Raw genomic sequence first — 117,027 nt, forward strand, 5'->3', positions numbered from 1 at the left:
ACATGGATATCCTTTTTAAACATTACATGTTCTCTCAATCATCCCCTCTGGCAAAACATCACAGGTTCTTTTCCTAGGCAGCTTTCCTCCAACAAAACACCATTTATCCGACCTTAGCAAAACATCCTCTCCTGTGTCTGCCTCAGCAAAACATCCTCTCACAAGACAGTTTCCGGAAAGACATCACATGACACAACTGAGTCTCCAAAGAAAACAGAAATTTACACTTCAGACTTTTCAGCTAGAAGATCCAAAAGGAAAAAAAAACTTGGTCTTTTGTTTAGCCAGGTACATGCTGACCACTGGTGCGATAGTTTGTATATGCTCATCCCAGGGAGTGGCACTATTATAAGGTGAGGCCTAGTGAGAGGAAGTGTGTCACTCTGGGGATGGGCTTGAAGATCTTCCTCCTAGATGACTGAGCATGCTGAGTTTGAGCATGTCTTGACTTCCTTGGATAAAGATGTAGAACTCTCAGCTCCTCCTGCACCATGCCTGCCTGGATGCTGCCATGTTCCTGCCTTGATGACAATAGACTGAACCTCTAAACCTGTAAGCCAGCCCCAATTAAACATTGTCATTTATAAGACTTGCCTTGGTCATGGTGTTTGTTCACAACAGTAAAACCCTAACTAAGACAACTGGCATTTTGGAAAAAGAACAAATGATCTAAGGGATCCTACTTTTGGAATCTGAATTTGACCTATTTCATAACCTTCTGCTGACCCGATGTCCCCAATTCCAGACCCATCTAATTAGTTAAAATCCATAGAGTTAGCCTACAGTGCTGGTTAGGGATAAAGAGAGGCTAGAGGGAAGTTGAACTACTCCATGTACAGTTTTAGACCCTTGGTTCAGCACCTTCCTTACCTTGCTGTCAAATCTTGAAAAACTCCATTTATTTCTCTGTAATATTCCTCTCTGCAGACATCTTGGTTGCAGGGCACCTAGTCCTGTCGAATTAATTACTGGGTTTCCTTGATCTTGTAAGCATGGGATGAAATTTCCTGACTATGTTAGTGCTGTGCTTTCCAGTCTTTCTTCAAGTCTGTCATTTTTTTTCACAGTTTCTTATGGAAATAAATTAATGTAAAACTTAGTCTCAGACTCAGTTATGACTTTCAACAGCAGTATGGTTATTGCAAGTTTTATGTAGAATTTCTAACAATGTTCTATTTACTGACATCATTTACAAGGAAAGAGAATCATAGAACAATTTTGAGATGGCTTTTTACAATAAACAATTGGTCCTGTGCTCTAGGGATAGACATATGACAGTTGAAAACTTTCTTTCTTTCTTTCTTTTGTTCTTTCTCTCTCTCTCTCTTTCTCTCTCCCTCTCTTTCTTTCTTTTCTTTCTTTCTTTCTTTCTTTCTTTTTTTCTTTCTTTCTGTGGTGGGTAGTTGAAAGCAAGATAGTTGCTCTACTATTGAACTACAACCTTATCCTTAGTCTTAATGATTCTAAACAGTGACTGCTGTTTACTCATCAGTCCATCTGTCCTACCATCCATCCATCCACCCACCCGTCCATACATACATCCATATCCATCTGCCCATCTATCCATCCATCCTACCATCCATCTATCCTTTCATCTATCCATCCACCCACCCATACATACATACATCCATATCCATCTGCCCATCTATCCATCCATCCTACATCCATCTATCCTTCCATCCATCCATCCATCCACCCACCCATCCATCCATCCATATCCATCTGCCCATCTATCCATCCATCCTACCATCCATCTATCCTTCCATCCATCCATCCATCCATCTGCCCATCTATCCATCCATCTATCCTTCCATCCATCCATCCACCCACCCATCCGTCCATCTAACCATCCATCCATCTGCCCATCTATCCATCCATCCAACCATTATATCCATCCATCCTTCTATCTATCCATCCATCCATCCATCTGCTCATCCACCTGCTCATCCATCCATCCATCCATCCATCCTTCCATCCATCCAACTGTTTTATCTACCATCTATCCATCCATCCATCCATCTATCCTTCCATCCATCCAACCATCCATCCATCTGCCCATCTATTCATCCACCCAACCATTATATCCATCCATCCTTCTATCTATCCATCCATCTGTCCATCCGCTCATCCATCCATCCATCCAACTGTTTTATCTATCATCCATCCATCTATCCACCCATCCATCAATCCATCCAACCATTCTTCTATCATCCAACCAATCCTCCATCTATTCATTTATAAATAAATATTTACTATTGCCTTGTCACTGGACCTATGAGACCATTTGTCCTGTAACCTAGTGACTTTAACTCAGGACTTTCAGAAGAACAGTCTATGCTCTCCACCACTGAGCCATCTCTCCCACCCACCTAGCGACTTTAAAGAAGGACATCTTTAGCAATAATCTGTATATAAAGTGAGATCACTTTTAAAATGGTTTGGTCAGATGCTTAAGGAGAAAAGGAGGAAGGAATATGCCCTGTGTGAGATATGTAAAGATTTCCAGAGGTAACTTTTAAGAAAATGCAAACGATGGGCAGAACAAAGAGTATTAGTGAACAAAAGAAGCAACAGCCATCAGAATTGTCAGAGGAATGCTCACCATCACTGTTACTATTTTTAAAATTTGTATAAATATGTGTGGGTAAATATATGCCATGTGTTGGGGGTGGGTGCCCACAGGAGTCAGACGAAAGTGCCATATTCCTTGGAGCTGTAGCTACTAGAAACTGTGAGCCAGCCAAAGTGGGAGCTGGAAATTTGCCTTGGGCCCTCTGGCAAAGAATGTGTGCTACGTTGGCAGAGCAATCATTTTACTCCTCATATTCAGTTGTACTTTTTAATTTAAAATAGTCTATATATGTAAATGAACACAAATAGCTGTTTAAAAATTAACTTGGGAACTAATGAGAATTTTTTTAAATGAGAAATCTGTGTTATTATTGGGGAAACAGTTTATTAAAGCTGAGAGAAGCTGGCATCATACTTTATGAGAGGGAACTCTATTCGCTATGGTAGGAGCTACCACTATGGAAATCAGTCTGAAGATTTCTCAAAAAGCCAGAAATGGAACTGTCAGATGAACCAGAGTTGTAGTTGAAGATGATCCATCTTTATCTGAAAGCGGCTAGTGGAAGACTGGCTTCCAGGCAGCTAGGATGAGGGTTTTAAAGTCCATACTCACAGTGACACACCTACTCTAACAGGGCCCCTTCTCCTAATAGTGCCACTCCTTGGTCCAAGCATATACAAACCATCACGCCATGTATTCCTGCTCTAGGCATAATAGGTAAGGAATCAAATCAGCCTAAATGTCTATCAACTAATGGGTAGATGATGAAAAATATTCTATTTATTTACACGATAGAATTCAATTTGTCACTGAACAAGAACAAAGACTTCAGATGACTGGGAAAATATTATACTATGGAGGTAACCCAAGCACATGTTTTTTTGTTTCTTTTTTTTAAACTGCATGTTCTTTTTTTTTCTTTTTTCTTTTTGGTTTTTCAAGACAGACAGGGTTTCTCTGTATAGCTCTGGTTGTTCTGAAACTCACTCTGTAGATCAGGCTGGCCTCGAACTCAGAAATCCACCTGCTTCTGTCTCCCAAGTGCTGGGATTAAAGGCGTGTGCCACCACTGCCTGATGTTCTTTTGTCATATATGGATTATAGCATCATTTTTAAAATTTCTGTGTTTAGGTAGGAGTTGTTGTATTTAGACAGACAGCAAGAAAGGAGACACGAGAGGTATTTGGGAGTTGGAGAGGGTCTTGTATGAAATGAAATGAAAAGGGATAGTAAATATATGTAGTATAGCAGGCAAAACACTAGAACAGGTGTCTTAGTAAATTCAAATTGCTATGACAAAAATACTATGGCCACGGCAACCTATTAAATGACACATTTAATTAGACTTATGGTTTTAGAAGATTAGAGCCAGGGATAGTGAAGCAATGTTTCGGGAGTTAGGAAAATGTGACAGCTCACATCTTACTGTGGAAGCAGCCAGAGAAAGAAGAACAGGAATAATGTGAGTCTTTGAAAACTCAAAACTTGCCCTCAGTGAATGAAAAACCTCCTCCAACAAAGCCACACATCTTAACAGTATCACTTCTCAAGGGCCAAGTGTATTCAAACCACCACATTCCACTTCCTGGCCCCATAGGCTCATTCAAACATATGAGTTTATGGGGGCAATACCTAGAATAATGCAAACTATATTTAGCCCAACTTCAAAAGTCCTCATAGTCTATGACAGTTTCAGCAGTGTTTAAAAGTCCAAAGTTCAAAGTCTTTCCTGATATTCATACAAACTTTTAAATGTAATCCCCCATAAAATCAAAATCAAAAGGTAGATCATGCACTTCCAGTGTCACACACAGGATGTACATGAACATTTCAAAATGTCATAATGAGGAACTACTGGACCAATGTAGACAGAAAAGAAGCTGGGCAAACTCCAAACTCTATCTCCATGTCTAATGTCAAAGCACTTTTCAGATCTCCAACTCCTTTCATCCTTGTCGACTGCAACACACTTCTTTCTCCTGGGCTGGTTCCTCTCCCTGTTAGCAGTTTTCCTCAGCAGATATCCCGTGGCTCTGACATCTTTAACATCCAAGGGTCTCCATGTCAATGTCAACTTCAACTTCCCAGTTACTTGTTCCAATGTCTAGATGCATATGTGATCTTCAGGGTGGGCTCCTTCAAAGGGCTTGGGTCACTTTTCCAGCTCTGCCCTCTGTAGTACTGTAGGCTCTGGTTGACTCCATTCCACTGTTGTTACTGTTCTTGGTGATCATTCCGTACTACTGGCATCTCTGATTCATGGAGTCATCTATACTAAATAGCCTTCCATTTCACCAATATCCTTCCATAGGCTCCCTCCATGGTGTCAAGCCTTAACTACTTTGCATGACCCTTCAATCTTGGCTGCAATTGAGGCTTCATCTTCACCAATGGCCTTCCTTGGCCTCTCACAGTGCCAAGCCTCAGCTGCTTTCCATGGATCACTTTATGCCTTCAAAATATTAACTATCTGGGTGATTCTTACCAAGTCCAGCTGTAGCACAAGGTATGACCTTAGCTATCTCTGGAATACAATGTCTTTGTGCTTACAGAAAATACTTCCCAGAATAATTCACTTCAGTGATGCTGGTCTCTTCTTAATCACTGCTAATTTCTTAGCTCCAGCTAACCAGCTAACCAAATGTACTAGTAACCCCTTCTATTTTTTACTCTAAGCTAGAGCCACATGGCTGGGACTGCTGAGTTCTGCTGCTTGCTAGGGCTGGAATATGGCCCAGTTGTTCTATTACATCTGTCACTGCCTATAAACTGATTTTGTACTGAGAGATCTACATGCCTCTATCTCCTGAGTTCTGGGATTTAAGGCATAGATACCACCATGCCTGGACCTACGCTTTTCTCTACTTGGAACTTGTTCTGTATCAGGCTGGGTTTGAACTCAGAGATCTGCTTGCCTCTGTCTCCTAAGAACTATGACTCTCAAGATCTGGATCAAAAGACTGTGTCTTCCAGCCTCAAGATCTATATCACAGGTGTGATACAGATCACTGGATCATTCTACCTTTAGATTGTAGTTCATTCCAGATTAAAAGTCCACATGAAAAAAAAATAACTAGGTCATAATAATGCCTGATATGATATAACTATCCCTTGTTCTACTGCAAAAGCATAAACCGTAAGTTCATCTGGGTGGGATCTTGCCCTGAGGTCACCACTTCCTTGTTTCATTTAATATCTTTGAACACAGGATTTAGCTCCATTCCACTTCCTGGTGCCCCTTTAATAATTGAACCACACATTTTGTATTTTTCTTTTCTAAGTTTGCTATGCTTGATCAGAATGCTCTTCATGAGAGAATAAAGTCTCTGCAGGGCTGTTTTTAAGACTCTGTTTATCAATGCAATTAATCCAAATCTCTTCACTTTAGCCTTAAGCAGACTCTTTGGACAAGGATAAAAAGCAGCCACATTCTTCACCAAAATATTATAAGAACAGTCTCTAGGCCACATACTAAAACTATTCTCCTCTGAAACCTCTTGAGCTAGATCCCCAGAGTTCAAATTACCCTCAGCACCACCCACCATCTTCCCTAGTCCATGAAACTTCACTTAAAGAGATAGCATGACTGTCTTAGGGTTTTACTGCAGGGAACAGACACCATGACCAAGGTAAATCTTCAAATCTTATAAAGGACAACATTTTAAGTGGGGCTGGCTTACAGGTTCAGAGGTTCAGTCCATTATCATCATGGCAGGAAGCATGGCAGCATCCAGGCAGGCATGGTGCAGAAGGAGATGAGAGTTCCACATCTTGATCCACAGGCAGCAGGAGGGGTGTCTTCCAAACTGGGTGGAGCTTGAGCATAGGAACTTAAAGTCTACTCCCACAGTGACGCACTTCCTCCAATAAGGCAACACCCACTCCAACGAGGCCACACCTCCCCTCCCAATAGTGCTACTTCCCATGGGCCAAGCCTATTCAAACCGCCATAAATAGTAACCCTAATTAAGACAGTAAACAGCAGGGCAGTGGTAGCACATGCCTGTAATCCCAGCACTCTGGGAAGCGGAGGCAGATTTCTGAGTTTGAGGCCTGCCTGGTCTACAGAGTAAGTTCCAGGACAGCCAGGGCTATTCAGAGAAACCCTGTCTCGAAAAGAAACCAAATCCAAAAAACCAAAAAAAAAAAAAAAAAAAAAAAAAAAAAGGACAGTAAACAACCGCTTTGTGATTGAATTTGAGGTCTCCTCCAGGGGGAGAACACAAACCTGACACTGCAAATCTGGGCAAAAACCTATGGCTAGGACTGTCACAAGCCCTAGAGTGGAATTTTCTACCAATACTAAGCTAAGTAATATGTATTTATTTATGTGTATTTATTATTTAATGTTTATACAATATTTTATTACATAAAGTGTTATACTATTTATATGTATTTGTAACTTCCTTTTACACATTTATGTTTATGTTCTTATACTAGAAGCTTTTTTTGCGGTGGCTATGGGTAATAAACATATGGTTAGTAAACTTGTAGTTGGTCAAGATGCCCAGAGTGAACGATTCCTGAGTGTACAGCCCTAAACAGGACATCTACAGCACTCACTCCATGGCCTAAGGAACATCATGGAAATGGAGACGAAAAGTTTTAAGAGCCAGAGTGTGATGCCCCACAAAGTTTGTTTTTTGGATTATGGCATGTCTGATGCTATCATGAGCACACAGAACCTACTGGGACACACACAAGAAAATAAGACCTGAAAGCAGGAGAGAGACGGGGAGGGGGAGGAAGGGAGGGGGAAGGAGGGGGAGAGGGAAGGGGGAAAGAGGGGGGAGGAGAGAAGGGGAAGAAGAGGGAGGGAGAGGAGGGAAGAGGAGGAGGGGGAAGGAGGGGGAGAGGGGAAGGAGGGAGGGGGAGGAAGAGGGAGGGGAAGGAGGGAAGAGGAGGAGGGGGAAGGAGGGGGAGAGGGGAAGGAGGGAGGGAGAGGAAGAGGGAGGAGGGAAGAGGAGGGCGGGGAAGGAGGGAGGAGGAGGAAGAGGGAGGGGAAGGAGGGGGAGGGGGAAGGAGGAAGAGGGAGGGTAGGAGGGAAGAGGGAGGGGGAGGAGGGGGAAGAGGGAGGAGGGAAGAGGAGGGCGGGGAAGGAGGGAGGAGGAGGAAGAGGGAGGGGAAGGAGGGGGGAGGGGGAAGGAGGAAGAGGGAGAGTAGGAGGGAAGAGGGAGGGGGAGGAGAGGGAGGAGGGAAGGGGAAGAAGGAGGGGGAGGAGGGAAGAGGAGGGAGGGGAAAGGAGGGGGAGGGGGAAGGAGGAAGAGGGAGAGTAGGAGGGAAGAGGGAGGGGGAGGAGAGGGAGGAGGGAAGGGGAAAAAGGAGGGGGAGGAGGGAAGAGGAGGGAGGGGAAAGGAGGGGGAGGGGGAGGAAGAGGGAGGGGGGAGGGGGAGGGGAAAGGAGGGGGAGGGGAGGGGAAAGGAGGGGGGAGGAGAGAGGGGAAGAAGGAGGAAGGAGAAGGGAGGGGGAAGGGGGAAAGGGAGGAGGAGAGAGGGGGAGGAAGAGGGAGGGGGAGGAGGAAGGAGGGAGAGGGAGGGGGAAGGAGGGGGGAGGGGAAGGAGGGAGGGGAAGGGAAAGGAGGGGAGGGGGAAGGAGGGTGGGGAGAGGGAGAGAGAGTTGTGGAAAAGAGAAGGACCTGTGAGACTGTAAGAAGATAGGGCAACAGAAGTGAATGTATTCTCACAATACATTGGATGAATGTATGGAGCCCTCAAAAGATATTTACAGAATAATTTTTAAAAAGAAAATTTATGTAGAGAGATAGCTCTCCATGACAAAAAGCAGAGGAGCCTGATGGTATGGAGAATATCTGAGAGAGGAACAGGAAAGTGCGGAAAACTGATGGACATATGAGAAAAAGGCCCAGGAGAAGAGACTGGACGATGTCTGAGAAGGATGCTGGGAAATCCATCTTGAGAATGTGGTCTAGACTGTAACGACGCTTCCAAGACAGACCTTAATTCTGCATCGTGGATGAGACAAGGCTTCAGGCTCTGATGGTTTTCTTCTTGTTGTTGTTTTTGTTGTTGTTGTTGTCTGCTGTTGTTTTACACTTTTATATAAAGAATTTTAGTCACTCTCTCACACAACACTAATTCCTTTCTTCTCTCCTCCTCTTCCCACTGGTGCTCTTCTTCCAAAAAAAGCCTCCTTGAGGGACAGATTAATAAAAGAATTGTATTTTCTTGACACTTAAAAGACATTCTGAACTTAAGAATGAAGGAAAGCTAAGCCAGACTTGTTGGGTGTGCACCTGAAATGTTGGTATCCAGGGGGCTGAAGCAAAAATATGGTGAGTCAGAGGCCAGTCTGGATTACCTTGTTTAAAAAAAATAAAATAAAACTTTAAAATCACCTAGTCTGATCTTTGTTTTATTATTAAAGGCCAAGCTTATTAAAAATTCTCCACAACGACTTGTATGGTATGATCGCTAGCTTCCTGATCACCTCTCTACTCTTTCTTTTTCTTTCTTTCTTTCTTTCTTTCTTTCTTTCTTTCTTTCTTTCTTTCTTTCTTTCTTTCTTTCTTTCTTTCTTTCTTTCTTTTTTTAAAGATTTATTTATGTATTTATTTGTGTGAGTATACTGTCAGTCTTCAGACACATCAGAAGAGAACATCAGATCTCATTACGGATGGTTGTGAGCCACCGTGTGGTTGCTGGGATTTGAACTCAGGACCTTCAGAAGAGCAGTCAGTGCTCTTAACTTCTGCGCCATCTCTCCAGCCCCTCTCCATTCTTTCTTCCTGCAGTTCCCAGACACGTTTGGGAACATCCTCCTCATGTGTTATATCTCATTCATCAGAATTTATCTTTGTTCATAGGCCTTTCCAAATGGCAGTGGAGACTCATAAGACGATTTACATCAGACTATAAATAGCAAATGTTCCAGGAGCTAATGTTACTTCCCAATGAAGTTACACACTAAGCGTTTTTTTTGTAAACATAAAAATAAATCTCGATAGTCTTCCCAGTGAACAACATCCAACATTTTAATACCTAAAACATATGTTCCTATTAAATAATTGCTATAATGTTGCATGATTTTATCTCCAGTTGCTTTCTTTTCCCTGATGGCATTTTCCCAGCTGTCAGTACACTGTTAATTCATTCACAAACTGACTCCTATATCTGCCATTGATGAAGTGATAGAGAAACAGTTCCAGTTACTGTTAAGCCTCAACTCTTGCAGAAGCAGTTTTCTGAGCCCTGGCTTCTTGTTGCCTGTTCATTATTTCAATAAATTCCTTAACACACACCCACACACACACACCCACACCCACACACTTTTTTTTTAATTTTTCTAAGACAGGGTCTCAGTGTGTATATAGCTCTGGTTAACCTGGAACTCACTAAATAGATCAGGGTGGCCTCTAACTGAGTTCCACGTGCCTCTCAAGCCAGCACTCACCCTTATACTGATTCACTTTTCCTTTCTTTTTCTTTTTTTTCTTTTTTTTTTTCTTTTTGATTTTTTTGGATTTGGTTTTTTCAAGACAGGATTTCTCTGTATAGCCCTGGCTGTCCTGGAACTCACTCTGTAGACCAGGCTGGCCTCAAACTCAGAAATCTGCCTGCCTCTGCCTCCCAGAGTGCTGGGATTACAGGCGTGCACCACCACCGCCCGACTTCTTTTTCTTTTTCTTTTTTTTTTTTCTTTTTCTTTTTTTGAGACATGATTTCTCTGTGTAGCCCTGGATGTCCTGGAACTCACTCTGTAGACTAGGCTGGCCTCGAACTCAGAAATCTGCCTGCCTCTGCCTCCCAAGTGCAGGGATTAAAGGCGTGCACCACCACTGCTCACTTTATCTTTCCTATTGCTGAGTAATGTTAACTCCTTACAGTTTTAATCTTTCCTTGTTGACTAATGACACTGAGTTCCTTTCCATATGTGGATTGATCAATTGATATTTTATGAGGTCCCTCTTTAGTGTGTCAATGTTCCTGTTGTGACCTATCATTACTAACTTATAAGGTTTATGGGAAGTGTGTTTCACTTCTAAATGACTTTTCGTATACATTGCTTTCTACTCTTTTAGCTATATCTTTTGACCAACAGAAGTACTCATTTTTAATATCATCCATATTGGCAATATTTGCTAATCTTCATTAAATGCATTCTTCATAATGATGGTGAGAAAATCTTTGCTTGAAGATGTGATAAGTCAGAGGGATCTCCAAGAATTTGGAATCAAATATAGGAAGAAGGCAAGCACAGAGAGATATGGGTGAGGACATACTGTGCACCATTGGGCTTTCTGTGTGTATTAGGTGACTTAAATGGAGAGTTGAGACAAAGAGCATATCTGAATTAGGTCTCTCCTGCCAGTCTGGTTCTGTCTCTTTCTATGAAAGATTTAAGGAATAGCTGACATACACTCAGTGACAACTTCTGGGTCTGAGGCTGAGCTGTGGCATTGCAGTGTACCAGGAACTGCTTTCACTGCACACTGAAGCTGTAGATATAGAACAAAGCATCATTTTCATTCAGAGAAGAAAAGGAGCCGGGCAGTGGTGGCGCACACCTTTAATCCCAGCATTCTGGAAGGCAGGTAGAGGCAGGCAGATTTCTGAGTTCAAGGCCAGCCTGGTCTACAGAGTGAGTTCCAGGACAGCCAGGGCTACACAGAGAAACCCTGTCTTGAAAAAACCAAATCCAAAAACCAAAAAACCCAAAAACCAAAAATGAGAAAGAAAAGAAAGAAAGAAAGAAAGAAATCACATGGCTGCTTCCTTCCTCCAACCAACTTTACCTTCATTGTTTGGGATTAAGGGTGTGTACTAAGGGTGTGTCTGTATTCCAGGCAGAGGGATGAAAAGTACGTGCTAAGGGTTGAGTCATCCCACAGCTAGAAACAAGACTTTTCAGTAAATAAAAGTGATAAAATATCCTGCAACACGTGGATCAGGCTCACAGAACTCCTGAAGGGTGAGCTAAATCAACTTGTCCTTACAGACTAACCATCATAAAGAATTTTGGTATGGCAGTTGAGAACACACAATAATACATCCTCTGCAAACTGTATTCCAGGGAATTGTATGTTGGACTTGTATTGCATATAGAATAGAGATTATCTTCCGGGACACGTTTGGACCCGGAACTCTTATGTAATGCTGGATTACAGATGAGTTAACGCTGAAATGGAAATTATGAATGGAAGGAGTTTAGTTGTGGGACACTAGTTCTAATCTAACTAAAACCTCACATCTACGGATTAGCACTACTCTCCACTCCTCCCTCACATATCCCCTCAAAACCATTTCCACCTTTGACTCTGTGCTTTTTATTATTTAAGTGAATTATAAATTGAACCATAAAGTATTTGCCATTGTATGATTTGCCTCTCTTGGCATAATGTCTTCATAACTCATCCGTAGGATTTCCTGATTTTCCTAAGACTGAAAAATATTTACTGCATGCGTGGCACATCTACTTAGTATATTCATTTACCAGTGGCCATCTAGGCTCTTTCACTGTGTGGCTATTTTAGATGCTACTGAAGTGAAGAGTACTTAAATTATTTCCACTCTTCTGGATAAATATCCAGAAGTGATATTGCAGGGTCATAGAACAGTTCTAATCTTTACATTTTTCTGAGGAGCTCCCACATGGCTGAAGCACGGCCCGCATCAGTATCAGTACCGCACTAATAACAGTAGCTTTGGGGGCACCTGGATTTGAGATGAGGCATATCAGCAGCCTGTCACCTTTCATGTTATGCTAAAGAGCATCAACAATCTTGTTTCCCTGGTAACTTCTCTACACGGGCACTGTGCAGAGCTTAGCTAAGATGATGGCTGCTCTGCTGGCTGTAGCTACCTCCTTAGAGTACTAAGTCCTACCGAGACTAGCAGACCCACAATCTCCAACGACAAGAGATGCCTTGATCCAGGTGCACTAGTTGGTGTGTCTGCTTCTACACCATCATTTAAACCTCATTCTGAGGTTTGCTTCCAGGAAGAAAAGTCTATCATCTCAGACTCCCAAGTGGGCAGAAAGGAGAGCAGATCTCCACCAAGGACAAGAATCCACTTTCCATTCTTTGGACTTGCCTCCGTGCATACCATAGGCAATCCTTATCCCTAATCGCTGCAGCTATCATTCCTTGTAGGTCTTTGCTAAAACCCAGGCCATCGAGTCACACCAGTTCCATTGGTAGACATTTTCCAGAGAAGGAGGGGGTTGTCTATTCTTTTACCACCGATGGCAGAAATTCTTCGTGTATTTCAGAGCTGTAGTGGCTATTCCTGGTTGTCAGCTTGACTATATCTACTATTGATGAACTACAATCCAGAATTGGAAGGCTCACCTGTGGTCCTAATCTGGAGGCTGGGAGATACAAATTTCTGGCCTGGATCTTGACATGGAGATCATGAGGCATAGTGGATATGAATCCCAAATAAGACTGGGAGATCTCTGAGTTCAAGGTCATCTGGGACAAAGCAAGTCCAGGATCTAGGCATGGTGGCATACACCTTTAATCTGGGCCACACCCCCTGCTTGAGACTACATAAGGACTTTGGAAGCAGGAGGATCTACTCTCTCTCTCTTCTCTGCCTGCTTGACTTGTGGAACTGAGCAACTGCTAGATCCTTGGACTCCATTCACAGCTGCTGCTGAGCATTGCTGGGAGTTGGACTACAGACTGTAAGTCACCAACAAATTCCCTTACTATATAGAGACTACTCATAGGTTCTGTGACTCTAGAGAGCCCTGACCAATACGAGAGCTAATTTTACCAAATACATGGTTTTGATAATTCTCTGAGTTGCCTTTTCGTAATTGTGGTTTCCTTGGATGTGCAAGTGCCTAGCAAGAAACTGAAAATGTCACCATTTTTATCCTACATGTATGAGCTCAGTATATTTATCAGTCATATGTCAGGTGTCAGGACACTTTAAAAGCTCTATTTCTATTGTATATGTCTGAGTGTTTGCCTACATGTATGTGCCTAAGTCATCTGAATGCCTGGATGCTGGAAGAAGATGTTCGATTCCCTGGAGCAGGAGTTACAGATGCTTGTGATCACTTAGAGAATGGAACCCAGGCCCTTTGAAAGGCCAGTAAATTCTCTTACCTGCTAAGCCGTCTCTCCAGCTGGGTCCATGCCAGGATCTTTTAAAGATATTATTGCTATGATTAGAAACGGTTTTTTGTTTTTTGTTTTTTTAAATCCCTGCTGCTGTTGAACTCCAGTTCTAGTATGGAGAGATAGACACTAAATAAATAAACAAATCAAATCCCCAGCAGGAAAGGCAGTGAGTGTCCTAACACCTTAGAATTACTTTAAAATCACTCTAAAAACAGAAAAGTGGTAGTAAGACAGGTTAATGGCAACACAAAAATCTTACTGGTAACGGACATGCAAGGCTTCATTATACCGCTTTCTCACACTCACTGGTTTGTGATCCGCTAAAGCAAAAGCGAACGAGCATGCATAGTGTGGTTAGGGAAGGCCGGCTGAAGGACCTGGAGAAACATTGTAGACAGTTACTCGTGAACTCAAACATTCAGCGACAGTGACATATCTCCATATGCCCTCTCTCCTGTTTCGTGAGTATCTCCCACTAGGAGAGGTAAAGAAGGAAAAATGAAAATTTAAGGCAGTCCAGGAAAGTCTCTGAGTGATATATTTGCTGCCCTCAAGGTTCGGATGAGATGCATGAAGATAACTTCTATTATCTGCGGACCCAACCTTGGTAGTTAGTTTGGATGTATGTAACTGGGGTACTGGAGTACTTTTTGGAAATGCAGCACATTTTTACAGCATCCCTGCATTGACCGTTTAGAATGCATGCATCCTCCTTGAACAACATCTCTGCAGTCTTCACTTCTGCGCCCACAATTCACTGCTGTAGTCGTTTCCTCTGAGTGAGAACACCTGTCCTCCAGATCGCTCTAGCATTGGTTACCGGTGACTTCATTTGCTATTTCCTGTTCTTCTTATACCGTTGTCAGGAGGAAGCATTTCATAGCCTAGGCCATCCACTTACTGCTGAAAGTTACAGCCACTTTGGTCTCATGCCACTCGCGTGGCTACTTTGTGCTTAAAATTCATCACAATGTAAACATTCTGTGACCAACCTATCCCTATCTGTCACTTGATGCCTTGGCGACTTCGTTTTCCTCCTAATTCAGTCACTTCTGTCAGGAGCCACAATGGGACAAGCTAACAACTAGCAGGTGATCATCCTGAAACGGCCTGCTTCAGATTATTATATAATCTGCGACAGGTGCGCCCTTCTCAAGCAAGGCTGTAAGGGATTCCTTTTAGGAAAGATTCCTGCTGTCAATATGCGTTTCCTGTTATGGCTCCTGACATCTCTTCCCTCCAAATAATGTAAGTGAGACTTCTGTTTTCAGTTTTTTTCCTAATATCAATGTACAGCTTCTATTCTTCAATGTAAGACATTTCATTCTCTGATCAATTCTCCCCCATATAGAAAATTTGAGCACCTCCAATTCCTTGATATTCTCTCTAAGCTCTACCCCGACCCTCCCCATTTCCCTTTAAGCAGGGGAATTAACTTATTTTCTTTTACCTCATTGAATTCTGCCTTTTGAAAAGCTCAAGGCCTTTTCTTTTAAACTCATAGCTCAGTATACCATAAATAGGATATTTAAAACAAATGATAAAAATGTCAAAATACCTTTCTAATAACGAAAGTTTTCTTGCATGTGAAACTTTAGTTTCAGCTCTACCTTGCTTAGAGTGTAGAGTGATTATTAAGAATTCGTGTGAACTGGGTGTTGGTGAGAAAGTTCAGCCCTAGCTTTTGATATGTTAAATGCAAGCAGAAAGACGTGGGTGAAACCTTTTCACTCCTTAGGTTTGCAAGACAATTATCTTTCTACAGGGGTCAAAAAAGTCAGCTTGGAGTCTCAAAGATAATCACTGTCCTTTTCGTGTAGTTTCTTTTGTGTGGTAATCCTCGGCTGGCTTTTGTGCAATAAACTCGGAGCCTGGGGGTAGGAAGGCTGCAAAGAGGAATTAAAGCTGTCAGTGTGAATTGTGAAATATCCTATAAGCCATACCGAGTTTTGAGTCGCAACTTCCATACAGATTTTCAGTTGTTTTAAGCAAAGAAGGCAGCGTTTCTTACTGGCCCCAGTCATTTCTGAGGTGGGGGAAGGAATAGCAACAAGCAGATAGACCACCATGGGAAGAGATGTGGGGATGGACAGGAAGGCAGTTTCTCTGTTAAAGTTCTTTAGCAAACTAGGTCAGCCAGGTGGGTATGGGTAAACATTGTGGTTAGCACCCCTTTCCTTACAGTCGAAAGTTAGATGCACCTCAGCCAGCAGGGCAGGGGTTTCTATCACCTCTGTGTCCTTACTGCTCAGAATATCTTTAAAACCAGAACCAACTAACTAACCAAAGAACCAACAACAACAACAACAACAAAAAAAACCATTGTGTTTTTAAACATATCTAAGCAAATTTCTTGAAGAACTGTCTATTATTAGGATCAACAGCAACAAAATAGCCTTTGTCTCCTCGTAGGGATTAAGTATTAGAAAACGAAGAGAAAGACAGAAAAGAGTGTAGAAAACAAATGGAGGGGAGGGGCTTTTAGAAACATTCTGATTTCATCTTAGAGGGGTTAAATAGAGCCCAGCAGGTTGATACAGTTGGTTAGTCCCAGTATTTGGGAGGCAGAAGCAGGAGGATCTCTGAGTTTAAGGCCAGCCTGATCAATTATTGAGTTCCAGAACAGCCAGGACTACATATAGAGATCCTGAGTCAGAGAATAGTAACAAATGATTAGACTCAAGACAAACAGCAATGGCTACAGTTCAGAGAATAGTAACAAATGATACAGTTCATACTAGTAACAAATGATTAGACCCAGGGCAAATAGCAATGGCTACATTAATCCCTTTGTATGACTGGGGCATACAACTGCTCCCCCACCCCCCAACTGCAGACAGGGTTTCTCTATGTAGCTCTGGCTGTCCTGGAACTCACTCTGTAGGCCAGGCTGGTCTTGAACTCAAAAATCCACCTGCCTGCTTCTGCTTCGCAAGTGCTGGGATTAAAGGCATGCATCACCACTGCCCGGCTATACAGCTGCTTTTTGAAAAGAGATGGAGACTATATGGACAGGGGTTTTGAGAGAAGGTAATGAGTTTATTCATAAACACAATAAATCTAATGTGCAGAAAGTTCAAGTGGAAAGTTCAAAATGGTGTTTGGAAAATCTCATTCCAGACCTCAGAAAAAAGTGAGAGCGGAATCGGGGATTTCGGAATTTGTGTAAGGCCCAAGGGACATGTGCTTTCCCTTCACAAGTGTGAAGTGACTATAAAGTCACGAGTAAGGCTGAGTGAGGCATGCAGGAATCTGAAACGTAGGGAAAAATACAAAGATCCTAAAAGAAAATAGGAAACGAACTTGTTAGTTACTCTTGGCCTTGTGTTTGTTCTTTCTTTGGTGGTTGCACAGATAGCATAGATGACGCCTTCAGATTTCCATCTTTCTCTCAGCGATTTCCATCCATAGAGGTGTGTAAACTGTTGCAGGTTAATAGAGGGAACAGACATTCTGACATCTGCACCCAGAAGGCTGCTGGGGCTGTGGAAACTCTACTTTCCTAAGAGCCACAAACCAACAACCACACTTCTTTTCCTATTTCTGGTTTTCGTATTCCTTACTTTACAGCTTTAGAGTGGGAATCACATTGTATTATTCAGAATATTTAAATAATGCCAAACACATTTTTGGAGGGGGAGGGGCAGAAACTTCCAAGTTCATCACTATCTGCCTATCCACCTGTGTGCTTGTTTTTTACTTTTTTAAAAAATGTTTTTGTTACTGTTATTGTCCGTTGCTTTAGTCTGTCAGAAATCAGAATTTTGAAGCTGCAACATAAATTCACTTTCATCCCAAAGTTCAACTGCTTGATTGACTAATTCATTCATTCCTTTAGCAACTTTTAAAAATTAAATTACAAGCTGGGCAGTGGTGGGGCATGCCTTTAATCCCAGCCCTTGGGAGGCAGAGGCAGGCAGGTGGATTTCTGAGTTTGAGGCCAGCCTGGTCTACAGAGCGAGTTCCAGGACAGCCAGGGCTATACAGAGAAACCCTGTCTCTTGGAAAAAAACAAACAAACAAAAAATAAAAATAAAAAACAAAACCAAAAAAACAAATAAAAAAAACCCCAAAGAACAAAAAAAATTCAATTCACATATAATAAGATCATTACTTTAAGAGGCTGGTTTTAACACATCTACAAGAGGCAACTACTAATGCCCATCATGCACCGGATTTCTCCTTGGTTCATATACCTCGATTCAAACTTTTAAAATCAGACAGTCTGGTCAGCAAACATCTCCTTGGCCCCACGTTGCTGATTTGTGAACATCTGTCTCTGGCATGGTTGGACAGGTTAGAGAAAGCCTTGTCACCAGCTAGAAGCTGAGACCATCATGGTCTAGGGTTGTGAGGGACTCAATCACCTGTATTGTCTACCTCCACTTTCCAGAGCAGGGAACCCAAGAGCAGAGAGACTCGACGATCAGCTCAAAGGCAAATTCAGAACAAAACCTTTACATTCTTATCAGATGCTTTCTTCCTTGTGGGGAATCAATTCTCCATAGAACTCAAGGTTCCTTTATTTTATTTTATTTTATTGTTTTGAGACAGGGCTTCTCTGTGTAGCCCTGATTGTCCTGTCTGTAGATCAGTCTGGCCTTGAACCCAGAACTCTGTCTGCCTCTACCTCCTGAGTGCTGGGGATTAAAGGTGTGCACCTCCACTGATCTGCAGGACTCAGGAATCTTGAAGGAACTTGCAAGACAATAGCTGAGTGGCTGATGGAAAAGCCATGCTGTTCTCTCCTGGTAGGTGGCACACTGCGGAATGCAGAGAAGAACACTGTAAGACTGAGGAGAACTATACCAGTTCCTCATTCTCTCTTTGAAGCCTTATTTCCGTCCACAGGATTCTTCCCTTATGACTTAATTACCTTTGTATAGGATCTGTATCTGTGACTGTATCTTAGCATATGAATTTGGGGTATTCATACCAGAGCAACATGGAAGATCACGGGTTATATTCTCTGGTATAATTCTTTTTGTATAAATCAGGTATAAATCAGTTCCAGACCAGTTCTATCTTTTTCTTGTTAAAAAATTCTACATCCAACCACAGGACACTTTAAAAAAATAAAGATCGTATTAGGCAAGGACTAGTAGGTTCACAGTTCTTGCTTCTTCTCAAGGGCAATCTAAATAGATATTTTTTAAAATTCCTAAACAAAAGGTAACTTGGAATGTTACCACACTAAGAAATTCATAGAAAGCTGTCGTCAATATGCCTTAAACTTATTTTGCTCTTCCATTGTAGCAATGAGGCTACATCAGGTGCAGACAATGTTCTACTCTTTTGTTTATTTCCTAGGGAAGCTGGTCTTTAAGGTATACTCAAAAGTACCTGATAGTGCTAACAATATGCAACTAGGTTGGGTGGTGATGATGTAGACACTCAAAAGATCAAATGTCTTTCTTTGAAAACTTCTGGTACAATTTCGACCACCTTGGGACACCAACAGTAATCATCTACTATGGTTGCCCTAACAGAGTATCACAGACTGGCTGATTACAAAACTGAAATGTATCCCTCTGGTTCCTAGAACCTAGAAGCCCAAAATCAAGAGGTCATTAGGATGGTGCTCACTTTAGGCTTTGCCCTTGGCACCAGATGGCTGTTGCCCTGGGTCATCCTGAGGGCTCAGGTCTCAAAAGTACAACAGCTCAAACTATATTAGGATTTACCCTAAGGACGTCGTTTAAACTTAATTAGCTTTCCAAGGGCTGTTTCCACAGAGAGTCACATTCTGAGGTAGAGGGGATTAGGACTCCAATACATACATTGGTTTAAAGGACCTAATCCATGCACACTTTGCAGTGACACATTCCAGCTCTCCAGAAAGAAAGTGGCCCCATTTGATAATCTCTGCAGCAAATTTCTCCCACATGGCCAGTTATAAACACGATTTTGCCAAATGCAGAGTTCGGGAGAGACTAGGAGCCCACAACTCCTTTCCTGGAGCTACAGTGGCCATAAACAATGACAACACAGACACACAATACTTAAAACAAATATCAATTGTTGGCAGGCTTTTCTGTGAAGAACTAGGTAGTTCATGGATCTTCTAGATTATGTACTATAGTTTTAAAAAGCAAAGATGAAGGCAACCCCGTTTTTGAGACTCCTCTCTATTGCAAGGAATATTACTGAAAATCTTGCTTGTTTGCTTTAAAAAAAAAAAAAACCAAAACAAAAAAGAACACAGATGAAACCCATTGGTTCATACACCTCCCTCTCCCCCCCAAATCTCAGTTTACAGTCATCTTTTTCTAGTGACAAGCAGTTGGGGAGTTCTCGCTTGCGCTTGCTAATTGCTTCTTTATCCACCTTCAAGCAGCCGGCTTTATTCCCAGTGCTTTTGCTCCTAGGTGCAGGAATCTTGTGCACCGTCTCACACTCAAGGCTGGTCATGGTGACACTACTTTTATCTCCTTGCAAACTGAACTTGCCTTTCGGGGGACCAGTCAGATAGCTCAATGGGTAGAAGTTCTTGCTGTGTATTCCTGGATACTGAGTTCCATCCTTGGAACCCACAGAAGGAGGAAATAATCAGGTTCTTAAAGTTGTACACACACACACACACACACACCTTATAACAAGAATGCAATTTGAACTTTTTGTTTGTTTGTTTTGTTTTTTATTTTTTTCGAGACAGGGTTTTTCTGCATAACTCTGGATGTCCTGGAACTCACTCTGTAGACCAGGCTGGCCTCGAACTCAGAAATCTGCCTGCCTCTGCCTCCCAGAGTGCTGGGATTACAGGCGTGTGCCACCACTGCCCGGCTAGCAATTTGAGGTTTAAAAGAACGTGCCACCCAGTTCCATGGAGTGCCGTTAAGCTGCAGGCCTCTACAGGAATCCAAGCACATCACCATTCCAGCAGAACTAATTTCTTTCTTGGCAGCTGTCAGTCAATGACAAGTCTCAGCAGCGGAAGCGGGGCCTGACCATCCACCCCGCCCATGTAATATTTTCCTCCAAAGACAGTTATTTTTTCTTCTGGAGTTCCATATTTGGTTGTTTGAAAATTTGTCAGATTTGTAGCAGTGTGTGTGTTTCCTTTCCAACAATGTTTTGTTTCCAGAAGACTTCTTACACTCCTAACTCAATGTCATCTTTCACCACTGGCACAGGGCAAGTTGTTATAAAGAGCAGGCCGAGAGAACAGATCATAAGAGGGAGCTGAGGTCTCGAAGCTTGGTTCCTCTTAAAGTCGAACGTCAGAACCCTAACTTCTAAGGTCATTGTTTTGAAAGGAGCAGGGGATTATGGGAGATGTGGACGCCAACCTTGTGAAGGAAAACAGTGGGATGGAGAACAAGGCGCAATGGACTCCTGGTGGTTCCCTGAAGAGCCCTACATGGCTCCTGGCACACCTGGAGAGACCGCAAAAAGAACTGAGGCCAGGGCAGTAGTGGCCGAATGCGCCATTTTCACGAAAGTCCTCACAGGTGATGATACTGCCTCCCCACTCCTGAGTTATCTCATTAGGCAGGGCTTTCATTGGCGCATTACATAGTGAGATATGATTGGCCAAGGATTTAGGGGCTTGGGATTGGCTCAAACACTGTGTATGAGTTCATAAGCTGGGTAACGAACTCAGGTCTGCACCCTGGCCTCGAGAGTTGGGTTTCCTGCGATTTATCACGTGGCTCCCTCGGACCTGTTCCCACAGGGGATTATTCCCCTTGATTAGGATAGTTCTCTTAAATAAAGAGGCTGGAACTAGTTTCTTCCTTATCTCCTAGCAGGGCATAGCAGGAATACATGAGCTACCAGGAAAGAGTACCTTCATCAGACACTGATGAGCCAGTAACTTCATCTTAGACTTCCCAGCCTCCAGAGACACAGGACATGTCCACAGGCTGCCCTGTTTATAATATTTTGTTATAGTAGCCTTGCAAAAAAAGAGAAAGATTCCCCCCACCCACCCATTCTCTTACACTTAACATAGACCACTTTTTTTTTCTTTCCTTTTTTTTTTTGTTTTTGTTTTTTGGTTTTTTTTGGATTTAGTTTTTCCGAGACAGGGTTTCTCTGTGTAGCCCTGGCTGTTCTGGAACTCACTCTGAGGACCAGACTGGCCTTGAACTCAGAAATCTGCCTGCCTCTGCCTCCCAAGTGCTGGGACTAAAGGTGTGTGCCACCATTGCCTGGCATCTTTACTGTTTATTATGAAGTGTATTTCTTTTTAATTTTTAAAATATTTTAAGAATTAAGCTATATGGTGTTTTGAGTGAGATGTTCCCCCTCCACCCGCCCCCATAATCTCAGGTATTTGAACACTTGGTCCCAAGTTGCTGGCACTGTCTGGGTAGGTTTGGGGTTGCCTCCTTGCTGGAGGTGTAGAACTAGAGATTGGTTTGGCATAGGCCGTTCCCTGCTTCCTACTTGTTTAAAATGTGAGCTCTTGGCATGCTGCTTCAGGTACAGTGCCATCACACTTCCCTGCTTAATGGTGAAGAACTCTTCTCCCTCTGGAACGGGAAACCTTTGTTTCCCATTGGCTGGCCTTTGTTGACATTTGGTCTGTTGCTATGCATTGTGATGCTAAGTGCAGATCCCTAAGACCTGGTTGCCCCACAGATGAAAGACAGCTAGTAGACCCAAGAGAGGCTATAAAACCTCATCCCCAAGTTATTTCTGGTTGGTGAATAAAGATACCTATAGCCTATAGCTGGGTAGGTGGGGCTTGGGTTCCTGGACTTGGGGTCAGAGAAGACCCATGAGGAAAATGAGAAGAAAAAGAAGAAATAGAGAAGCCACTATGGGTAAGAATCTAAAAATAATGGCCACGTGGGTTGGCTAATTGGAGTTCAGAGCAGCCCAGACGAAACATGGCAACTTATATAGTGGGGTTATTGGCTGGGAAATAGACATAATAGCACAGAGGTAGATATCTGCTCAGCTCCTGTGCTGATCAAGGCTCGTTGTAAATATAAAGGCTACGCATGTCTTTATCTGGGAACTAAATGGTCAAAAGTGGGGTAGAAACCCCAGATTATGACCAAATGCTTCTTCTATAATATGCCTTGATCACTACAGAAAAGTAACAGATACAGCTTACAGCTTGGGTTCAGTTATAATCTTTACACACATATTGCATCTATCCTTATGATAGATTTCCTCCTCTTCCTCTAGCCCTTCTGTTCCAGATTATTGGTAGCCTACATTCCCTTCCCTAGACAGTGCTACTTTTGCCTTTCATGTCACATGCATCTCATTAGCACAGATGAATGGAAGAGACAGCTGAGGTGAAGGTGGGGGCAGGGAGCAAGCAATCTCATCTTTGGGTGTGGCCGCCATCCTGGTTCTTCCCTGGGCTGAGCAATGGGAATGTGCTCCCAACCTCGTTGCATAAGACTTTTCATGGAGCTAGATATCTGGTATCATTTTCCTATCCTTGGTCTTTCCGAGATATGTAAGAACCCGCCCCTGGCCATGTCACCAGCACGAATTCCAAAATTAACAAAGAGGGGTGCCGCATGAGGTGATGTTGGAGCCTGTTCTCCAGGGACATATATGGCTATTTTGCCTCCATTGTCAGGACATAAGAGGGTGAAAATAATCCAACGACGATGCTTATAGTGTGGCCCTTGGGAAGTGATCACAATTGGATAAGGTCATTTGGAGAGAACCTCTATGATTGGATTCTGGTGGCTCTATAAGAAAAAAAAAAGACAGGCCTGGCCCAGGGGACTCATAGGCACAGTCCCTGTCTTTTCATGTGATACTCTATGTGCTTCAGAAGGAAGGCATGATCAGATGTGGGCCCTGGGACCTCTATCACTGTGAGCGAAATTAACCTCCTTTCTTTATATAGATTATCCTGTTTCAATGATTTCTTTTAAATGAAGGTCAGACTAATGTCAGAGTTGTTTATCTGTGGATACACAATCCTCTAGTAGTCATAAAATCCTAGGTTCTGTGAAGTAAGGCAGAGGGGGAAACCTGCAGGTATCTCATGTTATAGTATACATCCAAAAGACTAGGATAGATGGATTTGGGGAATTAGTTCAGAGCTGTCTCATTAGTTCAGAGTTGTCACACATGACAACTTCAATTATATATGATATTGGGGTCCTTGACAAAATGTGGTCACACAATTACTAAAAAACTTGATGGGGAGAGGACATTAGATATCCTGGAACTAGAATTACACACAGCTATTTGCTAAGGGTGCTGGGAACCAAACCTGGATCCTCTGCAAGGCCAGCAAGTGCTCAGAATCACTGAGTGTCTCTGCGGTCCCCACACCCTCTTCATACCAGATCATGGTACTTCTTCAATTATCTGACTTCTCTACTTGGTCTGCAGTGTTTCCTTCCTTCTAGAAGACTAAAAAACTTTATTCATTCTTCAAACTGGGACAGATGGATGAGCAGAGAATCAGGTGTAAATGGGTATCCTTGTGCAACCTGGCTGAGCAGTGTGCCTCAGCTCTGTGATCTCAGTTTCATTCTCAGTGTATTCTTGATCTGTGGTTTTCTACATGCTCTCCATTATAATTTAGAAACTTTGAATGAACTGTGAAATGTAGCCTGGCCTCTGTGGGCACCTACATGCATGCTTGCATAACTCTTAAACACACACCACACACACACACACACACATACATAAATAATAAAAATATATTTTAAAATAACCAAAATATTGTATAACAGAAATATATGATCAGATGTGGACACTGAGACCTCTGTCATTGAGTTAAATTAACCTCATTTCTTCATAAATTATCCTGTTTCAAATGTGAATCAGTGAAGGTCGGACTAATGCAGGGGCTGCTTATTTACAGATGCATACTCCTGTAGCAGTCATAGACTCCCAAGGCTTCTGTGAAATAAAGCAGAGAGGATATGATCCTGGTTACAATATTATCTGGGGGGAAAGCAGGATTTCATTACCAGTGTTAGGCAAGGGAAACTTGAATACCCGGAATGGGCTGTCATTACCGTATCGTGTATAAAATGTACAGTACTATTTAAAAAAAGAAATGTATCCTTACAAACAATCCTTCAATGCCCTTTGAACATGTCAATACTCTTGAAGTGCATGGCAGTATAGGCACACATCGAGAAGCACATTACAATATAGCTACGCATCGAGAAGTATTAGTTTTAAAACACAACTCCAACACCCACCTCAAGCTTCTTGGCCTTTTAGCATTGCATTTCCCCCTTGGTCCACATTCTCTACATCTTGAACTTCCAAACACAGTATTTTTACTTTTAAATGGACAGCAGTAGGTCAATAGCTTAAGGTATGATCCTTAAAACGGATGCACTTAAAAAACCAGAAGTCATCAGGCTTTAAAACTGTTTAACAGTTAAAAAGCCACATTAAGGAATCAGATTGTTTTGAAACATTTACAATAAAAGACAACAGCTCATGCCTCTCCGTTCTTCCCATCTGCCAGATGCAATCACATTTTAAAAGCTGTTTAAATTCTTCTTCGAGCAAGTTCTGTTTTGTTTCTTAAACTGTTTTTTTAAGATATATATATATATATATTACACCGTAGTTGTCTTCAGACATACCAGAAGAGGGCAATACAGATGTTTGTGAGCCACCATGTGGTGGTTGGAATTGAACTCAGGACCTCTGGAAGAGTAGTCTCAGTAGTCAGTACTCTTAACCCCTGAGCCATCTCTCCAACCTCTCCATTTTCTAAATAATATATACTACATTATTTCTTAGTTTACCTTATCTCTCAAGTGTTTCTAAAGACAGAAGGGTTTTTACTAACCAGGGTGCATCAGGCTTCAGCAACTGCAGGTCTGGGCTCACCAGCTGAGAACCACGCTGACTTTCACTACGAGAAACCACAGAACTCACCTCATGCTCAGGGCTCAGGCAGCTCCTTTCTTTGTGTCTCCTTGGCTCTCACCCATCCCTGCGCTGCACATTATTGTTACATTGTTTCTCTAGCAAGCGCTGCACATTATTGTTACATTGTTTCTCTAGCGAGGGTGAAAGAGATGTGAAGGTTCTTGGATTTACGAAGACACGTTGGATATCAGAGGAGGGTGGCTCACTGCACGTTCTTTTTTCTTTGCCTTTTGTGTTTTTTTCCCTTCCTTTTAATTTTTATTATTTTACTTTAAAGATGTTAATTTATTTTATGTGTTTGGTTGTTTTGTGTGATTGTATGGGTAAGTAGACAGTGTCTACAGGGGCCAAAAGAGGGTGTTGGACTCCCCGGGAACTGGAGCTGTTATGTGGGTGCTGGGAACTGAACCTGTGCTCCCTGCAAGAGAAGTGCTCTTAACTAATCTCTCCAGCTTCTTGTTATTATTTATTAGCTAAACAAACAAACCAGATCTCATTGTATAGGCCTGGAAGCACAGGAACTCATTGCTTGTTGAAGAGAAGACTGCTCTAGTGGAAGGGGACTGGGCGTTGGTCAGGGTTATACAAGCAGCTGCCACAACTGTTGGAACTTCACGAACAAGCGAAACTGACTTTAAAGATAACTTTGGCTTTTCTAAATGGTTCACTGTGCTAGCTTCACATAGAGCTTCCTTACACGAAAGGCAGTCGATAACAAACACGGTAACAGTGACTCACCATTGCTATAAAGAAAAGAAATGGGATAACTGGAAAGGTGACGGAGGAAGGGATCTCCGCCTGAGACCTGAGGGGAGGCCAAAAGCTCCACATGCAAAGATCTGAGGAAAACATTCCAAGCACAGACAGAACCAGGGTCAAAGAAAACAGGAAAACAAGTGAGAGTGTGGGCAGGAAGAGAGCCTGTAAGCCCTTGTTCAGAGGAGAGCGGATCCTGAGGGGCTGAGTGTTGACAGCCCTGGCTTAAAGGCTGACAGTGGGATGGGAACAGAGGCAGAGGAAATGAAGTGAAAATCTAAGAAGCAGGCATCATACTACCTTCATGCTCCTTTATAAATGGTTCCTGCTATGGGACTACACTATCTTATAACACTAGTTTTTTTTTTTTTTTTTTTTGGATAGGGTTTCTCTGTGTAGACCTGGCTGTCCTGGAACCCACTCTGTAGACTCTGTAGACCAGGCTAGCCTTCAACTTAGATTTCTGCCTGCCTCCTTCCTAAGTACTGGGATTAAGGGCACACACCACACTGTCTATACACACACATACAGACACACAGACCCCCCCCCCACACACATACACACATACACACAAACAATCAATAACTTTTGGAGATTGTGTAAGCTTAGTTCTCATTCTCTTTGGACACTGATTCTCCACAGGCTGCATGCTGTCACACATAGCTTAAGTTTATGTGTTTTCAGTTCAAATGATCAGTTACCTCATTTTAAGTTCTTAAGACAACTTACTTGATTCCAATAGGACCAATAGGTTCATCTAAGGAAACTCAGAGGTATTTGGTCTTCTAGTACATATGTTGTTGCCGAGACTGAACTCCATGATGTGGGAAGTTGTTAATCAAGGCCAAAAGATGGAAAGAAAAGTTTTCTATTTGTCCCAAATCACTGATAGCTCTCTTTATGTTATAAAATGTCCTCAAATAATTGACTTGCTGAATGCCATTTAACTAATGACAGAAGGGGCGGTGCAGTAGCTCTAAATCCAGTGTTTTTTCTGTAAGCAGTGCTACACACACACACACACACACACACAGACAGACACACACACAGACACACATACCACACACATATGCACAGACATGCATACATATACAGACATACCACACTCACAGACACACACAGACACATGCACACCACACACACATGCACACACACAGACACACCACACACACATATAGACATGCACACATATGAGTAAGCACACACATGCAAACACACACAGACATAAAACACACACACACACACACACACACACACACACATCTACTTACCTTGCATGTAGCTAAGCATTAGAAACATTAAGTCTTAAAGTAGTTTAACATTGGCTTTTATGTTTCCTTTTTTTAAACAAAAAGCAAAAAACAAAACAAAGGTTATAATCAGCTGTATTTCAGAGAAGACTTTTGACTAAGGCAACCTATAAAAGAAAAGGGCTTGCTTATAATGTCAGAGGGCTAGCCTGCGACCACCATGGTGGGAAGCACTGTGATAGGCAGGCATGGTATAGATGCATTAACTGAGACCTTACATTTGGTTGGCAAGAGGAATACAGAGAGTATGAGGCTGGGTTTGGTGTGAACGTGTGAAGTCTCAAAGCCCACCCTCAAGGTGGTTCCTCCAACAGGGCCACATGCCTAATCTTTTCTAAATAGTCCGTCAACTGGGAACTAACATTCCAACATATGGACCTATGAGGGCCAGTCTCTCCCAAGCTGCTACATCTGGAATACATGAAGAACTCAACAGTTTAACATCCAGAAACCCCAAATCACCAAGCAATACATTGGTCAGTGAGTCAAACGGACATTTTTCAAGAGAAGAAATACAAATGGTCAGTTAGTATTTTTTTAGGTGCCAAGTGTTCTTAGCCACCAGAAAAATCCAAATTAAAACTACTTGTGATTCATCTCATTCAATCATAATGGTTGTTACCAAGAAAAGAAAAAGGAAAAGAAAATGTTGGCGAGGGTGTGGAGGGAAAGGGAAATTTCTTCACTCTTGGTAGGAGGTACAGATTGGTGCAGCCACTGTAAAAATCAGTGTGGAGTTTTCTCAAAAAACTAAGGTAAGGCTATCATATGATGTGGCTTTCACATGCTTGGGCATTTACTCAAAGTAAATAGAATATAGCCTGATATAAATATTGTGCATCCATGTTTATCAAAGCCCTTTACAATAGCGAGGAAGTCGAATCAGCTGTTCATCAGTGCACAGATGGCATGTAGAATATATACCACAATGGAGTCGTGCAGCTGTAAGGATTACTGTTTTTCAGGAAAATGGATAGAAGTGAACAATATATTAAACGAGTGACCTGGTTTCAGAAAGACAATTACTGCGTGTTCTCTCACATGCGGGTCCCAGCTTCGACCTTTTATGTGTGTGTATTTGTGTGTGGGTGAGCCTGTGGCAGAGGATGTGAAACTTGGAGCTCCTAAGTGTGGAAGCAGGAAACGGGATGGTGGAACTCACGCAATATGAAGTGGGAAGGGGAATACTAACGACAGAAAGCAGGGGGCAGGGGGCAGGGGGCAGGGAGACGGTGGATGTGAGAAGGAACAACCACAGATGTGTAAGAAAAATGCCTTTAGGAAACCTGATTTTTTGAACATTGATAAAAAAATGACATTTAAAACCTTTATGATGATGATATGATGGACATGAGGATGATGAAGAGCATGAGGATGAGAGGAAGATGACAATGATGATGACTAATGATGATGACTACAACAACACTTTGTATGTGTGCGTAAGAGCCGCGATGTGTGTGGTGGTCAGAAGGTAAACTTTAGAGAGCCAATTCTCTCCCTCCGTCTTCGCACAGGTTCCGGGGATGGAAGTCTGGTTTTCATGCTTGCATGGCAAGTGCCTTTACCATTTACCCAAGGAACCATCTCACGAGCCCAACAAAATACATATATTTTAGAAATAAGTAAAACATAGGACCGAACATACATGGTAAAATTTACAGGTATGTGGTTGAAATGTGCAGCCTGGTAAACTCATGCATTCACCACCCAGAGGAAGACACAGGACATTTTCTTCAGTGGTCATGTGCCCTAGAAATCCCACACCACCCCTAGAAAGGTGACTGCTTATCTTGATCTTACCATCTTATTTTTAGTTCTTGGATTTTTGCATGAGTCAAATTATAAAACATGCTTTCTTTTGAGTCTGTGTCATTCAGAACAATGCCTATGAGATTCATCCATGCTAGTTACTATGGGAGTGTTTCTTCTTTGTTGCTTTTGTCTTTATTCAGTCGAGTTTGAGGCTGTTTAAGAATTGAGCTGTTTATACAAGTCTCTTATTAACTACACACATTTGTTTTGTTGGGCATATAGGTTAGGAATCAAACTGTTGGATTAAAAGGTAGCTCTACATTCTGGCTCCATTAGCAAATATCTTCTAACCTTGTATAAATTAGTAGGGGACTAGAGAGCTCATGGAAACTCTTTCCAGGTAAGTAACCTGTATTGGTTACTTTTATGTAACTGTGATTATGACCTAGGCAGTGTACGGAAAACATATTTATCTCAGAGGATCAGAGTCTAGGATGACACAGCACAGCAAAAGGCATGGCAGCAGTAGGTTCGAGCTGTCACTATGAGTCAGGAGACATACATCTTATGTAACTGGGGATGGCATATGCTTTGAAACTTTGAAGACCCCTCCCTCTACGGTACCATATCTTCTCCAAATCTTTTCTCAACAGCCACCAAGTGGGGACCAAGTATTAAAATGCCTGAGACTTATGGGGTAAATCAGATCAACGTGCCACCCATATAATGTAACCATAAACCATGTTAGCTTCTGTTCAGTTCCTTATTCTATAAATATGGAAACATAGTTGCCTACACCAGACTTAAAATTCAAATATTTACTTTCTCTAATGATTGATGTGTTCATCTTTGCAACTAATTCTTATATACAACTCTTCTCTCCCAGAGTCAACCTCCTCTCGAAAGACTATTACCTCCCAGAAATAGGAATGTGTGTACACATCTGTAATCCCGGCACTCGGCAGGCTAAGGCATGAGATGAGTTTGAGGCCGGCCTGGGTTATAGGGTGAAGAGCAAAGTTATTCAAAGGAGCGAGAGCTCAGTGGTTAAAAGTATTTGCTGCTCTTCTAAGGGACCGAGTTTGTTTCTCAGCACCCATGTCTGGCTGCTCACAAGTGCCTGTGACAAAAACTATAGGTCTGATGTCTTGGGCCTCCAGGTCTCTATGAGCAGCTATATTTATATGCATATTCCCACACATATACAGACACATACATACACAATAGACATAATAAAAAATAAAAGTGAAATTTCTAAATGGAAGGAAGACAGACAGAGAGAGAGAGAGAGAGAGAGAGAGAGAGAGTCCTGCCTTCATTTCTGTGACTGTGATATCATCCTGACAAGCAACTCGGGAGAAAACATTTATTTTGCCTCACAAGTCCAAATTACAATTCATTACTGCTGGGAGGTCGCAGTGGCAGGAGTGGGTGCTACGGTCAAGTGCAGACAATGATGGATACATGTTCACCTGCTTTCACGCTTCTGCTCCGCTGAACTTCTCCACCCTTTCTCGGTTCAGGACCTCCTGCTTGGGAATGGTGCCGCCCACTGTGGGATGAGTCATCCCACATCAGGAACCATAAGACAGTCCTGTCTCCTACATCCCCAGTTACACACAGAGGTATGCCTCCTGACTCCTATGGGTGGCCAATCTGATGTAGACAACCCCTCAGTGAGATCCTTTGCTAGGCTGTGTCAGGTTGACAGCTGAAATTAACTATCAGCCAGGCAGTGGTGGTGTACGCCTTTAATCCCAGCACTTGGGAGGCAGAGGCAGGCGAATTTCTGAGTTCGAGGCCAGCCTGGTCTACAGAGTTCCAGGACAGCCTGGGGTACACAGAGAAACCTTGTCTCAAAAAACAAACAAAATAAAAATAAAAAGAAAACAAAAAAATTAACTATCACAGGGAGGGAGAAACAGAGGGTATCGAGTTAAGTATCAGGTATACCAGTTGTCTCAGCACTCAATGTAGTAGCAGAAGGATTGTTTGTTTGCTACTACTAAGTTCAGGGTATGCTGTAAGACCATGTCTTACCCCTAACTCCCTACGTGTGTGTGTGTGTGTGTGTGTGTGTGTGTGTGTGTGTGTGTATGTGGTGTGTGTGTGTTTGTTTCTGGTTTTGGAACACCTTAAGTCTTTTATCAAAGCAAATCAAAATCCTCAAAGACGAAAAAGATACATGCTGGGCTGAAGGGATGGCTCAGTGGTTAAAAGCTCTCACTGCTTTTACAGATACAAGTTCAGTTCCCAGCACCCATGTCATATGGCTTGCTGGTTTACAATGGCAGCTCCTCAGTACCACAGCCATGTATGTACGAGCACATGCAGACACATGCACACATATTTAAAATAGCAAAACAAAACAAAAAACAAAACATTCCCTCCCAATTAAAAGTCAAATCCAGTGAGGAGTTTAGATTCACTCCCTTTATTTATCATTTATCACATTCCATTTCAGTCTAGCTTATGGCCATATTACTCAACAAAACAGCTCTTGTTGTGGTAACTGATGACCATCACGTCACCAAAGGCAGTGGACATTTTCCAGGCCTTGTTTCACATGACTTCACAATGGCGCTTAACAGTATTTATTCACCACTCCTTCCTTGAAGCACTTAGTCATCTGTCTTCAAGCACACAACACCCTTGGAGAACTCCACCTTGTCTAGCTCATCTTCCTCTACCTAGGCCCTAAGCAATTGTAAAGCCTGTCTGTGTGTATTCAGGAATTTAATCTTTCCTTATAGATGTACCGGGCTTTGTTTTATGGAGTGATATAATTGGCTCTCTCGAGCTCCTGCTGCCCTGACTTCCCAGCAGTGAGACTGTAACCCAGAATGTCGAGCCAATAGAAATCCTTCCCCCCAGCTTGTTCCCAGGTCCACGCAGGTTCGCACTTCTATTTAGACACTGCCTGGATGATTCAAAGGCATCAGAAATTCAGTAGGTACTAAATCAAATGATCTCCCAACTTTCCTGTCTACCTCCAAATACATTAACAGTCAAGTGAATGCCAGTACCAGTCAGCTGCAAAGACACAAGAAACCTCTTCCTAAGGCTCAGTCCAACCCCGGGACTGAGGTTACTTACTGTTTCCCAGCTAACTCTACCTTTCACTAACCTGTGGTCCAACACGCCCTTTCTAGCTTTTTTCATTTACAAAAGCCTCTAATTCTAGGAGTATTTTATCTCCTTTGATACATCTTAATCTTTGTTTGGGATTTGTATCTAGAGTACAGTTTTCAGTTTACTAATCCTTTTAAGTCACCATCAAGCTAAAATCCCTTCAGTGGCTTCCTATTTTCCTGCACAATCTACTTGGTCCCTGAAGAGCCTTGCCTGTGTAGACCCTCTTAATTCAGCTACTGCTTGCTCTCTCAGGGCTATGTATTCTATATCCCTTCTTGTGACGGGTAATCGTCACTATCAATTTGATTAACTCTAGGGTCACCAGGGAAACTTAGGTCATATCTGTAATACGTTCAGAAGGGTTTACCTCAGGAAAGAGGAATGAGTGTGGGCAGCACGTTAAAGGACGAAATGGAAACAGGACAGCAAGCCAAGCAGCAGGATTCATCTCTCCTTTCTTGACTGTGTAGTGTGACCACCTGCCTCACATCTGCTGCTGTCGTCCCCACCAGGATGGTATAATACATGCAAGTTATAAGCCAGAATAAACTTTTCCTTCTTGAGACTATATTTGTTAGGTGTTCTGTCATAATAACTGTCTTAGTCACTCTTTTATTGCTGTGAAGAGACACCACGACCAAGGAATCTTAAAAAAAAAAAGAAGACATTTGATTGGGGGTTTGCTTACAGTTTCAGAGGGTTAGTCCATTAGCATCATGGCAGGGGTATGCTGGGGACATTGTTGGAGCTGAGAGTTACATCCTGATCTGCAGAAAGAGGGGCTGGGTTGTCTGACTGGGTCTGACACAGGCTTTTGAAACCTTAGCTTCACCTCCCAGTGACTTGCGTCCTCCAAGGCCACACAGTCTAATCCTTGTAATCCTTTTAAACAGTTCCAATCTTTGGTGACGGAGCATTCAAATATATGAGCCTGTGGGGGCCTTTCTCATTTAAACCAGCACAGCAGCAGAAAGGTAACGACTCTATTTACAGATGCTGATCTCTTCACCACTGAAACATTTCTCAAATATCCTTGAAGGAAACTTTTTAAGTAAATGAGGCCTGTTCTTGGCAAATGAGTGTTGATAATTTCTCTGGCCCAAGTATTTTTTTTTTTCTCTCACATTTCTTTTATCTACAAAGAATGTCTTCAGTGGCCTCATTTATGCAATTCATACTAATTTCTTAGTTCTCAGATCACCGGACTTTCTTTGGGGAAGATTGTTTTTCTAAATAGTATTTATTACTCTCGGTAGGATTCTATTTATCCTACGATAAATATAGGATATTTATACTTCTCAGTTTTGAATTCAGTGCGGCTGTTTCTTCACTTTTTGCTTTAGGGCGATTCCCTTTCCCTTAGCCGAATGTCTGAGGTAAGTTAGTTTACAGAATGACTGTTAATAGAATGCAGTGTGGACAGTCTCTACAGTCAAGGGTCTCCTACTGTAGCCCAGAAGCAGAGTGTGGTGGCTTAGAATAAAAATGGCTCCCGTAGCTCAGGGAATGCACTATTGAAAAGTGTGGCCCTGTTGGAGAAGTGTCACTGGAGGGGGTCGGGTGGGATGGGCTTTGAGAACAGCCTGAAGCCAGGCCCAGTGTCTCTCTTCCTGCTGCCTGCCAAACAGGATACAGAACTCTCAGTTACCTCTGCAGCAGCAAGTCTGCCTGCATGCTGCCGTGGTTCCTGCCACAATAATGGGCTAAACCTCATGACTATAACCCGGATCCAACAGTAAATTTAAACAGTAAATTCCTTCATAACAGTTGCCCTGGTCATGGTGTCCTCTCACGGCAATAAAACCCTAAGACATGGAGCAAATACCATAGATACAGTGACCTACTGAACTGACAGAACACCCATCTATATCATAAAAAGAAGACAGGAAGTTGAACAGGTCTGTGTCTGTACAGTTGTAATAGTCCTTGGATATTTACTTAATCTAGAGAGTGATCTTTAAAATAGATAGATGGATTACAACTATTTACAATAAAAAATACCATTCCAATGCCCTGAAGAGATGTGTGGGTAGAGTCTATGAGGAATGGTAAAAGGCAATGATAAACTATATATGTGGGAAAAAATACATATCTGCATATATAAACTGTATGAGTTATACATTTTGCATGTATAACTACAGAAGCGCATTCACATAATGCACTTGTGTAGTCAAGCACACAATCTGTATATATAACCAAAATGTAACCTTAAAGGTATGCTGAAGTTTGGGAAGATAAAGAAAATAGGCTCCTAAACTATTAGTAGAATATTAGTAGGGATTAAGAAAGATAAATACAAAATATTTGATATAAAATGGTTGGTACCTGAACAAGTGTTTTTAAAAGAAGCTGAAAGGCACGGTAACACTGGTGAGATAATCTGAGAGAGGTTAGCCATTTAAGTGTCTTTTTTTCTTTTTCTGCATATATATGAATACACTTAGTTTTGGAAGCAGAAGATATACTTTTGTATTTACCCAATGCCTATGCGATTTTATACCTACTGGTCTCTTAGAATTATCTTTAAGAACTCCATTTAAAATTTTTATTGACATTGCCCAGGAATCAAAGCCATGATAGTTACTATAGGGAGACTGTGTCAAACTGCCACCCATGTTTTAAAAAAAAAGCATTTATCAGCTAGCAAGGTGGCTCAGCCGGGAAGGACAGTTGTTGCCAAGTTTGATGACCTGAATTTGACCTTAAGTACCCAAATAATGAAAGGGACTCGTCAGGTTGTTCCCTGACCCCCACATACATGTGAATTATAGCATGTGCTTGCACATGCATGTACACACACACAATAAATGTAAAAAAACTTAAGAGGAAAATAATTTTATCAGTCAAAATATAATAACCAAGATGTCTGAATATGAGAATCATGAGATGGATATCAGAATGAACTAGGGAATTCTTCCAATGCTACACAGGTTGGAAATCTTGCACAGTGGGGGGGGGGGATGGAACACAGAGCCAGGCTTCTGTCCTGGGGAGAATGTTCTGCCTGATATTGGAAACAGTAACTCTTACAGAATTATGATTAGCAAAGTGGAAAATGTGTCACATATACTATGACTTAAAATTTCACAAGCCTACTTATCAAAGAACTTTGTAAATCTACACATGGTATTTGGAAACCTCTTCCAGTTTGGCAAGGCACTGGGGTTGATATCACAAGGTAAAACTGAAAATGCCCTAACCTTAGCCAAATGTGTGTATAATGAATCATACAGAATACAATAACTCAGTAACACTGGATATTTGAGTTTGTGTTGTCTACACTATGCTCACACTTCTGACTGGGAATTTATGGGCAGGCACTGTGTCTTCTCGGTCATTTCTTTACCCCAGAAAAAGTTGTCCCTACAGAAAGTGTGTTAATTCCATATGACCATAAAATTAAAAAAAGACTAGCTGGAGAAATCTTGAGCTAAACTGTCTCTATTTTAATATTAAGTAGGAGAAAATATATTTATCCCTATATTGGCATTCACAAAATAGAAGGAGAAAGAGCTACAATTTTCTATCTGGAACGTATTTTACCATTCTGGAAATGTTTCTCAGTATATCTGTTTAAGAATGCCGTGTGCGCATGCATGTGCGTGTGTGTGTGTGTGTGTGTGTGTGTGTGTGTGTGTGTGATTTTCAAGTCACTATGATTAGGTCCCAGAGAAAATCAAGTTATAGGAAGAAAGACTTATTTTGGCTGATTGTTTTGGGGCCAGAATGGAGATATATTCTTCCATAGCACAGCCCTAAGTGATCCACTTCTTCCTCCGAGGTTCTACACCACACTTCCACAGCATCAATCAAAATTTAAATCCATGCAAGGAAGAGGTAGAGATAGCCTAATCTTTTCATTTTCTCTGGAAATGACCTCACGGACACCTCCAGTTGTTTATTTTACGCATCTCCTACATATTTCTCAGTTTTGTCAAGCTGACAATAAAGATTAACCATCAGAGACATCCACTGGCAGTCACTGCTAGAAGAATGTTTCAGAGTTAAGGATTCCCAAAGTGATGTGTGATTCTGTAAATGTCATATTCTCCCAAAGGGATATGAAGTGTTCCAGATGGAAATCGCACATAGCAAAATAAACAAAATTCCATCCTAGTTGATGCTAACTTTCTAGAATTTCTGCTATTTACATGTTTATAATCACTTCTAGGCTGTTCTTGGAGATACTAAGACCAGATGTAAATGGGCCGGAGGAAAGATTCAGTGTGGAAAGATATCAGGCCACCAAGTCTTTGGTCCCCCCCCCCTCACCCCCCACAGGATTTTCTGTAGCCCTGGTGGTCTTGGAACTCACTCTGTAGATAAGGCTGGCCTCGAACTCAGAAATCCGCCTGCCTCTGCCTCCCAAGTGCTGGGATTAAAGGCGTGCGCCACTACCGCCTGGCTTGGCCAACAAGTCTTAAGATCTGAGTTCCAGCCCTTGGATTCACGTGGTGGCAGGCAAGACACAACCCTCCCTACAAGCTGTTCTCACAGCTGCATGTGTGCTGCAGCAGACCCGCAAACAGTAACAAAAATAAAACTTAAAGAAGAGATTGTTTATTTTAAAAATTGAAACAGTTTAATCACTCAGCTGACAAGTATTTTTCTTTTGCATTATTTTTAAGACTTGAACAGGAAGCCGAACACATTTTGTCCCAGCACTCCGCAGGAAGGAGCTGGTGAGTCTTGAGTTCGAAGCCAGCCTGGTCTACAGAGTGAGTTCCAGGACCCTGGAAACTGTCTAGAGAAACAAACAAAAGACAAAACCCCTACAAACCTACACTGAGAAACCTTGTCTCCAATGGAAAAGAAAAAGACTTGAACAGGCAAGATTGTTGCCATTTTTTTTTCCCGAGACAGGGTTTCTCTTAGTAGTTCTGGCTGTCCTGGAACTCACTCTGTAGACCACGCTGGCCTCGAACTCAGTAATCCACCTGCCTCTGCCTCCCAAGTGCTGGGATTAAAGGCGTGTACCACCACCGCTGGCTATTGTTGCCAGTTTTTATACACTGTATTTCTCTACATTCTCAAAGCATTCTAAGATTTTACAGAGCAGTGAAGAACATTATGATTTTGTTCAAAACATAAAGCTTCAAAGTTTAAATTTTTATTAGAAATTTCCCAAATAGCTTAAGAATCATTTGGAGAATATTATGGCAGTCAAACTCATTTTGACTTGGAAGGAGAGGCCTCTACGGAAAATACGACTTAAATAAGTTGAAAAGTTTTAAAAAGTCATCCCCACAGGTGGGTATGCCGGCGATCCCATTACCACCACTCCAGAGGCAGAGGCAGGGAGATGGAGAAGTAGAAGACCAGCCTGGGTTTGTACGTTGTCTTTAAAGAATCTTGGTTGCAGGCCGGATAATGAAATCAGAAAGAATTTTGATTTAAAAACAAGCAAAGTTCCAAACCCTTGCAAAAAACAGTCAGCCTTGTGGTGGTGGCACATGCCTTCCTTTAATGCCAAAACTTCGAAGGCTCACCCCGAGGCCACCCTGGGCTACATAATAAAACGCTCTTTCAAAACCAAAAAGCATAATAAAAACGAAATTGAAAACCGTACATAAGTTGCTACATCACCATGCTTGAAGAGATCCTGCTGCCGACACACTGAGGCCTGCGGATACAGTAATGACAGAAACTGTCAACTAAGGCGCAGCACCTCAGATCCAGTTACAACGCCCCTCCAGTAGCCTTTCTCCGTCCAGTACTGCACTGCACCCTTCCACCCGCCCTCCAGGGAGGGATCTAGGCAGGCGCTGTTGTAAAAGTTCTTTTATGAACCAGGCACGGGCCACCCACACACGAAATCAAGTAGCGTCGCAGGATGTCAGCAGCTCCGACTCTATTTTCTCTCTTTCACTAGAGCCCCGCCCCGGAGGAGACTTAGCCGCAGGTCGCCCGGGCCCGGATCGCAGCGGGAGGCGACGTGGTTGCCCAATAGTTCCGTAGCTGCCCGGGTGACGCAGCAGCTCCGGCCGGACTCCAGACACCCGGCGGCGGCTCCCACCTCGGGCAGTCCCCGGCCTCCGCTCTGGATCCTTGCGCATCCGTGTCGTGACCTGAGCGCTCATCTCCGGGAGCCCCAGGCGGACGCCAGGGGTTAGCGCGGGATAGGAGCGCGGAGGCCGAGCTTCGGCCGCACCGAGTGGCCGAGGGGCGTGCGCCACCGCTCCGCCCCGCCCCGCCCCGCGCTCGCGCGTCGCCGGAAAGGCCGGGCGTGCGCGCCGCCGTCGCGCGCCGGGAAGGGGAGTGAGCCGAGGCGGTGACGTCGCTCGGGAGGCGGAGGCGACAGCGACCTCGGCGGCGCCGCGCGGCGGAGACGGTTGCGCTCGATCGCGGTCTTGGCGTCATGGCGGCTGCCGGCGGCCGATAAGCGGCGGGGCGGGAGCGCGGACGGAGGAGGCGCCCTCGGTACTTCCCGCTCGGCCTCGGCGCCCGGAGATGAACTGATCGTAGGACCGGCTCCCCCAGCCCCGCGCGTCTCCGCCCGCGGCCTCCCCTCCCCCTCTGCCGTCCGCGGCGCGGGTCCCGCGGCCTGGGCGTCCAGGATCGCGGGCCCCGCGCTGGGCATCCTCCACCCGAGGCGCCGGCCCGCGCCACCCTTCGCCCCGCGCCCGCCGGTAAGGACGGGTCGGCGAGGCCCGGGGAGGCCGGGAGCCGGCGCGGCCCGCGAGGCCCGACGCCGCGCCGGGGGCGTGGGAGAGCGGCCCGGCGCATCCTCGGCGGCCTGGCGGCGCTGCCCGGCGCGCGGAGGGGACCAGCACGTGGGAGCGCGGGGGGGAGGGGGCGGCGGCCGGGCGAGCCCGGGAGGGCGCGCGGCGGGGCTGCGGGGAGCGGGAGGCGGGAAGGAGGCCGCGGCGCCCGGCTGCGGGGAGAAGGTGCAGCGGCCCCGCGCGGCGCCGCCCGGCAAACTTAGCCCGGAGCCGGGCAACTGCCAGGCGGGGAAGGAGGCTGCAGAGGGAGCCCTGGCCACTCCGGGGGGCTCTTATTGTTGAGACGCGGGAGCGTCCGGAGTCCCGGCGCTCGCGGGAGAACTTAGGGCCGGACGGAGAAAGGAGGCGAGGCTGGAAAGGAAGTCCAGCGGACCGGGAAAGCCATCTTGAGGGGCGAGAGGAAGGTGAAAGGGAAAGCGCCCAGGCGAGTGAACTTTCTCAGCCGCAGACTTTGCGGAGAGCAGGAGGCGGAGGGCTCCGACACGGTTTCACCGGGGCTGGAATTAATAGTTAACGTTAGGAATTACTGTTGAGGGCTGTGGATCGTGGGTGACCTGTCCTCGCAGAGGTATGGAGACTGAGCTCCGCAGGTTGGAAAATCGTGATCCAGGTGCAGAGTCGGCGGCCCCCGGGGCCGAGGGGCCAGCAAGCCTGTTCGGCCCCTTCTGTTCTCTGGAGTGGAAATAATCAGAGTTAAGTCCCTGCTGGAGTCGGAGGACAACTCTGCCGCGTTCCGAGTGTCTTGGTGGTACTTTCTGGCTGGGGAAGGATCTGACGTCTCCTTCCCCCGCGTCTTCCTCTCCCTCCCCTGCCAGAGATCTCCTTTGTTTATTCGTGGTTGGCTTGTAGGTGACTCTAGTGCTCTGGCGGAAATCTTGAGAGGTGGAAATATTGTCTCGCGCTCTCCCCCCCCGCCCCCCCTATCGTTTGCCTTGAAAATAAGAAACAGTGTATATTCTTTGTATTGCCTTTTTATGTTTTTTTTTTTAAGGCGTCTTAAGTACCTTACCCGGTAAATGTTTTTTTTTTTTCTTCCACTCTACCAGTGATTTACCTGGTACAAACCATCTGTTTTGGCCTTTGCATTTTTGCTAAGATCATGATACCTTTTATTACACTCTCTTCCGTATGAGCATTTAAAACTTTCCTTAGCTGGATATGAAGTTCTTGGTAATAGGAGTTGGAGCTGCATTTGGAGAAGTTACCAAGAAGCACTTTCCACTCTGCTTGTCTGTATATGTTACTTTGTGTTAGTAATCTATATAAATAGTGCTACACAGTAGCAAGTAGTCTGGAAAAGTTTGTTGCCCTTCTGTCAGAACAGCACTAGCAGTGGCAGGCTAGATTCTAGCAAGCAAGAATGTACTTAATAGATGCCTGGTTCTTGTAAGTGAAAGGCTTCCGGGTCTTCCTAGACATCTCTAGTCTAATGGTCTAGGTCCATTTCTGTGAGTTCTAAGTTGGGCTTACATCTTTTCCTACAGCAAATATTCTTAACTGCTAATATATTTCCCCTAGGTGACACAGAGAGGGCCCCAGGAAACTTATGAATGTTGAAGGAAGTTCGTCTTTGAAATTTTGATATCGGAGGAAATCGGCATTTATACTCATCTTTTCTTAATCTGAGGAGATTTGTTTTACTTAAACCGTCTTGATATTTACAATGAATGGACACAGTGATGAAGAAAGTGTTAGGAACGGCAGCGGAGAGTCAAGGTAAGCAAGCACTTTAAAACAGCCGGCTGCCCGAGGCCTGGAACGCAGTGTTTTTGTCAAATTGTCTTAGCTTGGCAAAACAATCCTAATAGCAGTTTTGTTAAGATTGCATGTTTTGTGTGTGTATGTGTGTAAAAATAGCAAGATAACAGGGAGCAGCTATAGAAGGCTTTGATCTGTTTAAATCTTTTGGAAGTTTATATTTTGAATTAATTGAAGCTGAAACAGTAAAGAGACATTAAAACTGACTTGGGCATTAACGAACTGTCCAAATAAATGCAGTAAGAATTTCTGCACTCCTATTTTCCTGAGTTTTATGTGCTACACCTGTGCTGTTCAGTTAGCTCCTAGGCACATGCAACAGTTTAGATCACAAAACATTCAAAATTCTGTAGGTTATACCAGGCATCTTCAAATAGTGTATAAATGACATGCTTATGCCACATGTCCACTGTATTGAGCAGCACTGATGGGAAGCACTGTAGAAAACTTTAGATACATTTGATGTGAATTCAGCCTGTTTATTTTTATATTGGAGCTTTAGAATTCTTACTTGGACCATATTGTTTCTTAGAAATAGAGTTTATGGAAATGAACTGTTGAGCCAGTTTATGTGTAAGACAATGTTTTTGCTCCATTTTTTTCGAGGCAGAGTCTGTGGTAAAGTTCTAGCTGCCCCTCCACAAGAGTTCTCACCTCATACTAAACGGAGCATTGACATCATAGTCACGCATCACTGCCTGGTCCTTTTTAATAGTCTCCACGTTACTATTACAGTTCATTATTTGTATATACTTACACATAGAAATCAGCAAAGTAGGTGTTGGAGTCTGTTACTCCCTATGAGTTGAGGTCAATTATTTTGTTGTTCTGATGAAATATTTGGTCTTGCAAAATGGGGATTACACTATTACTTATATATATATATAATTTACAAAAACATAAGATAAGTGAGATGCTGCTATGTCAGCTTAAAATGGTTCCTGGGACAGCAGCCATTGGTGTTCTGTGCCATGTAGGACACCACACTGAAGTTAGAGTGCTGGGTAAATGGGGGGCACAAGAAACAGGAGAGGTGCTGCTGACAAATGATGACAACACAGAGAATCGAGCACTTTAGTTAATAAGTATTGATCTAAAAGTTAAAAACCTGCGTGAGCTCGGGAGTGGCGGTGCACACTTCTAATCTGCATTCGGGAGGCAGAGGCAGGTTGGTCTCTCCGAGCTGGAGGCCAGCCTGGTCTGCATAAGAGTTTTAGGAGAGTCAGTACTGCGTAGAGAAATAGTCAGTACTGCCTCAACAAAGCTAAGGGGTGGGAGTTAGGGGAGGTTGTTCAGGAACATATGGTAGAGTTTATTGACTCAATGGAAGTGAAGCTAGAGGATTTGTGTGTGTGAGTGAGTGAGAGAGAGAGAGAGAGAGAGAGACAGAGAGAGAGAGAGATAGATAGATTGATTGATTGATTGATTGATTTTTTGGCAGCAGAGTTCCATGATGCAGCCCTAGCACACCTAATTCTCATCATGTAGACCAGGCTAACTGAATTCACTGAGATCCACTTGGCTTTGGCCTCTTGAGTGCTGCTGGTCTACTTAAGAGGATGTTTACACTTCAGTTGTGATTGGTATCTCTTAGATACATTGTAGTAAGTGAATAGAAGAGTTACTTGTTTAAGGTCTTATTCATTAGGAGTAAAGAAATGGTTAGTAAGTAGATATTCACAGAGAAACCTAGGAACCAGGGTACCCACAGAATAGGAAGTCAGACTCTTGACCAATATCTACTTGGTTAAGTCAGAGGATACCTGCTTGGTAAAGAATCAGAACGTAACCTATTTTAGTGTTTGCTGCCCTATCTAAAGCTAGGAGGAGAAGGAATAAAGCCAATTGGATAATGAACCAGGGGAGGCAGGGACCTTTGAAATTAGTAAGATTTCTTTTCCAACTTGGCGTAGTTGGAATATTATTCCTATAATTTACATATTATTGCTATAACCCCAGAAAGGGAGGCTGAGGTAAGAGGAGCAGACTACCGAATTATATTCTTTCTCAATTTATACTCATATTAAGTGCTAACAAAGCATATTTCTGTAATACTTGGAGTTAGTAATTCTGTCCTCAGACTCTGGTGCTTCTGAGTATCACTATTGAAGGATCTGACTACATGTGCTTTAGAATTTATTAGTTTCTTTTTTCTTGACCTTCATCATCTTACTGTTTTGTTGTCTTCCATTTTCTTGTCACCCTTTATCATTGATACTTCTTCCCTTTCTCCAAAATGGCTTTCCTTGTAAGGTTGTGCAAAGAAAAGGAATTGTGTCTAGTTAACAGAGGAGTTAAACCCTACAGATGGGATTTCTTACCAAAATACCGAAAGGTATCACAACTGAAAATAATAATAATGGAGAAATGAGAAAAACAGTCCACCTTTGGAGTTAGTATACATTGTAGATAGTTAAGCAACTTTGATTGTGTTGGTCAAGAAATGTATAATGTGTTTTGCTATAGAATTTCGTTTGTATTTTGTGGAAGCTTCTGAAATGAGGTTACCATTTGTTATTTTGGGTTGGGTTTAGCTTTTTACAGAAAAAGAAATGTGGAGGCGAAGGGGTTGATTCCTTGTGTATACAGCAGTCTCTGTTGATGAGAAGAAAGTTCCTGAGAGCTAGATTCTTTGGCTATGTTCTGATAGTTTAGAAACCTTGCTTAGAAAAGTGGGTTAGGGCTGAGATTGGGAAGTGGACACAGGCTTCTGTTCCTAACCACGAAGCTTTTTGGTGGCAAAGGAGCACTTAGTTGTTTTCAGTGGAGTCTTATTTGGTATTAGCTATATTTCTGCATGGGCCTCATGCCCAGGAGTAGTTGGCCAATATAAAACTAACTCAGTGCTAGTTTTGTAGATTTTTTTTTTCTATTTTGCTTTGTTTGGGCATTTTTTTCTTACTGGTCTTTGGCTTGTATATTATGGTTTCTGATTTGTGTTGTAGTGGGTTTTTTCCTTCCTTCTCTTCCTTCCTCCCTTCCTGAGTGGGCATGGAGTTGGGTAAGAGGGAAAGGTTGCATCAGATAGGTTGTATGAAGATGGTATTTCCATGGCCCATGTCTTATGGTCCTAGAACTCATGAGGCAGAGGCAGAACTCTGGGTTCAAGGCCAACCTGGCCTTTATAGGGAGTCCCAGGTCAGCCCCAGGTTAGGGGAAAAAAAGCAACTAGTAAATAAAATAAAATAAAAAAATAAAAGCGAAATTATGTGTTTGTGTTTTTAGAGTACGTCTTTAGTTTTTAATTAAGTACAGGCCAGGATGTACCTGTATGCAGGTCAGCTGGACACAGTTTATGTGACTGAAGCCAAGCTCTCTGACCCCAGTGCTGGAAGCCCCAGCTGTAGGGTATGGGCAGGGTCTTCAAACCCTGCTTAAACATTTAAAAGATTGTGTTCACTCGTTCTTTTTGTATTCCTGCACATGAAGCCCGAGGTCTCACATGTTCGGCAGTTCTATAGAACCCTGAGGTACATCTGTACCCTACAGATTTCCATCCTAACGGTGTTTCCAAGAGTGATTTAGCCCAGTAATGGACAAATATTTGAAATGTGATCACATTATTTTTTTGGATAATTGATAGATGCTCGTTAGGTTCAATTTTTAGCAACTTTGTCATGCAAGGTTTACAAGTAGTGTTACTTGAGTCTTTAAATCAGTTGTTCTCAACCTTCCTAATGCTTCGTTTAACCACTTTATACAGTTCTTTATGCTTTTGCTGATCACCAACCACAAGATTATTTTTGTCTCTACTACTTCATAACTGTAATTTTGGTAGTTCTGAATCACAGTGTAAATAACTGGTAGGCAGGATATCTGATATGTACCCCTGTGTTAGTCAGGGCTACACCGAGAAACCCTGTTTCAAAAACAACACAAAACAAAAAACTTGTTTTATCTTTTACATTAGATTTGAATACTTTTCATAAGACATTGTAAAAAATGGTGTTTCTTGCTCTTTTACAATCACCTTTTTAAAAGTCACTTGAGAAAGTTTGTGAAGTAATGCTAACTGAAGTAATGACAAGAAGCATTTTCAGGAAGATAGAAAGCTAGGAAATGCTGAAGATGGGCTGGCCAGAGGTGATCTAGTTCAGAAACCAGGCTGTGACAGTTTTGGTGATGTCATTCCTTAGGTATATGTGTTTATTTCATTTCTATTAGTCCACATTTTGTCCAGTTGTGCTTTTTTTGTCTTTATTTTCCCCCCACATCCTCTGCATGCTTCTGAAGCTAAGATCTCTGTTTAGAAACTCCATAAGCTTCACCCCAGAAGCTTTAGCAGTTGGCTACACTCTGAGCAGAATTAACCAAGTTATAAGTTTCATTGTTGCCTGAGACTGCTGAGTATAGGTTACTGTAATTAGTGTTACTTTTAGCTGGTGAGTTTAAAAGAATTATGTGATTTCTAGTGTAGTGCTGCCCTGTGTATAAAGGTACGAGATAATGTCCAGGCAGTGATGACAGCAAGTTGCCTGTTGGTTTATGTGTTTAACTGGATCATACCTGTTGTAGTTCTATATTTAAGAAGTGTGTTTCTTCTGTAAAGAGTTATTTGAAAGGCTATTTTTTTCTTTAAAGTTTTTCTTTTTTAATTTATTTGGTGTGTGTGACCAGGTCCCATTGTAGCCCAGGAGGCGGGCTTGGGGCACTTGGGAGCTCTGTCTCCAGGTGTTGTGACTTGAAAGGAGTGCTGGGAGTAAAGGTGTGCAACCGCACTTGGAAGTACCTGCTTTTATCTTTTAAAATGGGAAGTTTTAAAATGCACAGGCAGAGAAGTTCAGAACCCAGTTGTGGTTCATTCTTCTGAGCCTGTTGGGAATGTAGAACTGGGTGTCACACTAGAGCCTCCGCATTGTACCAGCGTCCTAAGGGATTTGTATACATGTTAAACTTATAGTTTAAATGCAGAAGTAAAATGAACCTGTTTACTTAAGTAATTTAGCCACTTATTTCCACAATTGTTGTTACTGGCGGTTTCCTTAAATAAGTTTTTTGTATGCCAGAGAGATGCTAGGTAGAAACACGTGCAGTGGCAAAGTATAAGTGTTGATTTTCTGACTGAACCAAGCGAGGTGCACACAGGGTACTGTGTGTCACAGGAAATTTCAAAACACATTCCCACAAAACCCCATTGCTATCCACTGTTTCACAATTTTGCTTTATGGGTAGGGAAATGAAGTTTATAAACAGTTTTAAAATTGTTTATTGAAAATTTTATTTGTGTGTGTGTTTGTATGCCACATTGGTGTGCGGTGACTGAGGAGGCCGTGATTAGCCTGCGGAGCTGGAGTTACGGACAGTTGTATGCTGCGTGATATGGTGCTAAGAACTGAACTTGATTCCTCTGAAGGAACACAAGTCCTTTAGCCACATACGTAACTGTTTGAAAACTCACTGTTTTAAAGCCATTAATATGGCCTGGGGGTCAGCCCCATGGGTAAATGCTTGCTTGGTGCACAGCATGCGGGTTTGAGCTTGGATCGCAGACCTTACATGGGGCACTCAGCTGCGCTCCCAGCATTGAGAGCTAGAGACGTGGGACCCCAGAGACCCGCCTAGTGCGTGAGTTCCAGGTTCAGTGAGAGGTCCTGACTCAGAACAGAAGGTGGAGGACTGACCTGCCTGAGGAGCAATCTTGGGTTTTAATTGAAGCCCCCTCAGCAGATAGAGCACGGAACTGTGTCCAAAAACTACCCATAGAGTATCCCTGCAGCTGGCCTAGAGCTTAGAGGTGACTGGAGTGCTTGCTGAGTGCTGAGTGCTGGGATTAAAGGTGCAGGCCACCACTACCTGGCTCCACGGGGGTCATAACCCTTTTCTGTGCTCTTATAACTTCTGCTCCAACAGTGGGGAAGCTGGCTCTGGTTACCCATGCACTCACCTAGAATGTATGGAAAATAGGTTCAGGCTCTAATCAGAATGTTTAGGCTTTAATCCCGGGAGAACCCAATTTGCCAACTTGAATACAGTGTATAGGTACCTTTAGCCTGGCAGTGTCCAATCAACCCAGTGCTTCCCAAAGTTGCTGATTACTTCATTTTCCCATTCAGGGTTTTCTTTTCTTTTATTATTATTTTTTAAGATTTATTTATTATGATATGTAAGTACACTGTAGCTGTCTTCAGACACACCGGAAGAGGGTGTCAGATCTCATTATGAGATGGTTGTGAGCCACCATGTGGTTGCTGGGATTTGAACTCAGGACCTTCAGGACAGCAGTCAGTGCTTCAACCACTGAGCCATCTCTCCAGCCCCCAGGGTTTTCAAATTTGTAATCAAGTTAGGTGCATTTGTTAGTTGTATTACATTTGAAATCTATCGTACTTATTAATTTAAAAAAAATGTGCATTAGAGTTCTGAGTTTTGACAAATGCACAGAACCAAAAACTGTACAGAACATTGTCTTACCTTGAAAGTTTTCTTAGGTATCTTAGATTTTCTGGATTACAGTTTCCATTTTAATAGGGTTTCAGAATAGTTGTATTCAAATCAAAATTCATACATATATAAAATTATTCACATGGAGTTGTAAGCTTTTAAAATAATAAATGAATTTTAGAAAGATTATTCTAATTTAGAGGTAACAACAGATTAGTATCTGTATCCTCTTAGCTAGGCAGGTACTTATGGCTGTGTGGTCGTGCAGGGGAGGTGACGGAAGGCGGTTTGGTCAGTGCTAGGACCATGTAGGGAGCTATATGGAAGATTCCCACAGAACCTTTACAATCTGGGTAAAAGTTGATATAGTTTTCAAAAAAAGAACAAATGGTACTTTTACTAGGAAATGAAAAATTTTTGCCAATATCGTATATCCCAGTATAGAAGAGCTGTTCTCTCTAATAAAGAGAAATATTGGACATTCCTGTTTTACAGTCTTTACACTGAGATTGATTCCTGATTATGCTGAAGTTTTTGTGTGGTTTAGTTGGAATGGGGGAATGAAGGAAACTTCAAAAAGGAGGCAGAGTAGATGATGGGAGGGTAAACAGAAAAGGAAAAGGCTCCTCAGATCCACAGAAAAGGAAAGACGGTACACACACACACACACACACACACACACACACACACGGGCTCCATAGACCTCGTTTTAAGGGAGACAATACTGCACTGGAACCTCCTGTAACTTCGTTACTGAGAACCGTTCTTCACAGGTGAAGCTGTGTTGTTAGCTGCCCTGGCCATGAGCTGTGACTGCTTCCTCAAGCCAACAGTTAACTACATGCTAAGCCAACAGTTAACTACATGCTAAGCCACACACAAACGTTTCTTTGGTGTGGGCAGATTAGGTAAGATTTAAGATGTTGTTGTTGAAATGAGATAACAGAGAAAGGTTAAAAGGCATTCCTAGTAGTCAGTGGTTACATTCTTTCTCAGAGCTGAAGCACAGGAGAAAACTTTCTGGGTCCTCTTTAGAGACCTCAGCTGCTGCCTCTCAGCCATATTGTCCCTTTCAGAAATACAGTTTTCACTGGAATGGAATGAATTTTTTGTTTTTGTTTTTATTTTTCAGTTTTTAAAAGGAGGAATCATTAGAACCTCAGTAAGATTAAATTTTGTATATATTAAAAATACCATGTTGTGGTGCATTTTATGAGGTGTATTTTGACAGGTTTTGAGAAAGGGCAGAATGGCTGGGGATTGGTGTAGTTCTTTGCTAGCATGTGCAAGACCCAGGCTCAGGTGTTCCAGAAGGTGGGGACTGTGGGTAGATGACAGAGCTCTCAGAAGTTTAATGGGACCATGAGAGCAGCAGGACCTGGGTGAGCAGAGCAGTCTTCAGTTCCTCACCTCACTAGATGCTGCTGCTGGCTTCTTGTCATTGAGGTAGGCAGTGACTGTCATTATCTGATGGAGGTTTGTTTTTTAAAAGATGCATTCGTTTTAATTTTACCAGTGTTTTGCCTGCATGTGTCTAAGTGGACTGTGTGTATGCCTGGTCACCATGGAGGCCAGAAGAGGGTGCTAGAGCCCCTGGAATTGGACTTAGAGGAGGTTGTGAGTGGCCATGTGGTGTGTGAGACCCAAACGTCAGTCCTCTGCAGAAGCAGCAGGCGTTCTTGACCTCTGAGCCATCTAGCCCTAGAGTACACTTTCTCCCTCACAGCTTTAAATAACTGAATCCTGAAATACATTAATCGGAGGAAGCCACTTGAATGTGTATTAAATTCCAGCTGTATAAATCCTAGCCTTAGCATGCACTGTGCCAAAGGGTTGACTCGATGTGCAGTCATTTAGTCATACATTGTCCTGATGATTACTAACCCAACGTGCACTGCACTGGCTATAGTATTGTTCAGTCAGTGACTCACAGTTGATGCAGACTGTGCTTATATTTGGCTATATACATACTGATGAAATACCAAACTATAAATAGTTTTGTTTAAAACTATACAGTATAGAAATTTGATTGTTTGTTTATTTCTAAGACAGGATCTCATCATGTAGCCTTGGCTGGCCTGGAGCTTGCTAAGTAGATTGGGCTGGCCTCAGACTCTAGGGATCCTCCTGCCTCTGATTCCTGGGTGCTGGCTGGGACTAAGGTGAGCCTCAGCACAGCTGGTGGGAGCCTTACTTCTTGTGGCAGCATTAAAGAAAATTAAACATGTTAGTGTTTTAAAAACATGGCCTTATTTTTCTGACTCAGCTACGTTGGATGATTTCAGGCCTCCCTGAAGTAATGGCGGCCACAGGGCGAGCTGCCATGGATAGGCCTGACTTCAGCACGCTCTTCCCTGTGGGATGCAGTGCCAGCTCATAAGTGCTTGATTACTTCTGAATTGTTCACTACTGACGGGAAAGAAGCTACCTACTTATACATGTTAGAGTCAGCCATGTATCCTACTAGTACTGTGATTTCACGGGCATGTTATGACACACTACCAGTAAAGTCTCATTGTGTGTGTATAGACTCCTTTTCCTCATCTCTTGACACTTGAAAGGAGTGGCTCTCAGTCCGTGGGTCTCGGGCGTCGAAGAGCCCACTCACGGGTTGCCTAGGACGTTAGAAAACACAGATATTACATTACAATTTAGAACAGTAGTAAAATTGGTTATGAAGTAGCAATGAAAGTAATTTTATGGTTGGGGGTCATCACCACACCAGGAACAGCCTCAGGAAGGCTGAGGACCCTGCTCTAGAGCATTGAGTTTAGCCTCAGCCTCAGCATGACTAACCCAGCTAGTGATGGGTTTCAACTTAGTCATGCTCAAAACGACCCTTTGTAGCATCCATTTCTAGCAGCCTTATTCTCATTGCTTCAGTGTGGGACTTCAGGTATGTAGGATCGTAGTACAGTTAATTTTTCTTTGATTGGTTGTTTTGAATGATCAAAAGATCTGTTTTTGCTTGATGGTTAGAATCTAACAGCAGTGGCATGACCTGGCTTTTAGAGTCAGATGGGAAGATGATTTCCAGATTACTGAAATCCTTGGAAGCTGTTGCTGCTCTCTGTCTCTGTCTTGTTTCTCTGCATGTGTGTCTCTGTGTGGGGCCGCATCCCTGTGTAGAAGGCGTGCGGATTGTCATAGTACAGTCTGAAGCTGTTGCTCATGCATTCTTGTCTTGTTAGTGCTCAGGCTCACCTGTTGTTGGCAGAGGTTAGCTCTCTGTCAACATTGCTTCTTCGTCTGTGGTGGCATGGATATGGTGTTACCCAATCGACTGGACTTAAGGGTCCCTCCCGATTTAACGAGCCCCAGCATCTGGTTAGGCTGGAGATACTTAGTCCAAACGTTATTTTAGCGTTGTAAAGGCATTATGCCTGACACATAGGAGATATCATGAGTGCATGAAGTGGAGCAGTGTCCTACCTCCAGGGCAGTGGGAACGGCTGCAGGAAGGGCGTGGTGCCATACTGTAGTCTTGGTTCTGCCGATGCTTTGAAGAGAGAGCATTTTCAGATGAGGAAGAGTAAGGGGTAGATAACTATGCTGGGCTTTCCCCCTTTGTTTTTAGATAGTTACTCCACATAACCCGACTGTCTTGGAACTTGGCTATGTAGACCAGGACTCTCTGAGGTCTGTTTGCCCTGGCTTCCTCCCTGTTTTGTTTCTTGTAGAAACCCCTGCTCACTAATTGTTGAGGTAAACAAATGTAATCAAATTATTAATTATAGAAAACCTATTTTTTAAAAAAAAATCTGGGCTGAATAAACAGTGCAGTGTATTAGAACTCCCACTGCCCCCCAAACCTGGTCTCAGATTCATATCTTTTTTCACTGTCAGGTAGGTGGGTGCTACCCTTGATGCTGCTACCCTTGATGCTGCTATTGGTTCTGTTAGCGTGGATACCTGTTCTTACACTGCACATGTCCTAGCTAGCAGGACAGCTTTGTTGTCACAGTGAAAATATGCTTAAAGTGTAGGGTGTCATATCTTAAGTTTTGTCTTACTGGAGAATAGGCATGAGGAAGGGCACTATGGCTGACAAGACACCAGAAGACATTTTCCAGGTATTAGATGTTTGGGGAATTGATTGCTAAAGTAGCCAGCTTCTTGCACAGGGTCAGGGTTCCATGTACACGGTGGACTGTGGGGGAAGTAGACTGCGCCAGGCCTTTCTGATTATTCCAGAGAAGTTACAGTTTTTATTAAGTGACTGAGGAAGAATACAATGAAGCAATGTAGAGACAGGAAAACTGGAGAAGAGAATGAGAATGTACAGGGTTGTTACATTTCTGAAGAACAGGAAGGAAGAGGATGTAGCCTTAGCAGCACTTTGATTGATAAACTGTCCTGAGTTTGCCAGGTGGAAAGCTGGAAGGCAGGAATGTAGTTGCTAAGTGCAAGCAGTTCCGGTGTCTGCTTCTGTTGGTCACGTGTGGAGTGTCAGGTAGGCAAGCACACCGTAGCGTCCAGGCAGAGTGCAGTGAGAACTCTGCGCCAGCAGGTTAGCCACACTCAGCAGCTTTGCAGGAATGTAAGTGCTTGCACCAAGGTTGCCCAAGAGGTGGGGAAAACAAGTGAATTCAAGGGCGGAAGGAAGAAGGTAGGCGTTTACATTGTAAAACAGAGAGAATGATGTCAGATTAGGTTGATAGACAGCTACCAGAGTTCAAATTTTAGGTATTTTAGTTTGGCAGTAAACATAAACCTTTAACATCTTCAAAATAAGTTGTGGTGACAGCTTTGCCACCATCTCTGAGACCTTTGAGATGATCCCAGGCCCACAGTTACAGCCGGGGTGAGGCTCGCCACCCTGACATCCTGATGCAGGTTGGAACTTGAAAAGCATTTCTTTCTGTCAGGCAATTCATAGATACAGAACGTTAGCATTCTCCTTAAGGGATTCATGAGCATTTGACTAGAGAGTCTATAGCTACACAGAATTCTTTAAAAAGAAGTAAATTAAAATGACTGTCCTGTTTTGTTAACGGGCTGTTAATATCTTTGTAAGTATTCAGGCTGACGGCAATAACTGTTCAGTACCTTAGGGAATGTTGGAAGAGAATTAGTTTCTAAATGATTACAGATGTGAATGTTGATTGTTTCTCTAGTTTTGCTTTGGCTACAAACTTTTAATTTATTTAAGATTTATTTTGGCTTTTATTTCTGAGATATACCTACTTTTTACACAATGAGATTTATTTTTCAATAATGCAAAGTAATGTTTATTATCATGCTTTCACACAGGTTTGGTTGACATACCTTGTTTCTACTATCTCTGGTCTGGTGGTCATGTGATGTGACAAAGATACTTTCCCTTTTCTCCTTCCCCACTTCCTTAGGACACTGTCCCCTCCCCTAATGGCCCTGTTCTAGGTTCACATCTCTACCCACACCTACATTGGCACATCCGAAAATTTAAACTACCTGGCATTTGTCTTTTCCAGTCTGTTCCTTCACGATATAATTTTCCATTTGATCCTTTGCCTGTAGCTCTCATTCTGTGTGTGTGTGCACCACATTTCCGTGTCCTTGTGAGTTGATTAACATCTTGGCTACTGTTGTCCTTGTCCCTGTGTATATAGCCCGCATCCATGTGGACAGACAGACAGTCATACAGTAGAGTGCAGGAGTGCCGTGCTATAGCTGACTTATATAGTATTTTTATTTTTGGACAAACCTCTCTTCTAATTTTCAGAGTGCCTTTACCTATAAACCTTGAAGGAAAATCATAAAGTCCCAGACAGGGATTTCTAATCGAGTAAGCCACCAGTAAGCTGGTCGGTCAGTCGGTCTGTCTGCCTGCCTGCCTGCCTGCCAGTCTGTCAGTCTGTCTGTTTGCCTGGAGAATTTGAAAATACGTTGCAAGAATTGTCTCATGCACATTTGACTTGGTCTGCCCTTTCTAAGAACAAACACTGTCTTCCCTAACCCCGTGCCCAGCGTGTTCAGGGAGTCTCCCTCTCCAGTCCATGTCGGCCAGCCACCTCGGTCTGCCAGTGGTCCATACTCAGACACATATGCAGTTGGCTGTTGTTTCTCTTTTATCTCCTTTAAACTGGAATAGTCCTGTCTTTTATTAAATTGTCTTTGGGGACTACATACCAGTCATTTTGTACAGTATATACTCAGCAGCTTGTGTTTGTTGTATGTGTCCTTGTAATTAAGGTCACATGACACAACTTAAGAACACCTGGAAGCTCATGTCTTACTTGCTGCTATTAGCCTTACTGCCTTAAAGAGATACTGTAGTGTGTGTTTATTGTAAAAGTAAGGCTTCACTGAGATCAGAGATTCTCAGCCGTAGTGTTGTAGTCCCTCGGGTTTGCAGTTACTTCTTACTTTAATTTTATTACTGTTATGAATTGTAATGGAAATGGTTGTGTTGTTGTTGTTTTTTTAAACATTAGGATTGTTCGGCTTAGCTTTCGCTTTGTGTGGCCCAGCACTAGTCTCCCATTTCTTAGGGGAATTGTCTTGTAAGTGTGCAGCAGTATTTAGGAATCGTGATCTGGATGCAAGGCAATTACTAAATTTTAAAATTACAGTTTAATTTTAACTGACCAAACTGTGTATCTTTAAACTCTAAACTATTGAATCTAAGTTAATAATAATATGACGTCAAATCAAAAGTAGTCTTTAAAAATAAATGATTGTGAATATATCAAGTTGTTGGCCTACTTGTTCTTGTTACACGGAAATCAGTAGGCTTTAAGGCAGCAGTTTAACTATGGGGATGAGCAGTTTTGAAACCAGAGAGCAAAGGAGTTATTTCAGTTACCATCAGTAATAATGTTATTAATCTGAGATTGATTAATTGGATGTGTCCATGCCTATATATTGACCCCTAAGATAAAACAAGCAGATTATTAGTGTCATTTAGAACCAAGAAACTCAACCAAAATGACGCAAACATAAAACTGAAGGAGTTAAAAACTGTGAATTAGAAGTACTAGCTTAAATTAATGTATTTTCTCTAAAAATGCATGCATTGTAGTTCATTCTGCTGAACACACAAGAAGACATATACCTAGTCACTGTCTTACCTCACACTTGTACTCTGCTTAGCTTTTGATGAAATGACAGTCATAGTTTGAGTTATAGCAGGAAGTCCACAAAGTGTGCCTGATGCGATACGTCTTATCAGAAAGCAGGTCGGGAGCAATAATTTTATTTGTATAATGTTCAAGTTAGGGTAAACATTTATACCATGAAATATTTACCACTTATTGAATCATTGAAAACATCTTTTCCCCCTAGCCTTAAAAAGAAAAGGTGTATTATTATTACCATGGTTCGTAGTTACGCTGTTGTGTGGTTGGACATCAGAATTCATTTCTTTTAAAACATTCCCTTCCTCTCCATCTTTATTCAAAGAACAACCCAATAAACTACTTTGGACATAAATACCAAAGTCCCGCAGGTCCTACTACTAAGCATGCCCCTTACTTACTGAAACGGAGACAGGAGTCTGACAGCCTGCCCTTCCTCAGCCGTTAGATGCAGTGTGTCGGGTCTCAGATTGTAACCAGGGGCGCCCTGAGCCTCTGACCTTTCTGCCTTCTCCACTTCCATGGTGTTTGTAGGCTTGCTTTACTGAGTTATAACTGAGATAGGCTCTGGGCTTGTGCATGTTTGACAAGCAGGTTTTATGCTAGGTACTTGAGTGAAAATAAGAACTGCGAGGTAGCAATCTGCGACTTTCCAGCTCCTTTTTTTTTTTTTTTTAAATGGGAAGGATAAATTTAACAGTACTTTATACTAAATGGTCTTGATTGCTTCCCCAAACCTGGTCTTGTCTAGATCAGCTGTTATAAACATAGCACAGGAAGCTGCTTATCAGCTTACCATGGAGCTACCTCAAGATAGGAGTTCTTTTGACAGTAAAGACTTTGTTGTTTCAGTCTCCCCAGGCCTGATCTATGAGAGGTTCTCAGTGAAGTTTATTGAATTAATGATTTTTCTCAGCTGTGAGTTAATAGAGAAATAAAATTGTCAGGAAAAAGAAATCTCCTATAGTCTTGCTACAGTTTGTACCATTAGTTCAAGGAAAATAAGACATCCCCCTTTATTAAAAGACTCTGAATGATATCTGAGAGGCTTGGAGCTGTGGGGGGGAGGGAGTACTGGTGGGAAGGGTTTGGGAATGGAGAGAGAAAGCAGTATTGGTTGAAACAATGTTACAACCATAAATCTCACTAGAGGAAAAGTTTTACACTTCCTATTACTATGAAACAAAATTATACCACACTTTCAAAATACATATATATTTGTTAATTTAAACATTTAATTTGTAGAATGAAAATTTTTCCTGGACACTTTATTACTCTGTTTTACAACTCTTTTAGGTACTGTTTTTTTCTGCGGAAGAGTAGCTTTTTAAAGTAGTCTGTCAGCAAATTGTGCCACCTGGTGGTAGTTTGGAAAATTCCAGAAGCCAGAAGATAATACCCTGTGCTTCTTTCTCTCAAGTGTTGGGATTTCAGACTTGCATCACTGCACAGTGACAGAAATAATCTTGAAAACAAGGATGTTGTTTTCACTGCAAGAAATGGGCTTATTTTCTACCCTCTGTAGTAAGAATCACCAACATGCTTATTAATTTCTTCATACAGTTCCTAAATTTAAACTGTTAGAGCTAGCCTCTAATAAGGCTTTTGTATAATGACTTACACATTTTGTCTTCCCAGTGTTTAGCTCAGGATCCCATAGTTGGTAGGCCTTGCACATTATCTTTGAGGAAGATTACAATCCTACAAATAAGTATGTACAATGGCCTGTGATGGCAAATGCCTTTAATCTCAGTATCCCAGGAGGCAGAGGCAGGCAGATTTCTATAAGTTCCAGGCAAGCCTTGTTGGTGTACAGAGTGACTTCCAGAATAGCTGGGACTACACAGAAAAACCTTGTGTCTCCAAAACAAAAACAAAAAGCCAAATATGTATGCCTGTCTTAGGGTTTTACTGCTGTGAATAGATACTGTGATCAAGGCACATCTTAAAGGACAGCATTTAATTGGGGCTGGCTTTCAGATTCAGAGGTTCAGTCCATTATCAAGATGGGGGAAAATGGTAGCATTCAGACAGGCATGGTGTAGGACGAGCTGAGAGTTCTACATCTTCATCTGAAGGCTGCTAGGAGAAGACTGGCTTCTAGGCAGCTAGGACAAGTGACACACCTACTCCAACTAGGCCACACCTCCTAATGGCACCAGTCCCTGGGCCAAGCATATACAAACCACCACACATGTGCATTACTATAAATGTATATTGCCCTTTGTATTTGGACACAGATAATTGAAATATTAAACTGTATCTTTCTGCTGAAGAGTTAAATTCCTGTTGATTGTTGCTTAAAGTTTTTATTTTTAATTGTAGTCAGTCAGAAGATGATTCTGGGTCAGCATCAGGCTCTGGATCTGGCTCGAGTTCTGGCAGCAGCAGTGATGGAAGCAGCAGCCAGTCTGGGAGCAGCGACTCTGACTCTGGTTCTGACTCAGGAAGTCAATCGGAGTCTGAATCAGATACATCCCGAGAGAACAAGGTTCAAGCAAAACCACCCAAAGTTGATGGAGCTGAGGTAATGTAGTGCAAAATAGGCTTATGCAGTTGAACTGGCTTAGACAGAAGCAGATGGCTGTAAAATACTTACATATACAAATAAAGCCTTTTCTTCTTCTCTTAGACAGAAATGAAATCTTGTAACTGACTGGATAGTGTCATGGTCTGGGAGTATGGCTCAGTAATACAGCACTTGCCTAACACGCGTGTTAGAAATTACATGTCGTAGATAAAAGAAAAGGCTGCTCGAGGTCTTCTGGTTAGACTTGCAATGACCTCCTAAGGTCTACAAGGGGCGCTTTATTGCTGACAGCTGGAGGGCTTGACAGACCTGTTTCCTGCAGCTTCCTTCCTGCAAGGGAATGATTACTCTTCAGTACCAGTCCCTGCAGAGCTGAGATGCTGGGGCCTAAGATATCAGCCCTGTTGTAGCTTGCCACAGGAGAGCACAGGCAACTGCAGCCTGTAGGAGGGACGCTGTACAGCTCCACTTTGTCCAGAGAAAACTGGAAGCACTAGGAGCTTGGTGGTTATTACATATAAAATCCAGCACGTCATATATTCTGATCTTCACCTGAAGCCTTGCATTGCTTTTCCCTGTGTTGCGGGGCACTGTCTTCATGTAGTGAGTGAGGAGGATATAAACTTGGAGGGTATAAATGTTGAGACATTTCATCTCTCCCTGCTTTGTTTTTGGTAGTTTTGGAAATCCAACCCCAGTATTCTGGCTGTGCAGAGATCTGCCATGCTCAGGAAGCAGCCACAGCAGACCCAGCAGCGTGCAGCCTCGTCCAACAGTGGGTCCGAGGAGGTGAGCACACAGACACTTGCTCGCTTCCTTACCAAGCACCACTGCTGTGGAGGATAGCAGTGCCTGGGTTCAGATCTGTGATGAATCTTGACCTACAGACATCTTCTGGAGTGCCAGTGTTCCTACTTTTAGAGGTTAATCAAAAGCAGTTAGTGGGATTTGTTTCCTCATCATGGCAAAGCAGGGAATAAGATCTCGATGTATGGATGCCTGCCTGCTCTCCCAGCTCTTAGAGGCTGGAGCACAGTGAATTAGAGTTTAGCACTGGCCATATGTGCCTGAGGCTAACCTGTGGACCTAGTAAATACTGTTTCAAGACAAGTACTGGAAAAACCAAAGGCGAACCTGCAAGAAATATTAAATGTGATGAATTGGCATAGGAATGAATATTTGTAATCTTAGAACTTGTGAGACGGAGGCAGGAGGATTGTAGCTCGAGGCATTTTTTCAGTGCCCCGCCCCTAATATTTTATACATGTGTGTGTGATGTACACACACAATTTAACAGGTAAAGACATTGTTAGTTCTGTATACAAGAGGAGCCCAGATTTGTTATTTTGAGTATTTGTGTAGTTTATAAGTTTGCTTTCTATTGCTATGGTAAGCATTCATCCATCATATACCTTCAGTCTATCAGGAGAAGAAGTCAGGGCGGGAACCTGGAGGCTGGGACTGAAACAGAGGCTGTGGAGGGAACCTGGAGGCTGGGACTGAAACAGAGGCTGTGGAGGGAACCTGGAGGCAGGGACTGAAACAGAGGCTGTGGAGGGAACCTGGAGGCTGGGACTGAAACAGAGGCTGTGGAGGGAACCTGGAGGCTGGGACTGAAACAGAGGCTGTGGAGGCTGCTGCTCTCCTGGCTCACAGGTTACCTGCCTTTCTACACCTTCCGTGCTGACACCACACGAATGGGCTGGGCCCTCCCACACGAGTGAGTCATCACTTAAGATGATGCCCACAGACTTGGCTATAGGCTATTTGATGGAGTAATTTTCTCCATTGAGGGTTCTTCTTCCCAGATGACTCTAGCTTGTGTTAAAGTGGCAAAAAAGTAACCAGGTACATATGTGCTCATTCACATGCTATCTTGGTCTGAATTATTCCAGTTGGTGTGTGCTATTAGAATTTATTTTCAGCACATGTGTATATATACATGTATATACATATATACATATGCATGTATGTATATGTATATATATGTAGTATAGTACTATGTATCCTATAGTGAGGTAGTCTACTCTGTCAGTACACATATTTGTATATATTTGTGTATTCTAGTGCCAACACATTTATAAAAGAAATTTTACTTTTTAAGTGATAAGTGGTACACATGTCACTTTTTTTGGGGGGGGGGTAATATTCTTTTTTATGTGTCTTAGGTTTTGGTTGCTATGATAAAAACACCAAGACCAAAGCAATTTACAGAAGGAAGGGTTTATTTGGGGCTTAACATTCCTGAGGGATAAAGAGTCCATCACTGTTACCGCAGGGAAGTGGGACAGTAGGCTGGCATGGCTCCTGGAGCAGAGAACTGGGAGCAGAGAGGCAAACTGGGAATAGCCCAGTTTTCAAATGTCACAGCTGGCTGCAGTGATACACTTCCTTCAGCAAGGACATACTTCCTACACCTACCTAAAGAGTGCCGCCTACTTAAACTAAGTATTCAAATGCACAAGATTCTGCAGGAGAATCTCATTCAAACCACTACTGGGTGTGGGTGTGGTCTGTCTGTCTGTATGTCTATGTTAGAGTTATAGTTAGCAAACTGAATGCTAACTCGCATAGCACATGAATCTTTACTAACTCAGTCAGACTTGAACCGTGAGCGAGCTCCTGACACTGGCCTTGCCCCTCTGCAGGACTCCTCTAGCAGCGAAGACTCAGATGACTCGTCCCGGGACGTCAGGAGGAGAAAGCACAACGAGTACGTGAGGTTTGGTGTTTTAGCTGACTTGTGTTGTGTTTTGTTTGTTCACTTGTTTTGGGGGCAGGGTTTCTCTGTGTAGCTCTGGCTGTGAGGACACTACATACAACTCACTCTGTAGACCATGCTGGCCTCAAACTCAGATCTGCCTGCCTCTGCCTCCTGAGTGCTGGGTTTAAAGTTGTGCACCACCATGCCTGGCTCATTCAGTTAACTTTGAATGCTAAGGAAATACTATGGTTTTGTATTTCTTCTTTTGTACATTTCCTTTCCAAAAGTAGTTTTTAAAATTCTTAGTTCATGGTGTTTTTGAAGTTAATTTAAACCACTACCAAAACATTTGTCTTTCTGTAGTCAGCTGACGTCTTTTATATGTTGTAACCTATGTCCTATGTGTTTGTAGATTAAAGATTGACTTTAAGTGCTATCAAAAGAACTACTTTCCAAATACATGCTACTTTCCAATTTTCTATAACTTGGGAGAAAGTCATGTAAGAGTGCAGGGTAATTGAGTGGCGTGGCTGTTGTGTTAATTACCCAATCAGCTCATGTACACATGGAGTTCACTTAGAACTCATACTCAGTACAGCTGCCACAGATTCTGACCCAGAAAGCAGATACAACACTCTCTTACATTAGGTCCACTCTACTGGTTTACGTCTTCATTCTTGTGTTTTGACCGAGCTTTTTCTATTTGTCGTGGGTATTGTGTTTATTTACTTTGTTCTAGGTGTATTTGGATTTAATATTTTTCTAACAGGTTTTATATGTTTATAAGATTCGTGTTTTGTAGTTTCTGAAAATTCTGTTTTTGTATCTTTGGTTATCTTCTGTTTTTCTTTCCCCTGTCTCTCATAGGGCATACCCATTACTTGGTGTATTTCGGATAATCTGGTTTTTTACTCTGTAAATCTTTTTGGTTTTTCAGGACAGGGTTTCTCTGTGTAACCCTGGCTGTCCTGGAACTCACTCTGCTCACCAGGCTGGCCTTGATCTTAGAAAATCCGCCTGCCTCTGCTTCCCAAGTGCTGGGATTAAAGGCGTGCGCCACCACTGCCCGGCTCACTCTGTGATCTTATTGTGCCCTATTTTGCCTTGCTCTCACTCTGCTGCATTGTTGTCTAATTTCCTGAGTTCTGTGTTACAGCTTTGTGTGCTTGTGTGTGTGGTGCTGGCTGTTCATATTCCAGAGAAGCACTGATAATCCAGCTTCCCTGTGTTCTGGTTTTCAGTGAAAACTATACTGTATTTTCAACTATGGTGTCTTCTCAGCTATTTATTTATATCTTTTATTGAGATGCTAAATCTCAATTAGCATGGTCATAAGAAAATAATAAAAGACAAGTACTTTGGGTTGATACATAGACTTGATTGGGTGTAAAAATTGAAAATGTATTTGGAAGAATTTTCCATGTTTCCAACATCGTGCCACTTTGAGGAGGAAGACCACAGGGTAGAATAATTGGCTTCTGCTATGTCTTACCATCTGATAGAATCATAATCTGGTTTTATGTGTGTTTGTTTACTGCATCATAGTCACAATTGATGTGATGTAAATTAAGCTTTTTTCCCCTAGAGAATATATATTATTAAAAATTACTTTAGAGGTTAGAAAGAAGCTTAATGATTAAGAGCACTGGCTGCTCTTCCAGAGAGCAGTAGTTTGGCTCCCAATGCCCACCCACATGGTGGCTAACAACTGTCTGTAAATCCAGACCCAGGCCATCTGACTCCCCTTCTGACTGCTGTTGGCACCAGGAATGCAGTTAGCGTATAGACCCATGCACATAAGGGATATGCTCCCCCATCTTCTGAGCCCATACTAGTTTGTTATGTTTCCAGGATACTACAGTCTAGATTCCTCTCCTAGGGAAGGGTCTTTCAGAGTCTGGAAACTCACCCAGATGTGCAGATGTTCACTTGTTCTGTACATACTTGCCTGGATTCTTTCTCTTGGACTGTTCAACAGTCCTGCTTTCCCACATGAAGCCAGAACAAGACACAGCAGGTGGGAGCCCCCGCCGAGAGCCCATGCCCATGGTGAGCGCAGCACAGCATGACCAGGTCACCTTGACATCTACCATGCTGAGCCTTTTAGATACTACAGTCTCTAAGAAAGTGAAGTGAGGAGTTAGAGTTCCTTTTGTTTTTTAAAAAAAATAGTATATATACATAAACCTGTAACCATTTGTTCACATAATATTTTTCACTTGGGGGTTAAGTGACCAGTAAAACCCTGGGGTTATAAGAGAAATCTTTGCAAAATACTTCTTGTTGTTATTCTGCTGATATTTACTATTTTCCAGTATGGCTCAAAGCAATGGTTTTCTTTGTATTCAGTGGGATATAATTTAGTTTTGACCATAATTAGGTTTTATTAGCAATATAAATTACTTATGTTATCTAAATAAAAACTGTTTATACACAGTGAAGACTGGCAGATGTCTGGGTCTGGATCTCCATCTCAGTCTGGTTCAGACTCAGAATCTGAGGAAGAGAGAGAGAAAAGCAGCTGTGATGGGACAGAGTCTGATTATGAGCCGAAAAACAAAGTCAGAAGCAGAAAGCCTCAGAATAGGTGAGTTGAGTACAGTGTTTTGATGCTAAAAATTGCCATTTAGAGATTTTTTTTTTTTTATCTTAGTGTCTGTAAAACACTTTTGCCTTCCCTTTCCCAGATCTAAGTCAAAAAATGGGAAAAAAATTCTTGGACAAAAAAAGCGACAGATTGATTCGTCTGAGGATGAAGATGACGAAGATTACGACAATGACAAACGCAGCTCTCGCCGCCAGGCCACTGTCAACGTGAGCTACAAGGAGGACGAGGAGATGAAAACTGACTCCGATGACCTGCTGGAGGTCTGCGGAGAGGACGTCCCACAGACGGAGGACGAGGAGTTCGAGACGATAGAAAGGTTTATGGATTGCAGAGTGGGCCGGAAAGGAGGTATGGCTGCAAGACCAGCTGCGTGCTTGTTGAGACATCATGGCGTGAACTGTCCTAGTGCCAGTCCTTGTGTTGTACATGTGCAAAGGCTTTTAACTCAATACAGAAAATGGTGTTTTTCTAACATTTAAAGTCATTTCTTTTTTAATACTTTAAACTTAAAGAGTTTTTGTTTTTTTGACCATCTCCCCTATGTCTTAAACATACAGGCTTCTTATTGCTTAATGTATCTGGAAAGTAAATTAATTAAAACAGCAATTTTCAAATTACTAGTTCACTACCCACTAATTGGGTGTGCTGTCGAGTATCCCATTTTTTTTTTAAATGGCTTATTGATTAGAAATTTTTACATTTCTTCAGTGTGCATGTCTTTGTGTATGCATGTGCTCCGACTCCCATGAGGCTGCTAGAGGACAACTTGGTGTGTGTTTGGTCTCTTTATCATGTTAAGTCCCGGGGATAGGACTCAGGTTGTCCATCTTCTGCCTGCTGAGCCATCATGGCCTGCTCCCCGGTTTTTTAAAACCTGAGAGGGATAGACTGATATAGGTGATTTTTAGTTTTAAAATTCTTAGTTATCTTTCATTTGTGACTTAATTTACCATAATTTTTTTTTGTATTTTAATAGTTTGGTTATTTAGTGAGTGGTTTATATATATATTTGAAGCTTTAAATTGGAAAGAAAATAGCCCTGTAACAGAATCAACATTGAGTTTGTCTTTTGCCTCTAGCTACTGGTGCTACTACAACCATTTATGCTATTGAAGCAGATGGTGACCCAAATGCAGGATTTGAAAAAAACAAGGAGCCAGGAGACATTCAGTATTTAATTAAGTGGAAAGGGTGGTCTCACATCCACAACACGTGGGAGACGGAGGAAACACTGAAGCAGCAGAACGTCAGAGGGATGAAAAAACTGGATAATTATAAGAAAAAAGATCAGGAGACAAAACGATGGTAAAGAGTCCTTTAAAATCTTTTTTATAGTTCAAGACTTGAGTTTCATAACTAAGAATAAAATAACAGCATAAAGTATTTCTAGTCTATATTTCATTTCAGGGCAAAAGTCTTTGGAATGGTCCAGTCTGAACATGTCTTTGATAAGAATAGCACAGACTGTCGTACAAAAATTTTTAAAATTAAAAGCTTATAATGTTGGTGAGGATGTTAGAACTCTTTGCCTAGAATGTGCAAGGTTCAGTCTCTAGCCTTACCATAAACAAAACAAAAAATAAAATAAAAAAAAGCAAAAGAAACAAAACAGAAAGAAAAAAACTACTGTTATACTCTATATATTGTTTACACCATTAAAAGGTACAATGGGAGCTTGTCAAACATAATTATCAGTAAGATAATGTAATTTAGAGCAAAATCTGAAGTCTGTTGTTGCTTTAAAAATTTTCAGGCTGAAAAATGCTTCTCCAGAAGATGTGGAATATTATAATTGCCAGCAAGAATTGACAGATGATCTACACAAACAGTATCAGATAGTGGAGCGCATAATTGGTTAGTGGTAAATACATGTGATAAGGCGTTATCTGTTTGGTATGTTTTTTGAGGTGGGATCTCATTCTGTTGTGCATTATGGTCTCGAGCTCTGAACCCATGCTCAGTTCCTGAGTAGCTGGGATTACAAGTTTGTACTCCCCAGCTTGTGTTCAGATTGTTCATCTTTACTTGAAATTATGTAAGCAAACAAGTTTACCTTTATACACAAAACCCAGTAGCTTGCTTTTACTAAAATATTGCAATGTAGATGACTAATTTTCCCTGTGTAGCCTTTACTGAGTATGCCTGTGATGTAATTAAATGAAATAAAATAAGTACCTGATTCATCTCACAGCTCATTCCAATCAGAAATCAGCAGCTGGTCTTCCTGATTATTATTGCAAATGGCAGGGCCTTCCATACTCTGAATGCAGCTGGGAGGACGGAGCTCTCATTTCCAAAAAGTTCCAGACACGCATCGATGAATATTTTAGCAGGAATCAGTCAAAAACGACACCTTTTAAAGATTGCAAAGTGAGTACTGACATTTTTAATTAATGCAAATGTGTGTGTTTTGTTTCAAGCCTATATGGAGCGTAGAATCTTGATATCATACAGGCTAAAAGAATACTTAGTTGGGTATGCCTTTTAGAGGAACTGAGATTTCTCTAGTGGCACTATGGTACAATAGGATAAATTGGTGGTAATGATTGTGTGGAGACTGAATAGAGAAAATTTCCTTGGAAATTGAAAGTATGTGCTTCGTTTACAAGTAGCAGAAATTGTTGCTGGAAGTTAGTGCTGAAACCAGGGCCTGAGACACTGTCTAGGGCCATCGTCCCTAAACTTTGGAAACTTAGGTAAAAATATTAGTGCTAGTTTTAAAGTCTAGATACTACTTTATTACAGTATTGAATTAAATTCATAGTGGTATTTTGAAAATCATATGGAATAGAAGTCTTATAAACTATAGTTGTTGATTGGAGCAGTGGTTATAAATGATTTTGACATTCCTTCCTTTTGAAGTACTTGACCTATGTATATTGTTGGGAACCAAATTTCCTCAGTAATTTTTTCCACCATAAAAGGCAAAACATTTTACTCTACATTCTTGTTAGAGTCATAGAAAATAGCCACGAACAAATGAATCATCAGATACATACATATATTTTTGTTTTGTTTGAGTGCTGGCATCTGGAAGATGTGGAATTTTATAGTTGCCAGCAAGCGCTTAGGAGTGGTGTACGTATCAGATAGAGGAGGGGAGAGGACTCAGCAGTTAATACCTTTGATGACGCTGTTATTTGTTGCTGTCTTGAGCTGGCCTTGAGCTCAGGCTCTGGATGCTTCATGTTTTCAGAAGTGCGACTTCTGGTCTCATCTGTTGAGTGGGCAGATTATGGGTCCGTACTAGAGTGCTTCACTTCTTATACATGTTGAATTATATAACCGCTGGAACTAATAACGAAAATGAACGTTAGTGTTTATGTTGAAAGATAGTCTAAAGGACATTCATCTTTTTGCATGATATCTTATATTCTGCATATTAATATTTATTCTGACCAAAGGTATTGAAACAAAGACCAAGATTTGTAGCTCTGAAGAAACAGCCATCCTATATTGGAGGACATGAGGGTTTAGAATTGAGAGACTATCAGCTGAATGGTTTAAACTGGCTTGCTCACTCTTGGTGCAAGTAAGTGTTTTCCGAGTTACCTGCTCACCCTGGGACAATGAGACCTCCCCCCCTTGTTTGCAGATCACCGAGGGGTGTCTAGGATTTCCACAAACTGAAACACTGCAGCAAAGCAGTATTTACTTGAGGTTTGATTTACTTGAGGTCTGATTTGTGGGCAGCACCACAGGTCTGCAGCAGGCATCAGAGAAATAGTTCCCTTTATTTTAATGCATTCAGTCAAACATGTCAGATTTGACTTAAGTCTTTTAAGTGGAGCCAGGGAGCAGAATGAAAGTCATAATTGTCAGTAAGAAGTGTTTTGAGAGTTTTTTGGATGGTTTCACATCTTTTACTTTTACAACCCTGACTTCAGAATCTTAATGGTTTCTTGACAGTGAGTCAGTCTGTCTCTGTCTCTCTGGCTGTCTTTCTCTTCCCCCTCCCTCCCTCCCTCCCTCCCTCCCTCCCTTCTTCCCTTCTTCCCTTCTTCCCTCCCTCCCTCCCTCCCTCCCTCCCTCCCTCCCTCCCTCCCTCCCTCCCTTCTTCCCTCCCTCCCTTCCTCCCTCCCTCCCTCCCTCCCTCCCTCTCTCCCTCCATCTTCACCCCCCCCCCATGCCTGTGTCACAGTGTGCAGATAGCCGCAGGTGGTAAAGGCATGGGCAGCCAGTTCTTCCTGCTGCCCTGTTGTCTTTTTACCGTGTGCAGTGCGGAGGCATGGATGGGATTACTGGTGACAGCAGAGAAGCTGAAGGAGTGAGGGCAGATTTTATAAATATATCATCCAGGGATGATTTCTGTTGATAAAGTTTGAGTTTAACTAATGTGATGATTGACATTCCTAAACGTTTTTATTCAAATGGGAAAATTGTATACGTTGTCATCCACACTTCCTGAAATATTTCCCCATTCCCTAGTTTTTGCTAATAACCACGTAGACCTCTGTCCTTTCCCAGCCTCCCCTCGACCCTGTTCTGAAGTCCTCAGTTCCTTCAGTTGTAGTTTAGCTATACGTTTCCACCTTTGTTCTTCCTAGCCACTTTTTTCTTACTGCCATATCTACAGTCTGCTTACTGCGGATAGATAAACTACAGTATTGGCTTTGTAATTAACTAAGAGTAGTAATATGAAATATTAAAGCAAAATCTGGCCTTAAATGTTACTTGCTATTCATCTTACCTTTCCTGTAATGTTAGTGATTATGTCTTTTGGTGAGGTTTTGTATTTATTGTATGTTGTTGATAGAAATAGTGTATTGCATAAAATACCTCTTATATATATCATTTTATATAACTTGATATAAACGGGAGACATAATATATGAAAACGATTCTTCACAAATTTACACCTTAACTGCGTACATGGATTTGCTTTTTAACATTGTAGAGGAAATAGTTGCATCCTTGCTGATGAAATGGGCCTTGGGAAAACGATACAGACGATCTCGTTTTTGAACTACCTGTTCCATGAGCATCAGTTGTACGGACCTTTTCTCCTGGTTGTCCCACTCTCCACCCTGACCTCCTGGCAGAGGGAGATTCAGACGTGGGCGTCTCAGATGAATGCTGTAGTTTATTTAGGTGACATTAACAGCAGAAACATGGTAAGTTGTTTTTCCATTAACTTAGTAGGCTATACAGATTTATCTTTGAGGATAAGTGTGTGGTTTGGTTTTGTATGTGTGTGTGTTCATATTCTTAATTCTATCACATAACTTGCTACAAAGAAGTGCCTAGCACGTGCTTAATTGGTTATAATAAAAATCAAGCTATGGGGCTGGTGGGATGCCTCAGTGGGTAAAGGGATTGTCACCTAGCCCAACAACCTGTGTGTGTTTCATTCCTTAAATTGTTCTTTGACCTCCATACGTATACAGGTTTACACAAACGCAATAAATTAATAAATAAATGTAATAAATTTAAAAGTTCATGCTTGGTTCAAGTGTAGTTGGATATATATATGTATGTATACATCTATATATATATATATATATATATGTGTGTGTGTGTTGTATGTACATATAAACATAAACACATACATATTCCCCTACACCTCTTTTTGAGGTCCAGGATAGCTTTGAACTCAAAATCCTCTTGTTTCAGCTTCTCATGTGTTGGCATTATAGACATGTGCCACACACACATACACAAGCACATGTATACATGCACATATTAGATATGTATGAATTATATTTTTTCTTCTATGGGAAAATTCAAATATTCATGAGAATAGTTCTCAGAATACAATGAACATTTGTTAAATTCCTTTCCAAAGTTTTAAAATATTAAATGGTTGTTAATCTTGTTTTGTGTGTGTGTGTGTGTGTGTGTGTGTGTGTGTGTAAAATCTCCTTACAGTTAGGTGAGATGGAGCTTAGATGGCATGTTTTATCCATAAATATTACTAAGCAAATTGTTTTACAACAAATCTTTCTTTAGTGAATGTAATAAAATTAGGCTTGTTGCATTTTTTTAATGGGATATCAGTTCTGCATGCCGTGTCCAATTCTATAAAGAGCTATTAACTTTTTATTACATCTTTTTTGTGTGTGTATCTTAGATGGCTTTTAATTCATTTTAGATATTTAAGTAGAACTATATAATTAGTTTGATGCTTCGTTTAACCTTTTCCTTAAAAATCTCATAATAGATAAGAACTCATGAATGGATGCATCCCCAGACCAAACGGTTAAAATTTAATATACTTTTAACAACGTATGAAATTTTATTGAAGGATAAGGTATGTGTTACTTGTGTTAGTGTTTTCTGCTCACAGTTTTCCTGTATTATGTGTTGTGGGTCAGAATGAAGGGATATTTAAGTCATAGAAGATCTGCAAACTGTAGCTTTGAGTCTTTTAAAAAAATTTTTTGTTTTCTACTTTTCTAAGTGGCCCTTGAGCTAAGAGTGAATTTTGTATTTTAGAAAGATGTCAGAGGATTTCTTTACAGGGTGATATGGAAGGGTGTGATAGAGCACATTGGTCTGCAAAGTCAAATATTTCTCATCGCATTTTTTAGAAAAAGCTTACGAATTCTTACTTAAGTGGAGGTTAGTTGTTAGCGTCTGTTATGTCTAATATTTAAAAAATTGAGAAAGAGGCCTGTCTCAGTTTCTGTTAATATTTACTGTGATAAAACACTGACCAAAGCAACTTAGGGGAGGGAAGAATTCATTTGACCTTCATCGTCATGGTTATGATGAAGGAAATCAGGCAGAAAGCAGGCGGGAGGGGCCACTTGCTTGCCTGCTCTCAGTTCATGTCAGTTAGCATTCATATGCAGTGCAGGGTCACCTAGTAGGGCTGGCAGTAGGGGTGGTGCTGGCTACGGTGGCCTTAGCCTTCTGTAGTCGTTAACAATCAAGGCACGGCAGTCGGTCAGTCTGCTGAGGCTTCTCTCAGATAACACTGGTGTATCGTGTTGACCAGTACAGTGCCTAACTGTCAGTGAAACTTAGATCAAAGTCCTTATAATGGACTGTCTCACTTAATTCTTACATCTACTTTGCTATTCTTTCTTTATTGAAAAGCCAGTTTCTTTAGAGCTTCATGATCACGTCTAATGTCACACAGCTGTTAACAGCAGAATCAGGCCTGCCTTTATTTCACGTCACCAGAGACCTAAATTTAAGTATTAGAAACCTGGGTTTTGTAGAAGTCATACGTACTTGAAGTATGATACTGTTTCAAGTTGACATTCTTAAGAGATCTTTGCTGGATTTAGACTGAAAATCTTGTGTACAATTCTGAGTAGGTGGTACCAGCTTCCTTCCTTTTTGGCTCATTGTGTAAGCTAGTATAGACTGATAGTCTCTATTTTCTAGTAGTGAAATTAATAATTGAAGAAATTTTATTTTGTGTGATGAATTGCTTGATTTGAGGATTCCAGTTCAGTCATGAAATTTTTATTTTTTGTTTTGGTTCTTCAGGACAGTGTTTTCTCTGGACTACTCTGATAGTTCTGGAACTCTCCAGACCAGGGTGGTCTTGTACTCAGAGATCTACCTACCTCAGCCTCCCAAGTGCTGAGATGAAAATGGTAGTTTCTGATTTTTAATTTACCTCATTTTAGTAATCATAGGTTCAAATCAAATGAAAAAGTTAAATTTGAATTCTTATTCCTCTAAATATACTGTCTTTTTTTATTCATTTTAAGGCATTCCTTGGTGGTCTGAACTGGGCATTTATAGGTGTTGATGAAGCACATCGATTGAAAAATGATGATTCCCTTCTGTATAAAACTTTAATTGATTTTAAATCTAATCACCGTCTCCTAATCACTGGAACTCCTCTACAGAACTCCCTGAAAGAGCTCTGGTCATTGCTGCATTTCATTATGCCAGAGAAGTAAGACAACATGTGCTTTTGTTCATAGTTTTATGTGCTTAGATTCAGTTGGGAAAAAAAGTTTAGGGAATTGAATTCATGATTTAAATGACATTGGGTCACAGATCATTAAAAATGGAAAAAAATGGGATGGAATTAATTTTGGATTTCTAAGTTTAGAAATTTTAATTCTATAAAATCATCAGAGTATACATTAAAACTGTTTGTGTGCATGAATGCTTTGCCTCCATGTATGTGTATGTACCGTGTATGTGAAGTAGTAGTTATACCCAGAGACTGCTAGTAATCCGATGTTTGTAAACTAGACCAGAAAGTTCATTTGTCCTAGGTCACATATGCATTCTTTTTTCAGTATGTCTTGAACTTTACATGGTAGTTTTGAGAAATATTTTAGTGATAATTGTGCCCTTGAAGAACAATCATTATAGTGTACTCATATTTAATCTTCTTGGTGCCGTTCTGCAGGACGAGCCTAGTATATCATATGCTATAGGGAGCAGTCTGCCACGACCTGCCTCTCCCGCCCTCAGTTTACTTTTTGTTTGGAGGTGGGGGTCTCCCTAAATTGCCCAGGTTGGCCTTGGATATATACTCTGTAGCTCAGGTTGGATCATATATGCCCACTCATCTATGCATATAGATAACATATATAGTCATATAATTGTGTGTGTGTAGGAGGAACTTTTTGGGTGGGAGACTTCGAGGTGACTAATTTCAGCTTGTATATTTTGCTCATCTTCAGTGACTGTTCCTTAAACTGTTTTGAAGGTTTTCTTCTTGGGAAGACTTTGAAGAAGAACATGGCAAAGGCAGGGAGTATGGCTACGCCAGCCTCCACAAGGAGCTCGAGCCCTTTCTGCTACGCAGAGTTAAGAAAGATGTGGAAAAGTCTCTTCCTGCCAAGGTTGAGCAGATTTTAAGAATGGAAATGAGTGCTTTACAGAAACAATATTACAAGTAAGCCTAAAGAGAACCCGGAATTCAGAGTTAACCGTCCTCCTCGTCGTGGGCTTCGCCTGCTCATAGACAGGCTCTAGAGTGGGAACCGCTCACTTCACGCAGGGTTAAAACAGGTTTTATTCTGTGGCTAATTAGCAGGGAGCTCTAGTGCTGGGTCCAAGATTAAATCCTTGTCTTAAAAGACTGACTTTCATGTGTGTGAGTCCTGGCTTGCATGCATTTGTGTACCACGTACATGCCTGGTATCTGGTGCACAGGCCAGAGTCGAGCACAGGAGCCTCCGGAACCCAAGTTCGTCACAGACCCAAGATGAGGCCCTCTGCCAGGGCAACAAGTGCTCTTGACCTGCGAGCCACCTCCCCTGCTCCCTCCCACACCAGGCTCGTCAAGTGTCTTCATGTGTTCTTCTAGTCACACGTTAACTTTTAACAAGCCTGCTAGGTCCAGCAGCTCTGGTAACTGACAGAGCTGAGGAAACCGTAGACAGAGGTTTAGCTGTTCCTCCCTTTTCTGCAGAACACAAACAAGTTATATTTTGTCTAAGTTCCTTGTCAAGTTTATATAGTAACTTTTCAAAGGATAAAATTAAAAATATGTCCTAACATCTATTCTGATATTTACTTGTACAAGGAAATACATTGGTGACTATATTTGGAATCTTAAAAGTTAAATTTTCTGGTGAGAATCTGTAAGTACCATGCACTTAGAAGTGGGGTTATTGTGGCTGTCGAGGTGCATGCTCTGGTCTCAGCTCTTGCAGATGGTCAGGGCTTGAGGTTGCAGATGTGTCCAGAGCTGGAGTGAGTCCAGGCAACCCTGGACTGGAGGGTGTGGCCCTGCCTCAAAAACATCCCAAGCCCCTGTGACTTAAGTTTGAGTTTATTACTACTCTAGTTCCTTCTATTTCTTCTCAAACATGCCAGAGGTATTTTTTCTTAACTAATAATTTTTAAAAGATACTATTACCCATCTTAAAATTTTAACTTTTTTAAAAATTTTTTAAAGATTTATTTTATTTTATGTGAGTGCACTGCAGCTGTCTTCAGACACACCAGAAGAGGGCATCAGACCCCATTACAGACTGTTGTGAACCACCATGTGGTTGCTGGGAATTGAACTCAGGGCCTCTGGAAGAGCAGTAGCAGTCGGTGTTCTTAAGCACTGAACCATCTCTCTAGCCATTAACATTTTTTTGATGTGAATGTTCAGTAAAGCTTTTGCTATGTTGCCTCAAACTTTAAATTTTGCTTATGTCAGAAATGAATATTACGTCTCTGTGATAATTAAGTGCCTCATTTGTAGGTGCTGTCCCCCTTGAAACTCCTTTGATAAAGAAACCATTTTCTGAATAAATTTTTCTAGTATATTTTTCTGGAATGTTTAAAAATATTCTTTTTATTTCCTGTAGATCAAGTGCTTGTTTAGATATGAGTCTTTGTTTATAGAGAGAATGTTTTATAATGGAAAAGAGTAATATTAAGTATTTTTTTGTTGTGTGTGTGGAAAATGGAAAATTAGGAGAATTTTAAAATGGAAAAGAATTGGAACAGTTAAAAGGAGACAGATATAACCTCTATAACTTCTGGGTACTATTTTGTGGTTACTATGGTAATAAAATGTGGTTTTAAATGTTGTATGGACCTCCTGCAGGGGTAGGGATGGGTGGAAAACACAGTCCTGACTGGTATCCAAATTAGCCTTGAATGATAGCCATAAATATGTGTAAAAAGTGTTAGAGTATCTTGTACAGAAACACAGAGCCATTCTGAGTAGAGTAAACTGAGCTTTGAGCCTGGGATACTTCCTTCAAAATCAAGCATTGCATATGCACATGGACTTGTGTTTGCTTCTTAGTCAAGTCAGGCAAATGCCAAGCAACCAGTAGAAAAGAAAGGTAACAGAATACCTAGGTATTTTGGGATTTTTAATTCTATTCAAAAGGTAAATTTGCGAGAAAGGATGTTAATAATAGGTAATTAAAGTAGGTTTTGAAGAGAAGAATTGTATGTGGTTTGAAGTGTTTTTCAAGTTGTATGGGTTTACATAATTGCAACTTAGAGAGGACAGTATGACTAAAACTGGGTATTCTCATGAGACTCTGTGGAAAAGATGTGGTTCTAATTACTTGTCTGATGGAATGCAATTTCTAAGAAGATTGATACTGTGGACCACTCCACAAAACTCAAGGAAAGGATTAATGTATTTATTATACTACATAAAGCCTTTGTATGTGGTTGATGGATCAGACAAGTTATGTGTACCTTTAAAGTCTTACTGTGAGGTTCAGTCCATCCTGTCTGTAACCATGAGCTGCAGAATGGTGACGTTTTGATTTGGTCCTAGGGTTGTTTTTAAGCTTCCAGAATTTATCTTTGTGATCTGCTGAATATTGTTTATATGACTTTTGTTTTTGAAGATGGATTTTAACTAGGAATTACAAAGCCCTCAGCAAAGGTTCCAAGGGCAGTACCTCAGGCTTTTTGAACATTATGATGGAGCTAAAGAAATGTTGTAACCATTGCTACCTCATTAAACCACCAGATAATAATGAATTCTATAATAAACAGGAGGCCTTACAAGTAAGAATTTTTAACTATTTCTTTTGGTAAAGCAGAATTCTAAGAATATGTATTTCAGTTTTAAAAATAGTACAGTAATTTAATATATTCATTGGAAGTTCTCTTTGGCTAATATTTCATTTAGATAGTGGTCTTGTTATTATTTGTATTTATGAAAGCTTTTAAGATTATAACTTAGAAACATAGTCTTTCAAGCCAGTGGGTTGTAGCGATTTATCAGACAAAATCTATTAGTGTGTTATAGATTGTGATCTGGCTGAATCTGACTGCAGATGGCGGCCTCAAAGGAGGGCTTGCCTCCATAGATGTTACCCCTCTGTTACTGCTGAGAGGCAGCTCAGATGTGAAGACACACTTGGAATTCAGTCACAGTAGTTCATTGAGGGGTGAGGATCCCTGAATTAAGAAAGAATATGTTTGCTTGCTCTTTAAAGAATTATTTGTTTAGTTGCTGTTTTGTTTTTAATGTATGTTTGTTTTTGCTAAGTCTTGTAGAATAGTGTAAGAGCTAGCAAGTAGAATGATACAGTAAAAATAATAGTCTAGTTATGCATGGTTAGGGTGGGTTTAATTTATGTAATAGAATAAAGTGGGAGAAGTCTTAGACATTTTTGAAAGCCAAAGTAAGTTTCTCGTCAGCATTGTGACAGGCTTAAATTAAATTGGAAGTAGTTGGAGCAACTGTGATGTTAAGTGGACTCTACTGTTTGCTGTGTGGCCACACTGTAAAACTTGTGCTCTGTTGTCTCCTTAGCACTTAATCCGTAGCAGCGGCAAACTCATTCTTCTAGACAAGCTGTTGATTCGACTGAGAGAAAGAGGCAACCGAGTGCTCATTTTCTCTCAGATGGTGCGGATGTTAGATATACTTGCAGAATATTTGAAGTACCGCCAATTCCCCTTTCAAGTAAGCATTTCCTTGTTTTATGTTTCATTGTATTCTTGGGCTTATTTTATTGAGTTACTTTTGAGATTATTTTGCATATAAATTATATTTCTCTTAAATATACTTAGAGAATCTTTTGTTACTTTTCTAAGAGTTTCATTTTTTCTCTAAATTCTATTTTAATTTTGTTTTTATGTTGTGTGTTATTAAAAGCTGGACTATAATGTGTCCCTATGCTAAGATGGGTCTGAAGGGCAGGCTTTGTGAGTTAAGATGAAGTCTGTGGAAGGAGAAGCTGTCCTTGGATACATGCAGGCTGCTGGCGGCTCTAATGCTCTGTGTGCTGTGGGCAGCCTTTTCTGTGGTTTGCCGAGGCAAAGCTGAGCAGGACTCGGATAGGGCAAGCTGACATCCGGTTACTGGGGCTTGAGAGTGAGGCCCATTCAGTGGGCTGACAGCCTGTACTGATGAGGGCTTTAGTACTAGAGTCAGGTTCTAGTCTCAGTACATTGCGCCTAATAATGCTTTATTTCTTTTTCATTATTTTTGTGTTTATGTGTGTGTTTCTGCGTGTCAGTCTGCAGATGTGAGTGTGTGGTGTGTGTGCATGTATGTGCATGTGTGCATGCGTGTTCGTGCTTCGGTGCTCTTGTGGAGGTCAGAGAACAATTTGTGGAGTCAGTTCTTCAACATTCGTGTGGGCTCCAGGTTGGACTCAGGTCCCCAGGCTTGCTTTTTTACCTCTGTCTTACTGGCCTCTTGAAACAGTCCCAGGAACATAGCTGATGTTCCGTGTACATGACATGCTTATGCAAGCAGGAGAATTACTCTGAGCATTAGTGTACAGAGTTTCTGCTCTGTTGAAGCTCACTACACTGTGCATATAGTGTACTATGCACTTTCAAACTATACATATAGTTTTAAAGTAGAAATACTATACTTTTATGTGTTGATGAAATTAAGAAGCACAGTAATGTCCGGGAACAGAATAGTAGCCTTATCCGAATTAAAAGCCATGTGCACACATCATCAAGTGGAAAGCTGCGGAAAGACGTCTGAAGGCTCCAGTCCGTGGCCCGGCTTCTGTCATTCCCACAGCGCCGTCCAGAGGGAAATAGTTTATGTTTACTGAAGCCATGCCCCAGTAAATGGTGCATAGGTTTTATTAATTGTAATTTGTATTTTAATGGAAAAGAAACATGATTTTTTTTTTTTCCCAGGCTTGGACCTTTTCATTTGGGAGAAAGCTTAGAGCACTTTTCTCAAACTACTGAAAATTATTTCCTTAAAATGTTTTTCTTGGGACTGGAGAGATAGAAAATAGAAGCAAATACTTTGGGTGGCTTACACACACAGAAAAGAGTGTAGGATCCAGCTTCATGGGATCCTGCACGGGCTTCTGGCTTCTGAGGGAATTTGCATGCACATGTGCACATATACATATGAACAAAAATAAAATAAAATAACCAGTTTTTAGAGTTAAAAGTATGATATAATATAGAAACATGAGTAAAATTCCCCAATTCCCTTTCTTCTATAACTCAGGCTGTCTTTGAACTCACCATGTTCATGGATCACATCACTTCCGACTCTGAAGTACTAGGGCATTTGCAGTCATGCTTGGTTTGTATGGTGCTGTGGAGTGGGTTGAGCGAGTGGTGCAGGAGGGCTGAGTAGTCTACAAACTAGCTATACAGCACCTCTTCCTTCTACTTTTTAGATGATGGTTTTGTTCAGGGCGGCTTTGAACATGATCCGATCTTCCCACTGCTGCTGCCGAAGGTGCTCCAGAGGCTCAGGCTATTGAAAAACCTGGGCTGGGGCCTAGCGAGTGCCCCGCTCAGCAGGGGGAACACTTGCTGCTCTGCAGGGGGAGCACTTGCTGCTCTGCAGGGGGAGCACTTGCTGCTCTGCAGGGGGAGCACTTGCTGCTCTGAAGGGGGAGCACTTGCTGCTCTGAAGGAGGACCTGAGTTCGGCTGCTATGCTAGCACATGTCATTTGTCCTTCCAGCTGATCTGCTGTCCTTAAAGGACACACACACAATTAAAAATAAAAATAAACTTTAAAAATTATGTCTTTAACATATATCTCTTCATTTTCCAGCATTTTAACAGTAGTAAAGTATCGAGGTCTGGGAACAGAATGGGAACCTTGCATGCTACAGGGACAAGAGAGGGAATCTGAATGGCTGGTAGACTGGTGGTGACAGATTTAGCAGATATAAAGAAGCAGAGTAGTAAGCCATCAGTGTGAAGGGTTAGATGCTCACTAGCCTGTATTTTAGACACTATGAATTTAGGAATTATTAATAGCAATTCTGTGAGTGGAAGCAGGGGGGGCTTGCTGAGCTTTAGACTTCGCATTTCTTTTCCTTTTTTCTTTCTGAAAAACTTTTTTTTGGGAGAATTCCATAAGCATTAGGAAAATATATAAAATGGCACACTACTGTTGACAATGAAAAAAACAGCATTTCATCACTTCAAGGTTTATAAGTTAAAAAAAAAAGATTCAGATACAACAACAAAAAATGTTTAGATATTTTAGCAAGAATCACCTTGTGGACCATAATCATATTTAAGCCCCTGACTTATGTTAATGGAAGAGATTCACACTGCATCTAGTTACTATCCTATTTCTAAGCATAATCAGCTACACTTTGCATTTCTTAAGCAGTCATTACTCCGAATAATGGTTGACATGTATGTTAATTGTTAGAGCTATTTTTGTTCTAATAGTACTTAGTGATTTTAGTTAACATTTGAATGTGGTTTGTGAAGTATTTTCATTTGCTCTGTTCTAGAGATTAGATGGATCAATAAAAGGGGAGCTGAGGAGACAGGCTCTAGATCATTTCAATGCCGAGGGCTCAGAGGTATGGATTCCTTTAACATTATATGTCTTTTCTTTTTTAAAAGTTGGTGCTGGTCTGCTTTTATTAGCATTTAGGTTTATATTATATGTTAAATTTGATCTGTCAGTATTTCAACATATTACAGTTAATTTACTTCAATATAAATTAGTCATTTATCATTAGATTTTGTGTGACTTGTATTTGTTAAGAAAAAAAAATTACTGCCACATCCCAACCTTTCCTTTTTTTTGGTATAGAATAGTTTATTCAGGGCATGGCGAGGGGACTTGAGAGGATGAGAGGCAGAGAAAGGCAGAGAGAAGGTGAGGGGGAGGGGGGAAAGAGAGAGAGAGAGACAGACAGACAGACATACACACACACACACACACACACACACACACACACACACACACACACACACTGGCCATGAGCATGTAGTGGGGGGGAGGAAAGAGCAAGCGAGCAAGAGACCAAGAATGGCGGCGGAGAGCAGGCGCCCCTTCCTGTTTGTATTTGAAGTACTATGTTGAGCTTTACCTTTGTTCTTACTGCATGGCTTTTTGTTTTGAGATCTTGCTGATGACCCCTCACAAAGATTTGTGCATCAGTTACTCTTGTTGTTGTTTACACTGTGAAGGCTCACACCCAGAGCCTTGTGCTGCTGCTAGGCCCGTGCACTTCCACATGAACCTTGCCTTTCAATTTAATAATATCACTAACAAAGCCCGTTATGAAAAAGTTCATAAAGTCAGTTGTGAAATGACAGTCAGGTTGGGCACGGCTTAGATGTGAAAGTTCGTACATTTGACATCCCTTGCAGGACTTCTGCTTTCTGCTGTCCACGCGGGCTGGGGGTTTGGGCATTAACTTGGCTTCTGCCGACACTGTCGTTATATTCGACTCCGACTGGAATCCACAGAACGATCTGCAGGCTCAGGCAAGAGCTCATCGAATTGGGCAGAAGAAACAGGTATTTTAATTTTTTACATGACTGTTTATTGTATTTTCCTAAGAACTGCTGTGTAAAACTTGACAGGGATAATGGAAAAGTCACGAGGCCCAATCCTGCCATCTTTGATGAGCAACTGGAACCCAGCAGGGACAGAATGGAGAGAGCCTTAGAGCAGGGTCTGCACTCCGTTGAGAGTGTGACTAGAGTGACTGTCGCCTGTTCATATAAGAGCGTCATTTGTTGGCATGCTTTCTCACTTTGGCAGTTTACGTAGGGTACACACGCTCCTCTGCACACGAGAGCCAGTCCCTTCTGACAAGTTTTGTACAACTATCTGCTGCTATTTGAACACAACAAGGACGGGCTGCTCTTTGACCAGTGACATAGGAACTTAAAGGTTGTCCACAGTGGCTTCTCTTAGGGAGTAGTTCATACAAGCCTGTTGTCTATGTAGTTAGCATGTACATAACATACAACAAAAGTAAACCTTCTCTGCAGGTAGAGAGAGGGCTCAGTGCCTAAGAGCACCGGCTGCTTCTCCAGAGTACTTGGCTCTCTTCTTAGCATCAACAATGACTCTCACAACCAGCCCCATGGGTTGTTTTTCTAGCCTGTGTGGGCACCAAGATGGATGTGGTGTGTGTGTATGTGTATATATATATATGTGTGTGTATGTGTGTGTGTGTGTATATATATATATATATATAGCAGGCAACATACCCATACACATATTAAAGATCATCTCATTTTTTCATATATAAAAATAAGGAAATGAAATTCACTGAGAAATGTATAAAGAGCAGCAGAAGTCAGAGAAGGGGTGCAGCAGGACTGTAGCTTTCAGGAAGCCAGGGTGGCCAAGACCTAAATATTTGCTGAATTGACAGACTTCTGTGTGCGGTGTGGGCTCAGAGCAGGCTGGGCCTCCATGACTAGCCTCCCACAACCATCTACAACAGGCTGTCACACAGCACCTTCAGCCATCAGCTTCCAGCTGGGGTGGAGTTTGATTAGAAAGTAGCAGGTCATGAGGTCAAGTCCCATGACTATTCTTGTGTGCGAGCTAAGCGATAGGCTCCTTCTGACTCAGCAGTGGTGGTGCGCCAAGCACTGAGACTTAGAAGAAGGTGATGCGACCCTGGGACCACATTGCCTCAGTTTCCATCTGATGTTTCCTGAAGTCAAGCGGCACCCACCTCGCTCGGTCCAGTTCTCACTGTGGGTGTGGTTTACTGTTTAGAATGTATCCGAGTGTGCGGAGTCAACACAGCAGAGCCACAGTGGGGAGGGAGGGAGGGAGGGAGGGCAACAAGGAAGATTCAACTCGCTTTTTAATGGCAGGACTTTAGAAATGACACGTGGTTACTCATTTTTATATTTTTGTTCTACATTTGACAATTTTAAACCTTAGTAGAGGAGGAGTCGGTTTATGCGGCACTGTGTGGACACTCAGGCTAGCAAGAGGTCCTCGCGGCTGCAGCGTGCGTCTGTTTGCCTTCATAGGTGAATATATATCGCTTGGTTACAAAGGGATCAGTTGAAGAAGATATTCTTGAAAGGGCCAAAAAGAAAATGGTATTGGATCATCTTGTGATTCAAAGAATGGACACCACTGGGAAGACGGTGTTGCACACAGGCTCGGCTCCATCAAGGTGGGTCCTGCTCTGAAAGAAAAGCGGTGGGGGAGGGGCCGCCCCAGCTCACGGAGGTGGACTACACTGGGCTGTATTTAGTGTGGCTAATTTTATACTTTTTTGTTGTTGTTGTTGTTGTTTTTGGATTTGTTTTTTTTCCGAGACAGGGTTTCTCTGTATAGGTCTGGCTGTCCTGGAACTCACTCTGTAGACCAGGCTGCCCTTGAACTCAGAAATCCTCCTGCTTCTGCCTGGGAGTGCTGGGATTACAGGCGTGTGCCACCACTGCCTGGCTTAATTTTATACTTTTACAGATGTTAGATGTTAGAGGCATACACCTTGCCTGGCCATTACAGATCCATTCCATCACACAGAGGAATTCTCTTAATTTCCATGTCTCAGGTTTCCCAGTTTTAAGATAAGTAGATGAACATGCTCTGATAATATTGCTGTTCAGATTGGATTTTTGTTTTTCATGTGTCCAGTTCCACCCCCTTCAATAAAGAGGAGTTGTCAGCCATCTTAAAATTCGGCGCTGAGGAGCTTTTCAAGGAGCCTGAAGGGGAGGAGCAGGAGCCCCAGGTCAGCGGCATTCCCACAGGAGTCGTGTTGTCCGTTAGGTGAGGGAAAGTTCACGTGTATTTAAAATGCAAATGTCCTTTGAATCCAGGAGATGGATATAGATGAGATCCTGAAGAGAGCCGAGACTCACGAGAATGAGGCGGGCCCGCTGACGGTCGGGGACGAGCTGCTCTCCCAGTTTAAGGTAGGCCTGTCTCTCTGTCTTCAGCACTGCACACTGCTGCGGGCTTGCTGAGTTAATATTCTGATATCTTTCTTTAAACAACTAGCAAGATAGTTTTTATGTTAAAGTTTTCTGTATTGTACAAAAATTTGTGCTCAGTTAAACCATCAGCACCTGATATGACTGAATTGTTTATGGGTAATTAAATTCATTGCATGAGGTGGATTTCTAATTACAGCAGAATTAGGCTCAACAAACAGCATTTTGTTCAGATTTCCATGACTCGGCTGATCTTTTTAGGTAGTATTTTTTATTCCTTGGAATTTTATACGTTTGTACAGTATATTTTGATCAAACCTATGTATTGCCACAACTCAAATCCCCCGAGTGCATCCCCTGCTGCCTCCTTCACAACTTGGATTTTTATTGGATTAGATTTCAACAAAACCTAATTGAAGAATTATCAAAGATAAGAGCACTCCAGAAAATTAGACAGAGTAAGTAACTTGTGCATGTCACTGACCTGCCAAGGGCGACACAGCATAAATCACATGATTTCTGGGAGGAAGTTGAGTATCGCTTTTTTTTTTTTAAAGAAGCAGGCTTCTGGACTAGAGAGATGGCTTAGGCCTTTAAGGCTCAGGCAGAGAGTCAAGAAAAGACAAGCAGGTTCCTCCACCAGGGTTAGGAGCTCTCCATCTGCTCCTTCCACGGACACTGAGTGCCAGGATATCTGAGTGCCAGGGACTTAGACATCCGTCACTCTGGAGGATGGAGGATGGACTGGGGGAAGGACAATAAAGTATAAGACAAAATGGAATGAAGATTTTTGAAGCTGTCCCTCTGGACTTGATTTTGTAAATTCTTTTTCCTGTAATTATGTTTTTCTTGATTTACTGCTTGTTGGAGAGAGGCAAAGAAAATCACAGCTCACTGATAACTCGTCTAAGTGCAGGCTGTGTGTGCACCCGTGGGCTACCACTTGTGGCTCGCTGCCCACTAAGGCTACGGATTTATTTTTATTTACTTGCCCCCTCCCCCTTTTTGTTTTTGAGGCAAGGCCTTACGGAAAGCTTGCCTTCCTGAAACTGTTACCTTCTGATTGAGCCTTCTGTGTACTGTGATTACAGATGTGCGCTCCATGACTTAGCACATTCTATACTAGAGAACAAACACCTTCCGCCTCTTTACCTTTATGAACAGTAGGCATAAGTTTTCTTGTCTTCATTGTGATGTTTGCATTCAAATATTAGTATTGATAGACAGGTTTAATGAGTGTTGACTGAATCTCATCTCAGAACTTTGAATGTGTGAAGTTGTCCTCATGAGAGTTAGTGTTTGTCTAGTCCCTTGTAAGTGGAGGGAAGGGTGCACAGGCCTAGGAACCCAGATACTTAGCTGAGGTTAGCTCAGGAGTCTGTCAGTTACTCTTGTTCTGTTTTTATGAAAGGGGAGGAATATTCTCTGGCACTCATTGGTTCATAGACAAGGAATTCCTTTAAAAGATTATATAGCATTTTAAAATATACTTTATAGTTTGGTCATTTTGATAACTACCAGTCTCCCTTGAGTTGTGTTATTAATTACTATTAATGCTAAACAAAGGACAGAGAAGCATTGCTGGAGGGAGGAATTGTACAAGTCAGTGGTTTGGCCTACTTTGCCCTGATGAAGAAATAACTAGCTAGTTAGCAGTCATTGAGTTTAGTTCACAGTGGCAGGCTGTTGTTCAGGAAGGCTGAGCTCCATCTCCTAGCTCACCACTCCTTCTCCCGTAGAAGAGTAAATTGTGACTTAGAATTAAATATTGTAGATTATACTTACTCTGTTAAAATTCTGGAATTTATTAGGTTGCCAATTTTTCAAACATGGATGAAGATGACATTGAATTGGAACCTGAAAGAAATTCAAAGAACTGGGAGGAGATCATCCCAGAAGAGCAGAGACGGAGGTTAGAAGAGGAGGAGAGGCAGAAGGAGCTCGAGGAGATCTACATGCTCCCGAGAATGAGGAACTGCGCAAAGCAGGTGATGTCATTTACGATGTTGTTACATAGCAGCATTGCAGGGGAGTTATGGTGAAATGCTCTTCTTGTTTGGTTTATGCATAGTAATAATTCATAATTTTTTTTCCTTAATGTCTTTGATAGTTGCTTTGTAGAATGAGTTGGAAAGTGTTTCCTCCTATTTTGGAAAATTTTTGTAGATTTGGGAATTTTCCATTATTAAATGATGGGATTATTGTCAGGGAAACTATCTTGCCCTGTGTTTTCTGTTGTTGGAAGATTTTAGCTAATTTATATTTTTATGGATAAGAAGTATTCAGAATATGTTTCTTCTTGAGTTTGTTAGTTTCTTCTGAGAAATCTTTTTTTCTCTGTCGAATTTATAGGAATGAACTTAATACTATTTTTATGTCATAGTGATGTATGCCATTTTATTCCTGATATTGGTAATCTTTTTTTCTGTTTAGCTTGTCCACTTTGTTCCTGGAGTAACGACTCTGAGACATAATTTTATGTGAATAATTGCTTAGTCTGGAAGCTTTGGCTTGTTTCCTGACTAGCGTGTGCCTCATTTCCCCGTGTATTCTGTTTTTTGTCTCCATGTGGCTGGTTGTCTCCTCAGGTTTGTGCAGCTGTCTCCTTCAGTGTTCAGGGTGATTCTAACCTGACTCCCCCTCCCCCCAAGTCTCTGATGAAAATTTCCCCTTCTATTTCCTGCCTCAGCTCATTGGACAGAGACTTTCATACAGTTCACAAGAGGTTCTCTGTACATTTCTTGATCATTCTAAGTCAAGATTAGATTAATCTATTTTGTTTGTTCAAAGAATGAGTGTTTATTTGTTTTTATGTTTCTGATCTTTATTGTTTCTTTTTATTTTGATTTAATTTGTCCTTTTTATTTTTTTGAGATGTGAGATTGGATACTAAGATTATTCTTCTATTAACATCCATTGCTGAATTTTTCTTTGGCTTCTTTGGTCCATGATTTAATTGGGGTGAGAGAAACACCCTGTGAGCCTGCAGCTCCAAAGAGCTGATTTCTCTCTTTGCTTGACTTGTGGTCCCGAGGTCAGGTTTCCGGGCCGCTCACGTGCTGGTGTTTATTAATGCCTAGCGTAGGTTTTGGCTGGTTTCCCTGCATGCCTTGCTCCAGGAGTCTGTGTTCTCATGTTTTTCTTGAAAATATCTGATCAGCTTACTTAGAAAAGCAATAGAGGATAATATTTAGAAGAAAAATACTAAAAAGGGAATAGAATCTGTTTCCACAGCTATGCCCAGCAGTGCTTCTGTAACATGTATTGCCACAGTGTTTAAAATCACGTTCATTTGACAAATTAGCTTGAGTTCATGCTGCCGCGGAACTTGTTTCCTTCTCTTGGACAGTGGGTCATAAATGTTGATCCTTCAGCATGGTTCACAAGAATCTCAGTGTTCTAGCCTGTGGATCACTTTGTCCAGTCCTCTTTAGTAAATATCTGGATTTCTTTATTTTTCTTTATGTGAAGAGTTTGACTGGACAATGCTACCTCACATTTCTGGTCTCAGGAAATGCCTAGAAGTGGCACGCGAGGATCAGCGGAATGATGACCCTTGATGCATAATAGCAAATGTTGCCAAATAGCCCGTTGTTTAAATAAGCAGCAGAAACACAAGAACTGCATCTGGTGTCCGGTTTTGTAGCATTGCATAGTGGCTATTACTGCTCATTTAGTGTTTATCAAGTTGATAGGTTTTCAAAAAAATTACACTTTCTTTTTCTTTAAAGTACAGCTGACCTCATGCAGTTTTGTATTTATTCGAGGTTGTCAGTTAGTAGCCATTATCACAGGTTTACAGAAAGCTACTTCCTTACCTTCTGGTAGCCCTTACTTTCAGTAGCCCTTTGTCCTTACAGTTTATATTATTCTCCATTCGATTAGTTGGCTTTGGTTTTAGAATGTTTTCCATTTGTGGACTAATGTTTTTAAGCTTTTATTGTAGTTTGCTGTATTTGTCTTTGCCTGTAAGATACAAGCTTCCTTTCCCCTGTATTTAAGGATATTTTTGTTTTTGTCTTCCAGATAAGTTTCAATGGAAGTGAAGGAAGGCGGAGTAGAAGCAGGAGATATTCGGGATCTGATAGTGATTCAATCTCAGAAAGGAAACGGCCGAAGAAACGTGGGAGACCACGCACCATCCCTCGGGAGAATATTAAAGGATTTAGTGATGCAGAAATTAGGCGGTAAGAGGACATAGACCACTTTCTTTAACTTGGTGTTTTTAGAGCATGAAACTAAATGTGAAAACTAGATTGAGAGGTTTTAGAGGGTAAAAATAGATATTTGTGCAGGAGTTGGGATGTTCTGCTTAGATATTGACTCTAACTTTGGAAGAAAGGTGTAACATCTCACGCTTGCACATTGTTTACTGTTACACCACTTGCATATTAAAGTTATTTTCTTTTATTGTGGTTCAGAATGACCCTTTGAGCAATAAAAGTTTATGTTAGCACAGTTCATGTTACAGTCACATTTCCTGGCATTACTAATGTTGCAGGTTATTAATTTAGCTCTATATTTTTCTTGTTTAACATTGAGGTGATTGTGTTTTTGAAAGTAGTCATTTATTCCTGGGGCTGGGATGAGACTCAGGAATAGAGCGCAGACTTTCCCTATGTAACACCCTGGGTTCCACCCTCAGCACCACAAAGAAGGCCTCTGGTCTAGGCCAGTAGAAGAGGGAGGCCGGCCAGCCTCTTCCAGCACACCCAGAGTGCACACGGCTCCGAGGGAGAGAGAGCAGCTTAGCGAGCGGGCAGTGGCTTCACCTGTAAAGTCTGATAAGAGCTTGTGCATTTTTATGTTTTAGAAGTTTGTTTCTTTCAAGTTATTTTTAACTCTTTTCCTTTAAATCATAGACCTGACAAAGCCCTTCCTCATTGTTCCTACAAGAAAACTAAGTGCATTGTTAGTTTTCGTTAAGGGACCCTTTATGACCATCTGATTTGCTGGACTTTCTGTCTTTAGTTGAAGAAGCATTTCATCTTCTACTTTCTGGATATTTCCCCTCATCCATCAACCACTTAAGTTGCCTTGTTGTGACGTAAAATTTTTGTTTACTATTGTTGGTATACTGGTCATCTGAATTAAACCCTTGAAGGAAATCTTGGTCAGCTTTAGGATGTGATGAGGGGTGATGGTTGATAATCATTTTGGAGACAATTCCTCTTCTTGTGGTAGCGTTGAACATTTTTTTTGTCTTATAAAAATAATAAAGTAATTTCTAAAATAAAAATTAGCTTCTATTGTTTTATTTATATTGATATCTTAGCTTCTTCTTGGGTGATACAGTGTTATGTTTGGTGTAATTTAATGTCCTAACAATTTATAGCTTAGTTTCTTCTTTTCTTAAACCAGGTAATACCTTAAATTGAGTTTTTTGTTTGTTTCATTTGGTTTTGTTATTTTGACCTAGGGTCTCATGTAGCTTGGGCTGTCCTGGAACTCCTGATCTCCGCCTCCCCAGGGCGAGAATTGTAGACTTGCACCACTGTGACTGACTTCAAGTGTTTTCTTATTTTTATATGCATTAAGAATACAGAGTGGTGTGTGTATGTGTGTGTTTGTATGTGTGTGTGTGCGTGCGCGCATGCATGCACATGTCTGTCTGTCTGTCTGTGATTATTGTTTTTGTTTTTTACAGTGTTGGGAATCAAATCCAAGATCTTTTTGTGCATTCTTGCCTAGCTGAGCTATATCCCCAGTCCACTTAAATATTCAAAAATAAACAAAATACTAAATTGCACACACACACACATGGGTGTGTGTATATAAATATATATATAAAAATGAAAAATACATAATATATATAAACATATTTGCATAAAACATGTTTGAACCAAAAATTTATTTTCTGTTAGGTTTATCAAGAGCTATAAGAAATTCGGTGGCCCTCTGGAGAGGTAATATATTTGTTAATTCTCATATAGTTCTGAAATGTGTAATGTATTGTCATGATTAGTTACGTAGTTACCAGTCAGTTAGCGCCTTGACTGAATTTGCTTTAATAAGCATTTTTAAAAATTGGTAGAAACCTAATTGCTGATTGATATTAAAGCTGTACTTGCATGACTTGAGTCTCTAGAATTTTCTTATCTTTAAGTGTCAGCAAAATACTGCTTAAATTGCATTTTGACAGCTGTAATATAGTTCCAGTCTTTATCTTTTTTCATTAACCACTTAAGAAAGAGCACAGATTTATCTGTCTACAAAGGGACTAAGTTACTAACCTAATGTCTGACATTTGTTTAATTTGTTGTAGTAAGTAGGGCACTAATGCAGTACAGCAAAGACCCAAATTAGTTTGTTCGTTTCTTTCTCATTAAATTTTACAATATTAAGATGCATTCTACTTTATTTTGAGCTATATTGTTTAAAATGCAACAATATTTGCATGATTATTTTAGATGCTGGAAATAGCTATAAATGTAAATCTTTGTAAGTTCTATGGTAATACAAATTTCAGGATATTTTTATTTATAATTTTTATTTATATTTGTCATAAATATATGTTTATAATTGTCATAAAATTTTATCACTCTTTTCCAGTCAGATCCTAACAGATTGAGCCTACCATTTGCTGCATAATAAAATCTTTACCATTATTAATGTTCATGAGTATGTGATAAACACTCACTGCTAATTTGTCCTAGATACATGAACTAGAATGTACAAGGTAGACAAGAATGGTACTTGGATTTTGAAATAAAATAATTGTTTCTTTTTATATTGTATCATTTGATTTAACATTGTTTTATTACAGGTTAGATGCGATTGCTCGAGATGCTGAATTGGTTGATAAGTCAGAAACAGATCTCAGAAGACTAGGAGAACTGGTACATAATGGTTGTGTCAAAGCTTTAAAAGACAGTTCTTCAGGAACAGAGAGAGCAGGTAATCCCCCAGCCAGCCTGCCCTGTTCGTCACTTGCCTTCTGGACACCAGAGGCAGCACCGTAGTCAGGGAGTCTGGCTGGTAGTGGGCCAGATGTGCTGTGTTGGCCGCAGGTCAGGGATTACTGTTAGGCTGTCTTTTGAGGACATGACTGGATGGACAGAACTTAGGTATGCACAGTTATTTCCTCATTCATCTAGTAAGGGAAAATGTACATAAGATTTAAGTAATCTGATGCACTGAAGAAATCATTGTGACATTCCCATTTAGGGGTCACTGGTGTCAAGTCTATCTCCTGTACCTACAAAAACAACCACAGAGGGACTCTGAGTTCATAACTGCTTTAGTTAGTAATATGTGTAGAGAAATTTAAGATTTTATTTTTAGTTGTAAAAAAAGTAATAGACATTGATATAAGTAATAGCATGCTGTTTTGTGTTTTGTAGAATTACATACAAATGTGTAGATATATCTCATGTTTTTCTGTATTATTGTTTAAAACGTGAAGGTGGCAGACTTGGAAAAGTGAAGGGGCCAACGTTCCGGATCTCCGGAGTGCAGGTGAACGCCAAGCTGGTGATTGCGCACGAGGACGAGCTGACTCCGCTGCACAAGTCTGTCCCTTCGGACCCGGAGGAGCGCAAGAGGTGAGCCCGCCTGCCCGCCCGCCGGCCAGCCTGCCCTCTCAGTTCCTGGGGAGAGAGGCTATCTGAACGCACAGCTGCGGTGTCACGACACTATTTTTGAATAAAAAGTTTTAGCTACTAAATGTTATGAAAATTTATATTTTTGACAGTTATTAATGTGAAGCAATCACTGTCTTTAATTCTAGGTATACAATCCCATGCCATACAAAGGCTGCTCACTTTGATATAGACTGGGGCAAAGAAGATGACTCTAATTTGCTAATTGGTATCTATGAATATGGCTATGGAAGCTGGGAAATGATTAAAATGGATCCAGACCTCAGTTTAACACACAAGGTACTTAAGTGTTTCTTGACTTTGTTGACTGTTAGTATTGGCTATGAGTGACTTTAATTTTTATAAATTATTTTGAAAATAAGTTTAACTGAGAATAAGTAAATAAAGACTAATTTTGTGATTTCTGGTTGATAGCTTGGGTCTTATGAAGTAATTGAATTTAAAAAATCTTATGATTTTGCTTTATTTCTGATTTATATTTTGTTATCAGGACAGGTATAAATTATTTGGTTAAAACTTTTCTATTATTAAAGTAAACAAAAAGAACACTTAAACATCTTATAACATCTTCCTTAGAAATTTATACTATTAAGGATTGTCTTGCTGGTTGGAACTCTTGATCCTCCTACATGGGCTCACCATGCCCTGGTAAATCAAATATTTTCAGAAAATATCAACTAATGTTACAAAGTTGGATGACTTTATTTTGTTACTCTTTCTGAGAGCTTCCCTCCCTCCCTCCCTCTCTTCCTCTCTCCCTAACTCTCTTCCTCCATCTTCTTGCATAAAATGTAAACTTTGGAAGCATTTCTTTGTGTTATCTTTTCCCTGCTTGCGTGTTTGTGTTTGGATGGGCACATGTGCATGTTTATGGAGGCCAGAGGTCTTCACTGGGTGTCATTCTCAGGAAGTCTGCCTACCTCTTTGAAGATGTTTACCATTAGATAAGACTGTCTGGTCAGATAGCCTTGGTATCCTCTACAGTGCTAAGGGGACACTTCAGACTTTTTTGTTTTTATAGCATGAGAGGTCTTGTTGCCTCTGTGTGTGTGTGTGTGTGTGTGTGTGTGTGTGTTTGAGGCTGTGTGTGTGTGTGTTGAGGCTTTGTGCGTCAGTGTGTTTTGACACGTCTCACTAGCCTGTTCACCCAGGTTGGTTTAAGCTTGTGATGTTTGTTGTTATAATTGGCTACACTGAGAGATTTCTTTTTAGGTTTTCTTTTGTAGTATTTATTCCCAAGAGACAGACATGCTGGTAAACACTGATGATTTTAGTTAGTATTTGGAGACAAGAGAATTGGCACAGGTTTGAGGCCAGCCAAGGGTAAACATGAGCAGTAAGAATGAATCTCAGTAAAGAAGAAATGACCAGGCAGTGGTGGCGCACGCCTTTAATTCTAGCACGTGGGAGGCAGAAGCAGGGGATCTCTGGGAGACCAGACTAGTCTACAGAATGAGTCCCAGGACAGCGAGGGCTATGGTAAATACACAAGCAAGCAACAACAAAAAGAAAAAGAAAAATCCAGAAGATAAGAATGAATTTACTTCCAAGGAAATTAAAACTGTTTAATGTCATCTAATGCCCTCTTCAGGTGTGCATTAGGACAGTGCATACACACACACACACACATACATGTACTCATACACATAAAATACATCTTTAAATAAACTGTACTTTGTGACTGTACATATGCTGTTGTTGCTATTCAGCTTGCTGCCCTGTTGTAGTTTATGATAGCCTATTCTTCCAACAGTATTAGGAATATTAAAAACTTTAATGTGAACTAATGCCTATTTATTATATTGCATTTTTTCTTCTTCTTCTTCTTTTTTTTTTTTTTGATTTGGTTTTTTCGAGACAGGGTTTCTCTGTATAGCCCTGGCTGTCCTGGAACTCACTCTGTAGACCAGGCTGGCCTTGAACTCAGAAATCCACCTGCCTCTGTCTCCCAGAGTGCTGGGATTACAGGCATGCGCCACCACTGCCCTATATTGCATTTTTCACCAGCACAGTTTTCATGTTATTTTTGAAAGACAGCCTGTATGCGTTGCCCTTTCAGATTCTTCCAGATGATCCTGATAAAAAACCACAAGCAAAACAGCTGCAGACGCGCGCCGACTACCTCATCAAGCTGCTCAGCAGGGGTCTGGCAAAGAAGCAGGCTCAGAGGCCTTCGGGTGCAGTAAGTTAAAATGCGCATGTTCAAGCTTTCCGCGCCTATGGGCTGGCTACTTACCTACAGTTAATACAAGAACTGCATTGCTCTTTAGTGTTTTTATTTGGTTATAACTGTAGAGAGAGGCCAGGTCTTTACAGTTTATTATTCAGAATATTATAAAGTTTAATGAATAACTTTAAGGATCATGGACTTTCTGAGGCACTTCAAAAGATTTTTAAGAAGACACATAAAAAAAGGGCACTGTAAAAATTTTTATTGTATGGGTAAGAATATTTTTCTTGCATGTATGTCTGTACCACGTGTTTAGCCTGATGCCTGTGGAGTCTAGAGAGGGTAACAGATCTCTGGAGCTGGAGCTGTATGTGGGTTCTGTTCTTAAACAGCCGCAGATGCTCTCTGCCGCTGACCCCTCCTGCAGGCCCAGAGGGAGTCCTCACTACCCCAGGTCTTTTCAGGCCTTTATAAGATTGCCTGTGAACATGATGCCAACAACTACCTGTATTGTATTAAAAATATTTCTATCATTTTGTTGGTATCGTTGAATCTAGGTGTGGGTGATATAACTATCTGGGAGTGAAAACTTCATTTCCATTCCTCTCTGAAGAAATAATCACAGTGGGCAGTGCTTTTGACATTGTTGTATTTGATATACTAAGTTGTGACTCCTGTTGACTGCAAATTTGGTATAGCTCATTACCAACACTCAGAATGTATGTGTCTAAGTTTCAGATTAGTATTTATGATGTTTTAAAAACAGGAAATCAGTGAAATTGATTAAATACAAATAATTACTTTTAGGGAGGTTCAAAGAGGAGAAAAACAAGAGCTAAAAAGAATAAAGCAATGAAGTCCATCAAAGTAAAAGAGGAGGTGAAGAGCGACTCGTCGCCCCTGCCTTCGGAGCGGTCTGAGGAGGATGACGAGAAGGTATGCACACTTGCAGAGCTCTTAACCGGGAAGTGGAAGCCGAACTTCAGAAATGGAAGTTTTCTGTTTTTGATGGTTTGTAATGTAGACTGATTTCTAGAATGTAACTATGCAATAGATACATATATGACACGGATCAGTGATCCATTTCTTCAAACTTGCTAACTAAATAAGCCATTTCTTTTCATTTTATTATGAATTTGAATGACACTGGCTCACTTTAAAGAGAAGTAAATATTACATGTATTACTATTAAAGGGGTGCTAAGTTACAGCTCTCAGAGCCTACATGCATGCAAAAATATTTACTTGAAGGTTAAAAAAAAGATAAAGGATAAGAAAGATAGGAAAATAGTTTAAAGAACAAAAACCAAGGTGGAGAGATGGCTCAGAGGTTAAGAGCACCGGCTGCTCTTTCAGAGGTTCTGAGTTCAATTCCTAGCAACTGCGTGGTAGCTCACAGCCATCTGTAATGAGATCTGGTGGCCTCTTCTGGAGTGTAGGCATACATGTAGGCAGAACATTGTATACATAGTAAATAAACAAATCATGAAAAAAGAAAACAAAAGGAGCTATGCAGAAAAAAAAAATGTAAAGAAAGAAAAGGCTGGTATTCTAGTCTAAAAACCTAGAAATTGGGAAAGACCAAGCTAGTTTCAGTAACTGAGTTTTTTAGACATTTTTGTGGGCATTTAATTGAGGGGAGGAATTGGTTTGAGCACTGTCTTAATGACTTAAGAGATAACATTACAAAGCAGACATTTATTCTTTGTCATTGTTTAGCAAAGTAGTAAGGAAGTTTTATTGGAAAGCATAGAGGTAGGTCATGCTTGAGGGTCAAGAGAGGTCTCCAGGTGAAGTTGAGAAGTAAGTACTTGCAGAAGAATCACACGCGTGACTGTACTAAAGAGCATCATAACTGTCTTTATGGTTGGACTTTTGTTTCTTTTCCAGGTGAACGACGCCAAGCCTGAAAGTAAAGACCGGCCCAAGAAGTCTGTTGCGTCCGACGCTCCTGTCCACATCACTGCAAGTGGAGAGCCGGTCCCCATCACTGAGGAGTCCGAGGAGCTGGATCAGAAGACATTCAGTATTGTAAGTGCCAGGGTTTCTAATTAGACTGAAGTAGTGGAGGTAAAACAACTTTTAGGATTAGGATTTTAAACTTTTTAGTTCCTGATCCAGTACTTAGAGTATTTGAGTGCTGATGTACAGAAGTTGTTCTTCCTAAATTCAGCCCTTACTGAGATCGATAAAGGCCACTTAAAAAGGAAAGCCAGCTGACGTCATTGAGGACCAGGCCTAGCAATAAACAAGGTGTGACGTTTTTAAACTTAAACTAAGAATAAGAACTGCGTTGTTGTAGGCCGCTAGTAAAAGAAATAGTATCAATACACAAATAGTTTGATCGTGTGTCTCCCCATCAGAGATTTCTATAACCTGAATGCTGTATGCATTGAAGCCATGAGCTTGTTTTAGTTGTTTGTGGTTCAATCTATACCTGAATTTAGTCGAAATCAGTTTAGTTACTGTTAGGCAAGTGAACCGCTTGCAGAAGATGTTCTCACTTCAGAAGCTGTGTCCACAGCTCCTACTTTGCCCCTCTTCTCTTTTGTACTTAGATTTAAGAGTAGGAATATATACGGTAAGTATTGTCTGATTCTGAGATGTGCTCCCATCTGCGTTCAGTCCTTTTTTTTCAATGTTCTTTTTAAATATGGTTACTACTAGTTTTTGTAGCCTTGGATTTTGTGTGCACAGTAGCGTATGTCCTGTGTCTTGGTGGGTTTATGACCTCTGTGATTCCTTCTTTCTATGGATGACTTTGTGATCTAGATCTTGATCTAGTCTACTTGTCCGTTGTGTTTATTTTTATTATTTCACTTATTCATTGTGCTTGGGTGGGTGCTAGAGCTTCTGTGTTTTGAGATCAGACATTAAATGCACTTCTTCCCTATTCCATTTATCTGCTCGCGGAAGCAGTGGTGATGATCCTCCAGCTTGTGTGACTCCTCGTGTGTCCTCTTTAGCCTTCTCATGGTCATGTAACTGTTAGAACATTACCTACTATGCCTAATGCATGCATTTTGTTTTTTTGGACATCCTAGAGAAAAAAAAAGAATGGAATAACTTTAAGCATATTGACGTAGACATTCTGAGCTCTATTTTCAATAATCTTAGTTACCACTACTGTTTTCCTTATCACAGTCTTGATTCCATAAAGTAATCATCTGTTTTGATTAGGCTTAATATAACCCTAAGAAAACAATATATACTCTGTATATGTTTGTTTTGTCTTCTTTTTAACTTATGTGTGTATTTGTTTGCTGTGTGTGTCAGTGTAGACCCCTGCAGCAGGGTATGTGCACATGGAAACCAGAGTAGAGCTTTTGAGGATTAGCAGCTCTTATCCTGCTGTAGGTTTTGCGACTCAGATCAGCAGGCGCCCGTTGACTCACCAGCAAGCCTGGGTTTCTGAGGCGTGGGTTTCTGAGGCGTGGGTTTCTGAGGCGTGGGTTTCTGAGGCGTGGGTTTCTGAGGCGTGGTCCCACCTGTTGCTCAGCTTGACCTTGAATTCATGCTCCTGCCTCAGCCTCAGAAGTGCTGGGATTATAGGTGTTCATCACCATATCTGGCTTACAACATTTTCAGCAATATAAACTGTCAAACCAATAGTTGGCAAAGGGCAACTAGAATAAAGCTAAAATTGGGGAGGGAATGGAAGATTTCCTCACATAGCTCCAGACCCCCATTTTATCCAGTGTGGTAGGCTTTTAAAATCGTTTATCTTGTTTCTTTTTTGAGAAAGTCTGTTATGTAGCTCAGACTGGCATCAAATATAACCAAGAAAGACCTACGCTTTTATATTATATACAAATTTAATCAGAGCTTCTGATCCCCCATCTCTGCCTCCTGAGTTCTTAGATGTGTAACTGCTTATTTTGAAAGTGGGCAATGCAAAGTCAGAATTTACCTTGGGTTTTAAACACATGTATTTCTGTCCTCTTCAAGTGTAAAGAAAGAATGAGACCGGTGAAAGCAGCTTTGAAACAGCTTGATAGGCCTGAGAAAGGCCTGTCAGAAAGAGAGCAGCTGGAGCACACCAGACAGTGCTTAATCAAGATCGGAGACCACATCACCGAGTGCTTGAAGGAGTATTCCAACCCTGAGCAGATTAAGCAGTGGAGAAAGTGAGTGCCAGCACCGCCGAGACGGTGAATTCATAATTCTAAGCATTACTGTGTTTCTTGGTTTACTTTTCCACTTCCAATTTTGAGGTGAAAAACCATGTTTTTGAAATTCATTTATAAATTTTAAGTTGGTTTATAGACTAACCAGCACACAGATATGTATAGCATGGGTGCGCTCAGGAAGACTGATGGACATCCCAGGTGGACTTTGGGTTATGTTAGAGGTCAGATTTCGTTGCACAGTCATGTGTGACATACAGTTTACAAGTGTACAGGCTGTTTATTTCTGGAATTGTCAATTTAATATTTTCAGGCTCTTCAGAAAGAGAAACCATAAGATCTGGGAACCATTACTAAAGTTTAATGCTTTTCCTTAGTGTAAATAGAATTGGCCCTTTCTAAGTATTTTGTTTGTTTTTGTTTTATTTTTCCTTAAACTTAAACTCTCAAAGGCTTGGGAGCACTGCGTGTAAAGCCGTGACTGATGGTGCACTAGTGAGCATACAGCCAGAGTCTCCATTTTCCACATTCCAGGTCTAAGGTGTTTTTGCTCTCAGTGACTTCCACATGTGTTTTAGACTATTGCCCTTGGTAAACATTAGGAAAATAATGGCAGTATGGTAAATTATTTTTTAGCTATTTTAAAGTCCCATTAATTTTTCACTTTTTTTAGTGAAGAGAATTGAAAGTCTGGCAATGCTTATAAGTAATGGTCACCTTCATGCATTAATTGCAGGTTTGAAGCCTTGCAGTTAGTATTTAGATTTTTATGTTTGCAGAGAGGCCTGTCTACTTTCTTGCTTCCTAGACAATAAGAAACATCTTGCTGACAGTTTTTAGTGACTAATATATAGAGATGTTGTTTCAGATTTTGTCACTAGGAAAAGAAGTAGTGTGTTTGGAAGAAGAAACACTAGTAGCAGGAAATGTTGCTTTTCAGCAAGTTGGGTAATTTTCCTTCCAAAGGTTATGTTTTGGTCTTGCTTTTTCTTTGCCACATAGGCAAAACATCCTTTAGTTATCCCTCTAGTTAGAATTTTTTCCAAACTGGCCTCAGTAAATGATGAATTTTTGCCCTTTTTTATTGAATTTTTTTCATACCATATATTCTGATCATTTTTTTCCTCTCCCAGTTTCTCTCAAGTTCTCTCCACCTGCCCAGTTTCATACCTTTTCTTTCTCCCCCCTCTTTACAAAAATGAACAAATAAACAACCCCCCCCCCCAACAGCCCAATAGGACCAAAATTGTTCAAACATAGAAATATGAGTAAAAAGTCTAAGTACTGCTCGGCCTGGCGTATCCCTGAGTGTGGTTGACACACACGATGAGGCTCCGTTGGCGAGCATGCACCTTTGCTTACTGGTAGATTGGTTAGGGGTGGGTCTCCATGTCCACTCCTCTGTTTCAGCACGTGGAGCCCATGTGGGCTGAACCTGTGCAGGCCCTGTGTGTGCTGCCTTAGTGTCTGATGTCATATGTAAGGTCCCGTGTCCAGAAGAAACTGCTTCCTTGGAATTACCTATCTCTTGGTAAATTTCATGTTAGGGTCAAATACAAGATTTCATTCCAAGACTAAAAGTGATTTGGAAGAGAACGAAACCATTATGTGTTTGGAGACTTAAATGTTCTTGAAAATTTGAAAAGTACACACGGACCCACCGCCTGACACACCACCTGATACATGGGGACTTGGCTCCCCACGTTTTCGGTTCCATGCTCTCGGCCTCCAGCCCATTCCAGTTTCTTTTTTAATTACTTAGAAGAAATTGTTTTGTTTTTTTTTTCTGTGTGTCCGTGTGTGCTTGTGTATTTGTGTGTACATGTATGAAGATCAGAGACCTTTTCTCCACTGCATAGCTCCTGGCTTTGAACTCATGCCGTTGGCAGGATGCACCTTTACCTGCTGAGCCATCTTAATAGTCTCCAGTAATTAATGTCTTTTAATATAGACTTTGGTTTAAAAGAGATATGACTGTTTAGTGTATACACGGGGTTATAAGAAATTCTATGCCGGGCGGTGGTGGCACACAACTTTAATCCCAGCACTCTGGGAGGCAGAGGCAGGCGGATTTCTGAGTTTGAGGCCAGCCTGGTCTACAGAGTGAGTTTCAGGACAGCTAGGGCTACACAGAGAAACCCTGTCTCGAGGGGGGAAAAAAAAGGAAGAAAGAAAAGAAAAGAAATTCTATGATGAGGCTAAATATTTTATTACCAGACTAATTTGCCATTTTTTTTTTCCTAGAAACCTGTGGATTTTTGTATCTAAGTTTACTGAGTTTGATGCAAGGAAATTACATAAATTATATAAGCATGCTATTAAAAAACGACAAGAATCTCAGGTAATTGGTATATAGTATTCCTTAAATTATATCATTAACACCATACACATTCTTTATTATTTAATAATAAATAGAAGATAATTTCATTAATAAAATAGAGGTAATGACTAAATTAAACCAAATACCACTGGAGTTAATACCATAAACGAATAATCCAAAGCATAAACCCATAAGCTTATATTAATGGGCAAGAAAGCAGGATATTATTGGTCTCATGGATAATAATTATGAAAAGAGCATGATATTTACATGGTAGAGAAATTGTTTGGCATTATCTGAAGTAATCCCAATAAACCAGAGCATGAAGACCTGAGCTACAATGCAAAGAAGCATGCCCCATTGTGACAGTCTCACCAACAGTCTATGATTTGAATTTCAGACAAACTATATTAGAGGGATTCTCAATAAAACTATTGAATAAGACTCATAAAAAATGTTAAAGGAAGACTGTCACAGAGACATACCTGCCAGCCAACATGTAGGATTTAGGCTGGCTTCTCTCTAGACTGGGACAGAGATCTGACTGGAGCATAGCTCACTGACAGTGTTGTATTGCATGTGGAGTCAGCACCAATGGCTGGGTGGTGAGCACATGACACTGGGGCGTGGTTTTCGTCATCCTCTCTGTTAAGTCTAAATTCAAAGTCAGTTTTAAAAAACATGGAGGAAATTGTTTTGTTTAAAGAGACCTGTATATTTTATATTTATGTACGCTCGGTATTTGAAGACCTTAATTCAACATCAGGATTTTCTTAAGGACCTCTTCCCCACCCCCCATTCTATAAGAGTAGTTTAGGCTACTTAAATTACTTAAACATGTCTAATATTTGTGCATTTTATTTTAGCAAAACAGTGACCAGAATAGCAATGTTACTACCACTCATGTGATTAGGAATCCAGGTAAACCTTTAAAGAATTTCTTTGTTTTCCCTTCACTTCTTTTTCCCCTGATGGTGTGCATGTGTTTGTTGGCTTGGCTCCAGTTTAGTGTAGATGTATTTTTGTGTGTGAGTGAGTGTATGCATGTAGGTACATGTGCCTGTGGGAACACAGAGGCCAGCGGGCAGGGGTTTTGAGTGTCCTTCATGTCCCTTTCCACATTACTTCAAGGAAGTACCTTTGAACCCGAGGCCCATCGTTTTCCACTCTGTATTCTAGCAAGTGGGGTGTTTGTGTGTGTGTGTGTGTGTACGTACGTACTCGCATGCATGCATAAATAGAACCTGTGAGTCTGTTTTTGTTGTTTGTTTGTTTGTGGTTTCAGGAACCGGCCCTTCTGCACTGGACAGCCAGTAGGAGGCTTATCCCTCGGGGAAGCTAAAAGTTCTTTGTTAAGCAGTCATTAGTTGCCTGTAGTTCTCTGTTGACGGCTGGGACCCTGTGAAGTCCCCCCTTCAATGTTAATATATCCACTGGCAGCACCACTGCTCTGGGCTTGTTGTGGCAGTGATTTCTAGGACAGACTTGTATTATCACAGACTTCCTAAGACTTTGGCTTCTCCACCTCTTCTGCAGCGTTCTCTCAGTCACAGGCGCAGGGACTGTGATATCGATGTATCCTTGGGGCTGAGCTTCCCAGGTTCTAGTCGGAGTTTCCTGTGATGGTCTCCACTTACTATAAAGAGGCTTTGATGAGGGGTGGGTGGAACCCACACTTACCCGAAAAACCTTTTAGAATATGATTTAGCTATCTGTGTTTGAGAATTGATTGGTTTTTTTTGTTTGTTTGTTTTGTTTGCTTTTTTTTTTTTTGGAGCAGGAGTTATTGTTTAAGTATTTGTAACACATTTTAAAATCTATTAATGAAGTTTCACTTATTTATCTAATAGATATGGAAAGGTTAAAAGAGACTACAAATCACGATGACAGTAGCAGGGACAGCTATTCTTCTGACAGACACTTATCTCAGTACCATGACCATCACAAGGACCGCCATCAGGGAGACGCTTATAAAAAGAGCGAGTCTCGGAAGAGACCGTACTCCTCTTTTAGCAACGGCAAAGACCATCGCGAGTGGGATCACTACAGGCAGGACAGCAGGTAGGTTGAGGGAGAGCCGCTCTGGAGTTTACCTTCTTCCCAATCTCTTCTTAATTACATTTCCTGCATTTGGGATATACCTATATATACCATTTTCATGAGAAAGATCGAGCATTTTTTGTTTATCAGTAAAAAAATTGATAGTACTTTTCATGTTAATATTTATAAATTTTTCACAAATGGTTATGAAATATTAAATTGACATCAGAATATGGAATGAGAGTTGAAAGTTTTATAATTTTAAGTGGTGCAGTTTGTTGGTGGAAGTACAGGCTTTTTATGGAGAGAATTCTGCACTGGATATTGAAATCCTTGGGAGGGAGAACATATTTTTAACTGTAAAATACATTTTATTCCTTTATTGTTTAAAGAGTTTTCTTTCTAATTTAGGACCATTGTTACAATTAAACTCAGAAAACTGAGAAATAAAAGTTAGAAATAAATGCAGGCCCTGCAGGTGCTGCTCCGAGTGTGCTCACCCGGGTGGAGCGGTCCCCTGGGGCTCTGCTCTGAGTGTGCTCACCTGGGAGAGGTCCCCTGGGGCTCTGTGGTCCAGTGGTGCTCACAGCTGTCACGGTGTGAGCACTCCTTATAGAAGAAAGGCTATGTCTGTAACTGTATATGCCAGTTGTCTCACCAGAAAGCGTTTGTGACAAGAACCTTCGGGTAATAGGAACATTTTATTTGAAAGGGCATATATATCAGCAATTTCTTGTTCAGCTGCCATATTGTGTTATGGGGTGCATTTCTTAATGTGTGTGTTGACTTACTACATAACTAGTTGAATGAGAAAATGTTTGAAATTGCCAACTAATGAGAAGTTTCAGACTACATTGTGGCACTCTAGGTTTTCTTCCTCGAAAGGGCCTAAGTTCCCAGGGGAAACTGCATAGCCGTGGCTTTCTCTGTGCATCTCAGACACTGAGCTGTACATACACGATTCCTAAGTAAAGTGCAGGTGCTTTCATGGTGCTGTGTGGGGTTCCGGTCAGACTTGTGAACCAGTTTGTAGAGAGATTCCTAGTGATGTCAGCTGCTGAGGTGTCTGTGTTGCAGTAGAGAAGCGATTCTAAGCCGTTTTCATGAAATTTTGTGAGCTTCACAAGATTAAAATACATTTTAAAGTATTAATACTTTTTAGTATGGTTTTATTTGGGAATTTTAACTTACTAATTTAACTAAAAGTCTAAGTTTCTCTTTCATTAGGTACTATAGTGACAGAGAGAAACACAGAAAACTGGATGAGCACAGGAGCCGAGAGCACAGGCCGAGCTTGGAAGGCAGTGTGAAGGACAGGTGTCACTCTGAGCACCGATCTCACCCGGACCATCGCTCGGGCCCCGAGCACTCGCATCACAAATCCTCCAGGGACTATAGGTATCTCTCAGATTGGCAGCTGGACCACCGAGCTGCCAGCAGCGGCCCTCGGTCACCTTTAGATCAGAGGGCTCCGTATGGCTCCAGGTCCCCGTTTGAACATTCATCTGAACACAGAAGTACTCCTGAACACACCTGGAGTAGTCGGAAGACATAACAGAAGCTGATGACTTTGTCTTTCCGGACGTTGTTTTAGCCATAGATCATAAACCAACACAGTGATTGCCTTACATGACTTGAAAGATTCAAACAGCTCTAATAGCAGTAGCAGTATTGTTACTTCTTTCCAGGACGCAAGGTCTATTATCCCAACAGAAGAGAAAATATTTTTATATTTAAGGATTATGCTGCACTGTACTGCAATACTGCAGTACCTTTTTTTTTTCTTTTTTTAAAGAAATGGAAAATGTTTACTATAGCAGGGACCTCAGCACTGCCCTCCGTGTCGGCTGTATAAAACTGTTTTTACGTCAGTGATTTTTAGACTGACTCCATTTAAATTATGTTTGTATATGAACTTTACTCTGACCTGTGATCATGTTTCAGGAAGGAATGAAAGAGAGGTCTTTTCTTAATAAAGAAAACTCACTCGAGCTTTGTTCACTTTCCAAAGCTATTGTTTACATTGTACACTGCGACCACCTTGCCGCTGCCGTCACAAGCTTGAATATTTAAGTCCTGTACTTACGTCTGTAATATAGCCGGAGCTTCCTGTTTGTGATTATTATTATGCCTTTTTACAGAAGAAGATGGCTGTAAATTATTGTAAATGTATTAAATGAGCTTTCCTTCCTTCCCTTCTCAGGCTTCCTTTGACTGTTCCTTTCCCTACCAACTCAGGCCTTCTTATTAAAAAAATCAGTGTAATAACACTTTTTAATGATTTGTCTTGATGAAGTCATTGTTTAGAATGTAAAAACGGGGAAAGGGGCCACTTATTTCTTTTAGTCCTCTTTTTATATCGACTATTTTTGTGTTTGTAGTTTTTCAGAGAAGTGTGAGGGCTCTGCGTGGGATATAAACTCGGTGCTCTGGGACGCTTCCAGACGCATTCGGGTTAAAGGGTAGGTGTGTGAACACTTAAACAATCCAAAATGGCCAAAAGTTCTTGTAAATCCATTTGTTTTCCCTTTCCTGTGGGCAATAATGTCAAATGTGCTATGCAGCCAGGTTAACATTTTAGATGAACTTGATTGACTTTTTAATATAAAAAACTGTTACAGTGCACACTGATTGTATATAAAAACCTTATATATGACAAATTAAATTTTAAGAAAAAGGATATGTGGGCTCCTGTAGTTTTCTGCTGCATTCTTGTCTCCTCAAGCATTTAATCTTTGTTTTAAGTAACAGCTGCCAGTAAGAAAGGTATTTTGGTAAACAACTGAGAATTGATAATATGTAGTCCTAAAACCGTATCTGTATAGATGAGACGGTAGCAGTCTCGGCTTCCTGTGGACGTCCTTCTAGGACGATGCCTTACACTCCCCCTTTCTCCTTATATTCAGTGGGAATTTTGGGTGGATGTTGTGTAACCATTAATAACCTTTACTCCTGGCTGTGTCTCCATGGGTTAGCTGCAGCAGTGGCAACCTAAAGTTAGTCTGTGGCTTTGTATCTTCATAGCCTCCTTTTACATGGTTAAATATAAAGTTTATGCAATGTATGCAGACTTTTTTCAAAATAGTTTCATCTTTGGTCTAAAGTTATCTTGATGCAAACAGTGTGTTTTTATTTTTGATATGCAGGGCAACATGTTGGAGGAATAATTCAACTCTTAAACATCTAGTTAGAATTAAAGATAAAAATGATGATAGGATTCAGTGCTGGCACATGACTTTTAACATTTTTCCTGTTCCTCCACATTTAATGTAAATGATCATCTTATTCCCAAAGAACACATCCCATACATCCTGCTATTAAAACAGCAAATAGCTCAGGGTCGGCGCTCCACGCTGTTGAGGCTAGGTCATTTGCTTAAAAGCCTGTTGTAAAGATTTTGTAGAAAAATAATGCAATTTTGGAGAATGGGCTTTTTTTTTTCTTTTTCTTTCTTTTTCTTTCTTTTTCTTTCTTTTTTCTTTTTTTTTTAACAATTTGACATTTAATTGAGTAGTTAACTAGCTGTGTTGAAGGAAGCAATCTGAAAGCTGTATGTAACATTTGAGTGTTAATTATTTGTACAGAGTAATAACTACATAGTAAAGGATCAAGCCATAAAGTCGTAAGATGCGATGCAGTGGGCAGTCTCAGTCCTTGGGGCTTGTCTGCCTGTCACGGGCTCAGTCTGCTTCTCTATCCACTTGTTTAATTTTTTAAAGATGAGCGATTATGCATAGCATTGTACCAACTAACCTTCCATTTTAATAAACAATAAAAGATTCTTATGAAAAGCAATGGCTTGTCTGCTTATAAAGAAAACCCTCTGTGTTTAGGGTGTGAGTCTTCAGACTGGAAACCAGTGAGACCAGACAGCTGCAGCCGCTCCACAGTGGCGTAAACCAGTTTGTATGATGTAGCCTTTGGTTAACCATGTGGACGTTTCAGTTATCTATTTTTGCAACTTACAATGAAAGGGTTGAGTGGATCTTATGGTAAGAGTGTTTGAGAATATTCCCCAGCCTTCTGTGGGTTGTGTTCTGTGACAGTATTTTCTCTACACCTGCAACTCACTGCAGGCCGGCCTGCATGGGAATAGCTCTCCCACTGAAGTGGGATTTCATCGCTTCTCCCTTCCCTCCAGACATCACCTTACTCCCACCTACTGTACCTCCTCTCTCTATTTCATGGTCTCAGGGTTTGTTTTTTGTTGTTATGGGTGCGTGCGTGCGTGCGTACATGTGTGTGTGTTTCTAAATATAACCTGCTCAGACTGTGCACTGTTACCTGGATGTATGTTTTCAGGGCTGGATAACCAACTGGCAGGCTCCTCCCTGAGGAAGACCATTTCTCCCACTCTCGCATTCCTTAGCTGCCTCTAGTTCTTTGTAGGGTTGAGGTCTCCTGGCCTTTCCCCCATCTGGTTTGTTCAGCTCATCTGCATTCAGGTAACTTTGGCTAGAAAATTACCTTTGGATCCTAAGTAACTGTTGTAGTTATATACAATAGCTTCAAAGAGGTGAGGCTTGGAGCTTGGGAAAACAATCCCTGTATTGAGGGTTGTTCTAAAGACTTAACAGCTTCATCTACATACGAAGGTGACGTGGTAAAAATCTTCAGTGGTTCATTACTCAGCAAACAAGTTTTAGATGTTTCTGAATCAGTATGTAAGGTAACAGATATCTTTATCAAGCGTAATTGCAACTCAGAACAGATCTTTGCTATGGCATTGGATATATAAGATCAGCGGAGGGAGGTGAACGGACAGCAGTCCCGAGATCCGTAGATAGCTTTGTAGAATGTTCAGTTATCGGTATTTGGAAGAAAACATTTAGTTTCATTGAAATTATGTTTTCTCCAGCAAATGACTTTTGTAGAAACTTAAGCCTTTTTTTGATTAAAGCACAGCTGTAACCTCTCCGTGGGTACTTCCCACGTCGGGGCATTTATCCACAAGACACATCTTGGTACTACAGCAAAGAGAAAGAAACAAGCTACCAAACAAAATGCTTTAAATTCTACGATCAGCTCTAGTGAAATCTTTTTTCTTTCTTTTTTGAGACAAGGTTTCTCTGTGTGGTCTTGACTGTCCTAGAACTAGCTCTGTAGACTGGCTCTGTAGACCAGGGTGGCCTCAGACTCAGAGATCCACCTGTCTCTGCCTCCTGAGTGTTGGAATTAAAAGTGTGGGACACTACTATACATTGTTTGTTTGTTTTGAGGAATTTTAGTTTTTGACATAAAATTGGCACCATTCAGAAAATACCTCATCTTAGCAGACACGGCATCCTGTGCACATTATGGTCTGTGTAAGGAAGTGAGACACCGAGCTACCAAACGGTTAGAATATTAGTTTACACCTGTAAAACAGACCAAATAGTAACAGCTGGATTTTCTATGAATTTATTACAGAAATAGTACAAACTAGTTGACTGGAAATGTCTTTTTTCCGGTTTGCTGAGCACTAAACCTCATTTTTGGTTGTCTGCGGCCTGTCGCTAGCCCTTCTAAGCTGCGGGGCAGGGAACTACACACCGACCTGCCTTAACGTTACACTAGCTTAGCTTTGTCTTTGCCAGGATTTGAACTAGGTGAGGTCACTAGGGTGCACACTCGTTCCAGCTGGCTGACTCCTTTGCCCGATGCCCTTGTTTCTGAGATTCCTTTATGCTTTGTGTGTCCATAGTTTATCCTGGTTTTCGGTTTCTTGTTTTCTGTTTTTTGATTTCTCTTAATTGTGGGGGGAGGTTGGCTGGAGGTGGGGTGGACCCTCACTTTGCATAGCCGGTGCTGGCCTCTGACTCGCTTCACTTCTGAGGATAGCCTTGAGCTTCTGATCTTCCCGCGGCCATCAGCCCTGTGCTAGGACTAAACCCATGCGCCCAGCTCTGCCTGTCGCCTCTGACTGCTCGAGATCTCGCTGTGGCTGTGCTGTGCTGCTCGCCCAGTGATGAGGCTGCGTTGTTTCCAGTTAAGAGGACTAACATTTCTCTTGAGTTCCTTCTGCAAATTGTTTTATATATGTTTTCAGCCTAGTCACGTGGCAAGAATTTTTGAAGTTTTGATGTTATTTGATCTCTCTCTCACTCACATACACACACACACACACACACACACACACACTGTTTTAATTACTCCTCTGCATACACTATGTTATCTCCCTTTCTGTCAACCCCAGCTCACCCAAATTTATGACTTCAGAGTTGGTTTTATGATCCCCGTTAGTTTAACTCCCCATTTGTGACCATTGTATTGGGCCTATCTGTTGGAGCTTTAAGTAAGGATAAACATATACTGACAGGTTTTTCGTGTGTGTGTGTGTGTGTGTGTGTGTGTGTGTGTGTGTGTGTGTGTGGCAGTCCCCTTTCATACTTTTTGAAACATTACACTGCCGTAGTCACTGTGCTATATAATAGCACACCAGAACTTTCTGTTCTTTACTCCGTGTAACCTAGGTCCCTGCCTCTTCCCCTGCTCCCCTCCTCTGCCTACCTTCCCACAACCACCAGTCTTTTAACTCATCCTTTAGATTCCATACACACACACACACACACACACACACACACACACACACACACACACACGGGGATACAGTGCTTGGCCCTTCCGTGTTTTATCTCAGTATATACTTCATTCCCATCAATGTCATAAATGACATTTCATCATTTTTCGAGGGAATAGTACATCATTTACACCCACTTTTCCCACCTTCCTCCATCTGCTGTCCATTTTTTTTGTGGTTATTGAGCATTTGTGGTTAACTGCTGCAGGGAACGTGGGCATGTAGGTATCTCTTTAACACACTATTTTTCCCCCTTTGACTGTATAACTTCTGGTGGAATAACTGGATCATGCTGTAGTTTTAAAAGTAAATCTCACACTCTTTCTGAATGGCTGAATTAATTTATATTTGTATCAATAGTATCTTGTGGCACTGCTGTCTCCACACCCTGTCTAGCACTTTAGTTTCTTGCATACTAGCTATTCTGATTGCGGTAAGACAATATCACACAAAGGTTTGGTTTTGTATTTCTCTTTAGTGAGTGACGTGGAACATTTTTTTTTCTGTGTACTTACTGGTCACTGATGTTTTTGAAGATGTGTCTAACTGGACCCATTTTTTAATTAGGTCATGTTTTGTTTCCCATTGATTTTTACAGTTCTTTATATATGTTGAATGCTAACCTGTATGTTTTTATGCATATAGTTTGCAGACATTTTCTCCTGTCACCCATGTAGTCTCTTCACCCTGGGTTTTATTTGGTGCTAGGGGTAGGACCACAGCTTCAGGCCTGCTGAGCAGACCTCCCTGGAGACGCCAGCTCTCCCACACGGCTGTGGACTGTGCTCTACAGAAGATTTGATCAGATGCCATCCCTAATCATATCAAACAAGCAGAACCAAATAAGACATCCTTTCCTACACTGGTGTACTGAAACATTTTCCCAATGTTATGCAGTAGTATCACTGGGCCTGGCTTTACTGTACTTTGAGTTGATTTTATTGTACACTGTATAAGACAGGGACTTCATTTCTTTTTCTGCACACAGATATCGAGTCCTTAGCCTCTTGTTTCTGATGCATGTTCTATGCACGTGTTTTAAGATCCAGCTGATGCAGGTGTATGGCTTTATTTGAAGGCTTTCTGTTTTGTCTCACTGGTCTGTATTTACACCAGTCCTGTGTTGTTTTGGTTACTATGGTTTGGTAGTGTATTTTGAAGTCCAGTAGTGTGATAATGCCCCGTGCTGGGTTTTTCCTTGTGATTGCTTTATCTAGTAGGGTTTTGTGATTTAATTTAAAAAAAAAAAAATTAGGAGACTAGAGAGGTGACTCAGTAGTTAGGAGCACTTACTGCTCTCTCCGGGGTAGTTAACATCCGTCTGTAGTTCTAAGCTCTCTGTGATCGCTAGGCATGCACACAGTACACATGTGTATACAAGTAAAACATACACATACTAATAATAAAACCTTTTTTGTGTGTGTGGTTAGGTGAAACGTCTCCTGTGCTTTCACTTCAGGTTTTATTTTGAGTCATCATTCCACTGTGAATCGATTTTGACTAACACTTTTACTTTATTCTCTCTCTCTCTCTCTCTCTCTCTCTCCCTCTGTGTGTGTGTTTGTGTGTGTGTATGTGTGTGTGTGTATGTGTGTGTGTGTGTGTGTGTGTATTATTCTGCCTTCACTGGTATGTCTGAGCACTAGTTGCCTACCTAATGCCTGTGCAGGCCAGAAGAAGGTGTTATAGTCTCAGGAACTGGAGTTGCAGATAGTTGTGAACAGCCATGTGGGTATTGGTAATCTAACCTAGAACCTCTGCAAGGGCAGCCAGCACTCCTAACCACTGGGCCATCTCTCCAGTCCCCAAAGGCAGTTTTTATAGAAAAAGTGCAAATTGGGATTCATTGTTCCCCTTATCCATTCTTTTTTTTTTTTTTTTTTTTTTTTTTTTGAGTAGCATTGTTGAAAACAGTGTACTTTTCTAATCGGGTTATTTTTCACCTTTTTTTTTTTAAATCTACTGGACACATAGGTGTGTCCTGGGACTTAAATACCTGTTGTGATGACTGTTCTTGGCTGTCAACTTAACTACACCTGGAATTAACTAAAATCTAAGTGGCCGGGTACAGCTGTGAAGGGTTTTCCTAACTGAATCCTTTAAAGTGGGAAATCTCACTTTTAATCCAGATGTTCCGCGATGGGACGATCCACCGTTCACCCGGGTCACGCCATCTGGTGGCAGCCTGTATAAATGACATGGAAGAAGGAGCGTTTGCCCTTGGCCGGCAAGCTCACTCACTCCTCCACGGGCCTCGGGCCTGCTTCCCTCCGGAGTCTGCACACGCTCCGCTCCGGTATACTGAAGAGCAGCCGAGACAAGGCCGCGAGCAATACTGAATTCTTTTTCTTTTCTCCCCAACCCTGTGGGATCAATCTTACTCATATTGCAATCTTCATGTATGTCTAAGTCTGCAGCACGTGCGGGCATGATACCCATGGAATTCAGAAGAAGGCATTGGGTCTCCTGGATCTGGCCTTGCGGACGGTTGTGAGGCACCGCGTGGGTTCTGGGAGCTGAACCTTGGTCCTCTGCAAGAGCAACACGTGCTCTTACTCGCCGGCCCATCGGCCTTGCGCCTGCCTGGTCAGAAACAATGAGAGCCAGGCCCTTAATTTTTGCTTTGCCTTATGGGTAAAACATTTGAATTTTAATTAAGTCACTTCTCTCTAGGTCACAAACCATTTTCCTGCATTATCTGTATAGTCATTTGAAAACTATTTTGTTCATGTTTTCAAGTTAGATTGTATGCTTATTTCTTTGGAGTTTTATTTGGTCTGTGCAAAAATTATAAAAGAGCGAACGCCCTGTAGTATAATAGGATATTTGCAATATACTTGCTTCAGTGTGAGAGCAGTTAGGCAAATACAATGCATTTAAGAAGATACCTTACAGGGCTGGAGAGATGGCGCAGCGGTTAAGAGCACTGACTGCTCTTCCAAAGGTCCTGAGTTCAAATCCCAGCAACCACGTGGTGGCTCACAACCATCCCTAATGAGATCTGACGCCCTTTTCTGGTGTGTCTGAAGACAGCTACAGAGTACTCATCATACACGTAAAATAAATAAAATCTTTAGAGGAAAAAAAAGAAGATACCTTACAACATGCAGACTGGTCGTTGAGCAAACTGGACAATGCATAAAGTTTTGTTAGCACGGAGGACCTGCACAGCCAGCTGGTGGATACTGTACGCTCGGGGATTGGGTTTTTCCTCATGGGAGTTGTTGATCCCCCCAATTTTGGTCGTTACATGCTGGAAATTTTATTTTTTCTATTTATTCACTTTATTTTTTAATTTATTATTATTTATTTTTATTTTTTTATTTACTCACTTTATATCCCACTCACTGCACCCCCCGCAGCCCCCTCCCACAATCCTTCCCCGCCCCTATACCCCCTCCTCCGAGCAGATGGGTACCGCACACCCTGGCACAAGGAGTCTCTGTGGGGCTAGACGCTTCCTCTCCCAATGAGGCCAGACACAGCAGCTCAGGCAGAAGAACATGTCCCACAGACACGCAACAGCTTTTGAGACAGCCCCTCTTCCCCCTCCACGCCCCCACCCCGCTCCAGTTACTGAGGACCCACGGGATGACGCACACCAAGCTAGGCGTGTGCGGGAGGCCTAGGTTTAGCCCGTGCATGCTCCCGGGTTGGTCTCTGAGAGCACCCGAGGGTCCAGGCTGACTCTGTTAATCTTCCTCTGGAGTTCCTAACTCTTTCGGGGCCCTCAAGCCTTCCCCCAACTTTCATAAGAGTCCCCAAGCTCCATCCACTGTTTGGCTGTGGGTCTCGGCGTGAGTCAGCTGCTGGGTGGAGCCTCTCAGAGGACAGCCATCAACAGTGTCATGGATTGGTGTTTGCCTGTGGGATGGGTCTCAAGTTGGACCGGTTATTGGTTGGCCATTCTCTCAGTCTCTGCTCAGTCCCCTGAGCCGGGCCTGCAGTTTTTGCAGACAGGATAAATTTTGGGGGGTTTGCTGGTGTCCCTATCACTCCCCTGAGGTTTCTGCTTGGCTACAGGAGGTGGTTTCTTCAGGTTCTATATCCCCAATGTTGTGAGTCACAGCTAAGGTCATGGGGGAGTTATTTTTAAATGAAGCAGATGTATTTTTTTGTTGAAATGATCCAGTACTGTTGATCAGAGCAGAGGGAAGACGCTTTGTTATTTTGGTCCACTGAGTTGGAAATAATAATTTTCAGAATATTTCTTCTGTGTATTCAGAGTTTACAAAATTTTCTGTTTGTTTACTGCAACAAAAAAGAAATAAAAATTTCCCCCAAATGCTATGCTCCAGGTGTGTTGCTGACCATTTTAGCCACCAGGGGGCAGTATGAATCTATGCATTAAACAGCAGCCACCAGTTAAGCGGTGTTTTGCAAAATATTTCATTTCAGACATCTTCAAATTACAATTCTGCAAAAAACTGCATTCATTCATACCATTTTAAAGATGTAGGACTGTTTTATATTATAACATTATAAAGCATTCTGATGCATCTTAAATGCTGACATTTTAAAATAAGTAACATCCTTTCCACTTACAGAAAGAAATCTACGTAGTATAGTGATTCCACTTCCGCCACCATCTCGTTAAACATCGCAAAGTGCAAGGACCGGAGGGCACACACAGGAAGATGCGCCTCCGTGGGTTGCCTCTTCCTCTGTACAGGAAAGGCTCACCCTCGCATTTAATGAAACAAAGTTTCAAATTTTACTTGTTTAGTTATTGAAATAAGGAAGTATGAGCATGGTACAAAGACAGACTTTCCAAGGAAGCGACCAACCCTCCACACAAGTAAAATACAATAGGAATGATTTTAAGATGGATTAAATAGTTTACTACAACTTTGCATGCCCAGCATTTTCAGCAAGCTGCCTTCAGGTGTCCTGGGACATCCTCATCTCTCCTGCGCCTCCTCCGTTACTTCAGCTTGGGTTTCGTTGGTCACTGAGCAAATACTGACGGCCAGACTTGTACGCTCCTTGAGAAAGCAGGAACAAAAATTCTCTCCCAGTGTCTCTTTGATCTTGGAGGTTTCTTGGGCCAGTTTTTCAACTTTCCAGTGAGTCACTGGATTCCAATATTCAATGTTTTTAATTTACAAGAGATCCTTATTTGTTCTCAGGATTGGAATCCAACTCCTTGACCAGGAAACATATTTCATGTCAGCTTTGTTCCTTTTATGTTCTCCCGATTGTAGGTCTGGAGGAGGGCGTGGTGGAGGGTGGGTGGGGGGCGGGGGTGGGGCTCATCTCATTTACAAGGTGGTATTTTGATTTGCTGGTGAATCTTGGTTTCCTGTTCATGTTTAGGACACTCAGAGGCTTACTGAGAGCTCTAGGAACATGGGAGTATTACTGACTCAGTCTGTGAACTTCCTTGTTGGGTAATCAGGAATTCATTTAGGATTTTTTGACTCTTGTCAACTGTAGTATCCACAGGGTTATGTGTCTGAATTAGTTTAAGTAGAGATGCAGGGTCATATCGCTTTATATGCAATGCCTTTTTTATTTAATATTTTTATTAGATATTTTCTTTATTTACATTTCAAATATTATCCCCTCTCCTGGTTTCCCCTCCGAAAACCCCCTATCCTATTCCCTCTCTCCCTACTTCTATGGGGTGTCCCCCCATCCATCCACCCACTCCCCCTTCCCTGTCCTGGCATTCCCCACACTAGGGCATTGAGCCTTCACAGGACCAAGGGCCTCCCCTCCCACTGATGCCCGACAAGGCCATCCTCTGCTACATCTGCAGCAGGAGCCATGGGTCCCTCCATGTGTGCTCTTTGGTTGTGATTTAGTCCCTGGGAGCTCTGGGTGGTACTGGTTGGTTCACGTTGTTGTTCCTCCTATGGGACTGGAGGTCTTTTCCTTGCGTCTTGTCTCCTGCACTTCCATTGGGAACCTCGAGCTCAGTCCCCAATAATTGTTGGCTGTGAGCATCCACTTCTGTATTTGTCAGGCTCTGGCAGAGCCTCTTAGGAGACAGCCATATCAGGCTCCTGTCAACAAGCACTTCTTGGCATCCATAATAGTATCTGGGTTTGGTGACTGTATATGGGATGGATCCCTAGGTGGGGCAGCCTCTGGATGGCCTTTCCTTCAGTCTCTGCTCCACACTTTGTCTCTGTATCTCCTCCTGTGGGTATTTTGTTCCCCCTTCTAAGAAGCGGACCAAAGCACCCACACTTTGGTCTTCCTTCTTCTTGAGCTTCATGTGGTCTGTGAATTGTATCTTGGGTATTCTGAACTTTTGGGCTGATATCCACTTATCAGTGAGTTCATACCATGTGTGTTCTTTTGTGATTGGGTTACCTCACTCAGGATGATATTTTCTAGTTCAAACCATTTGCCTGAGAATTTCATGAATCCATTGGTTTGTTTTTGTTTTTAAATATTTATTTATTATTGTAACTAAGTACACTGTAGTTGTCTTTAGACACACCAGAAGAGGGCATCAAATCTCATTACAGATGGTTGTGAGCCACCATGTGGTTTCTGGGATTTGAACTCAGGACTTCTGGAAGAGCAGTCGGTGCTCTGAACCACTGAGGTATCTCTCCAGCCTCATTGTTTTTTGATAGCTGAGTAGTACTCCATTGTGTAACTCCACCACTATATGCAATGTCTTAATTTCATTGCCAGACTTACCCAAGCCTTCCATGGTAGGTCCTCTGGTTCCTGAGAGAAAGTGCAAAGCCAACCTCTTCTCACAGGTTACCTGAAGCATTGACCTCTTCAGCTGACTAGGTGGGCAGCTGCTTCCCCTTTCACCTATTTCCTAAACACGGTTTGAGATACATGGATTTCCAGTTTCATAAAAATTAACTTTCTGCTCTTTGATATCCTTACTTGAGTCCCTTTAAAGTGACGGAGTCGTTTATTCCTTAGCATTTTGTACTTTGCAGCGATATTAGTCTTGCTTGAGTTGCTGGTGTTTCTACACATCCTCTGCATTTTCAAACTCAAGAGCCAAGTATCACTCCAGGAAGAGAGGAACACCAGGTTTTAAATGAAAAGAACTTGTTCGAGTTTACTCCAGAAGTTAACTCAAGGGTTCTGCGGTTTTCAGTAATTCTAGAAATGATTTCCAGCGCGTAGTGTTAAATCCCTGAAAGAGAATCTTTGAAACAATTACGGAATGTTTTTTTTTCTGTGCTGGTCCCTGGTGCTTGGAGCTTTGAAAACTCAAGACTCGTTCTGTCTCGTTCTGGTCTCAGCGCCATGAGCTGCTGTGACTGTATCACACTATACCGGGTAAAACGCTGGTGCTTGCCCATGGGTCGAGCCACAGACAACCTCAAGAAGATGTGACAAGCAAGCCTCAGATGACAAGTCTGAGCGTCTCTTAAGTCTGCTATCCCGGCAGCGATGGATTGGAGAGAGGAAAACAGAGGTGTTATAAAGCAGGCTTTTCTCTTCACCAGGAGGGGTGCACACCCCTGTTTTCTATCCAGAAGTCTGGAGTGGACATTGTTTAAGAGCCAGGTGATATTTTGCTGCTCGGTGGGGCCAGCCTCCCGTTTCTCCTGAGCATTGCTTCTCAGTCAGTGGAACCCAGTCGTGTGGAAGAGGTGACAGGTACTTCACAAGAGAAACATGTTTTGCAAAGGAGTTTGCAAATGGCCATTTATCGTGACAATTGTCATGAGGAAACCTTTTCCCAAAGACGTGTTCATGTATGTCAGGAATAAATTGCTTAGTGGTCAGACTCCTGAAGTTTGAATCAACCTGTGAAACTAAGTTGTGCTGAGCTGGGCTTTCTTTGCCTCTTGTGGTTCCTTTCTCTCCCAGCAGTAGAGCTTGCAGGGTCCTCCAAAATTAACTACCCAGATGTTTTTCACTATTACACAGGGCATCTTAAAATCCTCAAGACTTCAGAAAAGCGCTTTAAAACCGCTTGGGTTAGTGGACGTGGTGCATCTGTAGCACCAATACAGAGTCTGTCTGAAACATTCTTTCCCAAAGGGAACATGGCTTCAGGACTCAGGAGGGGAAGGGAATTGAGTGTAAAGGCTCTCGCAGTAAACAGAACTCATTTCTTAGGAAACCGCCCAGCTAAATGGGCAAGGTTTCTCCCCTAGGTTACACAAGCATTGGACTGTTGGAGAGAGGAGACTGGCTGGGGCTACGGGAGCTCCCTGGGAGCTGAGCAGGGGCCGTAGGGATGCAGCCCTTGTGAGTCCACACCTGTGCTGCAGCGGGACTTTGGTGTGTTCCTGTGTAAGTAATTCCTCAACCGTACTACCGTAAATGACAGTGAACTCGACGTCTCTGTAAGCTAGACTTGGGTAGAATTGTTTCTTTAGTCTGTTGTACTGCCTTGCGATCTTAGGGTGAATAGATGTTTGTTTATGGCACCCCAGAAAAGTTACAAAACACTGGCCACATGGTAAAGCCCAATGTCAAAAATGAATTATGACTTGTATTATTTTTTTTTTATTGTTGCTCACTGTGTACCTGAGGATGACCTTGTCCTCTTGCCCCTACTTCTCCAGAACAGGGATTATAGATACATATGCATCACCACGTCCAGCTTTGCCATTTGAATTTAAGCTAACACACATATGCACATGGATACATGCACATATGTGTGCATGTACACACAGATACATATATACATGCATGTACAAATACACACATGCATGAATGTACACAATACACACATGCATGTACAAATACATACACATGCATGCATGTACACACATACACACATGCATGTACACACATACACACATGCATGCACACACAGATAACACATGCATGCACACAGATACACACATGCATGCATGTACACACAGATACATGCATGCATGCACATACACATACACTGATATGTTTGATCCTTATGGGAAGTGGAAATACTCAACGAATATTCTATAGACTCTAATTGCAGGTTATGTGTTTTTACTTAGATTAAGAGGTATATATAATAAGACTTCTTTGTTCCCTAAATGTGCATACTAGAGATTCAGTCTCTATTGATAGAGGTACTGAGGTAACTGGGTCCTGGGTTGCACCCTTGTGAAGGAGTCAGTAATATCCCCATGGCAGTGTATTAGTTGTACAATAACAGGTTGTTACAAAACAAGTCTGGCGTCTCCTTCACTCTTTTGCACAAACACTTCCTCCACACGCACCTGCCCCCTCTCTTGTTTTCCCATCAGACCTGGGACAGCAGGATGGTCTTTCCAGAAGCCAAGACTATGCAGACCCTTATGCTGGAGGTCCAGGCTTCCGAATCATGAGCCACATAAGGTACTTTTCTTTATAAGTACTCAGGGTCAGGAATATTGTTATAGCAGCAGGAAGTAGACTAAAATGATCTGATAGTTTGTAAGTTCAGAATAGGTGGGAAGAGCTGGACAGAAAGCCTGCGAGTGAGATGCAGCAGAGAACAGAATTGCCGAGGATTCTTTCATGTCAGTGAACTGGAACATCGCCTTGGCGTGGAGCTTTATAAGGTCAGGAAATATAGGAAAACGATTCAATATTTGATTCATAATGTCAACGACAAGCGGTCAGCCTTATATTAATATGAGAGGATGCGTCCTCAGGTTCTAGTGTCTATTATTTCTAGTGACTGACCCAATAAGTAGAAGCAATGAGATTCATCGGCTTCCTCTGTCACATCATAAACGGACTCCAGCGCACCTGCAGAGGGTGAGACCTGTGGTCCGTTATCCTGCATCTTCATTGCCTGCCTAAGATTAAGAGTGGCTCTGAGAACCCCAGTAAGAACAAGCACCTTACCCTTCAGGCCTCAGCCATCGAAGGTAGCGGACGAGCCTGGCGTGTGCAGCACATTGCAGGGATTCCGTTTATTTGATAGATAAGCAGCATCTACACAGAGAGATGGCACAGGACACGCCTGTGTAAGCCCAGCAATGGGTGGGTGTGGAATGAGGAGATACGGGCAGACCCCTGGAGCTGACTAGATGGTTAACCTCGATAAACTGGTGAGCTCGAGACTGTCTCAAAAAAAAAAAAAGTACAGTTGTAGACAGCAACTGAGGAATGCATTGGTCTCCGGCCTGCACATATATGCACACCCTGCATGCACACATGCACACAAACTTACATGAACACATACCAACCAAAGAAAGCTACCAGGCACCAGAGGAACAACACCTGTAGTTATATACTGGCCTCTACATGCAGATGGGTTGCACTGGCACACGTATGAAAACATACATGTACACACACATACACATGAAAGATTCCTTTAGTGGTTCAAATAACTGATTATTTTCCTACTTACTGCCAGGCACATTCTACATAGCTAAGCTTGTCAGATAATTGATCTTGAGACACACGCAATATTCATCCACACGTTACATAATATTATACCATGTTACATGGCAAAGGGAAAACTTCCTTGCACAATGTCTCATGAGAAAGAGATTTCAGAAGTACTGCTGAGAAATTCATCTTGTTTTACATAACAGAACGGCTCTGCAATGGCTGTAGTGGAGGAAGGTCAGCTAAACCAGACTGTCGAAACGAATCACTCAAAGATGATGTGAAGACACAGGGCTACAATGTCCTACATGCCTATCTGAAGCACATTCTTGCCTTCAGCAGGAGTTTGGATTATAGTCAATATTTCTGTTTGTCATTTCCATATTCCGTGGGTGAAGCGAAGAGATCAGTCTTTCCTTTCTTAACCTCTGAGACTTGGCACACTGCCTCAGTTTTTGTTCAGCAATTCCATTGCTTACCATGCACATTTTTTTTAAACGCCTGGAGATAGTTGGAAACGATACAGCAGTATGTATGGGCGAAGATGACAACAGTCACTGTCGTCGTTTAGGGTTGGTATAGCTTAGTGAGCTTGAGGAGAACAAGGCTCTCAAGTGAACGTGTGCACAGTCAGCCTTAGAAAATGTTATCCTGAAAACGCAAAATGCATTAGTTATATTTAGAGGTGGTCCAGGGCGTTCAGATCAACGGGAGAACATTTGCCAGGTATGCACGATGCCCTGCGTTTGATCTTTAAAACGTTTGTCCCATGCCGTACCTATTGGCTAGAGGCAGATGGGAATAAAAAATTCTATCTTCTTGGTAATTATTTGCTAGCAGTTCAGTTTGTTGATGCATTTGTTAACTTGATTAATGAATCGGAATGCTCAGAGCAGGAACCCTTCTGTTCTTCTGTAAAACGGGTTGTTTGTCTTTGGTTTTAAATTTTCTTTCTGGGGCTTACTGCTTTTGTCTCTCTTAAGCTCCTCTCGAAGATCACGAAGATCACGAAGATCACGATCACGTCTTTGTGATGCTGGGAGAGCTTTAAGCTGGGCAGCCCCTGCCCTGTTCACTGGCTTCTCCGATTTACTCTCACGTCAACAAGATCCAGATGATGAATACATTGTTTAAATGGAGCTCGGAGATATCCCAAAGAAACAACCATCTTTTCCCAATTGTTGGTTGCCGATTTGTCCTTTTGATGGTGTCCTTTGCCTTATATCCATTATATACAAAGAACTCAAGAAG

At 41.7% G+C, this 117,027-nt stretch overlaps 1 protein-coding gene across 1 annotated transcript; it reads left to right on the plus strand.

Annotated features, from left to right (window-relative positions):
• Positions 1-38,998: 38,998 nt before the first annotated feature.
• On the plus strand, positions 38,999-101,649 carry Chd1 (chromodomain helicase DNA binding protein 1). The gene is made up of 36 exons (XM_052170034.1): positions 38,999-39,075; positions 40,687-40,884; positions 56,691-56,892; positions 57,574-57,684; positions 59,544-59,608; positions 62,037-62,186; positions 62,287-62,555; positions 63,287-63,512; positions 63,961-64,061; positions 64,399-64,577; positions 65,612-65,739; positions 67,104-67,320; positions 68,367-68,456; positions 69,874-70,064; positions 70,833-71,021; positions 73,441-73,603; positions 74,358-74,510; positions 77,292-77,363; positions 78,163-78,312; positions 79,798-79,946; positions 80,414-80,510; positions 80,599-80,694; positions 82,524-82,700; positions 84,739-84,899; positions 86,577-86,618; positions 87,479-87,609; positions 88,118-88,256; positions 88,442-88,592; positions 90,373-90,495; positions 91,291-91,419; positions 92,373-92,513; positions 94,431-94,609; positions 96,854-96,950; positions 97,796-97,850; positions 98,780-98,990; positions 100,197-101,649. Exons 2-36 carry the CDS (start codon positions 40,832-40,834, stop codon positions 100,522-100,524), a joined length of 5,115 nt encoding a protein of 1,704 aa, XP_052025994.1. The 5' UTR covers positions 38,999-39,075; positions 40,687-40,831; the 3' UTR covers positions 100,525-101,649.
• Positions 101,650-117,027: the final 15,378 nt, after the last annotated feature.

Source organism: Apodemus sylvaticus, chromosome 23 (assembly GCF_947179515.1).
Source record: "Apodemus sylvaticus chromosome 23, mApoSyl1.1, whole genome shotgun sequence".
NCBI classification, from domain to species: domain Eukaryota; kingdom Metazoa; phylum Chordata; class Mammalia; order Rodentia; family Muridae; genus Apodemus; species Apodemus sylvaticus.

Coding starts and splice junctions, on each gene's coding strand:
- Chd1 (XM_052170034.1), top strand. CDS start 40,832: ATGAATGGACACAGTGATGAAGAAAGTGTTAGGAACGGCAGCGGAGAG. Junction 62,556..63,286: donor CAGAGTGGGCCGGAAAGGAG/GTATGGCTGCAA, acceptor TTTTGCCTCTAG/CTACTGGTGCTACTACAACC. Junction 97,851..98,779: donor TCATGTGATTAGGAATCCAG/GTAAACCTTTAA, acceptor TTTATCTAATAG/ATATGGAAAGGTTAAAAGAG.